The sequence below is a fragment of the Pituophis catenifer genome, unplaced genomic scaffold (assembly GCF_029215685.1).
Source record: "Pituophis catenifer annectens isolate HBS135680 unplaced genomic scaffold, rPitCat1.0.hap2 SCAF_1, whole genome shotgun sequence".
Classification (NCBI taxonomy): domain Eukaryota; kingdom Metazoa; phylum Chordata; class Lepidosauria; order Squamata; family Colubridae; genus Pituophis; species Pituophis catenifer.
In genome coordinates, this window is record NW_027256881.1 from 97200702 (window position 1) to 97344880 (window position 144179).

At 38.7% G+C, this 144179-nt stretch overlaps 5 protein-coding genes and 1 pseudogene across 7 annotated transcripts; 3 read left to right on the forward strand and 3 right to left on the reverse strand.

Annotated features, from left to right (window-relative positions):
• The first annotated feature begins 8212 nt into the window (after positions 1 to 8212).
• Positions 8213 to 42950, forward strand: GPRC6A (G protein-coupled receptor class C group 6 member A). The gene is made up of 6 exons (XM_070953024.1): positions 8213 to 8406; positions 12223 to 12526; positions 22658 to 23488; positions 35654 to 35866; positions 40336 to 40459; positions 41818 to 42950. Exons 1-6 carry the CDS (start codon positions 8213 to 8215, stop codon positions 42948 to 42950), a joined length of 2799 nt encoding a protein of 932 aa, XP_070809125.1.
• Positions 42951 to 47969: 5019 nt separating this feature from the next.
• KPNA5 (karyopherin subunit alpha 5) lies at positions 47970 to 72468 on the reverse strand. Of its 3 annotated transcripts, none has more exons than XM_070932775.1 (14): positions 72415 to 72468; positions 67532 to 67665; positions 65869 to 65970; positions 65686 to 65785; positions 63585 to 63679; positions 62838 to 62969; positions 61774 to 61862; positions 60882 to 60981; positions 58669 to 58832; positions 56518 to 56596; positions 54695 to 54820; positions 54038 to 54165; positions 51560 to 51738; positions 47970 to 51251 (listed from the first exon to the last, which is right to left on the reverse strand). In XM_070932775.1, exons 1-14 carry the CDS (start codon positions 72416 to 72418, stop codon positions 51064 to 51066), a joined length of 1620 nt encoding a protein of 539 aa, XP_070788876.1. In that variant the 5' UTR covers positions 72419 to 72468; the 3' UTR covers positions 47970 to 51063. The 3 variants fall into 3 exon arrangements, with proteins under 3 accessions (XP_070788876.1, XP_070788877.1, XP_070788878.1); XM_070932776.1 differs by lacking the exon at positions 72415 to 72468 and adding an exon at positions 71747 to 71811; XM_070932777.1 differs by lacking the exon at positions 51560 to 51738 and having other exon boundaries at positions 51164 to 51251.
• Positions 72469 to 74130: 1662 nt separating this feature from the next.
• On the forward strand, positions 74131 to 85707 carry ZUP1 (zinc finger containing ubiquitin peptidase 1). Its single transcript, XM_070932779.1, has 9 exons — positions 74131 to 74206; positions 75616 to 75726; positions 77613 to 77722; positions 78575 to 78743; positions 80520 to 80708; positions 83233 to 83401; positions 84640 to 84791; positions 85201 to 85418; positions 85539 to 85707. The coding sequence occupies exons 1-9, from the start codon at positions 74131 to 74133 to the stop codon at positions 85584 to 85586; spliced, it is 1242 nt and encodes a 413-aa protein (XP_070788880.1). The 3' UTR covers positions 85587 to 85707.
• Positions 85708 to 90468: 4761 nt separating this feature from the next.
• Positions 90469 to 92668, reverse strand: LOC139323610 (dehydrogenase/reductase SDR family member 1-like). The gene has a single exon (XM_070953038.1). The coding sequence runs from the start codon at positions 92607 to 92609 to the stop codon at positions 91614 to 91616; it is 996 nt and encodes a 331-aa protein (XP_070809139.1). The 5' UTR covers positions 92610 to 92668; the 3' UTR covers positions 90469 to 91613.
• A 21053-nt stretch (positions 92669 to 113721) lies between these two features.
• On the reverse strand, positions 113722 to 120494 carry LOC139323619 (dehydrogenase/reductase SDR family member 1-like; annotated as a pseudogene).
• A 4248-nt stretch (positions 120495 to 124742) lies between these two features.
• Positions 124743 to 134588, forward strand: LOC139323630 (amine sulfotransferase-like). Its single transcript, XM_070953059.1, has 7 exons — positions 124743 to 124811; positions 129175 to 129321; positions 129679 to 129887; positions 132093 to 132219; positions 132669 to 132763; positions 133653 to 133833; positions 134329 to 134588. The coding sequence occupies exons 2-7, from the start codon at positions 129183 to 129185 to the stop codon at positions 134487 to 134489; spliced, it is 912 nt and encodes a 303-aa protein (XP_070809160.1). The 5' UTR covers positions 124743 to 124811; positions 129175 to 129182; the 3' UTR covers positions 134490 to 134588.
• The last annotated feature ends 9591 nt before the right edge of the window (positions 134589 to 144179 follow it).

The following is a 144179-nucleotide window of genomic DNA, read 5'->3' on the forward strand; positions in this document are numbered from 1 at the left end:
TAGATAGTGAGGAATTTAAACCAGTAAATACTGGACATCATCTGTATTGATCTTCAATTCTCATTATAACCATAATAAAAGCATAAACTGGAATCAGTTCGCTGTGTTCTACAAATATAAGAATGATCAAAAAAGTAAGCTGGAAATAGTATTACACAAGCTTTTGAAAGGAACATTGGAATTACAGTTCATGACAGAATTACAAAGAAAGAAAGAAATTACAAGGTAGAGGAAAATTCACATGCTCTGTCATGTGCCTTAGCTGGTTGAACCAACTCTTTAAAAAAAAAATTTAAAAAAGAAATGAATAAAAATTTACTTTTTTGGTTGTCTTCTGTGCTTCCTGAAACAAGCAATTTAATACACAAAACAGATAAACATATTACAGAGTTGAGTAAAAGCAGAATGTTTGCAGTATAATTTACAAAGCAAAATGAAGCTACTGAGATCTAAAATAAAGATATAGAATATACAAAAGTGTGTATTTTTCTCCCACCCACTCCCAGGGATAAAGTATACCCCTCAAAGAACAGACTAGGTGCACTCAAAGGTTCCATGATGATTTGCACTGCCTCAGTTTCTTGGAGAGCCATTTGTCTGGAACGGTTTGAAGATTCCTGCACTCAGATCCAAGTTCCTTCCATTCATATGATTCAAAGTCCTCACCAAGGAGAGGTGATCTACAAATCTGAAACAAATCTGTGACAGATTTCTTCTCAAACAAGGTAGTTTGGTTGAGCTCAGCAGATATTGGCAATCTCCCTTTCTTTGATGGAAAATATGTATACAAAGCAATGTTACATACAAATGCAGCATGGGAAAATGTTACCAAAGGTGCTTTTTCAATAGGCAATTGGACTTTCTTTATTTTTCCTTGAAGACATTTTGCTTCTCAAGAAGCTTCTTCCATACTAAAGAACTGAATCTTCTTCAATTCTTCAGCTTCAGTTCTGAAGAGAACTGAAGAAGCTTCTTGGATGAAAACCAAAACATCTTCAGGGAAAAACACAGAAAATCCAGTTGCCTCTTGAAAAAGTACCTTTGGGGAAATCATGACCTGGATAACTAAAAATCTCCATAGACATGGGGAAATGTATGCTAAAGAGAAGAAGAAGAAGAAGGAGAAGAAAGAGAAGAAGACTTAAGAGTGCTGTCTTAAGAACATGGGAAACTATCTTATGTCAAGTAATACTTTACGAGACATGGACAGACAGAAATACACATACATACTTCTTAATTGTTTGATAAAATGTGTGTGTGTGTGTGTGTGTGTGTGTGTGTGTGTGTGTAAAGTGTTTTTCTATCGAGACATCTGGTCTACCCCAACATGTGGGAGGGAGCATACTGCATCTCTTTCACCTTTCAGCTCCAATTCAGGAGCCCTCAAGCAGTCGCATTCATATATATATATTTCTTTATGAACAATTCTAAAAACAAAAGATTAATAATCAGTATCTTGTGTTTCCATTAATAATATCAAATCATGCTCCAATTATGTCATGTTTATTTTGTAAACTTCCATTCCTAATGTGAAAGTCCTCAATGTTTTCTTATCTAGTGTAATCCATGTAATTCTGTTTAAAACAACTTGGTATGTAGCCAGAAACCAAAGCAGGATTTCCAGATCTTCCCAGCTACTAAGAATAGAGTCAAAAAGCATCCCAAGCAATCACACAGATCCTGAAGGTTCTAAAATCTGTTTCAAGCATGTGCTAATTGATGCACATCCTGAAAGAAGCACTTGTCAATGAACCGTTTCCAAAACTCCAAAAAATAGCATCAACCAGCATGGAAGAAATATAGAAAATCTCAGAAATTCATATAAAAGACAGTTGAATGAAATTAGATATATTTGGTCACCGAGATGCTATCAAAAACAGGACTTTGAGGGAGATAAGCAGGGATTCATTCAGCAGAAAGAATGGACCCTCTCTTCCCCTCCTAAGATTAAAGACCTGATTGTTTCTGCAGGCGTTAGCGCTAGATTATTAGAGAAGTTTCCTGCAGGGTGGAGTATTTGTTGGCATTCCCCCAACTGTGTGTTTCGTTGTTGTTTTCTGTAGTGTTCTGTTGTATTGCACTTCTTCTTTTATTATTGTACACTGCTTGAAGTGAGTTTTGTAAGTTGGATGGCCATATAAATACTTTAAACCAGGGGTCTCCAACCTTGGCAACTTTAAGACTTGTGGACTTCAACTCACAGAATTCTGGGACCTGAAGTCCACAAGTCTTAAAGTTGCCAAGGTTGGAGACCCCTGCTCTAAACATCTAAACATATATGGAAAGCAGTATCTGTTGCAGCATTTCCTGAGCTTTACTATAGCTTTTTATCTGAACTCTAAACTTCTTCTTTGATTGGATTTAGGGCACATCTACATGTTCCTTAATTTTGTTTCAAGGTTGTCTCAATAACTGTGGTTTGAGGTCATGTCCTTCCAGTGCAGCCTTCTTGTTATCTCAACCCACGATCCCATTTTGGATTTTCAGATCCAGTATGAAAAGGGTGCTTTCCATGTTCTTACAGCCCAAGGCTTCCTATGTGAATAACGTGCAATGCTCATGAGTAGTCAGAGGTTTCAATCTGCTCAGCTCTTTTTGGCTACTTTCCCCAAGTTGCAGACTAATCTGTTGCCCTGAGTGGTTTCCTTGGGTGCTTTTGCTGCTTATAGCTCATACATCACATTAAATGAGCTATTGCCAGTAAAGCACAACACCAACCCTGCTTAACTCTCTGCCTGACAACCCCTGCCCATCCTAAAATGTCTAATCCAGAAAGTTAAAGCAAGGAAAACTGCCAGTTTTTGTCACTCCATCGCTGGTGGATCAAGTTTTGCAGGTAGTCCCCAAGGCGAGCAGGGTCTTCCTAATAAAGCAAGATAAACCATGCAGGAAAATATGGTGAGTAGAAACTTTCAACTCCTACTTTACTGAGAACCTCCATCCCCTGTACCTGATACTTGGGCATGGGATGATACAGATTACCTGGTAGCTCCACTAACTTGGATTCAGGCACTGCAGATGATCCACATATGGATGGGTGCTTCTCAATAATGCAGGAGCTGAAAACACACACCCACAACTGCAAATACACATCTGGCAGAGGGTAAAGGCACTGTTCCAGCCACCTGTCAAAATTCTCTTCCTCCTCTAACCCTAGTCTATGTTACAGAGAATGACTAGCAGTTGATATTTTTGTCTGCAGAGAAATCCACCAATTGCTGCACCTTAACCTGCAGTAGAGGCTTAGAAAAACACTCTTTACCAGTTTTTTTCTCTCTTTTAAAATAAGCCCAAGTAGAGATTGGCTGTGCAGACATGGTAAATTTATGTTGGTATACTTGGTGACACCTCCCAAAGAATTTTGCCCTTGGACTAATAATTCCTCTTCACTGTATATTTGAAAACCTTGACCTCTGTTTGCTAGCTTTCCCTCTCTATTTACAGCCCTTAAGCTCTTTCTGGTGCAGTGAAAATAAATACATTTAAATCCAATTTAACAGGCAGATTAACTCATTACGGCCCAATGTACAGTCCAAAATAGGTGCATTGTTTTACATCAAGGATAAACTAAAGGGATTAATTCAGTTACAGCAAAATGCAAAGGAAGATGTTTTCCATTCAAAATGGATGCTGACTGCAGAGAGAAGGTAGATGATGAAATAAGAGGCAGTTCATATGGAATGCAAGGAATCACAAGGTAAACCAGGCCAGAAAAAATATGTAGAATATGGTTTTTGGAATTCTTCAGCAGTGGCCATAAGAGACTCTTTCTTTCCTGTGTAACAAAGTAATCTGTTACATCTGTATGTGGGACATATATACATACATATATATATATATATACATATATATACATACATATACATATACATACACACATACATACATACATACATATACATATATACACACACATACATATACATGCACTGTACATATCTATATCTATATCCACTGTATCTTAGTCATCTATCTATCTATCTATCATCTGTCTGTCTGTCTATCTATCTATCTATCTATCTATCATCTGTCTTTCTATCTATCTATCTATCTATCTATCTATCTATCTATCTATCTATCTATCTATCTATCTCGAGCCATGGTGGCGCAGTCGTTATAAAGTGGTATTGCAGACTGCTTCAGCTCACATTGCCAGGAGTTCGATTCCTTTGATTCTGATCGGCTCAAGGTTGATTCAGCCTTCCATCCTTCCGAGGTTGGTAAAATGAGGACCCAAATTGTTGGGAGCAATATGCTAATTCTGTAAAACTGCTTAGAGAGGGCTGTGCACTATGAAGTGCTATATAAGTCTAAGTGATATTGCGATTGCTCTCTCCCAAAATAGAACCTATAGTGGAAATTTTGCTGTTTTCCTGGCTGGGAAAATGTAGCAAAAATTATATCTATAATCTGGACATACTTTTATAATATTTTAGTTTTTAGATTTCATATTTTGTATTTTTATCTCTTGTGTTTTTATCAAAATGTGATGTGAATGTGTCGTCCAGTAAAAAAGAATAATAATGTGGATATATGTTGCCTCTATGTTTGTGGGTCAATAAGGAAGATACGTGCAGATGTGATGCTTTTGTGCGTGTTGACCTGTGTGTGTCTGTATTCTCACCAGTCATGGAATTCAAATTTTTTTACTACCGGTTCTGTGGGTGTGGCTTGGTGGGCGTGGCATGGCTTGGTGGGTGTGGCTTGGTGGGCATGGCAGGGGAAGGATACTGTAAAATTTCCATTCCCACCCCACTCGAGGGGAAGGTTACTGCAAAATCTCCATTTCCTCCCGATCAGCTGGGACTCGGGAGGCAGAGAATAGATGGGGACGGGGCCAGTCAGAGGTGGTATTTCTGATACCTGGTAGTTCTCTGAACTTCTCAAAATTTCCACTACCGGTTCTCCAGAACTGGTCAGAACCTGCTGAATACCACCTCTAATTCTCACCCTACATACCAAAAACTAATCCAGTTCTGTTTACTTTCCAAAGATGAACCCTGCTAAGGGAAAAGTCAGAGTTTAAATCCCTTCACATAATTTCTTTCCAATATTCAGTTGGGTTGGAAAGAATACAAAGGTTTTTCATCTTTCTAAGGAAGGATTCCCCAAGTGTCTGGTTCCTGAAGAGAACTTTGGCTAAGTGCCAGAGGATTTTAGCATTTAAGCAAATGCTTATAGTTTTCAGCATGAGTAGGCAAAAACAGAAGCAGTCTTGTAGCATCTCGTCATACCAACAATCATTCTTAAATGGCATATGTGGGTCAAATATGTATGCCTTTTTAAAATGTAAATATTAATCTAAAAAGACTAATTGGACTTTTTCTGATTTTTAGGTATCAATATTGGTATCAATATTGGTATCAACCAATATGGCCCTCCTTCTGGAATGTTTGTTATGAATGGGGCAATTACTGTTAAGCATGAGAAGACAGACTAAAGGATTGGAGTAATATGTTGAATAACCTAAGACACTTGGGGCACAACATCTTAGATGGGACAAAACTGACATCTATTCAAGTTGTTATGGGAGATGAAAAAAATATACCACCTTAGAATACTTACAGCACAGCTCTTTGCAGGTGACCTGGCACTTTGTCAAAACAAATTACTAAAAATCTTAAACTGATACTTAAGTACAGCAAAGTCTTTCCTTAAACTAAATGTCTATGGAAATTCTCAGTCATCCAGGTCATGGTTGTCCCAAAAGTGCTTTTTCAAGAGGCCACTGGACTTTCTTCTTTTTCTTTGAAGATTTTCGCTTCTCATCCAAGAAGCTTCTTCATCTCAGCTTTAGAGCTTTATTGCTGAAGAAGCTTCTTGGATGAGAAGCGAAACGTCTTCAAAGAAAAAGAAGAAAGTCCAGTGGCCTCTTGAAAAAGCACCTTTGGGTCTTTCCTCAAGCTCGTATAGATAGAGAAGCTAAACTGCCTACTAGCTCCATTTCAGATATAAAGGGAAGAAGGTCTTCATGGCAGGCAGACACAGCACCCTTTGCCATTCCTTAAGCCCTTTTTTCAGAATCCTGCTGCAGGCACAGATGTGAAAGGCTGCTATGAAAACAGAGAAAAGATGTTGAGGGTAAAACTTCCCTCTGCAACAAAAGACACTGCTGCTTTAAGGAGTTGCAGGCTACATGAATTTTACCTTGCAAACTCTGAAGGACTGTACTAATCTAGTGCCTACTCATAACAGAGACTTTGAAAGTCTGTTTGGGTGAAGATAGCCTGGAGTGGAATTTATCTGTTGCATTTGTAGTAGATTTATCTGTTGCAGCCACACAAAGGACGGACATCTAAAATCTCTCTCCCTCCCTCCCTCCCTCTCTCTCTCCCTCCCTCCCTCTCTCTCTCCCCTCTCTCTCCCTCCCTCCCTCCCTCCTCATCTCCGTATCTTTCTACCTACCATCTATTATTTACCATTTACCTACCTATTGGTACCATTAATAAAAAGCTTTAGTACTCTGAATGGCTTACAAAATATTAAAACCAAGAGGGGGAAAAAACACAACGTTAAACAATATACAGAAAAGTAACACTTTACAGTGTTAATTCATGTTTGGTATATTTGCTTAGATGTGCAAGGAGGTGAAAGTGAAGCTATGTGTTCTGGAATGACAGTGGAGAAGATATTGGACTTTTTGCTTTGTTAAATAGGATGGGGCAAAGAACTTAGAGATGCTATCAAAAGCCAAGTGTTCCTAGAAGGTTGATGTATGAAGTCAGAGCCAGTGGAAAGGACTATAGAAAAGAGGGAGGAGAGAAACAAAACAAAATGGAAAAAAAAGAAAAAAGAAAATGAGGAGCTGAGATATTAGGGAGGAGAGAGGGGCAGAGAAAAGAATGGAAGCAATGCAGTGGTGGGTTTCTACCCAGTTCAGGCAAACTGGTAGTGGTGGCGGCGGGAGGCTCCGCCCACCCAACCAGACGTCATCATGGATGCTCTGTGCATGCGCAGAAGTTTCTGCACATGCGCAGAAGCACCACAAGCGAGCAAAGCGAGCGTGCGCATGCACACGCTCACAGTTCCAAATCGGTAGTGAAGGTAAATGGAACCCACTACTGAAGCAATGGAAGGTGGAAATTCTAACAGGACAAAACAGGATCTCCTACCGTGCTGAGAAACTGCTCACTTGGATCTCCACAGGAGATGTTGCAAAACTGCTTTTATAGCATTAGAAACACTGAAAACTGACAGCAGACAAACCCATAGTGGCCCATTGAGTGTGTCCTTTGAGGATTTTTTTTGGTTATTGTTTGTTTTCATTTTTTTTATTTATTATTGTTTAATTATTATGATGATGATTTTGTCAGATGATGGACATATGTTTATTCCCAAGCATGTTTAAACTCAGTTACTGATGATTGACCCACTACCTCCGCTGGAAGTTGGTTCTGAGCTTCCACTACTCATGAAGTATTACTTTCTAACATTACTTTTGAGCTTCCCTCCTGTCAGTTTGAGGTTATGTCCCCATAGTGCCTGGTTTTTCCTTAAAACTGAAAATACTGCCTTATTCTAGAACCTTATTCACACCCTTAGTATATTTAAAGGTTACAACCATATCCCCTCCCCTCCCTTTATCTTCTGTCCTCCAGGCTGTACATATTTGGTTCCTCCAATCTCTCCTGATAGGTTTTGTCCCTCAGACCTTTTTTGCTTCCCAAATTATCCTTTATTACAACCAACACCGCCTAGAAACCTCCAGAAATGCAGGTAGGGGATAATGGGAAGTGTGCTGCATTGGATGAGGATGATGGAAGTTATAATTCAGTGTATCTGGAAAACACCTTCAGGAAGCCTGTACAGTCAGAAAGGTTTTTTCCTTCCTTCCTTCCTTCCTTCCTTCCTTCCTTCCTTCCTTCCTTCCTTCCTTCCTTCCTTCCTTCCTTCCTTCCTTCCCTCCCTCCCTCCCTCCCTCCCTTCTTCCCTCCCTCCCTCTCTTTCTTTCTCTCTCTCTTTCTCTCTCTCTCTCTCTCACACACACACACACATATACACACATCTCTACCACCCCCAATAGCTCCTCCAGTGGTCTATTAAACAAGACCTGTCAGAGCTGGTAACCAGCATTTGGTTAAGGCGTGTGCCCGCCTTCCAGAACAGCTCCTTTTCCCTTTTCATTATTTACAGGTGAAATAGGAATGATGTTGTTTGCCGAGCTGCTTGCTTAATTGACTGAAGGCAGCTAAAGATCAAATGCAAGAGAACGATGGCAATATTTGGTGTGTTAATACCTGTCTTCCTGATTTGGTCTCCTCTTGGTGACTCCTGCCGGACTCCTGATGACTTTGTGGGTGCCAGTTCTCCTGGAGATATTGTCATTGGAGGCTTGTTTGCAATTCATGGCAAAATGTTACATTCTGGAGAGAAGCCCCTCAAACCTATGATTGCTAATTGTGCTGGGTGAGTAACAACAGCTCTCTGCCATAAAAATGTTATGAGGAAAATGACATGAAAGTGAACGGGGCTACTCAAAAGGGGGAGAGGACTGGAAATTTATTCAATTTTTAAATGATTCTTACTTAAAAGATGGGGTTTGATCTGTCAGTTGAGTTAAAGGGACTGTATGACTAAAGGACTGTTATACTACTATAGGCAGATAAAATCTAATACCAGGGATTAGGGAGAGCCTCAAAATCTATCTTACTCAGATCTTATAAAATAAAAATTAATGGAGTTTATCTTTATGCCAACACTGTAGGATTGTGCTGTAAAACTAATCTGTAAATTACTGTATTACATTGATCCATTGAATTCAACAAGCCTTATTTCTGAGTACGGATGCAGAAAGAAAGACCTTATGTTGTTGATTTATATCTCTTTTGCAGTATATGATTAATTATTGCAAATTTTAATATTTAGATCCATGACACAACAATATGACTTTACAAACATTATGGGACCAGAATCTAGCCCAAGTATACAATATCCTTTGTGCTGTAGTGTTGTATATAACTTTTTTTAAAAGTAACTGGAAGTAGAAACTTTTATATAATGATTCAGATGCAATCACATTGAGAGTCTGGGAATTGATATCAGATTTAAAGATGATTAAGGTACCAGATCTGGATTGTAATAATCTGGACAACCACTAGATAGCTTCAAAAAAAGTACATAAATTTTTAGCTCCTTACTGCCATCTAGTGATCATGCAGAATTTTGCTGCATTAGCCCTAATGGATACAGCCCATTAATGTTATCATCCTTGCTCAAGAATTTATAAAGGCCATGCTTGAAATAACAAGAATTTCATAAAATAAAGTCACTTTACCTAAGACTGACTTCTATATTATATATTAATAGTGAAGCAATCCATCATCACTACCTGTCAGTCAGCATTTTCAAAGTGCATCTCAAAGGGTAATTAAATTATCTTCCTTCCTTTGTTCATAACAGCTTTTCCCCCAACTCAAGAGATACCAAATTTGGCCAGATGAGCACTAGAGAGCAGCAAAGAAATACAGAAAATACTAAAGCTTGGTTGCCATCTGGTGTAGAACCACAATTTTGCAGCCCAGATTTAAAAGTCCTATCCAAACTGATGTGTTCCAAATATGTGGAAATGGAATTCTCAGGCAGCACAGCCTATGATCCTCTAGTTTGGACAACCCCTGTGACATCTAGAAGTCACTAAGCTAAGGAAAACATTGCTGGATTAATGCAATTAGGAAAGCACTTAGACTTATATACCGTTTCATAGTGCTTTACAGCACTCTCTGAGAGATTTACAGAGTCAGCATATTGCCCCCAACAATCTGGGTCCTCATTTTACTGATTTCGAAAGGATGGAAGGCTGAGTCAACCTTGAGCCAGTTAGAATCTAATTGTTGATTGGGGTGTGGGCATGTCAGAATACCCAAGGATACAAACAATCTCACACCCCAATCAAATTCAAGCTTGACACTAATCCTGACCTTGAGCAGTGAGTTAGCCTGCAGTACTGCATTCTAACCATGGCAGGCCATTTTTCTGAGACATAAGTGCCTTTGTGGGACTGGGAGATATGGGTAGGAAAGAGTTAATGAGGTCAGCAGGACTACTATGGTTTTTCAAGAGCCCATAGCAGTTACCAAGACATCTTACCGTAGATATCAACGGCAGTGAAAAAAGTGAGTTATGACCATTTTTCACACTTACAAATGTTGCAGCATCCCCATGGTCACATGATCAAAATTCAAACACTTGGCAACTGACTCATATTTAGGACAGTTACATTGTCTGGCCCCTTTTGCGAACTTCCTATAAGCAAAGTCAATGAGGAAGCCAGTTTCACTTAACAACCCTGTCACTAATTTGAAAACTACAGTGATTCACTTAACAACTGTGGCTGGAATGGTCATAAAATGGGGCAAATTTCACTGAACGAATGTCTCACTTAGCAACAAAAACTTTGGGCTCTATTGTGGTCGTAAGTCGAGGACTACCTGTACTTCTATTGGCAATGTTGAGATAGTTAACGTATCCTGACTCTGACACTTCTAAAGAATTGGATCATTAAAAAGAAGCTTGTGCAGAGGTCCTAGGTGCCCATGCACACATTTGCTTCACCTACCATCATCCACTCTATTCACCAGTATCATGTCCAAAGGATAAATGCTGCTCTCCCCCAAAAGAAGTTTCTTGCCATCTCTTAAAGGACCTAGGAAAGAAGACTAGGAAATGGTAAGGTTCTTAATCTTCTTCCTCCAGGCAATAGAAATAGAAATAGAAATAGAAATAGAAATAGAAATAGAAATAGAAATAGAAATGGAAATGGAAATGGAAATGGGAATGGGAATGGGAATGGGAATGGGAATGGGAATGGGAATGGGAATGGGAATGGGAATGGGAATGAGAGTAGAGTAGAGTAGAGTAGAGTAGAATAGAATAGAATAGAATAGAATAGAATAGAATAGAATAGAATAGAATAGAATAGAATAGAATAGAATAGAATAGAATAGAGCTGGAAGGAACCTTGGAGGTCTTCTAGTCCAGCTCTCTGCTCAAGCAGGAGAACCTATACCATTTCAGATAAGTGACTGTCTAGTCTCTTCTTAAAAGCCTCCAGTGATGGAGCACCCATGATTTCTGAAGGCAAGCTGTTCCACTGGTTAATTGTCCTCACTGTTAGGACGTTTCTCCTTAATTCCAGGTTGCTTCTCTCTTTGATTAGTTTCCAACCATTGTTTCTTGTCCTGCTCTTTGGTGCTTTGGAGAATAATTTGACCCCCCTCTTCTTTGTGGCAGCCCCAGTGGTGAAATGAAATTCAATTTTTTAAACTACTGGTTCTGTGGGTGTGGCTTGGTGGGCGTGGCAGGAGAAGGATACTGCAAAATCTCCATTTCCACCCCACTCCAGGGGAAGGATACTGCAAAACCCCCATTCCTTCCCCACTCCTGGGGGAAGGGTATTGCAAAATCTCCATTCCCACCCCACTCTGGGACCAGCCAGAGGTGGCATTTGCTCGTTCTCCGAACTACTCAAAATTTCCGCTACTGGTTCTCCGAACTGCTCAAAATTTCCACTCTAGAACCTGTCAGAACCTGCTGGATTTAACCCCTGGGCAGCCGCTCAAATACTGAAATACTGTTATCATGTCACCCCTGATTCTTTTTTTCTTTAGACTAGCCAAACTGAGATCCTGCAGCCATTCTTCATATATTTTAGTCTCCAGGCCTTTAGAGCAAACTTAATTGCTCTAAAACTTAGATGAACTAGTTTTGAGCATGATAAACCCATTTGGAGAAAGAAAAAGCACATTGTGGGGCACAGTAACCTAAAAGCAGTGGAGATTGCTTGTTGCCTTTGTCAGGAGTCTGATCCAAACAGTGCAATTAGTTGTCAGAGATGGAGCATTTCAACATACAGTAGATGGAGACCTAGAAGAATCTGTATGTATGTAAATACATTCACCTGTTCCAAAATCCTAGAAAACATTCAAAGGTTATTTAACCTGGGCAACCACTGCAGAATGGATTTTTATTGGAAATGCCTGGAAATCAGAGATAAATCTAACCATATGCATCTGTAGAGGAGAGTTCAAATAATATTGACAAATGCCTGCAAGATATTTGGACTGACTTTTCTGTCAAAGGTGTGCGTTATCCATCTTATAAGTTGAAGGGAGCTCATCACTATGAGTTTATTGTAAGCAAATAGGCAACATGCATCCTGATTTTATATAATGTTATACAGCTTCTGTTGAAACAGCTAACAATTATCCCTGTATTTCTTGGCAGCTTTGAAGTTCAAGTGTTTCTTCAGAGTCTTGCGATGGTCCATGCCATAGAAATCGTCAACAACTCCCCTCTTCTACCAGGAATTAAACTGGGTTATGAAATCTATGACACCTGTGCAGAAGTCACCAGGGCAATGGCTGCAGCTTTGAGGTTCCTGTCCAAGTTTAATGCTTCCAAAGACCTGGTAGAATTCAGATGCAACTATTCAGATTACACACCCCGAGTAAAAGCTGTCATAGGAGCCACTTATTCGGAAGTGTCTATGTCAGTTGCAAGAATATTGAATTTGCAGCTAATACCACAGGTAGGTCATTCTGGAAACATATCTTTATTTTCAGTCAGCAAAATCTAAATGAGTGAATATCTCAATGGCATAACTGGAAGCTGAATATAGTTAAGAAGGGACTGCATTTGGCAGTTAGTTCTGTACAGAATTGTATTCTAAATCCAGAAAGTTGTTGAAATGCAACTAAGAAATGTATCTGTATTTTGATAAAAACATTTCTATGCTGCATATTTTCCCACATGCATGATGTTGCACCCTCAAACCTTGAGAAGTTCATTGCTAATCTTAATATCTGGAAAAAGCAATTGTGGAGGAGTAGGAAATTATGTTTGGCAAATTCTTCCAGGTAAAAATTACTCAGGTTTCTCCTGGCTATACTACCTTTCTACATACAGGTAGTTCTCAATTTACGACCATTTTTTTTAAACAACTGCTCAAAATTATGGCAGTACTGAAAAAAAGTGACTTTACCACCTGTCCTTACCCTCATCATCATGTGCAACATCATCATGTGATCAAAATTTGGATGTTTAGCAGCTGGAGCATCCTGGAACCATCTGTGACTTTCCCAAGGGGCTACTGACAAGCAAAGCCAATGGTGAAAGCCAGATTCACTTAACAACCAATAAAAGAGGTTGTGACTTACTTACCAACTGCATCACTTAGCAACAGAAGTTTCAGTCCCAACTGGGACTACTCATAGACAAAAGTGTTTTCATGAATATGCAGGACGATTTAGCAATCTGATCTTCTCTTACAGTCTGATGTATTACAAAAGGTTAACATCCCTCCCTATTATCTCTGCTCACTGAAAATGCTCTTAGTTGTAGTTCTAAAAGGCCAGGTTGTCAACTCTGTTTTACATATTCTAATTGGAATGGTCACTCGGAATTAGAGGCATCTCATTTTCTGCTACATTTTCATTCATTATGACAGCACAGCCATGAATTTGCCAGAACATGAGTGTAAATATGGAAATGAGGAGGGGGGAGGACAAGCAACTGTAAATAGGAAGTAACGCAGTGGTGGGATTCTACTGGTTCTACCCGGTTCAGGCAAACCAGTAGCGGTGGCGGTGGGAAGCTCCGCCCACCCGCCAGGATGTCATCATGGACGCTCTGTGCATGCACAGAAGGCTCTGAGCAAGCACAGAGGTGGTGCGCACAAGCGAAGCGAGTGCGTGTGTGCATGCTCACATTTGAGAACCATTAGTGAATGTAAATGAATACCACTACTGAAGTAACGTAAACCAAATTTAAACAAAACTGTTTCTCCACTAATACCTCATCTGCCTACTGATCTTGAAAAGAAACTTTCCTTTTTTACAGTTAGTGCCTAGACAATTTTGGGTTTTTCCTTTAAATTTATTTATTTATTTATTTATTTATTTATTTATTTATTTATTTATTTATTTATTTATTTGTTCGATTTATATGCCGCCCTTCTCCGGAGACTCAGGGCGGCTTACAATGCGTTAAGCAAAAGCCTTCATACTTTTGTATATACCTGCTTAGTAGGGCTTTCGGGCCCCCCTAAGCGGTGTTCTTTTTTATACAAAGTCAGCTTATTGCCCCCACAATCCGGGTCCTCATTTTACCTACCTCGGAAGGATGGAAGGCTGAGTCAACCTTGAGCCTGGTGAGATTTGAACTCGCAGTAATTGCAGGCAGCTGGCAGCTAAGTGCTATTTAACAGTATTTAACACCTTGGAGGTCTTCTAGCTAGTTGTTTATTGAGAAAATCATTCAAAAACCTAGGCATAGTTTTCAGGCCATGATCACATACAGATGCACAGCAAATGTAGGATAATTATGTAGTACAGAAGGCCCATTCTACACTAACAATGCATTCTTTCTCCCTGCTGCATATGTATTTGGCCAGTCAAAGCACAGTGGTTACTCAGTGGCCAAATAGGCCTATGCAGATCCTCTCTTCCCTTCAGAAAAATCTAAATCAAATTCTTTGCTATACCTGCAATCTGATTCTTTGCTGCAAGGGGAGCATTGAGACCAACAGCTGGATATCTACTTTCACACTGTATATGTATTTTGCTCATGTAGATTTGATCCCGCAAATTCTTACAGAGAATTTTGCCGCCTCCTGCTCTAATGCAATAAATTAAACATTTGAAGGGTTTCCCCTGCCCCCCACCCCTTGAACTCTGCATACTTGGACAGGAGCATGCAACTGAATGTTTGAGGCAACAGATTAAGGATGCGGATGTACAGCTAAATTTAGCATAGTTTCCCATGGAAATATTCCCGATGAGCTTCTTCCCTCTTCTTAGAGCTGCCAGATATTGAAGTCAAATCACAATCTGTAAATATTTTCTCTTTAGCATGTTTCAGTGTGGTGGCTCTTAGAAGGGAAGCACAAGTGAATTCCATTTGACTAAGGTTCTGCCTATGTGCACTGGCTAAGGGAATACTGAAATTATAAATCACATTTCGTTTGTGCATTTTATGCTGATACATATTCATAGTTGATGTCCTCACTTTTGAACAATTTCTCTGGTCGCCTCAATTGCTTTTGTTTACTCTCAGATAGCTGTGATTCCGCTACTTAAACTTCAGCCAGGTTTTGCTATGTATATGCAGGGGTGGGCAATTTTTTTTTTTATTTCGAATTTATATGCCGCGCCTTCTCCCGAGGGACTCAGGGCAGTGTACAGCCAGATAAAAACATACAATACAAACATTAAAAACAATTAAAAAGATATATATTAATTTGGCCCCAATTTAAAATAACAAACCAATTAAAAATATTTAAAAAATATATTAAGCCAGCCCGGCTTGCTGAAAAAAGAAAGTTTTAAGGGCACGGCGGAAGGCACCGAGGTCTTGGATTCTCCTTATCTCTGGGGGCAGCTGATTCCATAGGGTAGGTGCCCTCACAGAGAAGGCCCTCCCCCTGGGGGTCACCAGCCTACATTGTTTGGCTGATGGCACCCTGAGGAGGCCCTCTCTGTGGGAGCACACAGGTCAGTGGAAGGTCATCGGTAGCAGCAGGCGGTCTCGAAGATAACTAGATCCTATGCCATGGAGCGCTTTAAAGGTGGTGACCAACCTTTAAAGTTGGGGGTTTGCAGGGGTTCAAGAGAACCTCTAGCTAAGATTCTATGCAGTTTGGAGAACCTTCAAATCCCACTCCTGGCTGGCCCCGCTCATCCCACCCCGCCCCTCCCAGGAGTCCCCACGTAGCCTGTTTTGGATGCAGGTAAGTACAGGGCATGCGTGGAGGCTCAGGGAGAGCAAAAAATGGGCCTACTGGATGTTCAGCCGTTTTTGCCCTCCCAGAGGCTCAAGGAAAGCTTCCGGAGCATGGGGAGGGCAAAAACGCCCTCCCCCCCACCATGGAGGAGGTGCAGGAGGCCGACTAGGCCATGCCCACCCAGCAATCAGGCAGAGAACCCTTTGCTAAAATTTTTGAAGCCCACCCCTGTGTGTATGTGAAATGTGTAGCCGATTTATGGATATGCTTACCCAGGTTTATTCTTAGAGGGTTTTTTTTTCTTTTGTCTCTGTGTAACTTATTTCTATGGTCAAGCTTCATTATTGGTCATGGACCTCAGGAAAGATATCTTACCTTGATGGAGTCCTCATGCTTTCCCTGTTAAGAGGTGAAGAGGCTGCTGAAAGCACAGGAATGAGCAGGAGATACACGTGACGGTAGATTGTTTTGCTGAAAAGCACGGATGCCTCGGAGGGGGAAGGAAAGCTTGCCTGAGGGAATTTTAACATTTGCGATGTGTAAACAGGGCTTCTTTCGCTCTTCTGTCCTTTCCTGGTAAAGTCTTCCCTGAAACCAGAAGGGAATCCAAAGAATCCAGCCATTTCAGCAAAATGCTGAAGTGAACAATGCGATGGCATGACGAAAGCTCTGCCCCTTTCCTACGTGTGTGAGATGTTGCAATACCTGTCCCACAAGGACAAAGCTTATGTGGGACAGCCCAGTGTTTGCTTCATTGTTGCCTTCTTGCTTGGAGTCAAACCTGGGTTTCCCTTCTGAGTTACTGTTATGGTTAAGGCTTCAGGCTAGAAACTGAGAGACACTGAGTTTTAGTTGATCAAAGGCCTGGAGACTAAACCATATGACGAACGGCTGCAAATTTTGGGTCTGGCTAAAGAAAACACGGGACGTGATGGCTCAGTGGCTAAGACGCTGAGCTCGTCAATCGAAAGGTTGGCAGTTCAGCGGTTCGAATCCCTAGTGCCACGTAATGGGGTGAGCTCCCGTTACTTGTCCCAGCTTCTGCCAAACTAGCAGTTTGAAAGCATGTAAAAATGCAAGTAGAAAAATAGAGGCCACCTTTGGTGGGAAGGTAACAGCGTTCCATGCGCCTTTATTTTATTTCAAATTTATATACCGCACCTTCTCCCAAGGGACTCAGGGCAGTGTACAGCCAGATAAAAACATACAATACAAACATTAAGAACAATTAAAATAATATATATTAATTTGGCCCCAGTTTAAAATGACAAACCAATTAAAAATTTAAAATTTAAAAATATGTTAAGCCAGCCCGGCTTGATGAAAAAAGAAAGTTTTAAGGGCACGGCGGAAAGCACCGAGGCCTTTGGCATTTAGTCATGCTGGCCACATGACCATGGAGACATCTTCGGACAGTGTTGGCTCTTCGGCTTTGAAACGGCGATGAGCACCACCCCCTAGAGTTGGGAAAGACTAGCACATATGTGCGAGGGGAACCTTTACCTTTATCTTAAAGAAAAGAAGAATTAGGGGTGACATGATTGCAGTATTCCAGTATCTGAAGGGCTGCCACAAAGCAGAGGGGATCAAATTATTCTCCAAAGCACCAGAGGGCAGGACAAGAAATAAGGGTTGGAAATTGATCAAAGAGAGAAGCAACCTGGAATTAAGGAGAAACTTCCTAACAGTAAGGACAATTGACCAGGGGAACAACAGCTTGCCTACAAAATCATGGGTGCTCCATCACTGGAGGTTTTCAAGAAGAGTTCAGACAGTCATTTGTCTGAGATTGTATATGTTCTTCTGCTTGAGCAGGCTAGAAGACCTCCAAGGTCCCTTCCAGCTCTATTCTATTCTAACAGTTCTGCCTTGGGCATCAAGTCAGCTGGGTGACCTGGGCTAGTCATTTCCTTTCAGCCCTGGGAGCAGGTAAGGGCAAACCACTTCCAAAATCTTGCCAAGAAAATTGCAGGGATCTGCCTAGGTAATTGTCAGGACACAACACCGCCTCAAAGGCTGTGCACACACATACATATACCTGAACACACACACACAAACTTATTCAGTGGCCTTCAATTTACAGCAGTTCGTTTAGTGACTATCCAAAGTTGCAGCAGGAGTGAAAAAAGTGAGCTATGATCATTTTTCACTCTTACAACTGTTGCAACATCTCCACGGTCACATGATCAAAATTCAGACATTTGGCAACTGATTCATGTTTGTGATGGTTTCCGTGTCTTTTGTGACCTTATGACAAGCAAAGTCAATAGGGAAGCATATTACTTACCTTAACAACTGCAGTGATTCACTTAACAACTGTGCCAGAAAGACCGTAAAATGAGACAAAACTCGCTTAATAATTATCTCACTTAAGCAACAGAAATTTGGGCTTAATTGTGATTGTAAATTGAGAACTACCTGTATTCTTTTTTCTTTCTAGTGTTCATATATTCTTCACTATTCAAATATGCCTTCACTGTGCTTTACATGTGTATACCAGGGGTGAAATGCTCCCAGTTCGGACCGGATCACCCGATCCGGTAGCGATGGCGGCGGGTGGGTCAGAGAACCAGTAGCAAAAATCCCTGCCCCCCCACCACCACCATGCCTAGCTGAACCGCACGATCATCAGAGGCTTTTTTTTATATACTTTTAAAAGCATTTTTTCTACAACCTCTTCCGATGAAAAAATGCTTTTAAAAGTAAAAAAAAAAAGCCTCTGATGATCGTGCGGCTCAGTTGGGATCGTCAGAGGCTTTTCAAAGCATTTTTTTCTGCAACCTCTTGGCCGAAGAGGTGGTAAAAAAAATACTTTGAAAAGTCTCTGAGGATCCCAGCTGAGTTCCCTGATCAGCAGAGAGGCTTTTCAAAGCATTAGAAAAAATGCTTTGAAAAGTTTTTTTTTTTTTTTTAAAGTTGGCCACGCCCACCCAGTCACATTACCAGGGCCGGATTTTCCTATAGGCTAACTAGGCTTCAGCCTAGGACCTCAAGATCAAGAGGGGCCTACATTCAAATTGTTAGCAAAATTAAAATTACACTTTCACTATAGGTGAAAGGGCCTCATAAGTGGAATAGCCTAGGGCCTCTTTTCATCTAAATCCGGCCCTGCACATTACCCCCACCACCACCAAGCCACGCCCACAGAACCGGTAGTAACAAATTTTACATTTCACTCCTGGTGTATACATATACATACACACATCCACTTTTTCGTTCTCCAGGTGAAAAGGATGGGTTTCTACCCGAGTGTGCAATCCTAGATAGCTGGGTATTATACGACATTGTTACATGTTTATAGTTTTATCTCCTCTTCCATGGAGGAGATGTCATATTAAATTCAGGGTTATCTTCTTTTTTTCTTTAAAAATGGTACCTATTTACATTTCACAAATTACCATTTAAAACTACAAAAATTTATTTATTTATTTATTTTGTAAATAATTTTTATTAAACAATTTTTAAAAAACAAACAAACAAACAAAAAACAGAAACAAAAACAGATATTTACATCTTCTTTTCAACATCTTTGCATCAGTAATCCATATTTATACATTTTCTCTTTCTTATCTTAATATATTTTTATACATATATTTCTAGTATATCGTATATATATATATACCACTATAATATATTCTCTTAATCTAAATATTTTATTTACATTTAACATAAACAGGTACTTAATTTCCTTTCCACAATTTATATCTTCCCATTTGTTTCCATATTCCTCCACCTAATTTAACCATTGTTTAGTTTTCTTTTGTCCCCCCCTTTTTCCCCCCTTTCTCCTCCAACCATTTATACCATTTCTCCCAGACTAAGTAGTATTCTGTTTCATCTTTTTCTTGTATCTCCTTTGTGACCTTATCCATTTCCACACACTCCATAATTTTTCTAATCACCTTGTCTTCTGATGGTATGTCATTGTTTTTCCAGTTTTGGGCGAAAACTATTTGTGCTGCTGTAATTATGTGAATAATTAAGTTTTGTTTTTTTGTTTTTTCATATGACCCGGTAATTATTCCCAGTAAGAAAGTTTCTGGCCTCATTTCTATTTGTTGATTTATAATTTCTTCTATTTGTGTTTTAATTGTTTGCCAAAATTGTTTAAAAATTTAGGGAGTGAATGTAACTAAATAAGGAATAAATATATAAACTGTTTCAACTCCTACCCCCAAAACGACGCTATAGAGCACTGCACAACTAGACACAAGAACAGTTTTTTCCCGAACGCCATCACTCTGCTAAACAAATAATTCCCTCAACACTATCAAACTAGTTACTAAGTCTGCATTACTATTAATATTCTCGTCGTTCGTATCACCCATCTCCTCCCACTTATGGCTGTATGACGGTAACCTTGTTGCTGGTATCGTTAAGATTTATATTGACTGTTTCCCTATGACTATCATTAAGTGTTGTACTTTATGATTCTTGACAAATGTATCTTTTCTTTTATGTACACCGAGAGCGTATGCCCCAAGACAAATTCCTTGAGTGTCCAATCACACTTGGCCAATGAAGAATTCTATTCTATTCTGTTCTCAAAAGTGTCACATTGTACAACCTGCATATTTTTTAGATCATCCCACTTCAGAATCAGACTGGATTCTGTGTAATGCTATACGTGTTGAGATCTAGGAAATTTCCTTTCCCAGACAGGAAAATAACCCAATAAGAAATATTTGGCAGCAAATGAAGTTATTCAGGCTAGAAATGTATACCTACTTAGCAACACAGACATTTCCTTGAACACAAGAAGAAGGACTTCTTCCTTCTGAAGAAGTTGAAGCAAAACTGTTTTGGCAAGGAATGAGCCGCTGTGTGGCAGCTATAAGAATGTTTTCAACCCTGGCTGAATATAACCTTCTACCTAAATAGTCAAAATGTTTTGACAACGTGACTGGTATTTTTAAGAGTTTCAATTGACCATATCAAGTGGGGTAGCTATGTCAAATACAAAACAATGAAATAGCTCTATTGTTTTCACTTGTTAAAATTAGCATTTTTTGAAATACCTACCCTTCCTGCCTACCTTTGTTAGCCATATAATCTCTACCTATTTTAAAAGATTCTGCTTGTTGGTTAGGCTTCCCACATTTCATGCCTGCTAAAGGTGATGATTCCCCTCCCCCCCCGAATATTTAGCCATCACGGCTCAATTCACTCATTATGGAGCTTTTCATGGGATGGATAATGGTGGCTAACCTCTATCCTAGTTAGTGTTTATCCTACAGTGGTAGGATAGAAGCCTTGCAGCATAGAAGCCAAATCACTATATGAAAAATTCATGGCTGTTTTTTTTTTTTTTTTAAATTGCAATCTTTGACTGAGTCCAAAACGGCTGATAAGGGGAAAGTAGAAAACATGGTCTCCTACATGAGCAGGCGGTTGGACTAGATGACCTCCAAGGTCCCTTCCAACTCTGTTACTATTATTATTATTTTAGAAAAGGAATTCAAAAACATAGAAGGGAACACTAGCTCTCTTGCCTGAATGATTACTTAAGACTTCCATCCAGATAAACGTATTGTATTGATTCATATATGGAGCAGAGCAGTGGTGGGTTGCCCCCGGTTCACACCGGTTCTATAGAACCGGTAGGAAAACCGGCGGGAGGCTCCGCCCACCAACCCCAACATCATCAAAACGCTTCTGTGCACGTGCAGAAGCTTCTGTGCTTGCGCAGAAGAGCGCGCAGGTGCACGAGCAAAGTGAGCGCGCGCACACGGCCCCACTGCTAACCGGTAGTAAAGGTAAGTAGAACCCACCCCTGGAGCAGAGTATTTCAGAGAACTACTGTCCCACTCTCAGATTTTGACACCCTAAGAAGTCAATAACTAACTTTGCTTACATTTTTCCCCAAAATTATATGTAAGTATACTTTCAGGGCCTAAGAATGCAGAGACGTATAGACCATCGGGTACTGGAAAATGAAAGCTTTAGAGCAGGGGTGTCAAACTCGATTTCATTGAGGGCTGCATCAGAGTTGTGTTTGACCTCGAGGGGGGTGGCCAGGGGGCATGGCTAGCTCGACATCACTCATGTCAAGAGCACCTGTGGTGCCCAAGTACAGGACTTCCCTCAGACCCTCCCTCCCACTCATTATAATCTCGTTCCTTTCTTCCTTCCTTCCTTCCTTCCTCCCTTCCTTTTCTTCTTTTTCCTTCCCTCTTCATTCTCCTTTCTTCTTCCTTCCCCTCTTTTCTTATTTTTCCTTCCTTGCTCTCTTCCCATCTTCCCATCTTTTTCTTTGTCTTTCCTCTTTCCCTTTCTCCTTTCCTGTCCGTTCTTGCATGCTCAAATGCAAAAGGGGAAACATTTCAGATTAACAGATTAACAGAGTTGGAAGGGATCTTATAAGTCATCTAGTCCACCCCCCCGCTCAAGCAGGAGACCCTACACCATTTCTGACAAATGGCTGTCCAATCTTTTCTTGAAAGTCTCAAGTGATGAAGCTCCCACAACTTCCAAAGGCAAGTTGTTCCACTGTCAGAAAGTTCCTCCTCATTTCTAGGTTGAATCTCTCCTTGGTCAGTTTCCACCCATTATTCCTTGTCTGGCCTTCAGGTGCTTTGGAAAACAGCTTGCCCCCCTCCTCTCTGTGGCAGCCCCTCAAGTATTGGAAGACGGCTATCATGTCTCCCCTGGTCCTTCTCTTCACTAGACTAGCCATGCCCAGTTCCTGCAACCATTCTTTGTATGTTTTAAAATATGTTTTATTTCTCCTTTTGCTTTGTTTTTACTTTGTTTTGCTAGCCCTCTGCCAGCGAAATCGGAGCTTGGGGGTGCTCCTGCTTAACGCCATTGTGAAGTCACATCAGCGCTGAGTTCATTTTGCTGAGAATATAACCCTTAAATAAGGGTTATACTCTCAAACATCTGCCTGTCAAAACATCTCCCTGTCTCCATAACTGAACTGTTTTATCCTCTCTGCAGGTCAGTCATGCAGCCACTGCCGAAATCCTTAGCGACAAAGTGCGTTTTCCTTCTTTTCTGCGCACCGTGCCCAGCGATTCCTATCAGACCAAAGCAATGGCACGATTAATCCACAAATCAGGATGGAACTGGATTGGAATCATCGCCACTGATGATGACTTTGGGCGGCTCGCTGTGGAAAGCTTTGGGTTACAGGCCATGGCCAACAACGTCTGCATTGCCTTTAAAGAAATGTTGCCAGCTTATCTCTCGGACAGCACGATCCATGGCAAAATTAATCAAGCACTTGAGAAGATTGTCAAGGAAACCAGAGTAAATGTCATCGTTGTCTTTCTGAGGCAATTCCATGTAATGAGACTTTTCAGAAAAGCAATAGAAAGGAACATAAATAAGACCTGGATTGCAAGCGATAACTGGTCAGCGGCTGTGAAGATTAGCACCCTTCCAAATATCAGTCGCCTGGGGAAAGTGGTTGGATTTACATTTAAAAGTGGTAACCTATCCTCTTTCCATGAGTTTTTGAGCAATCTACCGACCACACCCAGGGGCAACAACACATTCTTAAGGGAATATACGATGCTAATGTCAACGTGCTCCCATATAAATGATCAAGATCTGAGTAAGTGCATTTCAAACCATTCGGCAGAGAGTTTGCTCCAAAATCAGACTCGCCCAACGAACAGCCTTTGGCGAGAGGAATTTCTCATTGCCAATATTGAACCAGGATTTATCCACAGCACCATGCTGGCCGTGCACGCCATTGCCAAGGCCATCCAGAAACAGTGCAAGGACAGAGACTGCAAAGATCCATACGCTTTCGCTCCTTGGGAGGTAGGGCTTGATCCTATTTTTCATGCTCTTTTAGCTCTGCTTTGCATCTCTTTCTTCCTTGCATATTAGTGCACAAATTTCTGTTATTTACTCAGGATGATGTAAGAATGATCTATCAGCAAGATTAAAACACCTCGAATGTAACATAAGGTTGTGTTACAATCCACATGTGGTGTTCTGGTTTCTTAGCAGTTGAAATTGTGTTCATTTCCTTGCTTCTGCAAGCCTGAGATCTTTGTTTCTCATGGTAGTTGGAGAAACCTTACATGACCTTACACATCATACAACAGCGTCCACTCTCACTGGGTTCGCAAACATGCCAAGCCACGTCTCGTTGAGTGAGCCATAAACAGCTGGATTTATAGTAGTACATGCTAAACTAAAACTAGACAAACCACATCATGACTTAGGATAATGTATGACTGTGCCCTGTGCTTTAACAGACAGCACATTTTTTATAATCAACAACAGGCGTATATATATATGCATATTAGAAGATTAAGATTCTCTTGTGTTTGTTTTCATTTTGTTTGGGGGTAAACAGATCTTATTTGAAACTGAGGAGCCACTTACAAGATCAGTTTCCACCATTAAAATTTAAATCCAGTAAGAATGAGTTAATTGAAATGTAAGGGGGGAAGCTTCATCTTTGCTCCTAAATAAAAATACAAATAGACACCTTTACTAGTCCATATATCCCCCTTTTTTCCCACCAAAAGAGACCTATTGATTATTTTATAATTTCTGGGTGGGTCAGAAAGTAACCCAGTCAAGATGTCATGAATGCATCCTGGCAAAAGGGATTTAGATCAAATCCCAACAGCAAACCCCCTTCCAAATTCTGAACCTCACATTTGAGTTAATTCTTTTGAAAGAAAAATCCTTACTTTTAAGAAGAACATTTTGCATTATGATCTATAGTAATTCACTCCTATCTCAGCAACAATATATCGTTTCGTCATGCTGTTTCCAAGTGTCATTGGAGATGCTTGCTGCACCTTACCTTTAAAAAATCCTAAACAAAACATCATAGAAAGCAAGTCGACACTGGTTTTTCCCACAGATGAAAGAATAAAGAGATGAAAGAATAAAGAGATAATCTCAGTGAGAGATACCCTTGAGATTATAAAGAACTGGTGCTTAGCATATACTGAGGGCTCTTCATCCATTTCAATTCGGCCGGTTTTCATGCAAGTCCTTAGTTAGTCTGACTCCATGTTTACTTAGTTAATAGACAACCAACTCTGGCCTAATGCTTAACCATCTCTTAGCAAACTAACCTAACAATTTTTTAGAAAATGGCTTTCAAACAGGAAAAAGAGTATTGCTAGCTTCTTTCTCCAGTATCAGCCTGAGCAGAGATTTCTACTTCAGCTAATATTCTCTAACTTTGCCCTTTCACTCAAGATCAAATATAAATAAACCATTCCTGACTTAAAAGAAGAAGTTTTGCGCCTTTCAAGTACCCAAAATATAACTACCCGAAAATCATTTATCTTCCTCTAAGAGAGGCAAAAAACAGGTGTAGAGCTATAATAATCAATCAAATGGAATCCAATTGACATTTTTATCTAAATATCAGGGCTGGAATATTCTCTTCTGCATTTTTCTTTTTCCCTTATAGAGCAGAATCTATTTGTAAGACAAATAACGAAGCACCCTTCATGGCCCTTAACCTTCTTTTGATCTTATAACTGAAGAAATATTTGTAAGTGTGTGTAACCCTGAATAATCCTCCTAGACAATCGATGCAAACTTCTGATAGACATATATATGAGTGTATCTGGATTAGTTGCACACATTCTACCAACCTATCCAAACTTTGATTATTTAGGATTGGGTCTTCTCTGTCACAGCACCTACCCTACGGATCAACATTCCCCCAGATCGGGGTGGGGGGGGAAATCCAGCAGGTTCTAACAGGTTCTGGAGAACCGATAGCGGAAATTTTGAGTAGTTCAGAGAACCAGCAAATGCCACCTCTGGAGTGGGGTGGGAATGCAGATTTTGCAATATCCTTCCCGTTCCATGCCCATCAAGCCACACCCAAAGAACTGGTAGGGAAAAATTTTGAATTTCACCCCTGCCCCAGATAGTTGTGATGACCCCCATCCTAAAAACCTGGTTCTTTTCCCAAGATTTGGGTTGCAGTTTGGGGTCAAAGAGTCAAAGTGGGGATATTGTAGGTGAGTGTTTTTATCAATTTTCTCAGAGCAAATGAATAGGGAGTTTCTATGATGGTTTTTCTTGCTCTCTAGTCTTCTGAATGCCCTCATTCTGTCATTTTGGAGTTGGGCAGTCTAGACTCTGTGTGTGTGTCTGCCTGCCTGCCTGTCTGCCTGCCTGTCTTTGTGTCTGTGTGTCCATGTGTTGAAGGGATTTTTTAAATCCAAGCCCACTGATACCTGCTTCTCACATAATGTGTTGAGCTTAACATTAATGCTGTTATCTGGGGAGTGACCTGTCAACTTATCTTGTTTTTTGGGTGGAGATACACTTCCAAAAGAGCTTTCCCACAATTACTGGACCTCAACTTTCTGTCAAGTATACATGAGTTTAAAATGGTTTTGTTGGTTTTTAGCAAAGACTCTTGTGGTCTTCCTTTAATTCAGTACTGCTTTTAAATCAATAATCTGGGGGGGGGGGTGTTTGTCCACCAATTTTTGTGAACTTCCAGAATTCTCAGAAATTGCAAAGGGGCATTTTGGAAGCTGAAGAACCCCTTTTTTTGCTGAGACAAAGGATTTCCCAAATGAAAGTTATTCATTGTATTACAGTTTTTAATCATATTAACAAAATGGGATTTTCCTCATTTGGAGGTAATGTGATGATCATCAAATGTTAGAATTTAAAGACAAATTGAAGTATGGCCATGAACTTTATACTCTGCTTGTGAACTTCCAACTTACAATGCCAGAAAGGGCATTGTATGTTTAGAAGAGAAAATGCATAAAATATCAATAAAAATGGTCAGGAATTTAGATCATCCTCTTACCAGGAAAGTCAAAAGTTTGTGGGGGACATGATAAGGGTTGAAACATCTATCAGTTTGGAAAAGGTAGATCAAAATATTTTTCTTCTCTCCTGAAAATACAATTTTGGAACTCTTCTGTGAAAGATGACAATTTCTTCAAGCTAAATGATAATTTCTAACAGTACAGTCTCATGCCCATGTATATTTATTCATATAGTGTGACTGTAGTATTATTTTTTATCCTTATTATTATCTTCTTTACTCCCTCTTTATAGTTGTTGCTTGTCAGATGTAAATGCCTTATTCTCTAATGTGTAAATAATGTATATATGGAACATCAGGGGTTAACTTATTCTTTGGACTTTAATGTATTCATAATTTACCACTCCCATTCCTGGCTCCACCCCTTGTATATAAAAGGAGCCATCCTCCCCATTTTCCTTGCTTCTATCTTGAATATTCAGCGAATATAGAATGCCTATTATGATTAAAGAGAAATATATTTAAATCTTTAACTTCTATTATCTTTATTGAGTCTGATCCTGAAAATATTGCAACAAGCTGGTAGCAGAGGATGGTTAATTGACTCAATAAGTAATTAAAAATGTCCAAGAAAGATAGGCCCAACACCAGGGCCTACAGCAAAGAAATAGAAACTGATCAAGAGATGATCAACGAATCCACTAATGCGATTTCGAGAGAATCCGAAGAATACACCACTGAAGAAGAAGAACTGATGAGTGAAAATAACGACCAGGAAGAAATCGAGATAGAAAATAACGAACTCAGGTCAGAGATATTAAAAATACTAAAAAGCCAAAAGAATGATGAAAGCCTCATCGCGGACCTCCAGGAGATGCTGAGGAACAGCGGAGCAGCGAGAGAGAAAAACATCATTAAAGAAAAACCCAAAGATCAAAAAACTGTGAGTGAAATGACTACTGAGAAAATAGTTGTAAAAAAGAAAAGATGTGACCCCGCGCGAAATTTTGAATGGCAGCCATCTTGGCTTCAACGAACTTCAAAAGAGAGTGAAGCAGAGCCAATCAAAACGCTCAGTTCAAAATTTCTGGCGCGAAAAACGCTATCAGACGAAGAAAGTGAAAAAGAAGTCTCAAACTCTTCAGATGAACCAAAATCAGAAAGTGAAGACGATTTAACAAAGTCTCAAGTAAAGTCAGCAATGAAAACACTTTTTGCTGCTTTTGGGCCAAGATTGAAAATTTCTAAGACATCAACGAAGAAGCAAGAAATCAAACCGACAACTCAAGACCTGCACGCTCCCATCCTGACTTCGAAAACGACGACACCCGAGCCCAGAGAGCCATGCCGATTCCGTCCTACACCGCAGACAGAATCGAGTGCCAGCACACACAAGAGAAAGAGAAGAACCGCCGCCATCACCAAAGCCCCAAAAACCGAGCCAGAGACCGACTCATCTGAAGAGGAGCGGATCGAGAGAGCTGAAATGGAGAGAACCTTCCACAACGGCGCCAAAGAAGAAATGAGCAACGCGCATGTGCAAAACTACGTAGACGGCCCCGAAAGACTTGAACTGGCCAGAGAACCGCGCAGACTCGTTACAAGCATCCCAATGCCGTTCTGTAATTTCCTGCACTTGAGAGACCACGGACTGCCTCAGGTTGTAAGTAATGGACAAAATAATGTGGGGAACTTACCCAGTGACTTCCCAAAACTTAGAGTTGATGGCATTAATTTACAAGAGTGGTACCAACAGCTTCAGGTTATTTTTATGAAAGAAAATTTACTATTCTTTATAACTAGTCCTCCAAGAAGACCTTGGACTTTAAAAATAGACTGTTTACATCATAGAGCATTTTTCATAATAATTTCTAGCGTGTCTCCTGCAATGTATCATAGCATCAAACCAAACCTAACTGTATCAGAAATAATTCAATGCATGTTTAATCTATTTCACAGCGATAGCGTAGCCACAACCACAAGAATGTCTAAGGATTTCTTTTCTTCTAGAGTGAAACCAGGGGTTTCTATAAGTGAACATTTGATAAATCTAAACAAAATAAGAGCTGAGCTGCAATTGAGGGGGGAAGTGATTTCAGATCAAACTATGAAAAGTGTTATTATCAATTCACTTGATCCATCATGGGATAGATTTATGTCACACTTAGATACCATTAATTTGGGATATTTATCAATAGAAAGTCTATCTAACAAATTGATAACAGAAGACAATTCAAGAAAAAATCGTTCCAGTAACCAAACAGAACACAAATCTTTTAGGAAAGTAGTCTTTCAAGATAAATATAATGAGGCCTTTAGATGCCACAATTGTGGATCCAGGGAACACAGTAGAAGAGACTGTCCCAAAGTCCCAAGGGAGAGACATAGGCCAGAATATAGGAGCAAATACAATTACAGACAATCTTCCACAGATAGACACAAATATAGAAGTCCACCAAACTACAGAGAAAGTAGAGGGGGTAGAGAAAATTCAAAAGAGAGAAAATCTGGGTCACTAAATGGGCTAAATAAACAAGACAGCACCAAAACACAACAAGATGAGAACAATAATTGGCTTATTGATTCTGGTGCAACAAATCACACCACTAACAACAAAAGTATATTATCTTCATTTACAGAAGATAAGTTTGTGATAAAGGTAGCTAATCAAGAAAAGGTTCAAGTATTAGGCAGAGGAAATGTGACCTTGCCTGGTTTAGGGAAAATAGAGGGGGTATTATTAATCCCAGAAATACCTCACAACATACTAAGTGCTATAAAACTAAGCAGAGAATCTGACATCAATATAGTTTTCTCAAAGGGGAAAGCAACTATAGAAAAGAACAAAACAAATGTAGGCACTGTGATGATAAAAGGGGGTCTACCCTATCTGATAACCAAAGAAAGATGGTTACATAACATTGATTCAAATATGGAAGATTGTATTGAAGCAGATGATGAAAATGTCAGTAACAGTGACAATGATGAATGTAAAATAACTCATGATAACAAAAATACACACAATGAGAAGAAACCAAAAATAGGTAAACCAATTCATGATGAGTGTGCTCACATCTTACATAGGAAGTTAGGACATGCAAGCTTTCCTGTAGTACAAAAAATGACTGAACACGCAGAAGGTGTAAAAATAAAAAATTGTGAAAATTATTTAGAATGCTCAGTATGTAAATCCACCAAACTAAAAACCAGTCCCAGACCAAAAAAATCTAACAGATCAACTAACAATATTTTTGATTTGGTACATATGGACTTAGTTGGTCCATTAACTCCATCAATTACCTATAGAAAACGTTACTTCCTAACAATAGTGGATGATTACAGTCGCTATGGTTTTGTTTACACTTTAAAGCACAAGGATGAAACCTTTCAGAAATTTAAGGAATTCTACAAACGCATAGAAACACAACATAATATCAGAATAAAACAAATTATGACAGATAGGGGATGTGAATTCATGTCTAAAGAATTCTCCCAATGGTTAAAGGATAGAGGGATGCTACATTTCACGTCCAATCCATTTTCTGCATTTCAAAATGGGATTGCAGAGAGAAAGAACTCCACACTACAAACCATGATTAGATGCACATTAGAGGATGCTGGTTTAGGCAAACAATTTTGGTCAGAAGCCTTACATTATTCAAATTACACTCAAAATAGAACATGGTCCAGTATTGTGAATAAGACACCATATGAGGTGATGTACAATAGAAAACCTAAATTAGCACACATGCACATATTTGGAGTTACTGCAGACGTGCACATACCTAAACAATTGAGGAGAAAGGGAGAAAACGTATCCAGGAGATTAAGATTCATGGGATACGAAACTGGAACCAAAGGGTACAGATTCATTGATAATAATAACAAATTTATAGTATCCAGAACAGCTGTGTTTCATGAGCAGGCCAATTGGTCTAAGTTGCACCTTAATGAAATTTTTCCTAATAAAAGCAAAGATAATATATCTTGCGAGGAAGGAACAACAGAAAATCAAAATATTAACAAAAGTAAGAACAAAACCAAAACTTGGACAAATAGTCAGCATAAAATAAAGACAGACACATTAACAAAAAAGGAAGCCAGATATTTGCATGACAACCATAGCAAACCTGAAAGAAATATTAGAAATAATAGAAACCAAATACCAAATAAATACAAAGATTATATTATGCATATGGATGGAGAACAAATAACACCTAATACATATGAGGAAGTATTGAAACTTCCCCGTGAAGAAAGAGAAAAATGGGAACTAGCTATGGAAAAAGAAATGGAAAGTTTACAAGGATTAAATGTATTCACACCTGCGATCGCACCTAAGGATAAAACAATTATAGGTACCAGGTGGATTTATAAAATTAAGAATTTAGAAGGAGGTAATACCTTATACAAGGCCAGACTAGTTGCACAAGGTTATGCACAAAAATATCCAGAAGACTATACTGACACATATTCACCCACAGTGAGAACAGAGAGTGTCAAAACAGCTCTTGTAGTAGCATCTGCACTCAATCTAGACGTGTTTCAATATGACATACAGACTGCATACTTACATGCAAAATTAGATAAGGAAATATATGTAAGAGCACCACACAGTCAATACACTAATAAGAACGAAATTTGGTTATTAAATAAGAGTCTGTACGGATTGAAGCAATCTGGCAAAAGATGGTACGATTGTTTGGTAAAAGTACTTAAGACCATGGATTTCAACGCCACCACTGCTGATAACTGTTTCTTTGTAAAAAAGAGTAATGATCATATTGAATTTGTATTAATTTATGTGGATGATATTTTATATATTGGAAAGCATAAAGAGAGCAGGGAAATCTTTGTAAATAAGTTAAACGAACACTTCTCATTGAAATCACTAGGTAGAGTGAATAAATACCTTGGTGTACAAATTAACAAAACTAAAAGGGGATTCAAACTTACTCAGAAAGATAAAATCATTGAACTCCTAAACAAATGTAACTTAAATAATGCCAAAACATGTGACACACCTATGCAAACTGATTTTCTTAGAAACAATGATGAATCTTCCCCTGAGTTTAAAGACAATACATTTTACAGATCAGTTATAGGTTCACTCCTTTATATATCTAATTGGACTAGGCCAGATATTGCATTACCTCTCAATTTATTGTCAAGATATGTTAGCAAACCAACCTTGTATCATTGGGAAGCTGTCAAAAGAATTTTAAGATATCTGAAAAGTACATTAGATTTTTGTTTAATATTGGAACCCAATAATGACAAAGAACCAAAAATTACTTGTTATGCTGATGCAGATTGGGCTGGTGATACATCATGCAGAAAGAGTACCTCTGGTTATGTTTTTCTATTGAACGATTGTCCAGTTTACTGGTATACTGGTAAACAAGAATTGGTAGCCACTTCTACCACAGAAGCGGAATATGTTTGCTTGTCTAAAGCTGCAAATAACCTTGTATGGTTCAATGACTTGATCACAGATGTTTGGAAGAAACCTACTTTACCATTTATTATGCATGAAGACAATAAAGCGGCCATTGAAATATCTAGATCCGATGCAATTGGACAAAGGTCCAGGCATATTGATATAAAATTTAAGCACGTGAGACAACTATCTCAAGACGGATTCATCAAAGCAATACATTGTGATACTTCTGAACAATTAGCTGACATATTAACAAAACCCTTACCTTCTAAACAACACAAATATTTAACTTCTAAATTATATGTATTATATTGTCCTGAATCTGAATGTAACTGGTGTTGTATAACGAACCGGCATTTAGAGGGGGATTTGTCAGATGTAAATGCCTTATTCTCTAATGTGTAAATAATGTATATATGGAACATCAGGGGTTAACTTATTCTTTGGACTTTAATGTATTCATAATTTACCACTCCCATTCCTGGCTCCACCCCTTGTATATAAAAGGAGCCATCCTCCCCATTTTCCTTGCTTCTATCTTGAATATTCAGCGAATATAGAATGCCTATTATGATTAAAGAGAAATATATTTAAATCTTTAACTTCTATTATCTTTATTGAGTCTGATCCTGAAAATATTGCAACATTGCTGTTGTGATGATGATGATGATAATGATAATGATGATGCATGTATACAGAGTATTTCTGGAGACAAATTCTTGTGTGTTTAATCACACTTGGCCAAATAAAGCATTCAATTCAATTCAAAAATGAATTTTTTACACCAGTCACAATTATACCCTTCTAGAATTCTAAATAGTGATTGGCACAGGTTAGAGTGGCTTTTTTCCAGTTTGGACAAATGTACCAATAATATTTTATCGATAGTAGTAATTTGTTTGATTAATATTCTATCTTTCCTCCAAGAATTTGATGCAGCTTCTATGGGAAGCTCTTCTCAACGGAACAGGAATATTTGATGCTAAAAGGTTTTTTTTTTAATGGTAGTTTAGTGAAACTGCGCTTTCCCAATGTCTTTCTGAATGTCATGGGGGGGGGGGGAATGACAAGAAAAATTGCTAGTATCGTGCACTATACAGGATTCCATCTTGGAGGGATCTGATTGGCTTTTGCTAGAAGCAGGGTTTGGGGGTGACCGGAAGTTTGGCTTGATTTAAAAAGGTAATGTGCATGTTGCTAGTTTTTGAATTTGCAACCTATGGGGAGAGTACTAGCATCAAACATATAAACACTTTCCTAAATCACCAAATGCTTTGTCATTCAGTGATTCATAGCTTTATCCCCACATCACTTTCCCTGAAAACATTGTATTTGAAATGATAGCAGTGATCGGTAATGAGCCATACCCTTCATATAAACATAACATAATTTGATATTGCAGACATCCAATAAAACAATTAAATACACACACAACAACCTTTCACTCAGTTTGGTGTGAAATCTAGGAACAAATGCAGCCAGTTTTATTAAAGCTGTCAAGACTGTATTCCTGTGTCCTGAATGGTTTCATTAAAAGCAAAACTCTATACAAATGGCATATCCATTTCCTAATATATCCAAGTGATCAAATGAGGAGGATATGATGAGGTGTGAAGTGATAAATTGAAGGACTGCATTTGAGTGATGAAACTAACATGAAGGGAACAGAATCAGTGGTGGGTTTAAACTTTCAAATTTTTTTACTACTGGTTCTGTGGGTGTGGCTTGGTGGGCGTGGCATGGCTTGGTGGGCCTGGCAGGGGAAGGATACTGTAAAATCTCCATTCCCACCCCACTCCAGGGGAAGGTTACTGCAAAATCCCCATTTCTTCCTGATCAGATGGGACTTGGGAGGCAGAGAATAGATGGGGGCGGGGCCAGTCAGAATTTGTACTACTGGTTCTCCGAACCACTCAAAATTTCCGCTACCAGTTCTCCAGAACTGGTAAGAACCTGCTGAAACCCACGTCTGAACAGAATGGATTAGGACTCTTTCCTGAGCTGCTAGAATTTTAGTTGCAAGGAGTGAACGTTTGTTTTATTTTTCTCAGGACAGGGGCATATTCAACATTGTCTTCTTTTACAACCACTATTCTCCTACATGCATAGACTTAGCTATAGTGGAGTGGTAGAATGCCTGGTACCCAGTGGTGGGTTTCAAATTTTTTTACTACCAATTCTATGGGTGTGGCTTGGTGGGCGTGGCTTGGTGGACGTGGCAGGGGAAGGATACTATAAAATCTCCATTCCCACCCCACTCCAGGAGAAGGATACTGTAAAATCTCCATTCCCTTCCCAATTCAGCGGAAGGTTACTGCAAAATCCCCATTTCCTCCCGAACAGCTGGGAGGAAAGAGGCAGAGAATAGATGGGGGTGGGGCCAGTCAGAATTTTTACTACCGGTTCTCTGAACTACTCAAAACTTCTGCTATCGGTTCTCCAGAACTGGTCAGAACCTGCTGAAACCCACCTCTGCTGGTACCATAAGAAAGCATTGTATTTCTGAATCCCTTTCTATGTAAAAATTAAACTTATAGTAAGCTTAAAATCTAAGTTACTTGCAAATGTGAAATTATAAACTGAACGATGATATGCCAGCCTTTTGTCTGCTGTGCTGTTATTCTGTTTGTAGTGAGTTAAGGTCAACTTGCACAGTCTGAAAATGATGTCGTTTATCCCAGCTGAAGATTCAACCATCTCATTCAGTCAGGTTTAAGTTACTGTGGTAAAATGATGCAATTGTGAAATTCTCTCAGAAATGGGCAGCTGGCCAGACCAGATCACAGGTGGACTTTTAAGCCTTGAGAACAACCTTGAGAATCATTTCAATTATATTTCTAATAAGGAGGGGGGGCAGTTAATCATATGAGATTGATATCAATGCAATACTTCATATGCAATTCCAAAAAAGCTGCCACATACGCTGAGAAAAAGACGAAGCTACTTTAAAGAGTTACAGATAGGAATTACGTTCATGTCCAAAGCATTTTTCCTCAGGTGTTTCCAAAGTGCTGCAGAGAAGTAATTGCATGGACTGTGTTTAATATTTTGAGTTGTATGATTGATTCGTATTACAACAAGTCTTCTTTTCTGAATTAGCTGACTTCTTCAGTGGTCCTTGGAATGCCACTCAAAGGTCAACTGTGGCCTTCAATTCAAGGAAGATAGTCCAGACCCTGTATTTCATAGTATTACTACTGCTAAAAGTCATTGAAGACTAAATTGTCCTATGTCAAATACATCAGCCATACATTTACTAACCGTGTACTTCTCAATTATAATTATGATGAATAAAAGCCAAGTTCTGCTTATTCCTGAAATGATAAATTCATTACAGGAAGCTATAATGAAGACTTCATAGCATTTGCAAAAGTTAATCACATTATTAACTTTCTATACCTTAGTAATATTGTTAATAGCTTATTTGTTTCCAAAGGAAATAAGATTAAGTTAATATTTTATTTTTATTTTAGCAAATAAAACAAATAATGTTATTTTAGAGATGAGCTCAAGCTGATAAACTGCCCTCTGAAAAAAAGTAACCAGAAAAATATTTTTTTATTTTTATTTCATTCCATGATCCTTTCTTCACATTTTAATTGCCCACCTACTCCCCTTGCTTAAATGGTTTCAATAAACATTTCTTCTTAATCTATAGTTAATACAATCCTGAAATGTGCAATGCTATTAGTTGCTATTATCTGGTGTTTGCCTTCCTTAAGCAATATTGTTTGTTTGTTTTTATCATTCCTTGTTTTCATTACTGCAGTTGCTCGAAATACTTAAAGAGATAAAGTTCACTGATAATGAACGGGAGGTCTATTTTGACTCTCAAGGAGACATTATCACAGGATATGATGTCCTGCTCTGGAAGGAAATTGATGGAAGAGTGGTGATTACCAACATGGGAGAGTATGACCTGGAGAAAGATGACTTCATCTTTGCAGATAAAGAAGATGAAATTGAATTCATGAATCTAAAGGTATCTGAAGGCCTGTTGAAAAAACAATGGGACTGAAATACACATGGATGTATCTCTACAGGAGATTTGTATAGACTTGGATCCATGCTTTAAGTTTGCTACTAAATGGGGAAAGAAAAATGCAGGAATTGTTGGATGAATGGATTATGCATCAGCCATAAGAATCCCATCAAGACATTTAGAATATCAATCCATAAGCCTCATTTGGTAACAGCTATGGTAATATAAGTTGTACTTCAAAATATCTAGAATACTGTAGACTGATTATCCTTGCAAGTCAAAAAGCTACTTTAAGGAGTTAAAGTAAGAGAAGTGTTTCATTGTCACTCCCAGACCCTCTGAAGCACCTTTTCACCTTCAAATGTGAGGGGCTATAGAGCCCTAAACTCCTGTCATTAAAACATAAAATAAATATTTGTTTTTCCCCATTGTCACCTCTAGTCAAACAGGTTTTTGAAACAGTTCTACAACTTGTTTGCCAGAGATATAAGTGGGATGAGAGTACCTTTATGCCTTTCTTTGAAATATTTCATATTGTTGTTTAAGTCTTACCACAAAAGTACTCCTTACCACAAAAGTATTGAAATTATAAATAATTATAATTATAAAATTATTAAAATTATAAATAATTACAATTATAAAATTACTAAAATTATAAATACTTTTATAATAATAACACATTAACACATTTTAATAAGGTAATTATTTGAAACAACAGCATAAAGAAATCAAACTAACAATTGTAGTAGGAACTCTAAATTGCAAAACAAAATTGGGCATTCATTATTTTAAGAAAACACATGTAGATTGTGATAATCCTTTTACAGATGTCTGAAGAAAGAGTAATATTTCCATTCCATGAGAAGATATTCTGTAATGATGACACTCTTTTTCTTTTGCTCAACAACTTAATAGATTGTATCTTCAGGCGCATGAATTAGGTTTATGTGGCTTAAGCGAAGATCCAAGAGGTGTATGCACTTCTTCAAATATGATTCAGAAGGCATTTAGGGATTAAAAGATCAACACCAGAGCAGGAGCTAAATTCTAATTTTTCCTCAATCTTTTGAGTAATAGGTGTAATATATTTTTATTGCCTTTGCTCAGAAGAGCAACTGAGATACCCTAGTGACCTTGAAAAATAGAAAATTAAACAATGGTCTAATGTCAGGGCACAGATGAGAGCAAAGTTCTTTTCCAGAGAGGAATATAGCAGGTGAATCAATAAAAAGTGACACTAATAGTCTTCTGGTAAGTAATAGTGATACACCTAGAGAACTTCAGGTTGTACACATGGCCCTTTGAAGAGAATGCAATTCCTTTTAACACTGTTGTCGCAACTCCATTATGGGTCCTCACTTATATCTCTTATATCTCTTATGGCCTCTGGGTCTCAGCTAGCCTTCTATAAATTCCCTCCAAAGACTTCCTGAAGATTTCCATTCCCTCACTAGAACTAATTGAAGGAAACTTCAAATAAAGCTGTTGACATATTAGCCCAGCTGGCAAGATTTCTGGGGAATCCCAAAGACTGTCCATATTTAAGGGTGCCACAGCATCACCGTCCACTTAAGTCTGTTTAGAAAGGAATGGAGCTATTGTAACCTTATGCTACATCAGTTAGTCATCTGGAAGATATGATAGTTAACAGTACTGAAGGACAATGAAGGCTCCAAGAAAAATAACAGGTGATGATGTCCCTATCAATTCTCTATTGATCTACCAGGGGCACCAAGGTTGCAGATGCACCACATTGCACCTACAGATACAAGGGATCAGTTTCATCTAAGACTTTATACCACATATAGCAGTCAGTCTTTTCACACGCCTCCATTCTCAGTTAATAAAAACCTGTGAGCAGGACCCAGATTAAATTAGTGGAATTTAAATTTAGATTCCAATTAAATAATTAGGATAAGCAAGTGGTATTAAAATGTGCTGGAAACCTTTTTTTTGCCACTATAGCAGTGGGTTGCTCCTGGTTCTCACCGGTTCGGAAGAACCGGTAGTAAAAATTTTTAGTAGTTCGGAGAACCGGTAATAACATTGGCTGGCCACGCCCCCAAACCGGTTCCTGGCCCAGTTGCCGCTCGAGCCCACCTCATCAGAGGCTTTTTTTAAAAAAAACCTTTTAAAAGCATTTTTTCTACAACCTCTTTGGCTGAAAAAATGCTTTTAAAAGTTAAAACTTTAAAAGTTTTTTTAAAAAGCCTCTGATGATCGCGTGGTTCAGCTGGGATCTCAGAAGCTTTTAAAAGCATTTTTTCTACAACCTTTTCAGCTGAAGAGGTTGTAGGGAAAAAAATGCCTTTAAAAGCCTCTGGCTATCCCAGCTGACTTGCCTGATTGTCAGAGGCTTCTAAAAGCATTTTTTTCCGCAACCTCTTAAGGTTGTAGAAAAAATGCTTTTAAAAGTAAAAAAAAAAAAAAAAAGTTGGCCACGCCCACCCAGTCACATTACCCCTCCCACCAAGCTACGCCCACAAAATAAGCCACACCCACAGAACCAGTAGTAAAAAAATTTAGAACCCACCCCTGCACTACAGCATCTTCTCATTGACGGCATTTTATTGTAAAAAGTCTTACCTGGTGCATACATTGTTTCAGCTCCCAGATATTGGTCATTTCCACTCCTGGTCATTTAAACAAAAAAATCCTCAAGTTTTTCACTCTTATTAATATCCAGCAATAGATTTAAAAAAAAAAAAGAAAGAAAGAAAGAAAGAAAATACCACTACCATACTTTCTAAAATTTAAATTTGTTGATAATTGTAACTTTATTTTGTGCATTTATTCTTATAAATGTACTCTCTTTTTCTGCAAACAGCCCAGTGAACATAAAATGAACACAGTAAATACGCTATTAATAAATAAATAGTGTTTTTCATGCAATAGTGCGTTCAGTGCTTTTCACTCACATGACTGCAGTGGGCCCATCAACAACCCTTTGGTCCCCTCAAGTGTTTTGCTCCAACCACCTTTATCTAATTGCTTAAGGTATTTTTACTTACAAAGAAATCAAATGGGAACTTGGCATGCTACAAAGTGCCAGTTTCGGACATAATCTTTCCTTACAGGACTGCCTCTAAACATCATAGAATTGTCATCCCAAAAAGTTTCATTGGTAGAAGGCAATTGCCCAGTGCTTTAATTAGAAATGCATTCATACCATTATCATCCTAGAGGGAAAAAAGAAAGATATACTGTAACAGATTGTCGAGAGTATTGTACGGTGCTAAAAGAACTACACAGTTTCTCAAATTTGTCAATTGGTGCTTAGGGCTTGATGCGGCCCACTTCATGACATCAATTTAGAAAATTAGTTCCCTGCCGTAGCAATCACTTCATGAGGAGCATTCAGAACATATCTCTACATTCCAAATATGCCCACTGGTTTGAAAAGATTGTCAGACCCAACTCTGAACAATCATTGATGGTTTTCAGAGTAGCAAACAGGTGTCTATTATTTGAAGTACAGATAGTCCTGGACTTATGATCATAATGGAATTTTTATTGTAAGTCATGATGATCATAAGTCAAGGTACCCATGTGATTGGATCTGGTTTTATGACTTGTTTCCAGTGCTTGTTAAAGTAAACACCACAGTCATTAAGTAAAAACTGCAGCCATTAAGCAAATTCACGTATTGCTGGAAACTGGGCAAAAAGGCTGGAACCCAGCCAAAAAAACATAGTAAATTGTTGTTACATGACCATGGAATGCTGCTACCAGTAGTAAAGGTGAGCTGGATGCTAAATGCCCATGTCATGTCACCAGAAGTGTATGCAGCCATCAAAACTCCAGAAATGGGTCATAAGTAGCTTTTGTTTGAGTTCATTGCTAAGCAACCAGTCATAAATTGAGGACTATCGCTAAGAAAGTAGAAGAGAGCAAGGGAGGAGCTCCATAACATTCTTTGCAAGTCTATGGCAGTATGAAATTTCAGCATGGCCATTCAGTGGCATTGTCTGTCATGGATGGCACATAGGCAAGTTACTTCCATCACAATGTGTGGGCATCAGCCATAGCACTTGGACTTATATATAGCTTGATAGTGCTTTACAGCCCTCTCTAAGCAGTTTACTGAATCAGCATGTTGCCCCCAACAATCTGGGTCCTCATTTTACCAACCTCAGAAGGATGGAAGGATGAGTCAACCTGGAGCCGGTGAGGATTGAACTCCTGGTGATGAGCTGAATTAGCCTGCAATACTGAATTCTAACCACTGTGCCACCAGGGCTCCTAAATATTTAGGATTGGCCGTGGAATAATATACATTTGACAGAAATAGTCCACCCTGGATTTGGATTATTTTCACTAAGGGTCAGATTACAGAAAATGTTCCTGGTAAATTTACAATGAAGATGTGTTAGTTAATAATTTATGATCATTACTGCTTTTTTTCTTCTTCCTGGTGTTTATTATCATTACTGCTTTTTTTCTTCTTCCTGGTGTTTTTGTTCTTGCAGAATGTCCAGTCCAAATGCTCTAGGAAATGCAGACCAGGACAAGTGAAGAAAGTTTCCGCAAGTCCACATACCTGCTGTTACGAGTGCATCAGCTGCCCTGAAAACTACTATACAAACCAGACAGGTGAGAAGCCTCAAGGTGAAATTTGTTGAAGGATGGAACATTTGTATGGTGTTTTTTTTAAAGAAACCCTCACAGAAAAACAATAATAGTTGGTTGTTGTTTTTTCCTGGTGCTTTCCGAAAAGACTTTTTATTGCTCTGCCTCATTCACCTGCACCCCCACCAGCCGTGGGTTGCCCCCGGTTCGGACCAGTTCACAAGAACCGGTAGTAAAACCGGTGGGAGGCTCCACCCACTGACCCGGATGTCATCATAGGTGATCTGTGCATGTGCAGAAGCTTCTGCGCATGCACAGAAGAGCATGTGGGGGGGGCACGATGCGAACTGGTAGTAAAAGTATGTAGAACCCACCTCTGACCCCACACAACACAAATTAGCAGAAAAATATGAAACAGCTGTAGAAAACCATCTGATTGGTAGTGTTGGGGACCTCTCTATAGAATTTGTGGAACTGGGAATATATTTTAAGGGGAATATTATTATAAGGACATCTAGTAATACAGAAGGGAGTGTGTATGTCATCTCCTAAAACAAAGGATCTGTTGATAAAAATAAAAATTTCACAGGAAGAGCCTTGAAAAATACAGCCGGGCGGTTGGGCTGCATATTTAACTTCTGTTTATGGACTTCTTTTATGTGACTGTGGTAAACATGAGTAGGGATCCCTCTGTATCTGCCACTGAGACCTGGAGGTGGGGGAAAATCTCTTTCTCCCTTCTCCCTTCGCATCACATTTGTGTCAGAAGCACCAAGGTGCTTCCAGGTTGAAAGGATTAGACAGTGACATCACTGTTGCCTGGGGAATACCCAGTTGGGGACTCTTTTCATGTTCCCAGCAGCAAGGACAGGAGCTCATCCTGTCACACAGCAGCACTTGGGTCTCAAATGTGGACTTGCTAACCTCCAACCCAGCATCCTAATCACGCGAGCCCCCATGCGCCTTCCTTTTCCATTAGATATGGCAGACATGAGACTCTGAAGAATGGGGTGTGGAGAGGTATGATATTCAGTATATGTCATGGCATCCTACAAATGGTCAGTTGTCAGGATGCAAGTATGTTTTAGCAGCATTCGAAGATACTGTCACTGAGTGGACACCTTCATTTTAATAACATTGTAATTTACTGCAGATGGCACTGATGGTTGATTTGAAATGGCTTAGAAAGCTATTCTAATATCCTTCTCAGAATGTTTTTTCCATTCTTATTCCCTAAACTTATGCCTAGACTTTTGTTAGACCAAATATCTCTCAAATTATAAACAAAAATAATTCATTCGAATGAACCAAGTTGATGCATTTCTAAACTTTCAACAACTTAAGGGAAATGATAGGTGATATTTTTGTTTTTCTATGCGTAGATATGGATTACTGCATTTTGTGCAACAACAGAACCCACTGGGCTCCGGTGAACAGTTCAACCTGCTACAGGAAGATGGTTCAATACCTCAACTGGAATGACTGGTTTGCTGTTTTGTTAGTGGTGCTCTCTGCCCTTGGAATTGTGTTGATTTGTGCCATTTTCATAATATTTACTCGAAATGTGGACACTCCTGTCGTAAAGGCATCAGGTGGCCTAACTGTATGCTACGTTATACTACTCTGTCACTTCCTGGCTTTTGTTAGCACAAGTTTATTCATTGGCCAGCCCAAAGCATATAAATGCAAACTAAGACAAGCTCTCTTTGGCATTAGCTTTGCCCTCTGCATTTCATGTATTTTGATTAAGTCCCTGAAAATCTTGCTGGCTTTCAGTTTCGATCCCAAGTTACAAAAATGGCTGAAGGGCCTCTACAGACCCATTCCCATTGTGTCTTTTTGCACGGGGATTCAGATCTTGATTTGTTCGGTCTGGATCACTGTGAGAAGCCCTTTCGTGCAGGAGAACAACTCCATCCGGAGAGTTATCATCCTGGAATGCAATGAAGGTTCAGGGGTGGCCCTCGGCATCATGTTAGGATACGTTGCCCTCCTCGCATTCATCTGCTTTATCTGTGCTTTTAAAGGCAGGAAGCTCCCCGAAAACTACAACGAGGCAAAATTCATTACCTTTGGCATGCTCATCTATTTCATTGCATGGATTATATTCATCCCTGTCTACACAACCACTTTCGGCAAGTACTTGCCCGCAGTTGAAATCATTGTCATTTTAATATCTAACTACGGGATCTTGTGCTGTACATTCTTCCCCAAATGCTACATCATCCTGTATAAGCAAGAAGCGAATACTAAATCCGCCTTCCTTAAAATGCTGTACAATTACTCTTCCAAGAGTGCAGGGAGTATCAGTGTCAATCAAAGTTCTCTGGACTCTAAGAGTGGGACCCCTCCGGTTCCAAGCACAAATGCTTGTTGTAAAGTTAAGGGTGAGAAAAGCTGGCTGAATGGTAGTTGCCATTTGCAGGCGTCAGGGCCCAGAGAAGTGAGAGGGGAAGTCCACATCAAAAACACAGTGGGGCCCACAATACCAAGGAGAAGGCTCTCTAGCATATGAAGGGAGATTGGAAGTGTGGGGGGGGGGAAGGAGGGGGAGAGGGGAGGTGTTCTGGAAATATCATTTCACGATAAGGTCATTTGATTAACCCTTAAGTACCTATCAACACACAAGAGATGCAGGTTTCTGCAGACATGATGTTGACTTCCTATGATTGTTTCTTCTCCCATTTGCCTAATTGTGATTCCTAGCTTATCAAGGATTTGAAATCAGAGGTCAAAAGCTCAGCCTGAGGTAGAATTGTAATCCTGGACTAAGGAAAAAAAACTAGTTAGCCTCCATTAGACCAGTGGTAGCTAACATGTTTTCTTTCCTTTTCCTGTGGAGGGCTATTGTGACCTGAAGGCCAGGGTGAAGCAAGTGGGAGAGACAGACAATGCCAAAGGAGAGTGGGAATCCCATGATTTTGCCTTCTGGTCTCCCTTTGCTTCCTGGGTTTTCCTTTGGTCTCTCTTGCTCTTTTTATGAATTTCTTTTTTCTTTCTCTCTCTCTCTTCCCTTTTGCTAAATGTAGGGTAAATCACTTTAGCCCAGGGTCCAAATCACTTGCGAAGGCCTTTTAAAATTAGGATGGAAGCTACATTCAATAAGGCTGATGTCTGTTTATGGTCTGGTAGCCATGGTTGTTCATCCTTGTACTTGATCATGGTTAAGAGAAAGAGTCCTTGGGTCCACACATTTTATTAAGGACAATATGTGATTTCAGCCATTGTAATTGTGGCTTAATGTGGTGTGTATACCAGCTATTGTAGTCCGCAAACCATGGTTTATGGCATAGCAGAATGTGAAACATGCATTTACCTGTTGTAAATAAGACTATTTTCGTTTTTAAAAAAGGTACATAAAGACTATTTAAACAACATGTAAATGGTACTTCAACAAGCCACAATGAGTCCAACCTCAGGTTTGTGTGACACATAAACCAGATTAATGAAAGAGAAGAGGAATTTATGTTGGAGCAGAGGAAGAAATCATATAGCCGGCTTTTGTTTTATGAAATGATTGTTATAATGAAGTTGGAAATGGAATCCTAACAGCAGCCAATTTTGACTCAGATGCACCAGTGATTACAAAGTATGATGATATGATAGTTTTGCTGCAGCATTGATGTTTGCTTGGACCTTCCTACAGCATTGAGCAGAAAGTCAGCAGTGACTCCATCCTTAGGGGTATCGGCAAATCAAAATGTTATCAAAGTGATGAAGTATACATCATAACATCATAATGTAAGTCCACTCGTTATGTACTTGCACATGAAATTATGCTGCAAGCGCAAAAGAGTAAAATGTTTTCGTAATGTTACAGAGCATGTTTCTTCAATGCACTCTCCTTGCCCTCTACTCCCCCATGCACATTATGGAGTTAAGTCAAATATTTCATGAATTCAAGTAAGCTTAGATCTCCTTTGGATTGAGAGTGCTGAAGATAAAGACTATGTCTAAGCAAGAAAGAGATCTCTTGAATTCTGAAATGAGCAGAGAAATGATGTGTTCTCACCCCTGCATACAAATAAACAAGGCTGCTTTTAAAGTTGTAATGGGACTGTGTTTCAAGCACAAGCTTCAAGGATTTCTTTCCAAAGATCTGAACAAATTGCACCATAAGCAATATTGTTTTCTGCTTCTTTCCACTGTGCTGTACTCACAGAGTTGCATCGATATTATTCCTCAATTTTCATTGTTGTGCATAAAAATCAGGAGGACACAGGAGGTATTGAATTTATCTTTCATGCAATTAAAACAGGCAATTATTGCTGATCTAATCCATAATATGTCATTCTGTAATATAAGAAGTGATTGGAAAGTAGCTGCAGCTAACACATACTAAAATACTTAGGCTATTTCCTTGTCAAATTTATATTAACATAGCTGGAATTGTGTATTAACAGATGGCTATCTCCTTTAGCAGTAGCCCTAATATATCTAAAAATAGGGTGAACTAATGACCTCACTAATGAAACAAAGAAGGGTATTTATCATGGTTTTTTCAGATGCCAGATTTACACCCACTAGTCTTGGTGTAAAACCACACATCTCTTTTTTGTCAAGAATACACATATACACACACACGGATTAAGATTTATAAAATAATTCACATAACTTCTGTTGAGAAGTTACTTTGTGATATTATGGATGGAGCTCAAAGGGATTTACTTTTGGAAAGGATTACACTGTGAATATCTGTGGGCATATTCTTTTCACCTTTGAAAAGGTCTTTCTCCCTCTCCCTCTCCCTCTCCCTCCCTCCCTCTCTCTCTCTCCACATTTGTACGGTACATATACATGGGTATATTTGTATTTATCTCTACATACAGGTACATACACAGAAACATTTGAATGTACATGCTTGTAAATATTTGTAAATGCTGTTATCAATACTTCACAAGTCTTCAGTGTTAAATATTTGCTGTTGAAAGTTAACCTGCCTGAAATCTGAACGTGGTTTCAGAATAGAGCCTCACATTTAATAAAATGGCTATTCTTTCATCAATGTTGGAATGGATATTTTTGTGAACAGAAACTTCTCGTTGTAAAAGAAAGAGTATAATTACACGCCCCTTAAAGATTTGAATTTATCTTCTTTTGGAATACTTTACTCTGGAGAGGAGATGATGAATAACCAATAACTGTATTGTTTTTATAGAAATTCAAAAAAAATCTATTTTTCATCCCCATCTCTTTTGAGGATGAAAAATAGATTAAATTGGAAATTTCTGCGGAGCAACTCGGTGGTGAAGAGTTCTATAGGCATCAAGGAATTTGATTGAGCCATAAGGGGACAGCATAGTATCAATAAAGAGCTATATGTCCAATGGGTCAACAATGGGCTTTTTTGTCTTTTTCACAGTAGAAAAAAATGAGCTGTAGCAGAAGGTTTAAGCTGTAAGAAGAGAATGGATTGTACAGTTTGTTCACACAATTTCCTCCCCACCCCCCAAAAAAAATGTTTGTGCAGATTCATTACTGTTTGGGGTACTTCTCTTGATGCCACACTCCCTGACGGATTTGTTTCCAAATGGCCTCCCTACTATAGCCACAGTTTCAGTGGATGGACCCACACCCCAATAACTGTCCTAGCTCCCATACGAACTTGCAGCAGCCAATACAAGTGCAAGCTGAACCCGCTACTAGCAATAGTTCTCTTTTAATGCGTCAAAATTTAATATCAAGCTCCTTTTTAATAGGAATTTTATTAATGTCTTCAGATGTAAGAAACAGTTCCTTCTGGTTTGCAAAACCAAAACACTACTTGCTCTTTACAACCCAAAAGTGAAGGACTGTAGCAGAAAAGAACTGCAAGATTTATTGAACACTGCCCTCTAATGGACAAAGCACAAATTGCTGCTATATTGGAGGTGGGAAAAAGTTATATTTCTCTGTTGCCACTTGTCTTTTATGCTATAGATACAGTGGTGGGATTCAGCCAGTTCGCACCACTTTGGGAGAACCGGTTGTTAACTTTCTGAGCAGTTTGGCAAGAAAGTTGTTGGAAGAAATCATTAGGGCAGAGAACTGGTTGTTAAATTACTTGAATGCCACCACTGTAAGATACCTGTCATGATAATATCCTACTGTATTTCAGTCTCAGCTATCTCTTTTCTAATACTTCTTTGAGGCAGCAGCTTCAGTGAAAAGTAAAAATCTTGCCTGCTGTCCCATCTACATCCCTAGGAGAGTTAGTTAAGACTTAGCGTATATTGGCCAGCCATCTTATGCAACACAACTCTTGACGGCTCACAATAATATTGGACATCCATTGTTTATAAGAAACAGCAACAATTGGGTGAAGCTGCATATATAACTGCACATTTATCTACTCTTATATAGTAACTATCCCATGACTCAGTCTGGTGCCGTGTTACAGGTTGTTGGATTTGAGATTTGGAAGACCCTGATAAACCCCTTTGGGCTTCTCTTCGAAGTCTGCTGCCTTTATTCCTTAGATCAAAGAATCATCCAAAATGGGTCTCAAATTATGAGGTTGTTCTTGACCCACAAATAATATTACCTTATCTTGCGCGTAGATATGGTTCATTATGCTCCTATTTCCAAACAATATCTGGAAAACACATCAGGCAACACTAAGGCAATGCAAAGCATACTGTACATTAAACCTTAAATAATGGGGGGGGGAGGAAATCAAATAGGGTGGAATTGAAAGTTAGTTGCAGAGAACGGACTGCTTTCCGTAGTTCTATGCCTAGGGAAATCCCAGCATTTCACCCTAGGCAATAAAAAAAATCTGTGATGGGGACAGATCAGGCAATGTTATTTACTCGCATAGCCTTTCTAGGAAAGAATCTGAGTCCAACATAGGTTGCAGGGCTTTTACAAGGTTAAAAGAAATGCCCTTGCTCCTATCTTACACTTTAGAAAGCGCAGATAACTATAGAATAAAATCATAGGGCTGGAAGGGGCCTTGGAGTCTAGTCCAATCCCCTGCCCATGGCAGATTTTGTATTTTATATACCATATAATCAGTGGTGGGATTCAAGTAATTTAACAACTGGTTCTTTGTCCTAATGTCTTCCAACAACCAGTTTGTCAAACTGCTCAGAACGTTAACAACCGGTTCTCCCGAAGTAGTGCAAACTGGCTGAATCCACCACTGCATATAATTATATTATATATAATTATGGAATCACTGAAGCAGTCAGTGTGAGCTTAAATGGACTCCGAGAGATGGTAGAGGACAGGAAGACCTGGAGGAACGTTTTGCGACTAACAACAAATGTAATTATGTATCTTTTAGAGAGGGATGGAGGGAAGGAGAGACAGACAGACAGAGATAAAGATTTGCCACCTGGTGTCCAATCTGATTTGGAAAGTTTGGCATGGCCAACCACAAGCCTGCTTCTAAGGCAGTTTCTAAGGCACAGGAAGACATGGGTTGGAAAACTCTGCAGTAAGAAATTGTTTTCTCATGTGTCAGCAATTAAATTCTACTGAGATCAAGGGTTCTCATAAAAGTTTGCACAGGAATCTGAATCTGCCAGCCAAAATAAATATACGCCATGTGTATCATGTAAAATACATTTATTAATTTTGCATTGTAGTGTTGAGTAGTAACATTCCCTAATATTGCATACTGTTGATATTTGCAGATTGAGTCTGTAGTTTGTCAAAGATGCAATAAATTACAGATGATCATTCAAAACACAATAAAAAATGTGGTGTTTTTATAGATCTCAATTCTTTTAGCCGTTTCATAATACACATTTTCTAAATACATTTTTAGTTAATTAATATAACAAAATGTAAATAAGGCGTCAGCAAATAAATCCAACTGAGATAATAAGTAAAAGTAACTGTAGTTTGCTTTTAAGACCATAATCCATCTATTTTCTAAATGTAAACCTGCTTGAGTAAAATACATTATATTTTGTATCTGAAATACATACTTGGCATAGTTGCATAGTTTAAGTCTTGTCAAATTCAGGCCATTAGAGAGAATGTGAGAATGTGTCAATTTGAATTAGGAAGGAATTCTTAAATCTGAAGTATTTTTTAAATTGTTCAAAGATGTTCTATTTAGGACTTTTTTTTCTCTAATCCTACACATCCTGCAGATAGATATCAAGTCTATTAAAGGGCCAATTCCTGAAATGTTTCTAAATCATGCAACATTTTAAAATCTCATTTGTAATAGAATTTGACCCAATACTAATACTTAAGCAATCAAAATTAAGGTCAAAATTATGTCTTCAGCAATATACAGAAATTATCATACTCATGATTTATACGATGAAATTATCCTTTCAAAACAGTTGTGTTAATTTACATTTGAGATTTATGTTTTTTTCTAAATCATATGTAATCTTAGTTTTTTGTTCGGATAAAAATGCTTTGATGAGCGCATTTATTTATTCATTCGGAAATTAAGAGCAGGCACAACTGGTAATTTGTGTAATGCAAACAAACAAACAAACAAACAAACAATGGTTATACCCTGTCATCACCTTTTTTTTTTAACATTCTAGAGTAATTCCGATAAAATTCAGTTTTCAATTGGCAAATTTAAACTGTACTTGGAATGAATGATACAAATATAAAACGTTCCCTAATACTCAAATCCCATTATCCCATTATCCACTAATAGATATAGGAAGTCTAGCTGCAGATTTAAGTAGACTTCTTATATCTTGCACTGGACTTCCAGCAAGTTTCCAAATGAGGTGGCTTCCTCAGTTATGATCCTCTATTCATACATATCTATTTTTAACTAATAAGCTTATATTTTCCAAGGCAAGCAGCACTTCCACAATTCTTCGAGAGTAAATATAGTTGTTATACTGCCTTTGTGAAGGCTATGGGTCATGTTGCAGTGAATCTTGTACGTAGTAGAAGTATGTATGTCAGCTACTACAATGGAAATACAGAACAAGTTCCACAGGCCATGACAGTAGAGTTAATACAGGAAGCAGCTATATTGAACACTTTAGCCTTTTATTCCTGACCCAGATTAAAACTACTAAGTAATCAAACAGCTTCATTCCGAAAATCCTAATATTGATCTAGTACTGAAACAAAGGGGTGTCTATAACAATGACATAAGATGCATGGCACAATGGCCAATTATGACTTATTTTCCTTGGCAGATCATTCTTGGAGAACTTGAATATATGACAAAAAGAGCAGTTTTAACTCAAATACATGTTCGTGAATGAACATGTATTTCATTGAATGCAAACTCCTTTTTGAAAATTTGAGTACATGAATTTGAAATTTACACAGTATTTTAAAAAGGCAATCGCTTGTAGGTATTATACATCACTTTTTAAAAAGTATTATACAGATCAAGATATTTCTGATAAGCAAAATTATCAGAGTACTTGAACTGGGCTATAGTTCTCCCAATTCATATAAGATTCATACCCTAAAACAAATGGTCTCAAGTGTTCATTCTAGTGTAAAATAAAATTAACCAGTATTATATAAACTTATTTTACATATGTTGTCACAAATAATAGTATATTCAAGTGCTTTCCTTCAATTAATTGGAAAATGGTTTTTCCCAGTGCTACTGTTGATCTGTTAGAAAATATACTTTTGGTGATCTGTTTTCAATAAGTTAGAAAAATTGCCAAACATTTAAAAAAGGGGTTTTATAATGCATTCATATATTTGGTCAAACACAATACACTGTGTAAATAAATAATCTAACTTTGTTCTTTAAAAGGGTATGTTGCAGCCTCACACATTTTAGTAGCTTTTAAGTTAAACATGGATATTGCAGTTCAGAATTCCTAGTATACAACTATAGAAATTCCCTTACAATAATCATTACAATATAAACATACTTTTCTAATTGAGAAGTTCATAGTAGGTAGGAAAAAAAAGCTCCAGCAATTTAATGGACAAATATCAGCAGATAACGCTTTCCACATCATGTCATCAACCTGTCATTAAAGAAATCAGCTGTAATAGTTAGTTCAAGCACTGGCAACTTTTGCAATTCCACAGAAATTAAAAGGATGAAGGAACTTCCTTTACATAACTAGGAACAAGTCCGGATGAACTACAAATTGAAACCGGCTACCTCTTTTCAAACAGCAGAAATACTGTACTTTTGACATAAGGCTTAACGTTATGGTATGTAACCAGCAACGTGCTCCTAGAAGTGTTGTTTTTAAATATATTTCACCAGTTTGTCTCAAAGTGTCACACACAAAACTATATTTTCACTATTTAAATAAATAATTTTCACATTCTAAATTTAACATTTACTAGGAGCTCATGTCTGTAGTTCTGAAACATCTTTTTTGCTCCAAGGAATAGAGGTAGATTTTAGTGTAGCTTGGGCGTATAAACCACACTGCCAAAATCCAAAATATCACAGCTGTTTATGGATAATGGTGCAATTTTAGCCACTGCTTGAAAACTCAGAATCTGCTGTCTGCTCTGAGGTGAGAATTCAAGCTATGCAACATTATTTTTTTAACTTGTGAATGGTTGGTATTTCTAGGAACGAGACAATGGCAACACACAATAGGAGAAAAAATAAGCACATGTTGAGTTCATGAGTTGCTCTTTTATCTTCTTCAGCAAAACGTTCCCCTCAGGGCAGCAAATGAAGGCCACCACAAAAGCGCTCCTGTCCTCTGAGCCGAGGGTTACAGCTGGAACCCCTCCATGGGGGCTTCCTGTTGCTGGAACACAAATTGTTGCTCGCTTTCATCCACTTGGGGCACAATGTTTGCATCTTCCTCTTCCACACCAAAATAATGTTCAATGAGATCAAAAGCCTTTTGGTAGATTTCTTGGTTTTCATGACTTTGAAGGATTTCAATTTTATCCAGTCCTGGAATTAAGAGAGAGAGAGAGAGAGAGAGAGAGAGAGAAGTAAGATCTATACTGCTCAATATATAGTCAAGCACTGCTCAGTAATAAACAGCTCTTAATTCCATAAACAGGTAAAATAAAGACATTTCTTAACAACTCTCAGAATAGCAAACAAGAGACTTATATATTGTTACTTAACAGTATATTTTATGTTTATTAGGAATCATTTGCCTAAATAGAAGTCTACAGCACTGCATTGCAGAGTTGACAACTTTTCAATAGAAATGTTGAAAATATTTGCTGTGGCATTAAGTTATCACTTCTTACCATAGGCTTCCTCTATACGGGCACAGTAAGGATTCACTCCAATTCCATTTTGCTTTGATTCCTGTTCTCCATGTCGCAATATGTTTTCAAGTCCATTCAAGGCTACCTGGACTATTTTAGAGTCCATCACAGTCAGAAGATCACATAGAGGTTTGGTACAACCTAATGCCACTAAGTAACTTTTATATAGAAATGGGGGAAAGAAGAGGATGGAAAATAACTAATCAGGTTTTTCTTTTGTTGAGTGTAATAAGCTATATATAGGATGCTTTCAATAAACAATATTAAAAATATAATTTTGAAAACATTATGCTATTAAAAGAAACACACTCCTTATATGACTACATATAATTTTATCCCAAACACCAACAATGCATTTTTTTAAAAACTGAATGATCTGAAATTTGATCTATGAACAAACTTTCATTTCCAACATGTGATATAATTTCTACTCATATGAAAATGTTAACACTTTAACACTGTTCCAAGTGAATTAACATATTATCAAGCATGTAAAGGTGAGAAATTAAACAAAAGGTTTACCGTAATATTTTTTTCTGAAATAATATGTTTTACCAAACTATTGTTCATGAAAACACTGGAGGAGAAAAATAGCATTTGCCTACCAAAAGACAAGATTTCTTTTCTTTGTGACTACTTGCATATACAGATTTGATTCACACATTCTCTAAAATGTGTGTGTGGTGGTAAAATTTGGTTTTGACTTCATATGATGCACTATGGTTTATAAACCATGGCATTTGAGATAACTACATAAGGGCCAGGTATCTATTCCAGGTTTAAATGAACAATGACTTAGAAAATGTGTAAATCTAGCCAATCAGGGATTGTGTATTGCCATATTTTTCAGAGTATAAGACGCACTTCCCCCCACCTCCTAAGAGTGAAAATTTGGGTGTGTCTTATACAATGAATGTAGCCCCGCCCACCCCCACCCTTTGGCCTCTGCCTCCCAGCAATTTACCTCCTTGCAGCAAACAGCCCGTTTCAGCTTCAGCACAGCCTGATTAGCACAAGCAGCTGATTGTTGGTTGGATCGGCCTCCAGACCCTCAGCTGTTTCAGGCTGCAGGAATTGCCATTGCTGTGTGGGCTTCCGCTGTTTGCTGCAAGGAGGCAAATTGCTGGGAGGCAGATTTTTTTTCTTGTGCTAATCAGGTTGTGCTGAAAATGAAAATGAAACTAAAGCAGGCTGTTTGCTGCAAGGAGGCAATTTTTTCCCCCTCCCCAAACAAGTTAGATGCGTCTTATAGTCCACAGTGTCTTATACACCGAAAAATACGGTATTTATATTGCACTGTTATACAGCAGAACTCCCAAGAAACAACAGGAGTAATTTGTGAAGTCCTCTGTTCTGTAATTGTGGGAACAAGACAGACCTTCATGGTATGGATAGCATCAAAAATATTCTCCCTAGGATGTCCTCAGGCCAGTAGTTGCCTCACTGTTTTCAGACATATATTGAAAATGTTTTTAATATCAGTAAATCTAGGAACATGCAGTTTTGGCAAGTTTGAGTATTGGATGTTTCATTCAATTTCATGGCAGTGCATTCTTAACATGCTGCTACTTTTTATTATTTTATTTTGATTACTTTTTATGTCAATTATTTATATTTTACATCATTTCTTATTTTGGTTTTTTAAACTTATTATTTTTATACTATAATTATGTTACAAGCTACTTGGAGGTATTTAGAATAAAGAAATATCAGTATATAATACAGGTAGTCCTCGACTTACAACAGTTTGTTTAGTGACTGAATTTACAATGACACCGGAAAAAAATGACTTGTGACCATTTTTCAAACTTATGCGTTGCAGCATCCCCGTGGTCATGTGATTTACATTCAGATGCTTGACAACTGACTCACATTTATGACGGTTGCAGTGTCCTGGAGTCACATGATCCTCTTTTTGTGACCTTCTGACAAGCAAAGTTAAGGGGGAAGCCAGATTCACTTAACAACTATTTTATTAATTTAGTAAGTGCAGTGATTCTCTTAACAAACGTGGCAAGAAAAGTGATAAAATGAGGCAAAACTCATTTAACAAATTTCTCACTTAGCAACATAAATTTACATAAAATTGTAAATTTACAATTGTGATTTTAAGTTGAGGATTCCCTGTATGTGTGTATGTATATGTGCGTGCGCGCATACGCACACACGCATACACACAATACAGAAAAGGTATTCAAAGTATACTATGATTCCCTCATGCAGCTTTTCATAAGCTGGTGCCCTCAAGATTGACTCCAGAATTCTTAGTCATTACAGTGTTGGGTGCTGAGAGTGAGGAGCGATGGCATACAAGTTTAACAAACTACTATTATCATTTGCATTTGTATGCAATAGTCCTAACTATCTGAGAGCATAAGGTTGGGAAATGTTGCCTTACTAAATGAAAAAGTTTCTCTCAACTACCAGCATTGCTGCGAATCAACTGCATTCTATTACCTAATCTGTTGAGGAGTCCCTCCTGATGTTGCATTAGTAATGGCCCATGCTGCTTCCTTTATAGTACGAAATTCAGCTTTCTGAAGAATTTCAATCAATACTGGAAATATATTTGCATCTATAACAGCCTAAAGGAAAAAAAATATAATACTATAATAACTTTGAAATTCTTTAAGTCAACAGACTAACCCAATACTGAACTTACAATAAACTCTCAATTCCACAGACACTCATTCAATGGATTCTGGATGTACCAGGAAAAAAAATGGACTTGATCACCAAATAACAAAAATATTATTGCAAAAATGCCTGAATTTATATCATCTATATAGCAACACATACAAATAATGTAAATTGATACAATTACTTCAATTATATAAAGAAAATAAAACAAAAAACAATAAAAAAAAAGAAATCTGCAGTAATTATACAAGCAATATACATATGGGTTTAAAGACATTTAAATGCATGGATATGAGGTTGTATTGAATGCGTAACCTCCAGATAAAGCTGCCCATCCCTTCCCACCTATCCAGCACTATTCACTGAGTACTGAAAAGATTAAACAAAAGTAAGTGAGGTTGAGGAACAGAACAAGACAAAAAAATGTTAAGGGTAAAAATAATTACGCATAACAAAGGCAACTGAATACATTACCTGAATTTGTGCTCTGTTTCCTGCAGTGATGTTAGATACTGTCCAGCATGCTTCTTTTCGAATAGATTCCTTGGGACTACTCAGCAAATGTAAGAGACAGGGTAATGCAGAGCAATTTAGAATTACCTAAAATAATTTGAAAGATGAAAAGTTCTGCCTAAACAATGTAAAATAAAGTGCATTGCATATAACTGATATAACAGTATTTACATGTTGAGTTACTATTTCAGCGAATAGCGTAAGCATAGAGAAAAGCCATGTTATGCTTTCTGAAAAATCTGTTCTAGATCCCAATAAAAACTAAGCGTGAAGGTGCACAGATGCAACACAAAAGGAAAAAAAGAAAAAGAAAAGGTACATACCGTAATAAACAAAATAGTACTTTGGCACTCAACAGCTTTGAAACTCATTGAATTTGGTACTCAATGCATTTTCATATGAATATTTTGTCCCAGTATTAACCATTACTTTGGTACTCAACACACAAACTAGAACTTGTCAGTATTGGCTGCCTTGCAAGTCACTACATTATTCCTTATGGGAAAAATTTGTTTAGTACTCATCGTTTTTTGTACTCATTGTGCCTCCCGGAACTAATTAACTATGAGTACCAAAGATACTATCTACATTCAAAAAGCAGTCCTGTAGTGCAAGGAATTATTGCACACCACTATAGGCGATAACTCCTAGTTACTTTTATGCTTCACATTTTGCAAGTCTACTACCACTCTGAGATACAATACTTCAACAGACAAAAAGGCAAACAAACAAAGCAAATCTAAACAAGGGATCTTTCCAAACAGTTGTATCTCATTCCCCAAAGTCATAGATCTCTTTTGTGAATATCTCCACAGTCTTCGTTGTTCAGAAGATTTTTTGTACAAATTGAAATACAACATCTCTTAACAGTTGTCTTCTGATCGAAAATAGTAAGTTTATTACACATAGTTTAAATTATTTAAATTATTTTAAATTTTATATCATTGTTTTGTCTGTGTTTTTAAATAGGCTGTACACCGCCCTGAGTCCTTCGGGAGAAGGGCGGTATAGAAATAAAATAATAATAATAATAATAATAATAATAATAATAATAATAATAATAATAATAATAATAATTATTATAGTGTCCATCAGTTTTCTTAAGAAAGTCCAATCCACATTCTTCCTCCATATATTCAGTCCTCATCCATTCTCTCTATATGACCAAGCTATCTCAACTTATTTCTTTCAAACTGATCTTCATCGTATCCGTTCATTGGCTCTCCTTTAGTTTCAAAGTCAGCAAAGCAGGGAAGTATTATTTCACTGTAAACATCTCCGTTATTTGAAAGACTTGCTCATTTCAAAACAGAGCTTTCAGACAGAAAAATATTCCTCTTCCATAATATACAAACCTGGCTAGCACAAATGTTGGAATCAAAGTTGAAAACAGCTCAAAATAGGAGGAGAATGGACTATATATCCATATAGTCCTGCTCTTGTTCTTTCCAACCTCTACATAATCAGGCAGAGATAGGTGTATGTGCTTGAGTTTGTGCAGAACTGTTAGAACAACCCAAGACCTCTTTTACTGAAGTTCCAGATAACATGGGAATCTGTAGTTGCTTCCAAGGGATTACGAGTACTGCCTCCTTTCAGACTTCATAGGTGGACAGAGACTGGAGAGGAAGGGGAACTAGACTCCATGCACTAAAAACTTTCTTAGCATTTGGGTAAATGCCTGAATAAGGTTACGATATCCCCTATAGCTAATAAGTTCAGGTGATAAGATTCTATTGCATCTTTCAGAAAGATCACTGAAATAAGTTTAAAAATCGGCTTACCTGAGTTTGAATATCATCACCAGTCACAATATTTCCCACTGCTCTTAATGCAGGCGACACGACCTTGTAGTCATTGTGCCTAAACAACGGAATTGTTGAAATAGTTTAAAGATAGAAAGATAGATGTATTCTTCTTGATACAATCACTTTTTTTAACTGTTCATATGGGTTTGTGGATACTATGCTAATAATTCTTTCATACAGCTTATCAAAGAATTCCACCATATTTTATCTCAGGGCAGAACAAAAGCCCAGCATCATCATATTGAAGAGGCAGGACTTAAATGATAAAATTGACTTCTTAAAACAGTGGTACAGAAGTTGAAAAAAAGCTGGGCTGCTTTAATTAAATGCAGAGAAATCATGTGCTTACATATTACATAAAGCACTTCTTCTGAGCTGATATATATATATATCTTTTTAAAACTTTTTCAAAATTTTATATATGCATTTTTTCAAAATTCATATACACAATGATTGCATCTATGAATCTTTCTTTTCTTTTGATGTTAAACAAAAATCAACAAATTTTTATGTTATATCTTTTTCAACAAGATGTAATATTTTAGAAATGAGCTCACTGCATTTGTTATTAGAGATAGAGTGAAATTAATGATTTAAATATGTTGTTTCTTTTTGGAAATAAATTATATGCGTTAACTCAACTTTGAAACTTAATATTTTCAGATGTTTACTTTCTTTTGAAGTTTATTTTTATCACATAAAAGTGAACATCTGAAAAAAACCTTGATTTTTTTTGTACACATGCTTATTTTTGTACACATGCTTATTATTACACAAATGCTTATTATTCAACTCTGGACAGACAAACATGATTCCAACTATTTAGTAGTCTGAACTGATAGACAAACATGATTCCAACTATTTAGTAGTCTGAATTGATAGATTAGCTGTGATGACTACTGAATTATGGCTTTTTTTAAAAAAAAATTGATTTATATGCCGCCCTTCTCCGGAGATTCAGGGCGGTTTACAATGCGTTAAGCAATAGCCTTCATACTTTTGTATATTTTATACAAAGTCATCTTATTGCCCCCATAATCTGGGTCCTAATTTTACCTACTTTAGAAAGGATGGACGGCTGAGTCAACCTTGAGCCTGGTGAGATTTGAACTTGCAGTAATTGCAGGCAACAGATGTAAGTGGATGTTAATTAGTCTGCTGAGCCACCAGAGCTCCTTTTCTATACCATACAACTCTATTTATGTATGTATGAGAATATTTACCCTATATGTATTTTATTTCTCTTTTAAGCCTTTTCCTTCATTTCTTTCATTTTTATTCAATTAAAAAAAGAGAAAAAAGGGGGGTGGGGAACCCTCAGAACCTATAGATTATTTTTTTAAAAGAAAAGGCTATCTCCACTAAATCTGTAAGAAAAAAATCAACAAGGAATGTGACCAGTGCCTTCAGAATGCTACTGAATGCACCAGCTGTATGGAAAAGAAAACGAATGAAACTGAATAACATGAAATGGAAAAGGTCTACCTGCCTGAAATAATTCAAGTGAGCTCTTAGTAATATGTTTTTTATATGGTCAAGAGTATGACCTCTACACTAGAAAAAGAAATCAACAATAAAATCAACTCTAAAAGAAAACCAAGTGAATCTCCCTAAATTGTTCAATAAAGTCTAATTACTTCCACTGGCACAAAGTCAAACCATGCTGTGGGGAGAAAATGGAAAATATTGCTTCAGGTGTGTCTGCCTGTGTGGGTGGGAGAGAGTGTGTGCACGTGTGTTTGGGGTGGGAGAATAACACAGAATGTTCAAATGGAATTAATTATCATTCCCTGACTAGACCTTTACACTGGAACATTCTGTATTGCAACATTTTGTGGCAGACTCCTTGTATCTATGTACTACTTAATACAGGCACAAATTAAGCTGATAGATAAAAAATAAGTTGAACTGGGTACTTGTGCCTGTCTTGAATTTGCCAATTGTAGAATTCCTGCTGTCTCACAGAAGAGAATAGAGGCAAGAAAGACAACTATCACTGCAGGCTTACTTGTAGTGCTGATATGGCCTGAAGAAACTATATCTGACACACTGATTTAATTTAACGCCATCTACTATCTTCTGCAGCACTGTGCTGGTGAAATAATTATCTGATTTAAAGAGACTTACATCAGAAGTTCTACCAATCTTCTGCAGACCCCAGAATCAATAACCGCTTGTATTTTATCATTCGGTCCATCGGAAAGGTAAGAAAGGGCCCAGCAAGCATCTGCTAATACATCCGAGTCACTGCTAAACAACAGCCTTGATAGAACACCTAAGCAAGGACGAACCTTAAGAGTTTAGAAAGAGAGAATTGCAAATTGTAAATTTACTTTTTACTGCAAGCATTTTTCCAAAGATGGAAACCAGGAACTATTAAATTAAAAATGCAATGATACTTTTTAAAATATGCCTGTAATTGTGTCTCTTTGCAGAATGATACATATTCCAAATCTACAAAACACTTTATTCAACAGCAATCATATTAATGTCAACTAAAATATCCTTAAAATATAGTCAGGGCATCTGACTATCTACAGAAAAGGAATGAGAGTCGAACTGAACTATGATAACAATTAAACCTTAAAGGGTTGTTTTTTTAAAACCTGGAGCAAAACCTGCATCATTCTTTAATTTAAAGAATCTTTAATTCTAAATTCTAAATTAAAGATACCTTTAAAGTAACAATTGGAATAAATAGATAAAGAAAAGATTACCAGTTCAAAATAGTAATTTAACAAAATTCAGATACCTTACTTAAATGCACCAAAACCAGGATAAAATGGAATGCTTAGTTCCAATTAAATCCAATATCTGGTAGGACTTATATGGTATTGGATTAGAAACCTTTTTTTTTCTGCCTTAAGAAAATCAATGGAAGGCGACTGGATTAGGCACTAGCCACCTCTTTAAGACACTTAATTATATAGTAGCAGAGCACACAAATAAATAAGACTATTGCTGTAACTCTCTTCTACTGTAGGCTTAAGTCCTTGAAAATTACATTTCCCTAAACTGTAGGAAGTATTGTTCAACTCTCCAAAATTCTCAAGGACACATGGCTAGCAAACTGGAATTCTAATGTTAAAAATCCACTATATTTGAAAAATTCCACCTTGGAGAAGGCTAGATTATTTTAAGATGTTGCTGATGTGAATTCAAATATTTTCTCTCTAACCTAGAACATGGGAATTTTTTTAAATGGCAGTTCCTCTGTGATAGGTAAGTCTGTGTGGTATGTGTAGAGCAGATTACAGCCTATTGATCATACCTTGAGAAAATAAAAGCTATGAACAAACTTTTCCAGGCTAAGGAAGCCCAAAGCAAACCTTAGCTGGGCAATGTCAAAATGGGATCCATCTGGCTAAAGGAAAAAGGAATTCCTAAGAGTTTAAAAATATTTTGAACACTTTTGAATACTTTGTCACAATGCCCTGCGCTAAATACAGACTAATTGAGGCATCTCTAAGACCAAAATAGGGCATGTGAGATTGACAGTGAGGGAAACTTGGACAATGAAGCAACATACCTACATACATACACAGTGCTTATGGGCAGTCTGCAATAGGAAAGTGAGCCCATTGGAAGATATGGCTCTTTCATTTGAAGATACTGGAATCTTCCTATTGCTTATTACAGATCAGTGGCATGTCCCATTTTCAAAATGGGTGTGAAACAAGTCAACTCAGTAAGGAATTATGTGAAACTTGATTCCCTAAAAGAGGAATCAGTAAATTGAAAACCTTAGGGTATTTGATATTATTGTAATTCTTTAAAAACCTATGAGCATATTCTACCATTTCACAAATGGTGATGATTACAATGTACCCTACATTTACTTTTTCTTAGTTATGTTTGAACTGAGCTGGCTTGAGTTTGTGTGTGTGCATGCATACACACACACAAACATACATGCTGAATCTGAATTTTCTTGAACTGAGACCAGTGTAAAATAACTTTAGCTGGAACTGAACCAAAAAAATATTAGATAGCCACTTTCAGGATATTTCAAGTATAGCATAACTCACTAAATTACTTTTTAGTTGAACTGACTTTTATGTTATGCATTTCCAGCAGATACTGTGTAGAACCATTACTGCTTTGCTCTGTTACAGCCAAATGTTAATTTAATTTCATTGGTTGTCTATTCTGAAAGTGAATATCATCATCAGGAAAGTTAATGTACTATATTCAGTTCCACTCTATGACAAAAAAAATTATCTAGACATAAATAGTTGACATTTGAAGACGTTTAATTTATATAAGAAGATACACTGGAACAACACAATGCATGCATTTTATTATTATAGCATTTTTATCGAGTGAAACATGGGCCTTACCTTGCTAAAATCTGGAGGTGGATTTTTGCCTCTACAGAGGTTTGAAAGTGCCCAGACTGCATTTCTGGTAGTTGTGAGCCTGTTAGAATGTGTTAGGAGTCTGCCAAGACAATAATAACAACAATAATTTGAATGATTATTTTTGTCATGTACATGAAAATAACTTTACTTCAGTTAATATTCAATGGTTTTCATGCAATGTAATCATGTAATGATGGAGTAGCATTTCAGCTGCAGAACAGATTCTTTTTATTTGTATCTTCTGGTTTACTTGTGATCTTATCTGAGCAAATCGGGGGAATGCATGGAAGAGAATTGAAAAAGAAGAGGAGTAGCTGTTTTGTTAATACAAAATTGGATATAATCCATAGAAATCATTAATTTTTGGAAAAAGGGAATAAATTAGAAGAAATGTGTTTTATAATTTTTAGACAAATAATTAGAACTTTTATTCTAATAAAAACTGTTATTTAAAAGAGACACGTTCTAGCAAACTAACACCAAAAGTATATAACTGACATTTCAAACCTATGCATCTCTATTCAGAAGTTCTGTTGAGTCCAATGGTGCTTAACTCCAAAGAAATAATTACAAGGGCTGGGCAGTGCTTTGGAAATAATACAATATATTTGCAATTGTGCCAAGCAATTGTGTCTTTTCTCAAGATCACATGCCTACCAGATTATTCTGGGAAATGAGTTAGATGTTTAAAAACAATTGCAGATAAATGCTATGTTTCTCATTCCACCCACTCCAAAGCACCTTTTTTGGAATCTGAAACATTGCATTGATCATTACTAACCTACTGTTTAAGTTAGCAATTAATCTGGATGCTTTGGTTAAGTAGTTATGCATACCATTCAGTTAACTACCAGAGACTATCTGTACTTACTGTAAGAGTGGAGGAAGTATTCCACAGCTTAATACGTAATCTCTGCATTCTGCATTATCTCCGGCAATATTGCCAAGGGCCCACACTGCCTTAGAAACAAAGATGTAAATTAATATTCATAATTATTTTTAAGACTTTTAAATACTTATCTGTAATTCTTATGCTTACAGTTTATAACAACATGATCATTTATGCGGAAGTATATAAACTGCGTGCAAAAGAAAAAAAATAGTCCTATTACTTAAATAGCTAATGTTAACATGAAAGAAACTACTAAAATAGCATATACTTTTTAAAATAGGCAAGGTACTTGCACTTGTCTACGATGTTGAAACAGCTTTATGTGATCGTACGATGTTATATGTTCAACATCATGTGTATGAGCTTTGAACTTGTAAAGGTCGCACGCTGTATCCTAACTTTCAGCACACTACAAATAGGAGATTGAAAGTTTTTGCTTTCAGTTTAAACTAGCCACAGTATCTCCAAACTGTCATAGCTTGAGGTTAAGTCAAACTCTTATCTGAGACAATGGAAAAATGCTTTAGATCACCAAGCAGCAGATTCTTTCCATCTTGCATCCTGGTGAACTGGATGCCATCAGACAACAGTTATAAGGAAGGACACACTTGGAGAAGGCCACCACCAAAACCTTCCATGTGATGGATAGAGACACTGCCTGGCTTACAAGCTACCCAGAGTAATTGAGAGTTGAGTAGCATATCCCCCAACTGGGTTAGGTGAACAGTTTCTATTGAAGTATTGTTTCTAAACCTATACACATTCAACCCCCAGTTCTAGCTTCCTGTGAATCATTAATAAATCGATAAATGAAGCAAAAACTTCCAACATCTTCTGAATTGTGCCATCAAAAGACAAAACAGTGGAGAACACACAAATATATGATTCAAGTATTTAATGTTAACCATAGTTTAGGATTACATCTAGATTAAATGTTGTTTTTATTCAAATATATATTATTTTTTCCTTCCCAAAATTCTCTGAGGCCTAACATTTTATAGTACAATTGAATCTGTGTAATAAAGAAATTCACAAAAAGTTACCTGCTCCTGGACATCTTCATGTTCAGAATTCAACAGTTTAATAAAAATTGGGACTGCTCCAGTTTCAATTACCACTTTGGTATGCAGGAAAGTTCCAGATGCTATATTTGTAAGAGCCCATGCTGCCTCAAACTAGAAGGTAAAAATATGACTTTATAATCAATTCCGTATGTTTATTTTTATGGGCTTTTTTTTCCCATATAAGAATATAGCCTTCAATTGTATTGTGTAAATCTCTGCAGTGAAATAAGAGTTTAGTAGTTGTGTGGAATATTCAAATTAATCATTCTCACACAATTTTAGCAAGAGTATAAATACAGTCTAGGAGAATAGTAAAATATTCTTATACTTCAATAAAATTTAAATAATTTCAACAAATGGGAACAATTTACGATTGAAACTTTGGGAGAAACAATGGAAAACTATGGCAGCACTACAAGCAAACAAAAGTCCCAATCCAGTGTTGTCTCAATTTATCTACCTCTTATATTATTCAATATCTTTTTTTAAAAAAAATCTGCTTGTGGGAATAATGTGCTCACTATGGAACCAAATTTAAATTGTGTTCCTCCTACAAGACATAATATTTATGTTTTGGGGCCATTTAACTTGTGGAACTGTTAAAATATTTAACAAATGAAGGGGAGAGAGAAGCAAAACCTCCCCTCCTATTCCAAAGGTAAGATATAACATTTTAATTCCTTGTCCTTCCTCCCAAATGTATCTCATATTATTTCAGGAACTCACTTGAAGAGTGCAATTATCATTTTTTTCTAGAAATTTGACAAATCTCTCCACAACTCCTGGTTTTTGAATAACTTCATCAATTGGAGGATTAGGTTCTGAAATGAAAGATAAAGTAATCCAATAAAAATAAGTTACATATAACTTCAGTACAATGGAAAACAATTAAGAAGGAAGTATAAAGAACGCTGAAAAGCACAGCTTCCTTAATGAACTTGCTGGAATATTGCAGATGAATGAAATTAAAGTCCCCATTTTAAAGTATGCAAGCTTATTGCTCTTAGGGAAGTTACTCTGTCTCTAAATCTAACCTGACTCAGTGATATATCGCGACATTAAAATGCTGTGAGAAACTCTCTGAATTAATATAGAAAACAAATGTAAATCATCTGCCATACATAGGGAATAAGCCAAAGCAATTGACCAATATGTAAGTCAAAAAATGTTTACTAAGGAATTGTATACAGTTTCTCATGGTTTCATGAGAAACCCAATTAGTCCACAGATTCATCTAGCCTAGATGCTTCACAGTGATCAGTGTGATGCTCCTAAGAAGTCCCTAAGCAATAGTTCCTTTTGTGTTGCTCCTTCCCAACTTTAATAATCAGTTAACATACTAACTTTGAATGGGAAGATTTCATTTGGTACGATGATGATAGCCATGAAAGCAGAGCTTCTAAGCCACTTTTGGGCAATGATACTGCCATCTGTTGCCCTAGTGAATCACACAAATCAATCATTATTGAATGAAGTATTATAAACTGAGGGTACAGGCAGGATGCATGAAAGCCTCAGGATGGTACACTCAAGCCTTTCCATACAAACCTCAAGAACTAGCAGAGACCAAAAGCAGTTTAGAAAGTATACCATCATCAAAACTATGCTTTAATAACTTGAATAACAGCTGAAAGAAGAAAGCAATCAAAACATGCTTCCCTTTAACCAAGTGCCAACTTACACAAAAGCCTTAAAAATGAAAAGACACTTTACTTACATTCCTGGTTGTATTTATAAATAAGGGAGGGCATGTAGGTTAATTTGTGAAAATAGACATAAAGATATTGTGCCCTTTGGGGCCAAACTCTTTATAGAGACTAAAGCACTTGCGTCTTCAAGCATTTATGATTGAAGAATGACAATGGTTCTTCAGCCTTTTAAATTACTGTAAGACTGAGTGTTTGGGACTAAATCCAAAATAAACTTGTTCTAATGCACTGCAGAGATGACTGAACTGTTGGGAAGAAGTAGAGTCTCTCTCTTTCTCTTGCTGTTCCCATCTCCATTATTTCCTCCCTAGTAAATATAGTATTAATGTACTGTAGCATATACATACTAGAGGGGGAAACCTAATTATTTCCATCAAGCAGTTATTTAATTAGCCTCTTTCCAAATTAGGCTTGCTGATAGTTTCTTTTATTAAAAAAATAATTTGAAAACACTAGGCAAATATAACATGGAAGCACATTTATCTTTTCTAAAAAAAGCAGCTAAAAATTAAGCTGAAGAATCCTTAAAAAGGATTACTCTTTCCTCAAAAACAAGAGATAACCTGAAAAGGGAAAGAAAAAAAAATCTCAAACCAAACAAAATAAAACTCTATCTTACATATTAAACTTCGGTACAATGATAACAGTCATTGCATTAATATCAATTAATATTATATCAAATACAAGGTAAATTATAGTATACATTGCTTCATCTTTTGACTGGTAGAGTATTGCCTTTTCCAGTAGGAAAAGTTATACATTTCTAAAAACTGTTCCTTAATCACTTTTAGCTTCCATTTTAACTTTTATCCCACAAAAAAACAATCAACTTTAATTCAACAGCTTTGCCATATTAGCTAAACTAGTGGGACAACAGAGAGAAACCCATACAATGTACAAAGTGGCTCTTCTTTTCCATCTGAGGGTGTGTGTCATTTTCCTTTTGTAATTGGACATTTGACGTTAAATTATTCCTGTACCAATACAATCATTTAAGATTAAAAAACAAATTAAGAACTCTAAACATGGATTATTAAAAATTATTTTTCAATTTAATGCAAATACTGAAACTAAAATTTATTAAGTATTAAGAAGAAAATCATGTTTTGCTGATTTACCTTTAGAAAGTAATTTTCTGAACTTTTGGGTTGCTGCAAGTTGTTGACTAGGATCATCTGAGAAAACCATCTGAACCATGTCACACGTAATCACATCTTCCTAAAAATGGAAAACCATTGTAATTTCCTAAAGTTTGAGCCAGATTTGTAAATGTACTTTAAGGCATGTGATAGATTCCTTACCTCTGTAATTGGTACCGTAGAGCTTACATCAGGATCCTGGATTGGGCTCTCCTGCATTGACTCTTCACTGGACAGCAGAGAAACATTTCTACGTTTAAATAACTGAAAAGAAATGTAAGAAAAACATTGGGGATTATTTGGAGGGGGAAGTGATACTACATCAATCACACACATCAATTTTTTTCTATTACTTTCTCACTTTTTGGTCTTCAAGTTTTCTCTTGAAACATGAAAACTGAATCAACAATGCATTACTATTAGCTCTAATCCTACTTTGGGAATCCTTTTACAAACAAGATGCTTAATGAATATTTAGGAATATGTGCTAAATTTAGGAATATACTGTATATACTGGTTTATTTTAACTCAGTGTGATGCTCAATGTGATGGCATTTTCAGACAATATTACACAACCAAAGGAAAAACAAATAATTACAATGAGAAGTATTGTGAAAGAGAAAAAAAAAAGAGTGCTTTGTGATAAAAAAAACAAACTCCGAGCTCTTTTCCTTATTCAGTAACAATGAATAAAGATTGATTTGTCAAAACTATATCATAAAAAGTTGCTCCTGCAGAAATAAGGGTTTCCAAAATATGTTAGTATTCATTTTTTGCAGAATCATTTTAGTCTCAAATATTTTCACACGCAAGGCTAAAAAAATCCCCTAAAATAATACTTTGTGCAAAAAAGAAAAACCAATTAAGACACATTTTCACTATAGTCTAAATACAAGTAATATCTAGATACGTCTCACAGTATGTTTTTCATTCTTTTTTATATTATTAATTAATCAATGCTATTGAAAGTTTTAAAGAGAAGATAAAACTACCAAAAATTAATACAGAATAAAAAAAAAAAGGAGGGGGAAACAAATTTTTAGAAAGAAAAGAAAAAAATTGAAAGAGGCTTCTGATTCCCTTTGTTGCAAATGCAAATACAAATACAAAGAGCTGTGGTGGCACACTGGTTAGAATGCAGTACTGCAGGCTACTTCTGCTGACTGACGGCTGCCTGAAATTTGGCAGTTTGAATCTCACCAGGCTCAAGATTGACTCAGCCTTCCATCCTTCTGAGGTTGGTACAATGAGGACCCAGATTGTTGGAGGCAATATGCTGACTCTGTAAACCGCTTAGAGGGCTATAAAGCACTGTGAAGCGGTATATAAGTCTAAGTGCTATTGCTAACTTTATGATTACAAAAAAAAATTCTCCCTTTTTCTATTATCTATTTTTTCCTCTAAATTCTTTTTATTCTCCACCCTCATTTCCTTCTATATTGTATCTTTTAAGTCTGAGGGCATTTTCAGAACCTTTCAAGTTAAAAAGTAACATACATACATAAGAACCAAATAAAATTATTCTGTGTCAGCAAAAACAAAAAAGTTATGACAGTACATCTCTAAAGAAAAGGTTAAATTTAATCACTCTGCATCATCCAAGAGGGCTATTACTACCAACTCAACTTTCTTGTGAGAAGAATTTTAGAAACTTGTTTTCAATAAAATGTATTGCATTTTATTTACAATGGACTATATTGCTCAGGGAGGGAGGGAGGAAGATAGCCAGGGATCAGAGCTGGACCCTAAATCATTTCTCCAATATGACCAATTTAACAAACTTTATGACTGTCATTGCTCAGCTATGATTTAAAAGAGGACTTACTTGTTCTTCCCTTTTTTGTTTCCGAAGCTGAATGCCTTCCTCTTCTCTTCGTCTTCGCATTTCTTGGGGGTTGAGGGCATTGTTTTTATAACTTTTCATTCTGTAATTATCTTTTTCTGGGCTTGCCATGTTATCTGCAATAAAGAACAAAAGGGTTTACATTTCTAATGACATTTTCTGGAAAAACAAAATAATTATTTTTATTGATAATGATGAAAAGAAACATTCGATGTTGTGAATGTTGAAAAATGGCAAAGATGCAAAGTGAAATGGGATAAATAGAGGAATGTCAAAATATGAACATGGTTTTTTTAATGAAATGACAGTATGTGAAACTGCATCTGTGCCTGCAACTGCTTCATAGAATTCGAATTTTTCATAATTTGCCCATATGAAGAGCTGTGGTGGTGCAGTGGGTAGAATGCAGTACTGTAGACTACTTTTGTTGACTGACGGCTGCCTGCAGTTTGGCAGTTCAAGTCTCACCGGCTCAAAGTTGACTCAGCCTTTCATCCTTCGGAAGTCAGTAAAATGAGGACCCAGATTGTTGGGGGAAATATGCTGACTCTGTAAACTGCTTAGAGAGGGCTGTAAAGCACTATGAAGCGGTATATAAGTCTAAGTGCTATTGTTATATTGATTTCTATGTCAGGCAGAAAGTGTAACTTGCCCTATAGTACAGACTAGATACTTCAAAAAAAGGTTTTAATTAATACTTCTTAAATTTCTCTCTCAATACACAAACTGTTTTGTCAATTTTTACCGATGTTATTGTTTGAATGGCACTTTTCATTTGTGTTTGTCCTCATGACTACCAATGCCACAGCAACACTGGCATCCTTTCATATTTTAAATATTTATATGTATAATAACATATTTTATTTTGTGGAATTGATAAAAAATTAGCTATTCAAATAGTATTTATATTATATAAATCTGCTCCTAAGAAAGCAGCTTTTAATGAGCTTTGTCCCAAGTACCGTATTTTTCAGAGTATAAGACACACCGGAGTATAAGATGCACCTACCTTTTTGGGTTGTTGTTTTTAAGTTTTTTTTTTTTTTTTTTAGACAAACACATATACAAACATACAATGTATTTTCTTTGAACAGAGTATTTGGCTGGTTCACAAATTTAAACAGTGTTTAGTCATTTCAATTAAATTTACAATTTCTATATTTCCTTTTTGCCATATTTATTCCTCATCTATTTTTTTTAAAAAACCAATATTACCCTTCATTCTCATTTCTAATCTTAATCAAATACAATTTTTCCCTTCTATTCTATATTATACCCCTTCCCATTGTCATCTATTTTTACATCCATCCTCACACTGGTTAATTATTTAATATTACAATTGTTTAATACAAATTCAACTTTTATATAAATCAATTAGTTATAACTATCTTTTTTGTATATTAATCAATATGAACATGAATATTCCAATTATTTCCATGCGATCCAATTTCTTACAAATCAATTAATTATATTTACCAATAATAATAAACCAAATAATTTCCCCCATATATTCCTCCAAACCATAACTTAACCATTTCTGCTTTCAACACAATATACAATTAATAGCATCTCAATTATTACAATTCCCTAGTTAAATAGAGCTTTTTTTCTTTTGTGTTTTAAAATCTTGAACTCTCCTCTTTTGCCCTAAATTTCCCATTGTTTGCACCTACCCTTTTTGGTGAGCAAAAAGAAAAAGAAATCTCTCTCCCTGCCTCATTTTGTCATGTTGCAACAGAGCCTGCTTTACTTTCAGTTTCGTTTTAGCTAGGGAAAAAAAAAATCTGCTCCAGCACTCTTTTCAGCAAGCAAAGAGCTTTCAAAACAAGAGCTTGCAAAAGAGCCTGCACAAATCAGCTGAGAGTCGGGAGGCAGATCTAATCAACTTGTGCTAATTAGCCTATGGTGAAGCTGAATGGGGCTGTTTTTTCTTGCTGTTTGCTTGCAAGGAGGTAACTGCTGGGACGCAGAGGCCAAAGGGTGGGGGCCAGTGGGTGGGCAGGGCTACATTCGGTGTTTAAGACGCACCTAAATTTTCACCTCCTTTTGGGGGTAAAAAGGTGCATCTTATACTCTGAAAAATACGGTAAATGGATATAAAATTGTATGGCAAGGATGTGACACAAAAATGTATAGGCACATACAAATTATTTCACTTGTTTAGTTCAGTTCTGCACAAGCATACCAATACAGTAATGAGTGTCATTAAGTTAAGTGGGTCTTCTAAATAAATCAAAACTGGGACCACATAACATGTTCACCTTGTTCACATACTTAATTAACCTAATTTGAATGTAAAATTGTTAAAATGCATGGGATAGTTGGTAAAAAAAATATTATTATTAGAACATCAATTTACTTTGTTTCCATTGCAAGGTCTAAAAAGTACTGATATTTAAAACATAGCAACAACAATCCAAGCAGCATGATGGAAACTAATCAAAACACATCAGAACAGACTTGTTTATATCAGAACCAAATACAAAATCAAATTAACTGATGCACAGAACTTTCAATGGGCAAATGATCAGCAGTTCAGAAGCATTATGAAGACAAAGTGCACATCCCTAAGTATCAGATTCTACAATTCTGGTCTCTTCTGAGAAGCAATTATGCTTCATATAGAGAGGGGCACATTCAGCAAAACTCTACAAAAGAATTAAGGATTGTCTGAAATTCATTTTTTATATTATTTGCATAAGAAATAAAGAGAAAATGTTTGCACCTCGTCAGATACAACTGAATCAATTGAAAACTTCAGAGACTAATCATCAAGCATAGTTACAGTGGTCAATGTTACACCAACCAGAAGCTTTACATAGACTTGAAATTTCTGTAATACAATGTCGTACATTAATTCTGGGTTAGGAGGCACAGCAACAGAAGCTAGACTAAAATTTTGTACAGTGATCTATGTATGACTAGTTTCAACAAATGAACTCTCAAAATCAAGAAGGATGCAACCCTCAATGTTAACAGTTATGCTCCCTTCTAAGTCTGAAGCAGTCTTCAAGCCTCACTGTTTTCAAATTTAGAAGGTATGTCGGGTGTTTCTCTGGAAATTCTGACTAAAGCATTTGAACAACTTTTGCCATTATAATGAAACATACAAACTCTTCTCTCCCTAACTGGTCTTCCTTTCTCTAAACTAGACAGAACTGAGTACTGCTCCCTGAAAGTGTTAAGCAGAAACAGGAAAGGTGGGTTGGGGGAGCATTAAAAACTCTTCCCTGTGTCTATGCATGCTAAGTATAGAAGCTGAATTTGTGGCACTCCAAAGAAGGGTGCTAGTACAGGTGGTCCTCAACTTACAACCACAATTGAGCCCCAAATTTCTATTGTTAAGTGAGTTGTGCCCCATTTTACGACTTGTCTTGTCACAGTTGTTAAGTGAATCACTGCAGTTGATAAATTAGTAATCCAGTTGTTAAGTGAATCTGGCTTCTCCATTGACTTTGCTTGACAGAAGGTCGCAAAAGGTGATCATGTGACCTCGGGGCACAGCAAAGGTCATAAATATGAACCAGCTGCCAAGCATCTGAATTTTGAACCACATGATCATGGAGATGCTGCACAGGTCATAGCAATAGCAACAGCAATAGCACTTAAGACTTATATACCACTTCACAGTGCTTTTACAGCCCTCTCCTTCACAGCATATTGTCCCCAACAATCTAGGTCCTCATTTTAACCAACCCCAGAAAAGGATGGAAAAATAGTCATAAGTCACAATTTTCAATGTCATTGTCACTTTGGTCACTAAACGAACTGCTGTAAATCAAGAACTACCTGTAATATTTTTTTTTCCTTTGGGAGAAAAAAAAGAGATTACTGCTAAACTACTATTCCCAGCATCCCCCTGGCTTTGGCTATACTTTTGCTGGGAATTGCAGTTCAACAGTTATCTGGCACGGAATCAGCTGTTTACAGGAGGGAGGGAGGGCAGAAACTCACCATTTTTGGCATTCCTGGCCCTAACATTGTAATCCCAGATCACATGTGTGAGGAATTGCTGTAAAAAACTATTGTTTTCAGTTGTTGCTTCCCCCCCTTCCCCCCCACCACTCTCTCTCTCACCAACAGTTGCCATGAACAAATAGAGCACAGAGAGCAAGAAAACAATGCAGGCAGACAGACAGCTGTCTCCTCCCTGGGTTCAGTGGGACATGGATCCTACGAATGTCTAATCTGGATTACCTCTAAATAAACATGTTCGATTCAAAGTATCACTCGCCAATTTTACAAAGGCGCCAGGTGGAAGAGAGGGCGAGAGTGCCGCCGGCCGGAGGAAATAAAGAGGGAAAATGTGCAGATATCAAAATAATAATAATAATAATAATAATAATAATAATAATAATAATAATAAACCAATACATCACGCAGTCCCAAACACTTGGAAAATGTTCGACTAGTGATTTGAGATACGAAATCCAGCATGGTTATCTTGTTTGCTGTGTATACTGTCAAGTTTGTGAATAATAATAATAATAATAATAATAATAATAATAATAATAATAATAATAATAATAATAATTCGAGCTGCTGAGCTATTAACCAGCCTCAAAGGCTGTGAAAGATTAAATAATAATAATAATAATAATAATAATAATAATAATAATAATAATAATAGTAATAAATTGTCCTCTGCCCAATTGCATCGGTTAAGCTTTGTTATTTCAGGAGAAGCTTCTCAAGCGCCGGGCAAAGGCGAAAGAGACCCCACACATCACCCTCGCCTCTCCCGAATGGGCTTCATTCGGTTTTAATAGCCACCTTTCCCAATTTAGACTCTACTGAAGCAAGGCCACAGTTTAATCCCGCGCCTGCCCATCCTTCACCTCACAGCCAACAAAACACCCACGTACCCATCGGAGGGCGACCCCAGGCGCCGCTGACCCTCCACCGCAGAGAAATCGGGATCGTAATTGAAGATGGCGGCCCAAAGGGCACGAAACGCCAAGCTGGGCGCCGCCCCTTTTCCCAGCGTGCCCTGCGCGCAGGAACCGCGAATTGGTCGAACTCTCCAAAAGCTCCATAGAGATAGGCAAAATGTAGAGTGAGTAGATAGAGATAAAAAGGGGTTTAGAGCGAGTTTTACTAGACTAGAGAGACAGACAGGGCTTAAAAGGACGCTCAGTTATCTAGAGAATCGTTAACTTGAAAGTCTACGGAGAGTCTCAGTCATCCAGGTCATGATTGTCCCAAAGATGCGTTTTTCAAGAGGCAACTTGGACTTTCTGATTTTTTGAAGCTTGAGCTGAAGAAGCTTCTTGCATGAGAAGCGAAACGTCTTCAAAGAAAAACCAGAAAGTCCAGTTGCCTCTTGAAAAAGCACCTTTGAGACGTTGACTTGAAAGTTCATGTACTAATATTTTAACTTATCATCACCACCACTAAGAGGACGTAAATACAGAACGCGTCATCTAAATAAAGTCGTCTGTATTGACTGTTTCAGTAAACCGGCTTTAACTTTAAAACCGGCAAAGAATTGAAAGGAGTGTTTTTGCACGCTAAGCTTTTATTGGGCAGCCGCCCATCTGCTTCACAGAGTGAAAGTCTCCTCTTCGTAACTCTTTTTTTGCCTCTTCCGGCTGCTATTTTTCATTCCTGTCCGCTAAAAACTAAAAATCTGTCGCATGATTATATGCTTTCGAGCAACCACATGATTTTCTCCATAACATTCTCCAGCACCTAATTGTTCTTTCAGGTCTCCCAAAAGGGCACTCATCGCCAGCGTAACCCAGTCCTTCCTCCTCGGCTCTTGGTCGTTGCGGAGTTAAAAATGCAAAAAACAAAAGAATGTTTAACATATATTATTCCCCTTTGAAATATCACGATTGATTTTAGTCTTAAGCCAACAGTGATTGCTTTTAATATATCCTTATGACAACCACTGTCAACCTCTTGAATGTGCCTGCTTAATTCCAACATTTATCTTTGCGGGCTGAGTAGAAAAGCTTTGTTGTAGATCCCAAAGGTGCTTTTTCAATTGGCGACTGGACTTTCTGGTTTTTCTTTGAAGACGTTTCCCTTCTCAGCCAAGAAGCTTCTTCAGCTCTCCACCATCCAATCAAAGCTGAAGAAGCTTCTTGGCTGAGAAGCGAAACGTCTTCAAAGAAAAACCAGAAAGTCCAGTCGCCTCTTGAAAAAGGCACCTTTGGGGACAACCGTGACCTGGATGACTGAGAATCTCCATAGACTTTGTGGTAGATAAGAGAATTGTACAGCAAACTCGTGAACGGGAAACCATAGAAACCAGATAGTGACACCTCCCATCCCAGACCAGCGGGCGCTACGTAAACCAAAAAGCTACGTATAAAAACTACGCGCAAAACAAGTTTTTGAGAAAACGAGTTTCGACGCCAATAGGGGAGTTTTGACGTTGCTAAGCACGCGCGGCGGCATCTATCGCGGCCGTAAAGGAAGGCCTGCGCGCGGCGACTCCGCCCTCCGCCTGCTTCGGCACAGCGGCACGCGCGAGAGGCTTTGCGATTGTTTAGCTTGGTCTTAAAGGGGCGTGGCTTATTTGCATTCCGAGAAGGAGGAGCCGCTCAGCGCTGTCCCCCAGGACAGCGCTGAGAATGGACGGGTCCAGGAGAGGTCGGCAGGGAAGCCCGCCTGCCGGTGCTCGAGCTGTTCCTCCGTCTCCCCTTCCTGGTGAGTCAGCGGGAGGGATACCCGCCCTGCCCTCCCCTCCCTCGCCGTCGGACGCTGCGAGGCTTGGCGGTCTGGAGAAACCACCGCTGAGTTCCGTTTGCGATCTCCCGCCCGCCAGCGCTCTACGAAGGAGGCGAAACGCCTTCCCGGTTGTTGCAGAGATGCAAAGGGTTGGGATTGAAATGTTTCCCTGGGGAGTCTCTGTTGGTTTTCGTTTTTTAACCGAGCGCTTGGAGTTTGGCGCATCCTCCTTTTGAGTCTTTCTAATTGCAACCGGAATTTGGCTGTACCTTAAGCAAAACATGCATTAAAATAAGACGGTGGTCGAGGAGGACAAATCTATGTCCTCAAAGTGGCCATATAGGATACACAAACACATTACTTTTGTGTCTTGATCTTGTATCTTTTTACACGGGATACCCATGGCTCCCTTTGATCAGTGGGAACACGCACTTCGCATCACTTGTGAGACTGTTTGTGTAAACTGCATCTCGGCACCATATTTCCTGCCGTTTGTTGGCGAGCTCATTGCAATGCACATAACACTCTCTCCTCATCCTGCTTCTTTTCCTACAGCAAACAACTTTGCGAGGTCCCAAAGCACTAGTGAGTTTTTGTGGTTGAGGATAAACTAGGGTTTCCCCACTCCAGTGATGGGATTCAAATAATTTAACAACCGGTTCTCTGCCCTAATGACCAGCTGGGTAGGCGTGGCTTGATGGTCATATGACCATGTGGGCGTGGCCAACTCAACATTACGTTGATGGGCGCTTCGCCTTAGCTGTTACAATGTAATAAGAGTTAACCAGAGAGGCAATTTCTGTAAGCAGGGCAATCAAGATTAGGCTAGAAACAACACCAGAATGTTTCCTTCCTGCCTTCATTACAGGATTAGCCCTGTAAAGTGGGGGGGGGGGGGGAAATATTTCTTCCAACAACCAGTTCTCCGAACTGCTTAGAAAGTTAACAACCGGTTCTCCTGAATAGGTGCGAACTGGCTGAATCCTACCACTGCCCCACTCCTAGTGTCTAACTGATACACCTAGTGTCTAACTTATACAGCAAAAATCAAGCATACTGCTCTGAATAGATTAAGTCGACTGCAAATAAAAATGCCAAACTTTGGCTGCCAGCTGTTTTTGGTGCTTAAGTATCCATTTGTTTAGGGCCACCATTTTAATTGCCACTACTGTATGTCTTTGAGTAACACCATTGTGGAAAATAAATGTAGCTTTTTCACTTGAAGTGTCACTACTCCACATGATAAATCTGTCAAATCTGACAGGTCTCTGACACTAAAACTGACTCTTAATACGAAGTTAAGAATTTATGGATTTTGTTTAGTTTCTTTGATTTTTGTAGGAATGGCCAGTAAAATCATTATCCTTTAATTTTTTTTTTCAATGCAGAAAGTGGTCCACCTTTATATGAATGTCCAATATGCCATCTTAGTTGCACCGATTATCCAGTTCTGCAAGAACATGTTGAACTGCACCTAGATGAATGCAGCATTTTAGAAGGTAAAATAAAGGATTCCAAAATAAGACATGTTATCATTTAAGCATGTTTGGCATGATTTAGGAAGTTTCATGCAACTATAAAAGATATAAAACAATATGTTGTAATTGGAAAGATGCTTCAGTATTGTCAGTAGGTTGTTTCTTCTAACACTGTAGAATGAATTTCATAAACACTGAAATGTCATGCATATAAGATACTCATTTGTATTCAGAGTAGATAACTGTAGCTTAAATAGTTTAAATAATAAAATGTCATAGGCAGTGGAATTTTTTTTAAATAATTGATGCAAGCCTCTACCTCAAAGCTTTTGAGACATTGAGTCAGTTTTTTTCAGTCAAAGGCGATTGAAATAAGGCAATATACATTTTTAAAAGGTTGTAAATTATTTTGTATATAAGATAAAATCTAATAGACAGTATAAACTGTATAAACATGTGATTAGCAGAATTCTAGTATTGAAAGCCTCCTTCCCCCCATATAACCATTGAGAACCACACCTCCCAAGTTGCCATCTGAAATATCCATTTGAGGTTTTCCTGCTTCATCCAGTTGAGTGATACCATGTCAGTGCTATAAGAGTTTCATATTTTTTCCCTGCCATTCTCAAATTATAAATACTACTTTTCTTAAACAGGCAATTATATTTTTAACCTTATATAACCAAATTGTTCTGTCCAGGAAATAAGTGATGAGTCTTTGTATCTAAAAAGGATAATTGCATGTTATGCTATACCTTCAGAAATTGTGTAGAATTATTCATTTCAAAACAATCTTACAAACATTTCTGGAAGAAGAGAAAGAGGAATATATATAGTTCATTTTCCTTCCTCCTGGCATCCAATGGTGTCCTCCACACACTGTTGCATTGAAGCTTTCTCATATCTGGAACAGAGTTTCAGAGATGTAAGGAAAAGATAAATTCCTGCATTCTTCCTCTGCTAGTTGGAATGTTGATTTCACTGAGGATGATAATTGAGCATTACTTACGATTTAAGAGTTAAGTCCCAGGCATGAGGATTATGCACCTTAGAAACAAACAAAGCAGTTTGTTGGGAAGAAATACATCCCGCAAGTTAATAACTGTGCTCCAAGTGCAAATTAGTATAATATACTGATCAAGTAAACCAGTTTGTATATATGAAATAGGCGGAGTAATTTCAATTTATAATTTCTGTGATACTACACTGATGAGTAGTAACTAGAGTTTGTTATAAGCAGGTATATAAATGTTTTAAATAAATACATAAAATTATTTGAATTGTATTGATTAGTTCAGCTTTTCATTATGTCTGTATGAATGTAACGTGCACAATTAAGACTTAATTCTGTGCCTCAGTGAGCATAGGTTCTGTGTAAGCATACATAGAATTATGCTGCAAATTTGAAACTCTAGATGTTGCTGAAATTATATAATATGTGTAGTTTATTTTAGAATAATTAGATATTCAATATGTCAGCATTCCAGAAAACCCCAACTCCAATTAAAAACTTCGAGGCAAGCATTTTCTCAAAGTTCCATTTATTAGAATAGGTACATTGGCACATCTGGGAAAACCCGAATCTGAGAATTCCAGGTTTTTCCTCAGTTACTCAAAACCTCCAAAACCATTCCCTCATTCATCAGTCCATCACATGTTTCAATCACCATCCCTCCCATCTCCGGACATTACTCCAACCACTCCTTCTCCAGATGCAGGATTGTCCTGACCTTGACAGAAAGGAAAAATGCTATTTTGTCTAAATACATTCCCTCTACTAAGTCCCCCCTCCTACTTTCATACACACAAGAAAGTGGCAGCGTGGAAGCTTCCGGGGCTAATATGGCTTTCAAAGCTGACACAATATTTTGAAATACGTTAAACTTCCATATTTTTTAACCTAATAGGAAGAAACTTGAATGATCTAGAATTCGCACAGCATCTTCAAAATGAAGAGGATAGGCAAAGAAGAACAGAAACTGCAAGACAAGAAAAGGATGATTTCCAAAAGTTGCAGGTATGATATTAGTCTTTTAAATGTGTATTTGACAGCCCTTCTGAATAAATAAAGTGAGAAAGTACATGTGCAGTAAGTATGAGTACCTATTTATCTTCATAGAGAAACAGATTGATCTTTGGAAGCAACTGATTAAGGGTCAGGTCTGTTTCATAAAAGAACTTATCAAAACAGGTCTGGGTTGAGTCAGTTCCTGGATGGGAACTGGATGGGAATTCAGAAATCTCATGAATCATCACACTTTACACAAAAATAACACAAAAGCTGCACAACTGACTCACACACAATGCAAACGCATCTGGACTTCACACAAAATGGCCCCTGCAACAAGCAGAAACCTCACAGAGTCACAGAGAGCTCAAAAACAAACTATCACACTTTATACAAAAATAATACAAAAGCTGCACAACTGACTCACACACAATGCAAACGCATCTGGACTTCACACAAAATGGCCCCTGCAACAAGCAGGAACCTCACAGACAATCAGGTACAGCTGATTTTTTCACAACTGATTGGACGTAAAAACGATTGTGTGACACAGTGATTGCCATACGTTTTTAAGCATTTTTTTACTACCAGTTTGGGCGAACAATAGCAATATTACTACAGGTTCAGGCGAACCGGCCCTAACTGGTAGCATTTCACCCCTGCTTATACAGTTGATTGTTATTCTGTAATTCAGTTCCTAACTATCTGTAGCCTAATACCTCAAGTTGTTTCTAGAAAATCATTCCTAGTCTGATGCCCCCAATGATTCCATTCAGCATGGTCAGTGCTAAGGCAGTAGAGAAGCTATGATTCAAGACATCAGCAATACACACCCTTAAAAGAATATTTTGTCCACCACAGAGACAATATGGTTTAGATGGTTCTGGAGGGTACAAGCAACAGTCACTAAAAGCCATGACAAAAGAAGTGGATTTCGGAAGAATGCAACCATCTGAATATCACAGGAGAAAAGCTGATATGTTGGAATCTTTGGCTTTAGGCGTTGATGATGGAAAGACAAAGACCTCAGGTTAGTAAGTTCTTGCTTCAAAACCTGATTCAGATGTCAAAAGGGGATTATTTAAATAATCATTCATCACTGAATTTTGTGATACTGTGTATCGACTCATATACTCGTATAGACTCATTTAAGAAATCACTGGGTTTTTTCTTGCACTCTCAAATTAATACAGTAAGAATATAAAATGTTCTAAAAGTGGTGATTCTTACAAACCATATTAAGGATAGTGTTATCAAAAGTATTAACTCCTTGGAGATGTAATTATTGCCTTCAGATAAAATGTATGGCTTAGTTTTTCATTTGACAATCATCATATTTATTGTCTTTCTTCCTCTGAAGAAAGAACTCATTTCTCTTTCTAGGTGTAGGAACGGTATCATTACTCTCAGGTTGTATGGTAGGCTCATTTGTTCATCTGGACAGTTACCTTTTATGAATGTGTCTCCATTTCTGTCTAATTTATTTTGATCCATAACTAAATTGCTGCTTTAATAATGTAATAGTTTCAATTAGACAATATTCAATCTAAATAAAGATATTCAATGATGGCATCCGTCAGAAAAAGTTTTTTCCCCTTGCCTAGCCTCCCTAATTAGCTTCTTCATATCAGGGGTGAAATCCACTTACCTTCGCTACTGGTGTGCAAATGGGAGCGTGCTCACACGCATGCTCACTTCGCTTGTGCGTGATACCTCTGTGCATGTGCAGGACCTTCTGCGCATGCCCAGAGCATAAAAAATGGGACATGATGACGTCTGGGTGGGTGGGCGGAGCCTCCCGCCGCCGGCGCTACTGGTTCGCCCAAGCCGGATAGAACTGGCTACATTTCACCACTGCTTCATATGTAGCCATTATCTTATTGTAATGGGATATGTTTGAAGACACATCCATAGGCAATAACAATAGCACTTAGACTTATATACCGCTTCACGGCCTAAGTGGTTTACAGAGTCAGTACATTGACCCTAATAATCTGGGTCCTCATTTTACCAATCCCAGAAGGATGGAAGACTGAGTCAATCTTGAGCCAGTGAGGATCGAACTCCTGGCAGTGAGCTGAATTAGCCTGGAAAACTGCATTCTAACCACTACCCTACCACAGCTCTCTACTCTGGACCTGAAGTATTGTTCTAAAAGGCTTCTGTTATTTTAGCATTATAAGGCTTGTGTTGTTTAGTATTATAAAGTTTCTTATAATTGTTTGCAATAGGAGTTGGATTACGACATTGATGGATAGATTTTATTTATTTATTTATTTATTTATTTATTTATTTATTTATTTATTTATTTATTTATTTATTGGTTCGATTTATATGCCGCCCTTCTCCGGAGACTCAGGGCGGCTTACAATGTGTTAAGCAATAGCCTTCATACTTTTGTATATACCTGCTTAGTAGGGCTTTCGGGGCACCCTAAGCGGTGTTCTTTTTTATACAAAGTCATCTTATTACCCCCACAATCTGGGTCCTCATTTTACGTACCTCGAAAGGATGGAAGGCTGAGTCAACCTTGAGCCTGGTGAGATTTGAACTTGCAGTAACTGCAGGCAGCTGGCAGCTAAGTGCTATTTAACAGCGCTTTAGTCCGCTGCGCCACCAAGGCCTTCTTTGGAAGACCTGAAAGGCCAGGTTGAGAAAGATAATCTGAAGAATCTGTGTAGGTGCTAAAAATCAACACTGGCTTGATAAGCACATAATCAAGTCGTATCTTATAAAACTGCAAAATTGAATAATTTATAAATTAGGCTAATGCAATATATCTCCATTTCCATCTTCTTTAAACTAGGAATTACTGAAGCATTGTGCCAGTACTATCAGAATGAATGCAAAGATATAAAGCATGTGTGGCTTTCTACGGGAGTGGATCACTTTCACTGTTCTTTTGGAGACAAAGGCTGGGGTTGTGGTTATCGGAATTTTCAAATTCTGTTTTCTTCTCTTTTGAGAAATAACTCCTATAAAGACTGCTTGAAAGGTTTGTACTTTGTTACATAGTGTTCATCAGGGGTGAAATGTTCTCGGTTCGGACCGGATTGTCTGATCCGGTAGTGATGGCAGTAGATGGTTCGGAGAACTGGTAGCAAAAATCTTCGCTCCCCCCCCCTCCATGCCCAGCTGAGCCACGCAATCATCAGAGGCTTTTTTTTTTTTTACTTTTAAAAGCATTTTTTCTACAACCTCTTCTGCCGAAAAAATGCCTCTGATGATCGCGTGGCTCAGCTGGGATCGTCAGAGCCTTTTATAAGCATTTTTTCTATAACCTCTTCAGCCGAAGAGGTTATAGAAAAAATGCTTTTGAAAGAAAAAAAAGCCTCTGACGATCAGGCAACTCAGTTGGGATTGTCAGAGCCTTTTAAAAGCATTTTTTTACAACCTCTTCAGCCAAAGAGGTTGTAGAAAAAATGCTTTTAAAAGTAAAAAAAAAAAAACGTTGGCGACACCCATCCAGTCACATTACCCCTCCCCACCAAGCCACGCCCACAGAACCGGTAGTAACAAATTTTACATTTCACTACTGGTTTTCATTGCAATTGAAGCAATCTACTTCAGAATAATTTTGCATAGGGTTCTCTGTGATTTAGTATTCTTTTGATTCTGGGATAGGGAACATTTAATTTTGGGAAATTTCTCAATTATTCATAAACGTTTTCCAGGAAGAAATCATTTCGCATCTCCTGTCAGCATGTAGATATCCCCAATTCTGACATGATCTTAGCCAGGGTGGATTTGATTTAAATCGAGTTGATTTAAATCACAATTTAAATCATGATTTAAATCATTAGTAAAAAGGCTTGATTTAAATCAACTCGATTTAAATCATAATTTTTAAAGAGCAACTGTCATTTCTGCTACTCCTTTGACCCACTGTTGACTCACCGATAGTCCCAGTGTTGCAGAATATACAGCCCCATGCTACATAACTAAGCTCCATTTCATGCTGAATAAACTAAATTATTTATGTATCTTAAATAGAAATCTATCTTACGATAGATTTTTACCCCAAAAGTTTTTTATTAAAAAAAATCCGATTTAAATAAAAAAAATCCATTTTTTTTGATTTTTTAAAAAAATCATTGATTTTTATCCACCCTGATCTTAGCATTCTGTTGTGATACCTGTTGAATGTAATTGAGTAATAGCAAGAGACAATACTTAAAAAGAAAGGGAGTCTTCTAAATTGGAACTTGTTTTATTCAGTTGTATCCAGAGCCTGTAGACACGCAATTCTTCTAGATCTATAACAACATCAAATTTTAGATTTTCCACATTCCTTTAACAGCGAAGATTTTATTTAATATTAAACTTTTATAATATTTTATACTATTGTCCTTACTAATGTAAATGGCCACTTTGGTTTAGTAGTTAAGCACCAGTCTAGAAACTAGAAGCCTGCATTCTAGTCCTGCCTTAAGCATGAAAGCTGACAGGGTGACCTTGAGCTAGTCACACTCTTTCAGCCCAACCTGCCTCACAGGTTCTTGTGGGGAAAATAGGAGGGCATAATATTATGTATGTTTACCACTTTGAGTTTTTTAAAAATAAAGGCGGGATTAAAAAATAATGGTTTGCAACTACAACCGCAGTACATAAAGTATTAAAATAATTAGATATTAGCTCAAAATATCAATGATAAAACCCTGTTGAAACAAATTTGATTTGAAAAACTTTTTAAATGCAAATAAGGAGGTCACTTCCCTCAGTTCATTAAATAATGCATAACAGTGATCATTTTGAACCAAAGGGGGAAGGGGAGAAGAAGAAAACAAAAGACTGATAAGCACCATCATTTTTGCAGCCCTTTTCTCAACTTCCCATTCCTGGATTAAGGTTAAGGCAAACAACAATTACACTACCATCAACCTACATATTCTTAGGATAGCACTTCACTACCATTTTTGAAAGGGAAGATATTATCCCTATAGGTCTTTTCCAGTTTCAGTCCAAGAGAAATGTCCTCTCTTTGATATTATGACTGTTGACAGATATATCTGTCAGTCAAAAGGAATTACAGGTAGTCCTCAACTTACAACAGTCCATTTAGTGACCGTTCAGAATTACAACAGCACTGAAAACAAATGACATATGACAATTTTTCACACTTATAACCATTCTAGCATCTCCATGATCATGTGATCAAAATTCAAATGCTTGGCAACTGATTCATTTTTATGATGGTTGCAGTGTCCTAGGGTTTTGGGACCTTCTGACAAGCAAAAAGGAAAAACCAGATTCACTTAACAACGTTACTAATTTAATAATTGCAATAATTCACTTAACAGCTGTGGCAAGAAATGTTGTAAAATGGGGCAAGATTCACTTAAACAACTGTCTCACTTAGCAACAGAAATCTTGGGCTCAATTGTTGTCGTAAATCGAGAACTATCTGAATGTTCCAAACTAAGGACTGACCCATTCCATAATCTCTTGAGAACAAAAATTCAATGTAAATTGAAATTTCCCTATGAAAGATTTTAAATGTTACCCTCTTTCTTGTTTAGATATTTCACCAGTTCCTTGTATTCCAAAAATACAAACACAAATTGAAGATGCCTGGAAAGAAGGTTTTGATCCCCAAGGAGCTTCTCATTTCAACAGCAGATTACAAGGAAGTAAAGCATGGATAGGAGCATGTGAAATTTATACACTCTTAACTTTTCTCAAGCTAAAGTAAGTGTTGACTTACCCAGGGAAGTCTTAATTCTGAGCCAAATATTTCCAATAGTATCCAGTACTAAAGAAAAGAAAATTTTCTTATATTTTTATTTATTATGAACTGTGTATTTTCAGTTCATTAATAATTGAAGAACAAAAAAATAAATAAAAATAGTTGAAAACAACAATATTAAAAAATAGTATTTGGATAAAAGAGTTTATTATATCCACACCCTAGCAGTTTCACACAAGTGGGTGGTATAAGTTCTTAAAATAAGAGAAATCCTTTTGTAAATACAAACTACCAAATGTGAAAATGATTTTAGAAGCCAAGATTAAGGCATTTCCACACTGCTGACATCCAGTCTTCACAGAAAATCAAATTGCATTTAATAATTTTCTGACCTCCCTCCAGGAAAATACAGACAACAAGGATTAAAAAGTATTGCCCCTTATGAACTGGTGTGGATCCTTAATTCCATCTCCACCTAGGTGAATAACAAATAAAATTAAATTAAAATAAATTAAAAAGATAAAAATAAAAGAAGAGCCAGTTTGGTGTAGTGGTTGAGGTACTGGTCCACAATCTAGGAGACTGAGTTCTAGTCCTACCTTATACATGAAAACTGGCTTAGGCAACTCACTCTTTCTCAGCCCAGCCTACGTCACAGGGTTATTGCTGTGGAGAAAATAGGAGAAGGAAGGAATATTAAGTATGTTCACTGCCTTGAGTTTCTTACAAAGTAAAAAAGGCAGAATAAAAAAAAATGTATTAATTACACTTCCTTCTATGCCCATGTTTTCTTCATGGGTCTGGTGAGCAACAGTGACCTCAGGCTAACTCTGCACTTGATCCCTCATCCCTGCCAGGCTGGGTGCTTTCCAACATCTCTCCCATCCTGATTTTTTCCCCTTCTAATCATTTCCTACCAAGTCACTAGGAGCAGAAAACAGGATGAATCAGAATTCTTTCCAAATAGAAAAATGAATTATCCACAGTCTCTACAGAGTTCCTATCTTTTAAGAAAGAAAAATTAAAACGTATTTGTATGGTTTCATGTATCCTGCATGGCAACTAAGCCAGAAATTAATGGGCTCAGCCACTGAATATAGTTGACTTTGCAGAATCACAAGGGTCCGATTTTTAATCGAAAGGCAGAATCATTATGTGCATAGAATTTTAAAGATGCCAGATGGCATTTACAGTATGCATTGTCTGGCTATTTATGGAGACATTTTAATTTAATTTATAGGTGTCAAATTATTGACTTTCATCAGCCTACTGGCTCTTCTGGTACACACCCTCGTTTGTTTGAATGGGTATTAAACTATTATTCTTCAGGTAAAGATAGCAATGGAAAGGTTATGAGTACTTCCAAGCCACCAATTTATCTGCAGCACCAAGGTCAGTAAACTCTGTCCCGGATTGATTTTTTGTAAAATATTTCTGAAAATAAAGTTCCATTCTAGTAATTTATTCTCCGTGATAATTCTCTTACATGCTATGTGAATGATACTTCATCATGTTAAAAGCGGAGAATCTGGAATATTCAAATTTCTGGTTTCACATTTCCTGAACACTTGTGTAATTATGTTGTAATTTATTACATATCTGATATGGTGTTACTAGCACCCTTAAACATAATTTGGTGCAAATAATTTCCTGTGAATATTCATGTAAGCGGGTTTGTTCCAAAAACAAGATGTTTAGATAAGTAGCAGTTCAATATGGCTCATTTGCACTAAGAGGTTTGTAATTCTTATTTACATGTATACTGTGCATTAATATATTTGGTTTTTCACATTAAAACTAGGTCATAGTCGTACCATTGTTGGAATTGAGGAAAGAAAAAACAAAAGTTTATGTCTACTAATATTTGATCCCGGCTGCCCTTCAGAAGAAATGCAAAAACTCTTAAAAGGCATTGATGGGAACAATCTAAAATTATTTCGAAGACTTCCAGGAGGCTTAAAGCATAAGCAATATCAAATAGTGTCTGTGGAGGGTGTGCTGACAGAAGAGGAAAAAGTTGTAAGTATTGTAGAACACAACCACTGGATTAATTTTTATTGAATTAGTATAAATATAATTGTTTCTTTTAATTGTTGTTCTGTACCAACTTATCTATTTTATGTGTCTCCCATTTATAAGGCTCGTAGGCAGGCTTCTCAATTCTTCATTGCACAGAAAATTCCTTGAAATGAGAATAGCTGAAAAATGAAGGAAATTGAAGGCTGCAAAGGAGATCTGTTCATATAGGTTGTTGAGTGATGTACATAGCAATTTTTAAACATTTCAAAATAAATATTGAAATACTTAATTCTTATGTATGATTCTTTCATGATGTTGAGTTACAAATATTATATCCTATGTTACTATGTCATTACAGCCGCTTTATTTTTTAAATTTACTTGGACTGGACATGCGTTTTCAGTCTATATGAACATTAAACTGATCTCTATTCTCAGTATTCTAGGGGGATGCAAATCTTTTCCTGTAACATGAGCCCGAATTAGGACTATTCATAACTCTCAGGTTTCCAAATCAGTCTCACATCTTAATTTTTAATAGCTGGAGAAACAAAGGTCCTTTAAACTATTACTGCTAACAGGAAGATGTGTTTGAAAATTAACCTAGTAGCAACAGAAATTACATCCTACTTTTCATTGGTTATCATGATTATAATGCTGTTTCTCCAGATTTCGATTCATGTATATCTTATTTAATTAAATATATTTGGAGGGGGGTGTTCCTCAATATTATTTTTCATGGATGTAATAACCATTCAGGAACTCAAACCTGAGTGTCTTGAAGGTGAAGAAATTAAAAACTCCTAAAGGAGATTCTGCTATTGAACTGCTGTTAATGATCTGAAAACCAATACTTTGTATGTCTCTAATCTTTAATGTACAGTTCACTTTCATGTTTTAGAGAACACATAATTGTGCTTTGTTGGCCTTCAAGGTAATCCAGACAACAAGTGCAAATATGAGTGTTAACTCTGTTGTAAGGTTACATTAACAGAACCTTCCAAAACTGAAATAACTTCTCCCCTCTTCTTTTGGTCTTTGGAAAGCTAGGGAGGATCACTTTTGAAACACTTCCCATGCCCTCTCCCCTTCTGTGGGCCAAGACATCTTGTTGTGGAGGTTAATAAATCAATAAACCATGAACCTCTATCTCTATGAAATTCTACTTAAACAAATGAGCCTCTGAAGCAGCCTACGGCAAATGTTTTTATTTACACAATAAAAACATAATAATATATATACAATTAATAAACATCACTAAGTTACTATTATAAATTATACTGTCAGCTATCTATCTATATACATATCTATTCTCTATAAGCTATGCTATCTATGAATATTCTTCCTCAGAAGAAATACCACAATATACCACAGAACTGCTCTTCTAACGGACTTCCAGTCTGCTCACAGTTATCTAAAGGAAGATCCTAGAATACAATACTAGACAGAAGAGCAAACTGAACAGCAAGGTGAAGAGCAAACTAAATACCAAACTGAAGAGCAAAGGTTTCTGTTAAAAATCTCCTTTTTTACTATTAACTGCGACAGTTAGGGAATGGCCCTGGAGATTCAAACATATTAGCTGCCCTCTGATTGGCCCACGCATCTGTACATTCCAAAAGCCATTTATAGGTACAGCTATAGAGAAATAATTTTTCTCTAACACATCTTTTACACACCAGTTTACACACCATCTGCAGCTCTTCTTCCTGACTTCCAATGTCATTCCTGCATACCCATTACAGCTTTGAGAAGTGAAGCCTTGTAGTCCTTATGTGAGTAGTACAATGGGCAGCATTGATGAAAGCTAGGATTCTAGAAGTATGCAGAGGGATGGAAAATTGCTTGGGCATGTAAATATATTGGGCTTCCTATAGTCAGGTGATGAAGGACAGGAGCAGAACAGGAAGACTGATTAGATTATGGTTATGTAAAGAAGACAAAAGAAGAAAAAAATATTTTGATTGTATGGGTAGTCTGTAATAGAGAAGCTATTCACTTGAAACATTTCAATTCAAATGCAATAAAACTGCCTATAGTTCCCTTCTTCTAAAACAGGAATGTCAAACTCGATTTCATTGAGGGCCGCATCAGGGTTGTGTTTGACCTCGGAAGACGAGGGCCATGTCCAGGATTGGCGTGGCCAGCTTGAAGTCACTCATGTGGGAGGCACCTGTGGTGGCCCGAGCACTCTGCCAGTGAAAGCAGGCTCCCAATTGAGCTCTGTTTTTGGCTAGGATGACCTACAACCCTCTGCCAGTGAAAATAGAGCTGTTTTTGCTGGCAGAGGCACTGCAGACTGGTCTTTCGCTGTTTACAGGGTGGTCCCATGGGCCAGATCTAAGCACCCCACAGGCTGGATCCAGTTTGAGGGCCTTGAGTTTGACACCCCTGTTCTAAAACAAGCCTTGGAATCCTTGCATTGATGCATGTGTGTTGCCTCTATTTCACACAAGCACACATATACCCTGAAGATTATACTGCATGAACCTGACAAAGTGGTCTGTAGTCTGTGAAAGCTAATCTTATAATAATTATCTCAGTTGTCAAGTTTTCATGGCATCCTTAGTATTCTTAGTAAACTTGTGGTGTCATATCTTCTGAGGAGTTACCCCTTTCCCCCTTGCTTTGTTTCAGTGGCCTGAGTTCTGCTAATAGTTGTCAAGGGGAAAATAAAATACTTTTTTTCCTGCAGGAACAAAAATTATGTTGCAGTAGCAAACAAAATTATACTGAAAGACACTCATGTTCCTGGACCTAGCCTCAGGGCAAATTCTGGGACTAAACAAAAATGTCAACCTGAGCTTCTATTTTCTTAATTTAAAACTAGCTACAAGAGCAAGAGCACTATATAGACTACAAGAGGGGAAATGATAAAGATCTTATATTGGAATTCCTTGACTTATGTTATACTCAGCACTTGACTATTAAAATATTAAATCATGCAATTTTTAGGTGGCCTTGCTTCATTCAATGTGAGGTGGTTGGGTTTTGCTTAGAACCTGTCTGTTTGGTTTAACCAGAACAATCTTGAACTAAATACACTCAAAACTGTAGAAATGGTGGTAGATTTCAGGTGAACCGGTAGTGGCGACAGTGGGAGGCTCTGCCCACCCACCCAGACATAATCACAGGTACTCTGGGCATGCGCAGAAGCACCGCGCACGAGCGAAGAAAGTGCATGCTCGCTCATAGTTCCGAACCAGTAACGAAGGTAAGTAAAACCCACTACTGATTTAGTAGCTTTCTCTACAGATGAAGGGTTATGTTATCAGAATGGGAAATTCTACACCAAAGACTTCTTCCTTGCTATTGCTAAAACCTCAGAAGCCAATACATTGTATGACTGGCAAGATTAGGGAAAAAAAAGTTGGCATTTATTTATAACCCTTTATTTTTTATAAATAACTCAAGTTTTACTATCAATAAAATTGCCTTTTGCAATTAACTGATGGTGATTTTGTCAATGCTGATGGTGTTCAAGTGGTGCTCCAGATGTTTGAGATTGCACACAAGGCATTTGGTATTAGTTTGGGGGGGGGGGTTGCCATAGCCATTCTATTTTTATTTGCACCGTTTTTGTATTTTGCAATTTTTCTCCAGTTCTCCTATATTTTGCTGTCTCCAGGTACTGTCACATCCATTATCGAGACTTTGTCTTTGTTATTGACAATCGTTAAGTCTGGGGGTTATGTGGCAGGTGCTTTTCTGTTTGAATACTAAAGTCCAAGAGCACTTTAGCTTCTTCATTTTCTACTACTTTATTTTTTGATGCTGCCATATTTTGTTTACAGTACGGGTGTCAAACTCAAGGCCCGCGGGCTGAATCCGCCCTGTGGGATACTTAAATCTGGCCCACAGTGTTGGCCAAGAAATAGCAAGGGACCGCCCTGCACTGCCTCTGGCAGCCAAAATGGGGCACGGGGGCGTGCGCCCCCCTCCCCATTTTGGCTGGCAGGGTGTTGCAGGAGGCCGTCCAGGCTGAAAATGGGATGGGGGGCCTCGCATGCCGCCCACACCCTGTTTTGGCCAGCAGGGTGCTGCAGGAGGCATCCATCTCGTCTCACTTCACCCCGCCTGGCCCATGGAGAACTACAATGCTGATCTGGTCCTCAAAATCTAGTTTGACACACCTGGTTTACAGGCAAATGGTATTGCAGATTTTCCAATGCATTGTTGTTGCTACTTTGTCATGCTGCTGTTTGTAGTCAGTTGGCCTGATCTTCTTGCAGCAACTAACAAGGTAGTCCAGTTTCTTCAGCTTCTTTGCAGAGGTGACATTTGCTTACTTGCTGTTTTCTTAATTCTGGCTTTCTATGCAATTGTTCTTAAGGCTTAGTTTTGTGCAATCATAATTAGCTCTTCTGTCTCTTCAATTTTCCTGCTCTTAGCCCTTGCCACGTCTTATCTGCTTGGCATGCAACTTTATTATGGTTTGTTGCAGTATCAACAAGATTTTCAGATTAAACAGTTTTATCTAGCTATCGAGCCCTTCCCAAGGATCTAAGGGCAGATGTTTAATAATATTAAAGGTAACATTATAATTATATAAGCTGTTCCAAGTAAAGCTGCCTTTGGCAAAATTGGCTGATTTTATCAATTATTTTAGAATCAAGCCGCCACAGTTGCTGCTCCACATACCCTGGTCACATTAATCCCCAAATAATTTTGTTAATGTTTTCTAATTACGGTAAAGTTTTCAAAAATAGAGCAGGAACAAGAATAAGTAGGGACAGGAACAATTAGGAGAAAAGACATCATGGATATCAAAGTATTATGGATTGGGGGGGGAAATTGCCTTCCTGGTTGCTTTCCCTAGTTAGTACAATCTTATAACACCAATCTCCCTCCCCCCCCCATTCCTTACATTTAGGAATATCACCATATTTCAAAAATCAACTTTCTCTTGTTTTTCCTGGCCTTCAACTATTCCATTGAATGAAAAGTGCTAAGCAATGAAGAAGTTGCAACTATTGAAAAAATCTTTAAATGGCTGCAAGAAAAACTTTCCCCTTAATTCCAATGTAAAGCAAGAAAATCAAACAGGTAAGTGGTGCTTTTTAAGTTTTATTGATTTGTGGCCACAGGGTGTTCTCAACAGAATACAAAACTTAGGAAGCAAGCAAGCACTTTATGAGAAGGATCACATCAGCTTCCTCAGACCTTTTAGGAACAAACAATGGTTTATTTATGAAAAGAACAAGCTTGTCTTTCACTACAAGAACAAATTACTTCTTTGGGAATTATAGAGAGATAGCAAACTGAACAAAGTGAGGGTTTCTTCCACCCCCCCCCCCCTTATTCAGGACTTTGCTCCCTTATTGTTTCATAATGGTTTTTAGTAAACTTTGTTCTGATATGACTCTGATTACATTTGCAAATATTTGCTGATTTCAGTATCCTGTATGGCATAATATACAGTAGCTACTGTCTCTAAAGGCTTTTCTTTCATCAGGACTAATTCTGCTAATATTTGACTTTGGAATGAACAGAATTCTGGAATCTTTTGAAGGCTGAAAAAGACACAGATAAAAGGATTTCCTCCCTCAAGCTTTACCTTGGGACTTCACCAGTCTCCAAGAATCTGACAAAATTCAATTGAAGGGAGGAAAAGAACCCTTTTCTTTCAAAGTTTTTGTTTTTGTTTTAAGTAAGCTTCATAATATCAAGGGCAATTCAAATTGACAATTGTTTTTATGGAAACAAAATACAGAAGACTGGGATACAAACAGGCTCTGGCAGAGTATATAAATGTGCTCAACATAGGTAAAAGCAAAACAAAAAAGCATTTTTCCCAGGTGTCTTGACATCTTTTAACTACAGTATTCTTAGTTGCAAGTAGCTCAGATCACTTTTAAGTATGTGAATGATTCTTTGATAAACCCCAAACCTTGCATTTTAGATAGTACAGAAATGTTAAGTAACTTTGCAGCTAATGCTGTCTCAGAAACAATGAAGCTGATCTTACAGTAAGAAATGGTCTCCCAAAGCTTTTGTTTCAGAGGGAAATCCCCAAGCAAATTCTTCAAATGAGTTTTTAGAAGGGTAAAACCCCTTCCTGCAAAAACTCACTCTTCCAGATTTTTAAGAGCTGAAATAATTTACCAGTCGGAGAAGGACTGACCAAAACAATCATTTTTTTCACAAAAGCTTGATCTTGTTGCCAAACATGCACCTAAGGTGTACAGCACACGGATCAGTCTTTTTTAACTGGTTTAAAATCTGCAGGCTGAATGGGAGGGTAGATAGCAAACTTGCTGGAATAAAGAGCAAGGGCCCACTTAGGGAAAGTGATAAAGGGAGGAATGAACCAGAGAAGGAAAGACAGCTTGGGCATCAATTCGGTAAGGCATTCCCGAACCGAAACATAATTATAGACGTCTCGCCCATCCACGTCCTTAAACCGGTAGAGCCGGGCAAGGTCTGGGCTGAGGACCACCTTGCCGCTGTGCCTCATGACGTGGGGATCCGAAGCTAAGGCCACCACGCATTTCCCGCTCACTTCGGGACTTTCTGCCTTGTTCGCCAGCCGCTCCGGCAGATCCGTGAATAGTTTCTTGACATTCTCCGCTTGCTGCACGACCAGTTCGGTGCGAACGAGCCCAGGCCAAAGGGAGACGCAGGCCACGCCGAAGGGGCGCAGCTCGACGCCACAGTCAGCCGCCAGGCGGTCGCAGGCAGCTTTGCCCACCCCGTACGGGACGTCGAACATGTACCGCAGCCCACCGGGCGAGGAGATGATGACAATGAGACCGCGCCCAGCGGGCACCATGAGCCGGGCGGCATGAACCGTGCAGAAATAGTTGCCTCTCAGGCCGGCGTTGTTGACCTGGTCCCAGAGGGACGGCTCGCTTTCCCAGAACGGCACCCCGATCTCTTTGGACAGGGTAGTCACCGCGGAGAAAGCGCTGTTGACCAAAACATCCAAGCGGCCGGCTTGCTCCTCTCGGACGCGCTGGAACAACGCCGCCACGTCTTCCTCTCGAGTAGAGTCGCACACCACCGGCACGCACTTGCCGCCCCGGCTTTGAACCTCCGCCGCCGCTTGCTCCAGAGTTTCCCGGTGCCGGGCCGTGATATAGACCGTGGCGCCCGCTTCCGACAGCTGCAGCGCGACGCCTTTCCCGATGCCCCGCGAGGCGCCGGTCACCACGCAGATGTGCCCTAGCAGAGGCCTGGTCCCCGAAGCCATGGCGGCAGCGGCAGCAATAGCAGCAGCAGCGGCTTAACAGAAAGGCGCAATTTGCTGAGCGGCTGAGGAAAACAGGAAAGCCGCGACGACGACTGGGGCTTTTGTGGCGCTTGCTCAACTCCGTGACAGCCGCCGCGAGTCGAAAAGGCGGGGCCTGCCCACCGGTTTGACGCAAGAGCTTGTAGTAATGGAGAGGATTAAAGCAACCTGCTCCTTCGAGGCTCGCTCTCGGGAATAACCCAACAAATACAAACATCAGAAAGATTGTGGGTTTTTTTTTCTCTTTTTCTTTTTATTTCCCTTCCTTCCTTCCTCTCCTTCTCTCTCGCTCTCTTTCTTTTGCCTGCATTTCTTCAAAGACCCTGAGACGTTTCAATCCCCCTTCATTTTAGCCCCACAATAATAATCCTGTTTCCAAAGCTAAGAAAGGATTTGAAATCTCCAGTCTTAACTCTGAAGCCTTGGGTGTGTTTTATCAACAGCAAATTTTAATCGATTTCCTCCTCCTCCACTCCCAATATTTTTTTCACATTAAATGAGAGCACCAATAAATGGGAGCAGCAGTTGGCTGGTTTAAAAAGCCTATGAAGTTTACAGTAACTGTTTATTTACTTATCTGTTTATATCCTGCTTTTATAAATTGTAAATAACTCAAGGTAGCAAACATAACTAATATTTTTTCCTCCTATTTTCTCCATAACAACCCTGAGATGGGTTGGGCTGAACAAGAATGACTGAGCAAAAGTCACCCAGCTGGCTTTCATAGCTAAAATATGACTATTCACCACTTGTAACAGCTTGTTCAGCCTTAGACTGACAGCCAACTGTATTACTTTGGGTTAGTTATTCTCTCTCAGTCCACACCACCAGGCTCCGGAGATAAGCCAGTTTGGTCAATTCCTATTACAATCAATGGATTAAGATTTGATCTGAGAAAAGCAAACCCTGAAAAAATTCCATACAGAGAAATGGGAGGAATTTGTAAATACAGAAAAAGGAGGTGCCAGTGCAGAGTACAGAAATTAAATTAAAATGTCACTGAATAATAGTTCTATCCCTATCTTTTTACATTTTCATACTATTAGATAATCTCTCTTCCTACTTTGCTCTAGCACTAATTTTTATTTATGCATGCATCATGAACATAATAATAGCATGGCAGAGGGCCATGCTATTACTGCTGTGAAAGAATTTCACCATGGACACTCCTTTCTGTGTCTTACTAATTCAGCAGAGCAATGGACAGCCTACAATTCAAGCAGTAGTCAGCAATAGTCAGATTTTACTTTGAAATGTTTAGCAAAGAAAGCAGGATTCTAATTACAGGTAGTCATCACTTAACCATTTGTTAAGCAAAAGTTCAGTTATTGTGGCGCTAAACAGATGGTACTAATGCCTGGTGCTTGAAATTACAGCCATTGCAGCTCCCCTATGGACACATGATCAGTTGCATTTATGATCACAAGGTGCACTTCAATTCTTTTCCATCCATCTTATCATCCCATCTCTGCCCTTTTGGTTGCTCTGCACTTCATCACTCCTGCCACCTCCAGCTGATCTTCACCGGCTTCTTTCTACTGCTGCTGACTCAGCGTATCTCACCTGGCCCTTCACAAGTACAGCTGACTTAAGGAAGGCTGTTGGCAGGAGAGTGTACAAAGCTGCCCTGCATTTTCCTGCCTCTGCTGTCCCCAGCTGATCTTCATTGTCTTCTTGAGGAGACGTGCTTGGCCTGACCCTTCATGTAATAGCTGTTGGCTGCATGCAGCCTTCTTCCATTGCTTGTGAGCTGCCCTTGACTTGTGACTTCCTGGCAGCTTCCTCATTGACTTTGCTTGTTGAAAACTGGCAGGAAATTGTGAGGAGACCCTGTCTTAACAACTCACAGTACTTGCTTAATGACAACAATGAAAACTGCTGAAATTGTCATCACTAAGTAATGCAATCATGATCTGTGCTTTCTGATCGCATTGCTTAGCAGCAGAAATTCCAGTCTCAATTACCATCCTTAATTTAGGACTATCTGTCGGTGTAAGTTTAATTAGTAATTTCCATTTGGAAAAGTTTTGCTAGACGACATCCAAAATTGCAATATATTATTAGAGAAGTAAGGCTGCCTAAGTATAGCAGCGTAAAAGGAACAAGCTTACATTCTTTCTTGTCTTTCATCAGGAAAAGTGTTAGAGGACAACTATGTCAATTGTATATTTCACAGAAAGATCAGAACACTGAGAATAGTGCCAGTAGACCTTCAGTGTAATTCAGAATCAGTTTAGTTCTTTGAATTCCTGACCATATTTAGAATGGTATGAAATCTTAATTATTAACCTCAAATCAGTTTTCATCACAACAATGCTTTGGAAATTGGGGTATAAAAATAATAATTGGTCTGATCAGAATTGTGCAAAGTTATAAAAGCATGTAGTAAAAGTAAAAACCTCCCTTCAGAGGCCCAAATAATCTGTTAAAGAGCTTAAAGGTCCAATATAAGTCTCTCTTAAAAGAAAAGAAAAAAAATGGCGTCAAACTGGCAGCCTGCAGGCTGGATACATCACACACAGGCCACGCCCACACTGACTCTGCAAAGGCAAAAACCGTCGTGATACGTCACGTGACATGATCGAGTTTGACATCCGTGTTGTATATCACCAGAGGATCGGGAAAGTCACTGGCCCTCTCCACTTAATCTAGTACTAACTCAAGCTTCAAAGGAATATTCCAGAGGGTTATATGTAGACCTTTTGTAACTTGAATGAGAGTCAGCCTGATCTTGAGCAAGTGCATAATTGGCCTAGTTTCAGTGCAAGAGACATCCTGATTGACTGAATATCTTAAAGCCAATGGGCTCCAGATGCTGATTGTGTTATGCCCATGATTAAAAATAATCTGTCATGGAATGTAGTCCAGAGGCCCTCTCCTAGAGGGCAAAGAGAAAACAAAGTTAGGAATCTTTGATATGTAGGAAAAGGACGAATGTGGGCCCTCCCTAGTATTTCACAAAGTATATTTAGTTATGCAGGTTGTTGGTTTAATCTAGCAAGATTTATGAAAAACCTAAGGAATCAATAATGTCACACGGAGTTACATCTGTGTAGTTTATTGTGTTCACCTATTAAAGGAAAACTTATGATAATAGTTCTTTTATTCTGAACAGTACAATGTATAAATTGCATTATAAAAACCCATTTTTTCATTTTCATTATTGTTACTTATACAGATCTATAACAAGGCAGAAGGAGCAAGATTCCACTTATAGAAAATTACATTTACTCTCTTCTTGAACTATATTGGCAGAGACAGTCAGGGTAAGGCCATCAAAGAAACTACAGTTTATCTCCATGATGGCGAACCTATGGCAAGTGTGCCAGAAATAGCATGCAGAGCCATCTTTCCGGGGCATACCAGCTGTCGCCCATTGCTCTTCCAGATTCTGGCATGCACATGCGCACCAGCCAGCTAGTCTTCATGCATGCATGCACGCTAGAAAACGGAAGACCAGGTGACCGGCGCACCAGGGAACTGCTCTTCCGGCGCTCCCAAGCGTGCGCACCAGGGAGCTGCTCTTCCAGTTTCCAGTGCTCCCCCCCACACGCACGCGCTCCCATTTTGGCACTCGGTGCCGAAAAGGTTCGCCAACACTGGGTTATCTTAAAATCTGTGGTTACCTTCTTTCATTAATAGCCACAGTGGGCACCAAGAACTATCATGTTCACATACCAATATTACAAATTAACTCCCCTCCATACTCTCCACAACACACATTACAGATTGAAAAATGTAATAATTTATTCAAGGAAGAGAAGATAGAATTGAAGAGCTGATAGCCAAATGCCTGATGATCTGAAAAATCACAAACATAAAGAGGATTTAAAAAAACAAATCATCATTACATTAAGCAAATAAACATTCGGTTTTTAAATTGCAATCTCTGCAAAAACACATTTATAGTAATGCCATTGTCCATTAAATCCCGAGAAATTCCTTAAATTCCTCATCATCTTTCCATCAGAGATGATGCCAACATATATTTTTATTACTTTTTTAAATATTCAGTTTCAGAACCTCCTCCATCTCCCAGGAATATGTAGCAGCTATAACAATTCCACCTTGCTTGTTTTTCTTTTGATAAGACTGAAACCCTTAAATGTAACACTTTAAGTTACAATTTTAACAGCTGTATAAAAATAATCCACTTTTTCCAGGTTGTCTTTTCTTGAGGATCATTGCTGACTACCAGCTCTGAATGGTTGAAACCAAGAATTTATGAAGTGAGAGAACTTGACAGTGTGTCTAAGTGCCAGCTGCTAGCATTATACTGGAAAAATAGTATAATTTCTCTTTTATTGCAGATACTCTTACGTTGGTAGGGAAAAAAGCAATATGCAGAATTGTTGGATTTTAAACGGCTTAATTTCTCAGATATTTGGTGAAACCTGAGCACCTTGAGACAGTAGAAAAATTCAAAGTCAGGATAGTAATATGTTGTCACTTATCCAAAATGTGGTAAGAATTCTGTAATATGATACGAGCAATGTATATTTAAATTTCATACTGTAACTAAACTTTCTCTTTGGGAAGTTTTATTCTCTCCCTCCGTATGTTTTAAATAACACATCTTGTTGGAAATCATTCTGAAATTAGTAGACATTAATATTGAAAGGGCATATAATTTGGTAAATTAAAAAAAGAGTATCTAAATAATTGTCCCGTGGTGGCATCCTTTACTGAGCAAGGGAATTCTGCATAATTTGAGTCTTGCTTTCTGGCGTGGGAAAACCCTACCCAGAAACAAAAGATTTAACTTCCTTCCTCTGCTTTCACCCATGAGAAAGAAGGAACTTTTTCTATACTACAACTTGGTGCTCTTTACTACCGGTATTCATCCCACAATTTTCTCTGACTCACATTTTTAAGCCAGAAAAAAAGAAGTCACTGATAGTTACTTTAATCTCTTGGTATTCAACAGGGGTGGGTTCTACTTACCTTTACTACCGGTTCGCAACGGGGCCGCGTGCTTCGCTCTATTTTACGACCTAAGTTAGTAACACAGTTGTTAAGTGAATCTGGCTTCCCCATTGATTTTGTTCATCAGAAGGTCACAACAGACGATCATATGATCCCGGGACACTGCAACCTTTCATAAATATGAGCCAGTTGCGAAGTATTTGAATTTTGATCATCTGACCATGGGGGTGCTGCAACAATTATAAGTGTGAAAAACAGCTATAATTCACTTTTTCAGTGTCATTTTAACTTTGAACAGTCACTAAATAAAGTCAAGGACTACCTGTATTTTAACTTAACTAGAGACCATAGTACTAGGACTGTATGCTTTTTTGAATGGTGGTTTATCATCAGGTCACAACAGAAGAGACATCATCAGATTCAGAATTATGCCAGAAGTGAATGGGCAGAATTTCCCTTGGTTGCCAGCCAATAAGATCTCTTCTTGTAGGATGTACCCTGCAAATCATGCACACCATGGCAAGCAAGCCAGTCTTCACTTTAACTCAGGGGTGAAATGCTCCCGGTTCAGACCGGATCGCCCGATCCAGTAGCAATGGAGGCGGGTGGTTCGGAGAACTGGTAGCAAAAATCCCCCCCCCATGCCCAGCTGAGCCGCACAATCATCAGAGGCTTTTTTTTTTTTTACTTTTAAAAGCATTTTTTCTACAACTTCGGCCAAAAAAATGCTTTTAAAAGTAAAAAAAAAAAAAAAAGCCTCTGATGATCGTGCAGCTCGTCAAAGGCATTTAAAAGAAAAAAAGGGTTTTTTTTCTTTTAAATGCTCTTAGAATCCCAGGTGAGTTCCCTGATCGGCAGAGGCTTTCAGGGAACTCAGCTTGGATCGTCAGAGCATTTAAAAGAAAAAAAGGATTTTTTTCTTTTAAATGCTCTGACGATCCAAGCTGAGTTCCCTGATTGGCAGAAGCTTTTTGAAAAAGCCTCTGCCGATCAGGGAACTCAGCTTGGATCGTCAGAGCCTTTTGAAAGCATTTTTTTACAATCTCTTAGCTGAAGAGGTTGTAGAAAAAAATGGTTTTAAAAGTAAAAAAAAAAAAAAATTGGCCATGCCCACATTAACCCCCCCCCAAGCCACGTCCACAGAACCGGTAGTAACAAATTTTAGATTTCACCCCTGCTTTAACTCCATGTGCAAATAGCATGTTCTCTGATGGTATGCTGACTGAGGAATTCTGGGAATTTAAGTTTTCACTCATCCAGATGAGGACAGCGACTTTTGAGTGGTGTAATTATATTTGATCAGCTCATATAATTACTCAAATATTATGTCACTTTCCTACTGTGGGAGATTGGAAAGCAAAAGAAAAGCAAAACCAACAGAACAACACTTCTGAAAAATAAAATGTTCATGACATACAGGTAGTCCTCGACTTCCAGCTGTTCATTTAAATACCATTCAAAGTTATAACAACACTGAAAATGTGACTTATGACCATTTTCACACTTACGACCAGCATCCCCATGATCACGTCATCAAAATTCAGATGCTTGGTAACTGCCTCATATTTCTGATGGTTGCAGTAATCACCTTTTGCAATGTTTTGACAAGCAAAATCAATGGAGAAGCCAGATTCACTTAACAACCGTGTTACTAGCTTAACAACTGCAGTGATTCACTTAGCAATTGCGGCAAGAAAAGTCATAAAATGGGACAGCACTCACTTAACATATATCTCAACTAGCAACAGAAATGTTGTGCTCAATTGTGGTTGTAAATCAAGGACTACTTGTAGTTGCTTTGAATGCAGAGAATGGGCTTAGTCCAGCTACCAAGGAATGCCAACAGACTTCCTTTATATTTGAAGTAAAGAGTAGATTCATTAAGACAAAATCTACATGACATGATAGCAGTGTTCCAATATTTGAGCGGCTGCCACAAAAAAGGAAGTCAACCTATTCTCCAAAGGACCTGAAGTAACTGATGAAAAGTTATCAAAGGGAGAACCAACCTGGTACTCAAAAAAATTTATTGACAGACCTGATTAGACCAGGGGTGTCAAACTCAAGGCCCCGATTAGAATAAATCAGTGGAATTGACTCACAGAGGTTATGGGTGCTCCATCACTGAAGGTTTTTAAGAAGAGATTGGACAACCCCTTGTCTGAAATGGTATAAGTTCTCCTGCTTTTTGCAGTGGGTTGGACTAGAAGACCTCCAAGGTCCCTTCAAACTCTGTTATTCTGTTATTTCTGATGGAACAGAGGCATTCTAGTTATATTCTACATCAGAAAAAAGCTTCAGAAGATTTGTGACTGCTGCAACTACCATAGAAATATAAAAGCAGGGTGCTTTGAGCTAATCACTGTCTAGAGAGTGTTAATTCAGAGATTGTGAAATATGAAACAAGTCCTGTTGATGCTCTACTGGCATTTACATAACAATTAAAACTGGTTTCTTTATTCACTCCGTTTGCCATTTCACAGTCTGTCTAGTGAGAATTACAGTATATATCCTGTGTTTTTCATTGCTCTTCATCACTAAAATTACAACATGGTTTATAATAGGGGTCCCCAACCTCTGGTCTGTAGACTGGCACTGGGTTGCGGCATGCCAGCAACTGAGCCGCAAAAAACTAATGAAGCCCCATCCACAGGATGCAGGCAGCACAAGAAACCACGTCCCCTCCAGTCCACGGAAAAACCTCTCTCCATGGAACAGATCCCTGGTGCCCAAAGGTTGGCGGCCGCTGGTTTATAACATCCAAAATCAGTCTGAAGAAATAATTTTATCAAAACTCCAACAACAGGCTTTGTTGCGTTCCGTTAGCAGAGGCCTTGAGTTGCCCCACATGTTGGTGGTATCTAACAATGTAATTCACAGAATCATTATTGCCGTGTCCAGGCTCCACTCTGGTCTACAGATGCAGCTGCGCTCTGATTGGCTGTTTCAATTCAGGCATGAGTATATAAAGAGCTATCAAAGGCTGACAGCTGCTGCTCTTGTTAGCCAAGCAGCCTAGCTGGCTGCAATGCTAGCAAACCTGTTAAAACGCATGTTAGCAAAATAAATTGTTAGTATTTACCTCAACCTGTCTTGCCTCTGTTCGTCCCTAACAGGGACATAACAGCTGGCAACGAAGGTGGGATAATTATCCCGACCGACCTGAGGTACAGACAAGAGCGAAGGAAGTCACTACGCTGAAGTCATTTCAAAAGAGCTGAAGCACAAAACGCGACAAAAAGTCATCCAAAGGTTCCTGATCAAGCACTGAGTCCCCCGGCTGTAGAAAATGACAGCCTTGCCTGTTTTCGCCGCCTTTAACCCAGAGAAACAATCCTGAGATACATACTTGGAGAAATTTGAGTGCTTCTTACTGTCTAATGACTATGGAGGCATCTCCAATGATAGGAAAAAAGCATATTTTCTATCACACTGTGGGATGAGGGGTTTGAAACTGCAAAAAATCTTTTGGCACCTCAGAAATTACACACAGTACCTTGGGATGTCATCCTAGAAAACTTGAGGAATCATTATTCTCCAGCACCTTCCTCTATAGCAAGGAGGAACGCATTCTATCATAGGGCCCAAAAAGAGGGGGGAACCATTATTCAGTACATTGCCGCCCTAAGAGCTGCTGCTCTTTACTGTGAGTTTGAACATCTAGAGAATTCATTAGGAGACAGAAAAGTATGTGGCATCAAAGATTTAAAGCTACAATGCCACCTGCTGGCAAAAACAGTACTCCCTCTCTAATTGGCTCTGGACGAGGCAAGAGCTGCTGAGCTGTCCAATAAATCTTCCTCAGACATCCAAAAAACTATTGCTAAATTTCCCGCCAAAACGGAGGCTATGCATTCTGAGACAACTGACACAGAGGGGGACGCAGTGGAAGAAGAGGAGGAAGGCATAAATCGCCTCAGCCAACCCAGTGACCGGAAAGACAACAAGGAAAAAACAATAAGCCATATGTCCTGCCTGAGCTGTGAAGGACAACGCATGAGAGCTATCTGCAAATTTCGGACCGCAGACTGTCTGGAGTGTGGTAGAAAGGGCCATTTAGATAAGATGTGCAGAGCCACACAACCAACTTCAAAACATTTTGAGAGGCCAACCAAATTTAAAAAATCATAATTCAAAAATTTCAACAAGGGTGAGGACTGCTACACTGTAAACAATGATAGCTACCTCCCTGAGAATATAATTGGAAATGCAATTGGGAACAGGAAAACGGGACTCCTTACGCACGGTCACTCATGCCCTCGTCACTTCCTGCCTGGACTATTGTAACGCTCTCTACATGGGGCTCCCCTTGAGGAGCACCCAGAGGTTCCAACTGGTGCAGAGTGCGGCTGCGCGGGGGTAATGGGAGTGACATGGCGTTCCCATGTAACACCTCTCCTGCATGAGCTGCACTGGCTCCCGGTGGTCTTCCGGGTACGCTTCAAGGTTTTGGTTACCACCTTTAGAGTGCTCCATGGCTTAGGACCTGGTTACCTACGGGACTGCCTACTACCATCAATAGCCTCCCACTGGCCGGTACGATCTCATAGAGAGGGGCTCCTCCGGCTGCCGTCGGCCAAACAATGTCGACTGGCAGCCCCTAGGGGGAGAGCCTTCTCTGTGGGGGCACCTACTATCTGGAATGAGCTACCCCCGGAGATACGGAAGATCCTGGATCTGCGCACCTTCCGCCACGCTCTCAAGACCTTTTTATTCCATCAGGCGGGCCTGGCCTAATCTTTTCCCTCTTTTTTAATTATGTAAATTTTAATCAGTTTTTAAATGATTAGGGTGTTTTAATCTGTCTGGGCCAAATTGTCTAATTCGATTTTATTCTGTTTTTAAATTTTGTATTTATGTATTTTTACTGTTTTGGCTGTTCACCGCCCTGAGTCCTTCGGAGTAGGGCGGTATATAAATCAAATAAAGATAAAGAAAAAGAAAATTTTTGTTACCATCCAATTTGAAGGGTCCCCATGTAAAATGGAGGTGGACACAGGGTCCTCCATGTCCCTGATGTCCTGGCCTACAATTAAAAGATTAGTTCCTCATTTTTCCAAAAATAACATTAAAGCCATAGGCACTAAATTAAGAGACTATCAGAGCAAAATTATACCCATTCTAGAGACTTGTCCCATTTGTCCCATTTTCAATATGGAAGTTTTTCAGTATTTCTTCCCACCATTATCGTGGAAGAAGAACGCCCCAGCCTCTTAGGCCTGGAGTGGTTTCATTCCCTGGGCCTCTCTATTTCAGGCATACATCAAATACAAGAGCCCCTTCTTACCAATCTCATACACGAGTTCAGCGATGTCTTCACCGAAGGCCTCGGTAAGTACAAGGGCAAACCCCTTTCATTTAATTTATATCCCCAAATAGCTCCTATCAGACTTAAACCCAGGAGAGTGCCTTTTGCTTTAAGGCAAAAGGTAGACACAGCCTTAGACAAATTGATTTCTCAAAGGGTCCTTGAGCCTATAGACTATTCCAAATGGGAGACACCCATCGTCACACCAATAAAACCAGACGGCTCAGTCAGAATATGTGCTGACTATAAGTGCACATTAAATAAAGCCCTACAAAATTCCGCCTACCCAGGGCCTGTTGTTCAACATTTGCTTCACTCATTAGGCTGAGGCAAAATCTTTGCTAAATTAAACCTGACACAGGCTTATCAGCAAATTCCAGTAGACAAAACAATAGCAGAGGCGCAAATCATAGTCACGCACAGGAGTGCCTTCAAATGTAATAAGCTCCAATTTGGTGGCCCCTGGGATTTTCCAATGCCTAATGGAAAGACTGCTCCAAGGTATCCCAGGGGTTGTCCCTTATTTTGATGATATTCTGATCACCACTAAAGATACAACCCAATTAAAAGATCACCTGAGAGCTGTCCTAACAAAGTTTCAAGGTGCAGGGCTCACTTTGAAGCAAGGGAAATGTCAAGTAGCTGTAAAAGAAGTAGAATTCCTGGGATACAGAATAGATGCCTCCGGACTGCATCCAACTGAGGCTAAGGTCAGAACTATTCACGGGGCCCCTATTCCAAAGAATAGAACAGAGTTACAAGCCTTTTGGGGCCTCCTAAATTTTTATAGTCTGTTTCTGCCTCACAAGGCTTCAGTAGCAGAGCCTTTACACAGGCTCCTCGATTCCAAAAGACCTTGGTTGTGCGAATCTCGAGAGACGGCCTCCTTTAAAGCTGTCAAACATCTTCCCACCTCTGACAGCCTACTAATACAATATGAGGAACAGCTTCCATTGATTTTAACATGTGATGCCTCCCCTTATGGAGTAGGTGCTGTTCTAAGTCACAAGCTGCCTAACAACCTAGAAGCCCCTATAGCATATTTTTCAAGTACCATGTCCTCCACAGAGAGGAATTATGGACAAATTGACAAGGAGGTCTTGGCCTTAGTCACCGGCATCAAGCGCTTCCATGCATACTTATATGGAAGACATTTCACTTTGGTAACTGATCACAAACCATTACTTGGAATCATTGAAGGAAACAAACACCCCAAATACTATCCCCAAGAATGACAAGGTGGACAGTCTTCTTAGCTGCTTACAATTATACCGTACCGGAAAACACCTAGCACACGCTGATGCCCTGAGTAGATGCCCACTTCCCATAGCTGTAGAGGACCCCACCCCTGTTTGCAATGTGTTACTAATTGAAGAAATGCCTACACCGCTGATGGCTAGAGACGTGGCTAGACACTCTGCCAAAGATAAGATAATATCAAAGGTTTTGGACTGGACTACGAGAGGGTGGCCATCAGGACCTGTGGGACCTGAATATAAACCTTACAAGGAAAGGCAATTTGAACTGTCTACAATGCAGGGCTGTTTGTTATGGGGACATAGGGTTGTTATTCCTGTCACACTACAGAAGCAAGTGCTAACCTCATTACATGACAGCCACCCTGGCATAGTCTGAATGAAATCCTTGGCCAGAAGTTATCTGTGGTGGCCAAAATTGGATCAACACATCTGTGAATGGGTCTCTGGGTGTACAGACTGCCAGGAGTCCAGACCTAACCCTCCAAGAGCTCCCCCAATGGAATGGGACAAACCATGAGCCCCTTCATCACGACTCCACATAGACTTTGCTGGCCCAGTACAAGGGCATATGTTTTTAATTGTGGTTGATTCATTTTCCAAATGGGTGGACGTTAAATTAATGTTCTCAACAACTTCTGAGTCATTAATTAAAGCAATGAAGAACCTCTTTGCAACACATGGCATACCAGATTGCTTGGTTTCAGATAACGGTCCCCAACTAGTATCGGCACCTTTCGAACTTTTCCTTGCAGGGCTGGGCATCAAACATTCACTCACAGCCCCTTTTTTTCCAGCTACAAATGCCCGAGCTGAAAGAGCCTTGGTAGTACAGTAGTCTAAGGCACCCTGTTATTAAGACCAGCTGCCTGCAATTACTGCAGGTTTGAATCTCGCCAGGCTCAAGGTTGACTCAGCCTTCCATCCTTTCTAAGGTAGGTAAATTGAGGACCCAGTTTGTGGGGGCAATAAGCTGACTTTGTATAAATTATACAAAAGGATGAAGGCTATTGCTTAGCACACTGTAAGCCGCCCTGAGTCTCCGGAGAAGGGTGGCATATAAATCAAATTAAAAAAAAAAGAGCTGTGCGCTCTGTAAAGGAGGCTCTGGCAAGGATGGGGCCGGGAGACTGGAACTCTAAAATTTCTAAATACCTCTTAATGCAACATGTCACCCCTTACCCAGACACTAATCTAAGCCCAGCTGAACTCCTGATGGGAAGACGCATAAAGACAAAACTGGACAAACTAACCCAACATATGCACCCAACACCACTAGGGAAACCCATCCAGGCCTCAGAAGTTTCAAATCAGGGGACTCTGTCTATGCAAGGAATTATTCAGGCCCTCCACTATGGCTCCCTGGGATAGTGATACAAGTTACAGGCCCCAGGTCGTATGTAATAACCCTGGGGGGTGAATGTGGAGAAGACACACAGACCAATTAAGGGGGCGACACATTGATTTAAATGTGATGATTCACATTTGAATGATTCAAATAATAAAGCACAACCACCAGATAAAAGGTTTCTTACAGATGAGCCCAGGGAGCCGGAGTCGGAAGTCGAGGACCGTGACGCAACTCAGGATGAGGACAACTTACTGGGACCTGAGGACTTTGTTCCAGCGATGGCACCTCCCCAAGCCAACAAAGAACCTACTGACACCACTTCAGGAACTTCTTTGGTACTTCCACCTAATCCACACGAACCAGAAGGCCTTCGGAGGTCAGGATGCGTCAGGAGAAGGCCTACCTACCTTGAGGACTATGTGTGCGCCCTCTAGTGATGGAGGGATGCTGCGTCCAGGCTCCATTCTGGTCTACAGACGCAGCCGCGCTCTGATTGGCTGTTTCAATTCAGGCACGAGTATATAAGGAACTGTCAAAGACTGACAGCTGCTGCTCCTGTTAGCTGAGCAGCCTAGCTGGCTGCAATGCTAGCAAACCTGTTAAAACGCATGTTAGTGAAATAAACCTGCTAGCTTTTACCTCAGCCTGTCTTGCCTCAGTCTGTTCGTCCATAACAGGGACATAACAGTTATTAAACACTTTGGAATCAGAGGCTGCTGTATTATTTTCAACCGCACACAGACGTTTGACCTGCTGGATTTCACAGCTGCCTGTAAATGACAAGCCTAGGACTCAGCATGTGTGCAGAATCATTTTAAAAAGACCCGGATATGAATATGAATATGAAGCCCTGAGAGCCTCCAACTCTCAGGGCTTCCTGCGGGCAGTTTGTGCTCTACGTAATCACCCTCATGTTTATTTAATTATTATTATTTAATAACCCTTGAGAAAGGCAAATGTAGTCGAGTGAAATCAGGTGGTGACTCAATTTTTAGCCACAATGACTTAACCATAATTCCAAGCTCAGTTGTGGTTGTATATTGAGGACTACCTGTATACACTCCTATTATCGGCCATTTGTGCAATACTTTTACAACTTTCTTATACTGATCTGTGGGTTAGTATGAGCAGGAGTGTGTATGTATAAAATTTCTCAAATGGGATTATCATTGGTTTTACAGAGCAAGGAGAAAGGGCTGTTTTTTTACTTACTATTTGTTTTATATGGCCACCCATCTCAAACATATGTCTCTGGTTAGCTAGCAATAAATAATAATAATAATAATAATAATAATAATAATAATAATAATAATAATAATAATAATAATTTGTTATACTCTTTTAAACTTATTTTTAAGTTTATTATTATTATTATTATTATTCACATTTCTATGCCGCCCACTCTCCGAGGACTCTGGGTGGCTTACACCAAAGACGGTATACTAAATAGCATATTGCTCCCAACAATCTGAGTCCTCATTTTACCCACCTTGGAAGGATGGAAGGCTGAGTCAACCTTGAGCCGGTGAGATTTGATCCGCTGATCTGCTGAACTAGCAGTCAGCTGAAGTAGGTGCAGTACTGCACTCTAACCACTGCCTGACCTCGGCTCTATATAATGATCATTATATAGCAGCCCCCCAAAAAATCAGCAACAATAAATACAGCTGTGATAGAGACTCAAATCAGGGTCCATGACCCCACTACAAAACCAAGTTTTTAAGGATTCCCAAAAGGCCAGCAAGGTCAGGGCAAAATGATATCTGGGGGAACGATGTTCCAGAGTATCGAGATAGAAAAACCTTTCCTCTTGGGTCCTGCCACATAACAGGTCAGGATCCAAAAAATGCTTCTCCTGCCAGATCTAGTAGGACAGGGAGAGATGACTAGGGAGAGATGGTCCTGCAAATAACTTAGTCCCCAAGCCGTGAATGGTTTTAAAGGTAACCATCAGTTCCTTGAATTGAAGGCAACTAGTGCAGCTTATGGAGCAGAGGTGTCACATATATGCCAAGTGACAGGCATCCATAAACCATAAATGTCTATCGAGGTTCTCAGTCATCCGGGTCATGGTTGTCCAAAGGTGCTTTTTCAAAGGTAACCAGACATTCTTTGTTCTTCATTGAAGACGTTTCACTTCTCATCCAAGAAGCTCTTCCAAAAGTGAAGAAGTTTCTTGGATAAGAAGCAAAATGTCTTCAAGGCAAAATAAAGTCCAGTTGCCTTTTGAAAAAGCACCTTTAGACAGTTATAAACCATAACTTTCACTGATGACGCTCCTGCAGCTAAAACATACTCAAATCTGGTTAACATTTAACAGCAATTCTGAAGGAATAAAAAGTATAGTTAGACTAGGGGCTAAGTAATCTGAAGTCAAAAAGCAGATAAAGTTGAAATCAACTTGGCTGCCTAAGAAGGAAATTGTTCCAGGCCAAGATTAAGAGATTAACAGAGTTGGAAGGGACCTTGTAGATAATCTAGTCCAACCCCCACCCCCACCCCCGTTCAAGCAGGAGACCCTACATCATTTCTGACACATGGCAGTCCAGTCTCTTCTTGAAATTTTCCAGTGATGAAGCTCCCATAACTTCTGAAGGCAAGCTGTTCCACTGGTTGATTGTTCTCACTTCAGAAAATTTCTCCTTATTTCCAGGTTAAATCTCTCATTCAGTTTCTATTCATTATTCCTTGTCTGGCTTCAGATGCTTTGGAAAAAAGGTTGACCCTTTCCTCTCTGTAGCAGCCCCTCAAATATTGGAACACTGCTATCATGTCTCTCCTGGCCCTTCTCTTCACTAGACTTGCCATGCCCAGTTCCTGCAACTGTTCATTGTATGTTTTAGCCTCCAGTCCCTTAACCATCTTGCTTGCTCTTCTCTGCACTTGTTCTAGAGTCTCAACATCTTTTTTTATAGTGTAGTGACCAAAACTGGATGCAGTAGGCTTTAAAGAGTGGTATTAATAGCTCACGTGATCTTGATTGTATCCCTCTGTTAATACAATATAGCCAACATGAAGCATTGGCATTTTTGGCTGCTGCTGCACCGTTGGCTCATATTTAATTTATTTATTAATTATTTATTTATTAATAAAACTTATGTGCCGCCCTATCTCCAAAGACTCAGGGCGGCTCACAACAATAAAACAATCAGTTAAAATTATAAAATACATAATGTACATATATAAGTTATATTAAAACCCCCAAACTCTAAAAACCCTCTCAGTCCAGGCTCGGCGATGTAAACAACCATATTTTTAATTCGCGGCGGAAGGTGTGAAGGGGCCAACTGGAGCCCCAGGGGGAGTTGATTCCAGAGGGTGGGCGCGTCCACAGAGAAAGCTCTACCCCTAGAGGTCGCCAGCCGACAGTCTAGCCGACAGCACCCAGAGCAGGACCTCCCTGTGAGAACGCACCAGGCGATGGGCAGCTGTTGCTGGCAGCAGATGGTCCGCCAAATATCCTGGGCCTAAGCCATGTAGGGCTTTATAAGTCATCACCAGCACCTTGAATTTCACCCGGAGGGCAACCGGCAACCAATGCAAGTCACGCAGGAGGGGTGTAACATGGGAGTATCGGGACTCTCCCATCAAAACCCGCACGGCCACATTCTGTACCAGTTGATTAATTGGTTGTCCACTAAGACTCCAAGTTCCCACTCACAGTTATTGCTGTTAAGCCTGGTTTTACCCAGTGTATAATAGCTGTCTAAAAATTTTAAGGTTTTAAATGATATTTCCCAACCTTAAGTCTCATTTAAGTTCCTTTACAAAGATCTTTTGGTTTAGTTTTGTTACCATGTTTTCAATTTTCTGTAATTTCTGAGTCGTCATTAAGGGCAGACCCATGCAAAGAACATTGCTGTATTTCTAAGGAGAGGTTGTTATAACACAACTACCAGATAAGGCCCAATCAGACATCCCAGGGAACACATAACAGTAACAGAGTTGGAAGGGACCTTGGAAGTTATCTAGTCCAACCCCCTACTCACGCAGGAGACCTGTACTAGGGATCTGACCCGCCGAACTGCCGACCTTGTCTTAGCCACTGAGCCATCTAGAGATGAATCTATACCATGGGGGGGGGGAGGCACTTATATCAGAACCCAAGATCTACTCAATTCCTAGATCTGTGAGTTAATCTATAATTCCTTGATCTTGAGGAGATCCATGAAGCTGATCAATTGCAATCTTTTCAAGTATCTTTCTCAAGAAGTGTGTGTCTGTGCAGTAGGATTGTATTTCATCAAGTCTCTTCTCATCCAGGGATGTTCTTATTTGCTCTTCCAAGGGGTAAATCTGTAAAATTATTTTGGAAGAATCAAATCAAACAACCCCTGGATACTACGAGAACTATTGATAAAACCTCTGATACGGAAAACATACACAATAGTGAAGACTCCCTCAATTAACTCCATAGATATACCCATGAAGCCACGATATACAAATATTTCCCAGCATCTTTTTGAATAAGTGAGCAATTGAGTAACTTTGCATAAAATTAGGATTTACAACATTCTTAAAGGTTGACAATTAACTGAATGTAGATAATTTGACCTTACCTGTAGAAAACAATTAGAGAACTTGGTGGTATCCAAGCTGTTTTCAGAGATTTTTCATCTACAGAGATGAAAATCATGTTTTACTTATTAAATATTTTACTTATTAAATATTGCTTAACGCATTGTAAGCCACCCTCAGTCTCTGGGGAAGGGCAGCATATAAATCAAATTTTAAAAAAAAATGTAGTTCAAAGACTATGCCACTACATTGCACCATGAAATTACTCCTTGTATATTTTCCCACTCAGTTACACAATACATACTACACCCTGGCCACAAATGCTTCTTATGAAATAAGTGTCAGTCTAGCTGGCATGATGTGGCTGAAGAATTTTATAAGTGGGCCTGTTACTAAAACAAGGAAAGGTAGTATTTAGCTTAAGGTGCTGTCAAGAATGTCCAGGCAAAATCCAGAGGTAGAGAGTTAATCATTAACATGTTAGCTAATTAAAAGCTTATTTTGAGATGGATTTAGCAACATATGTTAATATTGAAAAGACACTCAACCCAATTTTTAAATACAATGGCAAAGTTTGACCACACAGAATAATACTGCTCAATTTTTTAAATTATACTTATAGAGTGCCCATTTATGCATAGAATGGAAACTATATTTTGATTAAATTGTAGTCCAGCTATGAACAATAAGATTTGCATTTCATACAAATTCATAATTCTTCATAGATTGCTTGTGGGCATGTAAGGACTCCAGACTTATTCCCCTCTTGACTCTGCCCCAGGCTCTGCCTCTTCTACAGAAACTGATCTAACAATATATTTTGTTTTTCTTTGTTTCCAGGAAGTATGCTTTTTAAAAAAGAATACATGATTGACCATAAACGTGGGAACAATTGTCAATTGCTCTATTATTATATCAACAGGTCAAATAACGCAACCAGTAAATAAGTTCCTGTATAAACACAAAAGATGCTATTTTGTAGAAGGGGTGTCACCTGAAAGTATAGATTCACTGGAAAGTTTTGAAATCCGAGATGATGATATATTTATAATCACATATCCTAAATCTGGTAAATTTAAAGATGTCTTCTGAGGAAGAGTTAATCTTGTATCCGGTTTTAATATTTTGGTTGCTGCAACTTTGCTATGCTGTAACCAGATTTTTAACATTTGGCATTTTTTAGAGCATGTAGGAAATGTAGAAAATAAAGCTGCTAAATCTGCATTTTGACCATTTTTATTTTATTTTACTTTTCAGAGCTAACTTTCTCTCATACATCTATGAAATATTTGAGAAGAAGCAACTGTTTTTATGTTTCTCTGAAATGTTTACTATCCTTTCTAATAGGAAAGTATACTTTGCATAATTTCAGCATTGTCCAAATAATAATCACTCTGCATGAATTAATTTAGTTGTTTACTTCCAGGCACAATATGGACTCAAAATATTGTGAGCTTGATTCTTCATGAAGGTCATCGAGATGGAACTGAAAATATTACTCTGATTGACAGACTCCATGGCTGGAATGTAATACTTCCCACATAGATTTTCCCAATCGCCCATCACCTCGTCTCTTTACTTCCCATCTGCCTTACTATTTGGTACCCAAAGGATTACAAAATAAAAGAGCAAAGGTAGGACCTATTTTGGTACACTGTATGTATCCTGAGATGTACTGGGGAGCTGTCTGTCTTCTTTTATCTCTAAATCTGAATGTTTTATTGACAAACAGGCAAGGGCAAAGACACAGATACTATATTGTTCCATTGTGTTTGGTGTGTGCTAACAAGGTTTGAAGTACAAGAGAAAATACCTCAAACAAAACAGGGAACCCAGAATGTACTGCCTGGCGGAAATAGGCTAAGAAGCAAACTAAAGATCCATCTAAAGAGAGAGATCTTTAATCTTACCTTTTCCAAAATGACACCTCCAGATGGATTGTAATTTTTATGCTGCATGGCTAGCTCTGGAGGGTACCAATTTGAGCAATGTTACCTTTTGTTTTCAAATCTGAACATTCTACTCTCTGACACTCATACTGTAGTCACATCTCAGATTGACTACCATAACATCTTTACATGGGGATTCCCTTAAAGACATTCAGAAGCTTCAACTGGTACAAAATGCAACAGCATGGGCAGCTGTGTGTGATCCAAGAATTGCGCACATTACACCTGTTTTATGAACTGTTACCAGTTTGGCTACCGGCTTGCTTCTCTATCCAATTCAAGATGCTGGTTGGAACCTTTGAAGTCCTCCATGAGTTGGGAACAAGTTATTTGAAGGCCCTCTGATCCCTAGTTACATCAACCCATCCCATCAAATCCAGCAGATGAAACATGGGGGTTTTTAGGGGGGGGTGTCTTGTCACCTAGAGTTTTGTAGCACAGGACCTACAAGGAAAGCTTTTTCTAATGTGGCCCCTGTCCAATGGAACATCATTCCTGCCAAGGTGAGTCTGGCCCTAACCCTGATGGCGTTCTGGAAGATCCTGAAAACATGGTTTTTTGCCAATAAGCCTTGAGATCCCATTGCAGAATGGAGATCTCCATTCTGTCATGGGATGTTAGATGACTGTATTGTTATTACTATTTACTTTATTCATTAAACATGAAACTCAGTCAACTGAACATTCAAAAATGCATCACAAATGCCATTGACTGGTGCTAATGGTTGATACGGTTTGCTGCCAGTGTCCTAGGTATCAACCAAGTATCTTCTTAAAATATACAATGTTCCAAGTAGCACATTTTTTTGCAGGTCCACTGGTGTCATTGTAGGAACCTGCAATTTATTGATGTGTTTTGTAAAATTCTTGGGCATGGTACCAAGTGCCCCAATGACAATGGGTATCACTGTTGCATGTTTTATCCATAACTGTGTAGTTTCAATGGCTAGGTTGTGATATTTCATGATTTTTTCCAGTTCTTTTTCTTCGACTCTGGCGTCTCCTGGTACAGCGATATCAATAAATTGTATGCTTGACAACTATGATATCTGGCATGTTGTGTTCCAAATAACGATCTGTCTGTATTTGAAAGTCCCACAATATCTTCACCAACTCAGTTTTGACAACTTTATGGTCCCATGACATTTCGGATACAGATAGGGCGTATTTTTTACATAATGACCAGTGGATTAATTTGACAAAACTGAATTTAAGGGAGGAGAGGAACCCTTTTCTTTCAAAGTTTTTGTTTTTGTTTTAAGTAAGCTTCATAATATCAAGGGCAATTCAAATTGACAATTGTTTTTATGGAAACAAAATACAGAAGACTGGGATACAAACAGGCTCTGGCAGAGTATATAAATGTGCTCAACATAGATAAAAGCAAAACAAAAAAGCATTTTTCCCAGGTGTCTTGACATCTTCTAACTACAGTATTCTTAGTTGCAAGTAGCTTGGATCATTTTCAAGTATGCGAAAGATTCTTTGATAAACCCCAAACCTTGCATTTTAGATAGTACAGAAATGTTAAGTAACTTTGCAGCTAATGCTGTCTCAAAAATAATGAAGCAGATCTTAGATTTCATTTCAGAGGGAAATCCCCAAGCAAATTCTTCAAATGAGTTTTCCTGCAAAAACTCACTCTTCCAGATTTTTAAGAGCTGAAATAATTTACCAGTCGGAGAACGACTGACCAAAACAATCATTTTTTTCACAAAAGCTTGATCTTGTTGCCAAACATGCACCTAAGGTGTACACCATACGGATCAGTCTTTTTTAACTGGTTTAAAATCCGCAGGCTGAATGGGAGGGTAGATAGCAAACTTGCTGGAATAAAGAGTAAGGGCCCACTTAGGGAAAGTGATAAAGGGGGGAATGAACCAGAGAAGGAAAGACAGCTTGGGCATCAATGCGGTAAGGCATTTCCGAACCGAAACATAATTATAGACGTCTCGCCCATCCACGTCCTTAAACCGGTAGAGCCGGGCAAGGTCTGGGCTGAGGACCACCTTGCCGCTGTGCCTCATGACGTGGGGATCGGAAGCCAAGGCCACCACGCATTTCCCGCTCACTTCGGGACTTTCTGCCTTGTTGTTCAGCCGATCCTACAGATCCTTGAATTGTTCCTTGACATTCCCCACTTGCTGCAAGACCAGTTCGGTGCGAACGAGCCCGGGCCAAAGGGAGACGCAGGCCACGCCGAAGGGGCGCAGCTCGACGCCACAGTCAGCCGCCAGGCGGTCGCAGGCAGCTTTGCCCACCCCGTACGGGACGTCGAACATGTACCGCAGCCCAGCAGCCGAGGAGATGATGACAATGAGACCGCGCCCGGCGGGCACCATGAGCCGGGCGGCATGAACCGTGCAGAAATAGTTGCCTCTCAGGCCGGCGTTGTTGACCTGGTCCCAGAGGGACGGCTCGCTTTCCCAGAACGGCACTGTGAGATGTAAATGCCTTATTCTCTAATGTGTAAATAATGTATATATGGGACATCGGGGGTTAACTTATTCTTTGGTTCCTAATGTATTCATAATTCACCACTCCCATTCTTGGCTCCACCCCTTGTATATATAAGGAGCCACCTTCACCATTTTCCTTGCTTCTATCTGTGAATATTCAGTGAATATAGAATGCCTGTTATAATTAAAGAGAAATATATTTAAACCTCTAACTCTTATTATCATTATTGAGTCTGATCCTGAAAATATTGCAACAAACTGGTAGCAGAGGATGGTTAATTGACTCAATAAAATAAACATGTATAAAAAAGAAATAGAAAGCAACGATCTCAGATCAGAGATACTGAGAATAATAAAAATACAAAAGGATGACTACGATCTCATCGCGAACCTTCAAAACTTCTTGAAAGAAAACGAAGCAGCGAGAGAAAATAGCATCGAGACAGCCGAATTCAAAGAAACAAAAACGGTGAGCAACCCATCTATAAAAGAGAAAATAACGAGAAGAAAGAACAGAGATCCCGCTCAAAATTTCGAATGGCAGCCATCTTGTCTTCAACCGGCCACTGAGACAAGCAAAGCAGAGCCAATCACGATACACCATTCAAAATCTCTGGCGCGAAAAGAATCAAACAGTACAAAAAATAGTAAAGAAAATCTTTATTCTTCAGAAAGATCAAACACGGACACAGAAGAAACATCTATTAAACTGAAAGTAGAAGCGATCAAGAAACAACTATTTAAAACTTCTGATCCAAATTTAAAAATGACAAAAAAATCAACGGAAGTCAATGACCTAAAAGTAAAAAGACAAGCAAGCAAAAGGACAAACCAGAACATATCCAGTTCAATTCGTGCAGAAAGGATGACGACACCCGAGCCCAGAGGACCCTGCAGGTTTTTTCCCACACCGCAGACGGTTCCAGAGGTGGAGAGCTTCAAGCGGAGCGGCTTTGGCGAAAAGAGGCAAGCATCAGCCATCGGCAAGAAGATCAAGGTAGAGATGGAGACCGAGGAGGAGGAACCTTACGAAGAAACTGCAGCGACAGAGGCTCCCTATGGCGGCTTCAACAGAAATACAAACTATGCACATGCGCAGATGCATTCAGAGAACTACAGAAGACATTATGATGAAGAAAAACCACTCAGACTAATGCACAGAATACCCACTCCATCCTGTGACTTTCAACACTTACGAGACCATGGACTACCCTCCGTTGTAAGTAGTGGGGATAATAATACTGGGGACTTACCTAGCGATTTTCCAAAACTTAGAATTGATGGCATTAATTTGCAAGAGTGGTATCAGCAACTCCAGGTTGCCTTTATGAAAGAAAACCTGCTGTTTTTTATCACCAGTCCCCCAAGAAGACCTTGGACTTTAAAAATAGATTGTTTACACCATAGAGCATTTTACCTAACAATATCTAGTGTGTCTCCTGCAATGTATCATAGCATCAAACCAAACCTAACTGTTTCAGAAATAATTCAATGCATGTTTAATCTGTTTCACAGCGATAGTGTAGCTACCACTACAAGAATGTCTAAGGATTTCTTTTCTTCCAGAGTAAAACCAGGGGTTTCCATAAGTGAGCATTTGATATCTCTAAACAAAATAAGAGCTGAACTGCATTTGAGGGGGGAAGTAATTTCAGATCAAACAATGAAAAGTGTTATTATCAATTCACTTGATTCATCATGGGATAGTTTTATGTCACACTTAGACACCATCAATCTAGGATATTTATCCATAGAAAATCTATCTAACAAATTGATAGCAGAAGACAATTCAAGAAAAAATCGTTACAGCAATCACACAGAACACAAATCTTTTAGGAAGGTAGCTTTCCAGGAAAAATACAATGAAGCTTTTAAATGCCATAATTGTGGGTCCAGGGAACACAATAGAAGAGACTGTCCCAAAATCTCAAAGGAGAGACATAGGTCAGAGTATAGGAGCAAATACAATTATAGACAGTCTTCCACAGATAGACATAAATATAGAAGCCCACCAAATTACAGAGATAGTAGAGGGGGTAGAGAAAATTCAAAAGAGAGAAAATCTGGTTCACTGAATGGACTAAATAAACAAGACAGCACTAAAACACAACAAAATGAGAACAATAATTGGCTTATTGATTCTGGGGCAACCAACCACACCACTAATAACAAAAATATATTGTCTTCATTTACAGAAGATAAATTTGTAATAAAGGTAGCTAATCAAGAAAAGGTTCAAGTATTAGGCAGAGGAAATGTGACCTTGCCTGGCCTAGGAAAAATAGAGGGGGTATTGTTAATTCCAGAAATACCTCATAACATACTAAGTGCCATAAAACTAAGCAGAGATTCTGACATCAATATAGTTTTCTCAAAGGGGAAAGCAACTTTAGAGAAGGACAAAACAAATGTAGGCACTGTGATGATTAAAGGAGGCCTACCCTATCTAATAACAAAAGAAAGATGGTTACATAACATTGATTCAAATATGGAAGATTGTATTGAGGCAGATGATGAAAATGTTAGTAACAGTGACAATGATGAATGTAAAATATCTCATGATCACGCAAATACACACAATGAGAAGAAACCAAGAATAGGTAAACCAATTCATGATGAGTGTGCTCACATCTTGCATAGGAAGTTAGGACATGCAAGTTTTCCTGTAGTACAAAAAATGACTGAACACGCAGAAGGTGTCAAAATAAAAAATTGTGAAAATTATTTGGAATGCTCAGTATGTAAATCCACTAAACTAAAAACTAGTCCCAGACCAAAAAAATCCAACAGATCAACTAACAAAATTTTTGACTTAGTACATATGGACCTAGTTGGTCCATTAACTCCATCAATCACTTATAGAAAACGTTACTTCCTAACAATAGTAGACGATTACAGTCGCTATGGTTTTGTTTACACATTAAAACACAAGGATGAAACCTTTCAGAAATTTAAGGAATTCTACAAACGCATAGAAACACAACATAATATCAGAATAAAACAAATTATGACAGATAGGGGATGTGAATTCATGTCTAAAGAATTCTCCCAATGGTTAAAGGATAGAGGAATGCTACATTTCACGTCTAGTCCATTTTCTGCGTTCCAAAACGGGATTGCAGAGAGAAAGAATTCCACACTACAAACCATGATTAGGTGCACATTAGAGGATGCTGGTTTAGGCAAACAATTTTGGTCAGAGGCCTTACATTATTCAAATTACACTCAAAATAGAACCTGGTCCAGTATTGTGAATAAAACACCATATGAGGTGATGTATAATAGGAAACCCAAATTAGCACACATGCACATATTTGGAGTCACTGCAGACGTACACATACCTAAGCAGTTGAGAAGAAAGGGAGAAAACGTATCCAGAAGATTAAGATTTATGGGATATGAAACTGGCACCAAAGGGTACAGATTCATTGATAATAATAACAAATTTATAGTCTCCAGAACAGCTGTGTTCCATGAACAGGCCAATTGGTCTAAATTACATCTTAATGAAATATTTCCAAATAAATGCAAAGATACAAAATCTTGTGAGGAAGGGACAATAGAAAATCAAAATATCAACAAAAATAAAAACAAAACCAAAACTTGGACAAATAGTCAGCACAAAATAAAGACAGACACATTAACAAAAAAGGAAGCAAGATATTTGCATGATAACCATAGCAAACCCGAAAGAGCTATTAGAAACAATAGAAATCAAGTACCAAATAAATACAGAGATTACATAATGCATATGGATGGTGAACAAATGACACCTAATACATATGAGGAAGTATTAAAACTCCCTCGTGAAGAAAAGGAAAAATGGGAACTAGCTATGAAAAAAGAGATGGAAAGTTTGCAAGGATTAAATGTGTTTACACCTGCGATTGCACCTAAAGATAAAACGATTATAGGTACCAGGTGGATTTATAAAATTAAGAATCTAGAAGGAGGCAATACTCTATACAAAGCTAGATTGGTTGCACAAGGTTATGCACAAAAATATCCGGAGGACTACACTGACACATACTCCCCCACAGTGAGAACAGAGAGTGTTAAAACAGCTCTAGTAGTGGCATCTGCACTCAATCTTGATGTATTTCAATATGACATACAGACTGCGTATTTACACGCAAAACTAGATAAGGAAATATATGTAAGAGCACCACACAGTCAATACACTAATAAGAATGAAATTTGGCTATTGAACAAGAGTCTATACGGATTAAAGCAATCTGGCAAAAGATGGTACGATTGCTTGGTAAAAGTACTTAAGACCATGGATTTCAACGCTACCACTGCTGATAACTGTTTCTTTGTAAAAAAGAGTGATGATCATATTGAATTTGTATTAATTTATGTAGATGATATTTTATATATAGGAAAACACAAGGAGAGAAGAGAAACCTTTGTAAATAAGCTAAACGAACATTTCTCGTTGAAATCTCTAGGTAAAGTAAACAAATACCTTGGTGTACAAATTAACAAAACTAGAAGGGGATTCAAACTTACTCAGAAAGATAAAATCATTGAACTTCTGAACAAATGCAATTTAAACAATGCCAAACCCTGTGACACTCCTATGCAAACTGATTTCCTTAGAAACACTGATGAATCTTCCCCTGAATTCAAGGATAATACATTTTATAGATCAGTCATAGGTTCACTTCTTTATATATCTAATTGGACCAGGCCAGATATTGCATTACCACTCAACTTATTGTCAAGATATGTTAGCAAACCAACAATGTATCATTGGGAAGCAGTCAAAAGAATTCTAAGATATCTGAAAAGTACATTAGACTTTTGCTTAGTATTAGAACCTAGTAATGGTAAAGAACCAAAACTTACATGTTACGCAGATGCGGATTGGGCTGGAGATATATCATGCAGAAAGAGCACTTCTGGTTATATTTTTCTATTAAATGACTGTCCAGTTTACTGGTACACTGGTAAACAAGAACTGGTAGCCACTTCGACCACAGAAGCGGAATATGTTTGTTTGTCCAAAGCTGCAAATAACCTTGTATGGTTTAATGATTTGATTTCAGATGTTTGGAAAAAACCTGCTTTGCCTTTTGTTATGCATGAAGATAATAAAGCAGCCATTGAAATATCCAGATCCGATGCCATTGGACAAAGGTCCAGGCATATAGATATAAAATTTAAGCATGTGAGACAATTGTCTCAAGATGGATTTATCAAAGCAGTGCATTGTGATACCTCTGAACAATTAGCTGACATATTGACGAAGCCTTTACCTTCTAAACAGCACAAATATTTAACATCAAAATTATATGTCTTATATTGTCCTGAATCTGAATGTAATTGGTGTTGTATAGCGAACCGGCATTTAGAGGGGGATTTGTGAGATGTAAATGCCTTATTCTCTAATGTGTAAATAATGTATATATGGGACATCGGGGGTTAACTTATTCTTTGGTTCCTAATGTATTCATAATTCACCACTCCCATTCTTGGCTCCACCCCTTGTATATATAAGGAGCCACCTTCACCATTTTCCTTGCTTCTATCTGTGAATATTCAGTGAATATAGAATGCCTGTTATAATTAAAGAGAAATATATTTAAACCTCTAACTCTTATTATCATTATTGAGTCTGATCCTGAAAATATTGCAACAGGCACCCCGATCTCTTTGGACAGGGTAGTCACCGCGGAGAAAGCGCTGTTGACCAAAACATCCAAGCGGCCGGCTTGCTCCTCTCGGACGCGCTGGAACAACGCCGCCACGTCTTCCTCTCGAGTAGAGTCGCACACCACCGGCACGCACTTGCCGCCCCGGCTTTGAACCTCCGCCGCCGCTTGCTCCAGAGTTTCCCGGTGCCGGGCCGTGATATAGACCGTGGCGCCCGCTTCCGACAGCTGCAGCGCGACGCCTTTCCCGATGCCCCGCGAGGCGCCGGTCACCACGCAGATGTGCCCTAGCAGAGGCCTGGTCCCCGAAGCCATGGCGGCAGCGGCAGCAATAGCAGCAGCAGCGGCTTAACAGAAAGGCGCAATTTGCTGAGCGGCTGAGGAAAACAGGAAAGCCGCGGCGACGACAGGGGCTTTTGTGGCGCTTGCTCAACTCCGTGACAGCCGCCGCGAGTCGAAAAGGCGGGGCCTGCCCACCGGTTTGACGCAAGAGCTTGTAGTAATGGAGAGGATTAATAACCCAACAAATACAAACATCAGTAAGATTTTTTCCTCTCTTTTTCCCGCTTCCTTCCTTCCTTCCTTCCTTCCTTCCTCCCTCCCTCCCTCCTTCTTTATCTCTCTCTCCTCTCTCTCTCTCTTTCTTTTGCCTGCATTTCTTCAAAGACCCTGCATTTCTTTCAATCCCCCTTCATTTTAGCCCCACAATAATAATCCTGTTTCCAAAGCTAAGAAAGGATTTGAAATCTCCAGTCTTAGTAAACCCACCTTAACTCTGAAGCCTTGGGTGTGTTTTATCAACAGCAAATTTTAACCGATTTCCTCCTCCTCCACTCTCAATCTTTTTTCACATTAAATGAGAGCACCAATAAATGGGAGCAGCAGTTGGCTGGTTTAAAAAACCTATGAAGTTTACAGTAACTGTGTTTATTCACTTATCTGTTTATATCCTGTCTTTATAAATTGTAAATAACTCAAGGCAGCAAACATAACTAATATTCTTTCCTCCTATTTTCTCCATAACAACCCTGAGATGGGTTGGGCTGAACAAGAATGACTGAGCAAAAGTCACCCAGCTGGCTTAAAGGTCCAATATAAGTCTCTTTTAAAAGAAAAGAAAAAATTGGCACTGAAGGAGTCTTGATAGAAATCAGTTAGGATGAGAGATTCTTCCCATTTCTTGTATAATTCAGGGGTGTCAAAGTGGCAGCCTGCAGGCTGGATACATCACACAGAATTGAAGAACTGATAGCCAAATGCCTGATGATTTGAAAAATCACAAACATAAAGAAGATTTTTAAAAAAACAAATCATTGCATTAAGCAAAAAAACATTTGTCTTTTAAATTGCAATCTCTGCTAAAACACATTTATAGAAATGCCTTTGTCCATTAAATCCTGAGAAACTCCTTAAATTCCTCATCATCTTTCCATCAGAGATGATGCCAACATATATTTTTCTTACTTTTTAAAATATTCAGTTTCAGAACCTTCTCTATCTCCCTGGAATATGTAGCAGCTATAATAATTCCACCTTGCTTGTTTCTCTTTTGACAAGACTGAAACCCTTAAATGTAACACTTTAAATTACAATTTTAACAGCTGTATAAAAATAATCCACTTTTTCCAGGTTGTTTTTTCTTGAGGATCATTGCTGACTACCAGCTCTGAATGGTTGAAACCAAGAACTTATGAAGTGAGAGAACTTGACAGTGTGTCTAAGTGCCAGCTGCTAGCATTATACTGGAAAAATAGTATAATTTCTCTTTTATTGCAGATACTCTTACGTTGGTAGGGAAAAAAGCAATATACAGAATTGTTGGATTTTAAAGGGCTTAATTTCTCAGATGATTTGATGAAATCTGAGCACCTTGAGGCAGTAGAAAAATTCGAAGTCAGGATAGTGATATGTTGTCACTTATCCAAAATCTGGTAAGAATTCTGTAATATGATACGAGCAATGTATATTTAAATTTCATACTGTAACTAAACTTTCTCTTTGGGAAGTTTTATTCTCCCCCTCTGTATGTTTTAAATAACACATCTTGTTGGAAATCATTCTGCAATTAGTAGACATTAATGTTGAAAGGGCATATAATTTGGTAAATTAAAAAAAGAGTATCTAAATAATTCTCCCATGTTGGCATCCTTTACTGAGCAAGGGAATTCTGCATAATTCGAGTCTTGCTTTCTGGCGTGGGAAAACCCTACCCAGAAACAAAAGATTTAACTTCCTTCCTCTGCTTTCACCCATGTGAAAGAAGGAACTTTTTCTATACTACAACTTGGTAGTATAGCTCTTTACTACCAGTATTCACCCCACAATTTTCTCTGACTCACATTTTTAAGCCAGAAAAAAAGAAGTCACTGATAGCTACTTTAATCTCTTGGTATTCAAAAGGGGTGGGTTCTACTTACCTTTACTACCGGTTCGCAATGGGGCCGCGTGCTTCGCTCCATTTTACGACCTAAATTAGTAACACAATTGTTAAGTGAATCTGGCTTCCCCATTGATTTTGTTCGTCAGAAGGTCACAACAGACGATCACATGATCCCGGGACACTGCAACCATTAGAAATATGAGTCAGTTGCCAAGTATCTGAATTTTGATCATCCCCATGGGGAACAATTTTAAGTGTGAAAAACAGCTATAATTCACTTTTTCAGTGTCATTTTAACTTTGAACAGTCACTAAATAAACTATTGTAAGTGAAGGACTACCTGTATTTTAACTTAACTAGAGACCATAGTACTAGGAGTGTATGCTTTTTTTAATGGTGGTTTATCATCAAGTCACAACAGAAGGGACATCATCAGATTCAGAATTATGCCAGAAGTGAATGGGCAGAATTTCCCTTGGTTGCCAGCCGATAAGATCTCTTCTTGTAGGATGTACCCTGCAAATCATGCACACAATGGCAAGCAAGCCAGTCTTCACTTTAATTCCATGTGCAAATAGCATGTTCTCTGATGGTATGCTGACTGAGGAATTCTGGGAATTTAAGTTTTCACATCCAGATGAGGACAGAGACTTTTGAGTGGTGTAATTATATTTGATCAGGTCATATAATTACTCAAATATGTCACTTTCCTACTGTGGGAGATTGGAAAGCAAAAGAAAAGCAAAACTAACAGAACAACACTTCTGAAAAATAAAATGTCCGTGACGTACAGGTAGTGCTCGACTTTCAGCTGTTCATTTATATACCATTCAAAGTTATAACAGCACTCAAAATGTGATTTATGACCATTTTCACACTTACAATCAGCATCCCCATGATCACATCATCAAAATTCAGATGCTTGTCTCATATTTCTGATGGTTGCAGTGTCTGGGGTCATGTGATCACCTTTTGCAATGTTTTGACAAGCAAAATCAACGGAGAAGCCAGATTCACTTAACAACCGTGTTACTAGCTTAGCAACTGCAGTGATTCACTTAGCAATTGCGGCAAGAAAAGTCATAAAATGGGACAGCACTCACTTAACATATATCTCAACTAGCAACAGAAATGTTGTGCTCAATTGTGGTTGTAGGTCAAGGACTACTTGTAGTTGCTTTGAATGCAGAGAATGGGCTTAGTCCAGCTACCAAGGAATGCCAACAGACTTCCTTTATATTTGAAGTAAAGACTAGATTCATTAAGACAAAATCTACATGACATGATAGCAGTGTTCCAATATTTGAGTGGCTGCCACAAAAAAGGAGGTCAACCTATTCTCCAAAGGACCTGAAGTAACTGATGGAAAGTTATCAAAGGGAGAACCAACTCTGTTTGCCATTTCACAATCTGTCTAGTGAGAATTACAGGCTATGTCCTGTGTTTTCCATTGCTCTTCATCACTAAAATTACATGGTTATTACATGTTATATGGTTTATAACAGGGGTCCCCAACCTCTGGTTCATGGACCGGCACTGGGTTGCGGCATGCCAGCAACTGAGCCGCAAAAAACTAATGAAGCCCCATCGCAGGATGCAGGCAGCACAAGAAACCACGTCCCCTCCGGTCCACAGAAAAACCTCTCTCCATGGAACAGATCCCTGGTGCCCAACGGTTGGCGGCTGCTGGTTTATAACATCCAAAATCAGTCTGAAGAAATAATTTTATCAAAATTCCAACAACAGGCTTTGTTGCGTTCGGTTAGCAGAGGCCTTGAGTTGCCCCACATGTTGGTGGTATCTAACAATGTAATTTGCAGAATCATTAGTAAACACTTTGGAATCGGAGGCTGCTGTATTATTTTCAACCGCACACAGACGTTTGACCTGCTGGATTTCACAGCTGCCTGTAAATGACAAGCCTAGGACTCAGCATGTGTGCAGAATCATTTTAAAAAGACCTGGCTATGAATTCTGATATGTCTGGATCTGCCCTGGGCATGCCTGTCACAAACATGAACCATAGCTTTGCATGTATCCATAAGCCTAACCGTGCTTGTCCGAACATTAGCAGTTCCTGCTTGTGCTTGGAAGGGGCGGAGTAAAATTTTATAAAGAAGTGGGGAGGGGGGGAGAGAGAATGAAGAAAGCAAAGAAAAATCTTCCGTGGGTTGTTTGGAGAGCTGAACGGAGAAACTGCCAGAACACATGTAGCAAACAGCCGTGGCAAAAACTGGATCATAGAAGGAAAAAACTTTCTAAAGTTTTGTTGTTGTTGAGCTCCCCCCACCCTTCAGTTTAAACAAAATCCCTGGAAGATTCTTTTCTTCTCTTCTTCAGCCTGCCAGTCGCTCATCAAGGTAAGTCACTTAACAGATTTTGTCACCCTCTTTCTAGGTGCACGCGGTAAATTTAGGAAATTGAGTTTGTTCAAGGAGACAGAGATTGGAGGGCAGAGGCGGAGAATTGAGCTTCATTCCACCAAAGCACCAGTGGGTGGAAGCACTGGAAGGGGAAGAGAAAGATCAACAATTTTGTCCCTTCCAGCATTTTTTTATATCGCTTTCTTCACTGGAAAAAAAGTGGATTTGTGCAGGAGGAGGGTGAGGTTAAAAACAAGGGGAAAGTTTTGGAAAGCTTGTCTGGCAGCTGCCATCTTTGCATGCAGGGAGTTCAGTTTCCCGAAGCATAGGAAGAGGTAGGGGAGGCCTGCAGTCTCTTTACTGCCAGCTAGCCCACAAGCAAGGGTTCAAAACATCAGGGCTTCTCATGGTCAACTATGTAGGTTTGTTTGGGAGCCACTTCAGAATTAGAAGGGGATGCTTAGGCTCAAATCCATCTAAGCACTTCCCTCCTGTTGGGCCGGTTTGGGCTTTGCAAAGCTTGTTGCTGCTTGTCCTGTTTGGACCCAGCTGGATGATAGGCCTCCAGCTCTCAGGGCTTCCTGCGGACAGTTTGTGCTCTACGTAATCACCCTCATGTTTATTTAATTATTATTTAATAACCCCTGAGAAAGGCAAATGTAGTCTAGTGAAATCAGGTGGTGACTCAATTTTTAGCCACAATGACTTAACCATAATTCCAAGATCAGTTGTGGTTGTATATTGAGGACTACCTGTGTACACTCTTATTATCGGCCATTTGTGCAATACTTTTACAACTTTCTTATACTGATCTGTTGGTCAGTATGAGCAGGAGTGTGTATGTATAAAATTTCTCAAATGGGATTGTCATTGGTTTTACAGAGCAAGGAGAAAGGGCTGTTTTTTTACTTACTATTTGTTTTATATGGCCACCCATCTCAAACATATGTCTCTGGCCAGCTAGTAATACTTAAAAGAGTATAACAAAATTAATGATCATTATATAGCAGGCAAAAAAAAAAAATCAGCAACAATAAACAGCTGTGATAGAGACTCAAATCAGGGTCCATGACTCCACTACAAAACCGAGTTTTCAAGGATTCCCAAAAGGCCAGCAAGGTCAGGGCAAAATGATATCTGGGGGAATGATGTTCCAGAGTATCGAGATAGAAAAACCTTTCCTCTTGGGTCCTGCCACATAACAGGTCAGGATCCAAAAAATGCTTCTCCTGCCAGATCTAGTAGGACAGGGAGATATGACTAGGAAGAGATGGTCCTGCAAATATCTTAGTCCCCAAGCCATGAATGGTTTTAAAGGTAACCATCAGTTCCTTGAATTGAAGGCAACTAGTGCAGCTTATGGAGCAGAGGTGTCACATATATGCCAAGTGACAGGCATCCATAAATCATAAATGTCTATCGAGGTTCTCAGTCATCCGGGTCATGGTTGTCCCAAAGGTGCTTTTTCAAAGGCAACCAGACATTCCTTGTTTTTCATTGAAGACGTTTCACTTCTCATCCAAGAAGCTCTTCCAAAAGTGAAGAAGTTTCTTGGATAAGAAGCAAAATGTCTTCAAGGCAAAATAAAGTCCAGTTGCCTTTTGAAAAAGCACCTCTGAGACAGTTATAAACCATAACTTTCACTGATGACGCTCCTGCAGCTAAAACATACTCAAATCTGGTTAACATTTAACAGCAATTCTGAAGGGATAAAAAGTATAGTTAGACTATGGGCTCTAAGTAATCTGAAGTCAAAAAGCAGATAAAGTTGAAATCAACTTGGCTGCCTGAGAAGGAAATTGTTCCAGGCCAAGATTAACAGATTAACAGAGTTGGAAGGGACCTTGTAGATAATCTAGTCCAAACCCGCCACCCCTTCAAACAGGAGATCTACACCATTTTTGACACATGGCAGTCCAATCTCTTCTTGAAATTTTCCAGTGATGAAGCTCCCATAACTTCTGAAGGCAAGCTGTTCCACTAGTTGATTGTTCTCACTTCAGAAAATTTCTCCTTATTTCCAGGTTAAAACTCTTGTTCAGTTTCTATCCATTATTCCTTGTCTGGCTTCAGGTGCTTTGGAAAAAAGGTTGACCCGTTCCTCTCTGTAGCAGCCCCTCAAATATTGGAATACTGCTATCATGTCTCTCCTGGCCCTTCTCTTCACTAACCTTGCCATGCCCAGTTCCTGCAACTGTTCATTGTAAGTTTTAGCTTCCAGTCCCTTAACCATCCTGCTTGCTCTTCTCTGCACTTGTTCTAGAGTCTCAATATCTTTTTTATAGCATAGAGACCAAAACTGGATGCAGTAGGCTTTAAAGAGTGGTATTAGTAGCTCACGTGATCTTGATTGTATCCCTCTGTTAATACAATATAGCCAACATGAAGCATTGGCTTTTTTGGCTGCCACTGCACCCTGTTGGCTCACATTTAATTGGTTGTCCACTAAGACTCCAAGTTCCCACTCACAGTTATTGCTGTTAAGCCTGGTTTTACCCAGTGTATATGTGTACTTTTGGTTTTTCTTGCCTAAGTGTTGCGACAGATGCGGCAACAGAGAAGGCTCTTTCCCACATTCTTGCATAACTCTTCTCCCAGCCTTGTGTCATTGACCCATCTCCAAGCAAACTTTGTTCCATTTTATCATGATGAATGGAAACAAAATGGTGTTTTTCCAGAAAGGCATATCCTCAAATAATAGCTGTCTAAAAATTTTGAGGTTTTAAATGATATTTCCCAACCTTAAGTCTCATTTAAGTTCCTGTACAAGCATCTTTTGGTTGAATTTTGTTACCATGTTTTGAATTTTCTGTAATTTCTGAGTCATCATTAAGGGCAGACCCATGCAAAGAACATTGCTGTATTTCTAAGGAGAGGTTGTTACAACACAGCTACCAGATAAGGCCCAATCAGACATCCCAGGGTACACATAACAGTAACAGAGTTGGAAGGGACCTTGGAGGTCATCTAGTCCAATCGCCTGCTCATGCAGGAGACCTGTACTAGGGATTTGAACCGCCGAACTGCCGACCGTTCTGATCGACAAGCTCAGTGTCCTAGCCACTGAGCCATCTAGAGAGGAATCTATACCATGCGGGGGGGGGGTGCTTATATCAGAACCCAAGATCTACTCAGTTCCTAGATCTGTGAGTTAATCTATAATTCCTTGATCTTGAGGAGATCCATGAAGCTGATCTATTGCAATCTTTTCAAGTATCTTTCTCAAGAACTGTGTGTCTGTGCAATAGGATTGTATTTCATCAAGTCTCTTCTCATCCAGGGATGTTCTTATTTGCTTTTCCAAGGGGTAATGCTGTAAAATTATTTTGGAAGAGTCAAATCAAACAACCCCTGGATACTATGAGAACTATTGATAAAACCTCTGATACGGAAAACGCACACAATACTGAAGACTCCCTCAATTCACTCCATAGATATACCCATGAAGCCACGATATGCAAATATTTCCCAGCATCTTTTTGAATAAGTGAGCAATTGAGTAACTTTGCATAAAATTAGGATTTACAACATTCTTATAGCTTGACAATTAACTGAATGTAGATAATTTGACCTTACCTGTAGAAAACAATTAGAGAACTTGGTGGTATCCAAACTGTTTTCAGTATCTACAGAGATGAAAATCATGTAGTTCAAAGACTATGACACTACATTGCACCATGAAATTATTCCGTGTATAAGATATTTTCCCACTCAGTTACACAATACATACTACACCCTGGCCACAGATGCTTCTTATGTAATAAGTGTCAGTCTAGCTGGCATGATGTGGCTGAAGAATTTTATAAGTGGGCCTGTTACTAAAACAAGGAAAGGTAGTATTTAGCTTAAGGTGCTGTCAAGAATGTCCAGGCAAAATCCAGAGGTAGAAAGTTAATCATTAGCATGTTAGCTAACTAAAAGCTTATTTTGAGATGGATTTAGCAACATATGTTAAATATTGAAAAGTCACTCAACCCAATTTTTAAATGCAATGGTAAAGTTTGACCACACAGAATAAAACTGCTCAATTTTTTAAATTATACTTATAGAGTGCCCATTTATGCATAGAATGGAAACTATATTTTGATTAAATTGTAGTCCAGCTATGAACAATTAAGATTTGAATTTCATACTTGGTAAATCCATAATTCTTCACAGATTGCTTGTGGGAATGTAAGGACTCCAGACTTATTCCCCGCTTGACTCTGCCCCAGGCTCTGCCTCTTCTACAGAAACTGATCTAATAATATATTTTGTTTTTCTTTGTTTCCAGGAAGTATGCTTTTTAAAAAAAGAATTAATACATGATTGACCATAAACGTGGGAACAATTGTCAATTGCTCTATTATTATATCAACAGGTCAAATAATGGAACCAGTAAATAAGTTCCTGTATAAACACAAAGGATGCTATTTTGTAGAAGGGGTGTCACCTGAAAGTATAGATTCACTGGAAAGTTTTGAAATCCGAGATGATGATATATTTATAATCACATATCCTAAATCTGGTAAGTTTAAAGATGTCTTCTGAGGAAGAGTTAAGCCTGTATCCGGTTTTAATATTTTGGTTGCTGCAACTTTGCTATGCTGTAACCAGATTTTTAACATTTGGCATTTTTTAGAACTTGTAAGAAATGTAGAAAATAAAGCTGCTAAATCTGCATTTTGACCATTTTTATTTTATTTTACTTTTCAGAGCTAACTTTCTCTCATACATCTATGAAATATTTGAGAAGAAGCAACTGTTTTTATGTTTCTCTGAAATGTTTACTATCCTTTCTGATAGGAAAGTATGCTTTGCATAATTTCAGCATTGTCCAAATAATAATCACTCTGCATGAATTAATTTAGTTGTTTACTTCCAGGCACAATATGGACTCAAAATATTGTGAGCTTGATTCTTCATGAAGGTCATCGAGATGGAACTGAAAATATTACCCTGATTGACAGAGCTCCATGGCTGGAATGTAATATTTCCCACATAGATTTTCCCAATCGCCCATCACCTCGTCTCTTTACTTCCCATCTGCCTTACTATTTGGTACCCAAAGGATTACAAAATAAAAGAGCAAAGGTAGGACCTATTTTGCTACACTGTATGTATCCTGAGATGTACTGGGGAGCTGTCTAAATCTGAATGTTTTATTGACAAACAGGCAAGGGCAAAGACACAGATACTACATTATTCCATTGTGTTTGGTGTGTGCTAACAAGGTTTGAAGTACAAGAGAAAATACCTCAAACAAAACAGGGAACCCAGAATGTCCTACCTGGCGGAAACAGGCTAAGAAGCAAACTAAAGATCCATATAGAGAGAGATCTTTAATCTTACCTTTTCCAAAATGACACTTCCAGATGGATTGTAACTTTTATGCTGCATGGCTAGCTCTGGAGGGTACCAATTTGAGGAATGTTACCTTTTGTTTTCAAATCCGAACTTTTACTCTCTGACACTCATACTGTAGTCACATCTCAGATAGACTACCATAACATCTTTACACGGGGATTCCTTTAAAGACATTCAGAAGATTCAACTGGTACAAAATGCAACAGCATGGGCAGTTGTGTATGATCCAAGAATTGCGCACATTACACCTGTTTTATGAACTGTTACCAGTTTGGCTACCAGCTTGCTTCTGGATCCAATTCAAGATGCTGGTTGGAACCTTTGAAGTCCTCCATGAGTTGGGAACAGGTTATTTGAAGGCCCTCTGATCCCCAGTTACATCAACCCATCCCATCAAATCCAGCAGATGAAACATGGGGTTTTTTGGGGGGGGGTGTCTTGTCACCTAGAGTTTTGTAGCACAGGACCTACAAGGAAAGCTTTTTCTAATGTGGCCCCTGTCCAATGGAACATCATTCCTGCCAAGGTGAGTCTGGCCCCAACCCTGATGGCGTTCTGGAAGATCCTGAAAACATGGTTTTTTTGCCAATAAACCTTGAGATCCCATGACAGAATGGAGCCTGTTAGATGACTGTACTATTACTACTATTTACTTTATTCATTAAACATGAAACTCAGTCAACTGAACATTCAAAAATGCATTACAAATGCCATTGACTGGTGCTAATGGTTGATACGGTTTGCTGCCAGTGTCCTAGGTATCAACCAAGTATCTTCTTAAAATATACAATGTTCCAAGTAGCACATTTTTTTGCAGGTCCGCTGGTGTTATTGCAGGAATCTGCAGTTTATTGATGTGTTTTGTAAAATTCCTGGCCACAGTACCAAGTGCCCCGATGACAATGGGTATCACTGTTGCATGTTTTATCCATAACTGTGTAGTTTCAATGGCTAGGTTGCGATATTTCATGATTTTTTCCAGTTCTTTTTCTTTGACTCTGACGTCTCCTGGTACAGCGATATCAATAAATTGTATGCTTGACAACTATGATATCTGGCGTGTTGTGTTCCAAATGACGATCTGTCTGTATTCGAAAGTCCCACAATATCTTCACCGTCTCAGTTTCGAGAACTTTTTCCACTTAATGGTCCCATGATACAGATAGGGCGTATTTCGGATACAGATAGGGCGTATTTTTTACATAATGACCAGTGGATTAATTTAGGAACTCGATCATGTCTAGCTTTGTAATCAGTTTGCGTGATTTTGCTGCACTCACATATTAAGTGTCAAACAGTTTCAACTTTGTCATTGCAAAGTTGGCAGTTTGCATTGTCAGTGGATTTTTGTATCTTTGCTTTAATGGCATTCATTTGTAGTGCTTGTTCTTGAGCAGCAAGTATTAAAATTTCCATTTCTTTCTTGATGGTTATTATTATTACATTATCATCATAATTATTATTATTACTATTATTATTATCCCATCTTGCCACAAGGCAAATGCTGAAGGTAGGAAAAGGAGAAAGAGAGAAGGGGGAAAACGTCTCCACAATGTTCCTGTAGCCTTCAGGGGGAAGATATTGGGAGGTCGATGCATGCTGTCCTCTCCCATCTGCCCCCTTGTCTGCCATTTATTTAATTGTGTTCATCACCAAGTGTCACTGTGAGATGGGCATCTACACAAACAGCTAGCTGATGATAGATAAATAGAGAGAGATTTCATTCATGGACAGTTAACATATTGTGAAATAAAGTAGAAATGGAGTTCTGACCTCCAGAAGGTCCCCTAAGGTCTACCAAGCTTCAAGGAAGACTTTCATCCATCCCACTTTCTTCCTGGGGTATGAAGCTGAAAGCCATCCTTGCATTCACTCCAGTTGGAGGATCTGACAATAACATTTTGACTAGATATGATCATTTTTCTCCTACAGATTATTTATGTGCTTAGAAATCCAAAGGATGTCTTGGTTTCTACCTATCATTTTACCAAAATTACACCTGTAAGGGAAACACCAAAAGATTTTGATACATTCTTGGAGTGGTTTTTGTCTGGCAAAGGTAAGAAGACCTTGATCATGACATGTTTTGTCAATTTTTGTCTTGGATAAGAGATTATGAATACATTTCAATCCACTTCCTACAAAAGCAAACAACCCACCCTGTCCCTTAACATAAGTATAATGATTTTATTTATGCAATAATTTGTGTAAACCTTTATGAAAATGGTTTATAATGGGACGAATGGGTAGAGATGAATGAAGGATTCCTAGGACAACTCATGATGTAAAAGGGGGCGGGAGAGGCAAGAGAAGGCAGCTTATTAAGGGAGAGTGAGAAGAAAATACGAGGATCCATTTAATAAGGAGGAGAAAAACTGAGAGAGGTAAATTGTTTGGTGGCTTAAAATCAGGGTGTGATTGTGTTGGGCATGAATGGACAGAATCTAAATTTAATAAAAGTTAATATATTCATTTGAAAAGTAGTGAGTTTCATTTCTCTCCTATCAGTGCCTAGTAATTTGTGGCTTGACCATGTAGAAGGCTGGTACGCTCATAAGGGTGATTTCAATATTCTCTTCCTTTCCTATGAAGAAATGAAAAAGGTAAGATGTGTAAATGTGTAGTGCAATATGAACAACCTTGAAGCACAGGAGGCTTTAGAAAGGGAGGAATGTGTAGAATATCTTACTCAGGAAAGGAGCAGACAGGTAATTACAGAACCACTCTTAGTTATCTCTGTGAACTCCTGAAGGACGTGAAATTTCTGAAAAAAAGTAAATGTCACCTCTTCCAAAGAAAGGTGGCAGATCCAGGAAACTAGTCTGTTGTCACCTTGACATCAGATTAATGAACAATATGCACTTGTCCAGGTATGCTAGAATTCAAAGAGCCAGCATGTATCTGTTGGAAACCAATGTTGCAAAAAAAAAAAAAAAAGTTGATCTTACTCTTTGATAAAAGTTACTGACTGGTAAGGGAATCCAATATGGGAATCTGCACCTATAATTCAGCAAAATATTAGCCAAAGTGTCTCATAATATTCTACTGTTTTGGCTCAAAAGAGATTGACTCAACTCAACTGCATTTTTAAGAGAAGTCAAGGCATTTATTTAGCCTAGCTATAGAATTGGCCAGCCTCTGATGCTGCCAAGATTGTTAAGAATGTAAGGGCCTGAATCTTAAGAAAATTGTTCATATACAGTAAATATACTGAGATCCAAGATTATTTCTCAGCGACTTGCCTCTTACTTTAGCAGCATTCCTAAGGAAGCACTTCTGTGTTTAATCCATTGATATTGCTTCCTATGTGCATGTAGAGTTTTCATTAAAAAAAAACAAACCCACAAATGACTTTATCAGGGTAATTTTTTTCAGTAAGAAAAGAAAGAATTAAAGACTGTGGGAGTGAGTGATAGCAGTATATGTGAGATACCTTTCAGTGTTTTCTCCATTGTTGTGGATGACCTAATATAAAGCTGTATCGAATTGCAGGATCTGAGAAGTTCTGTACTGAAAATATGCAACTTCCTAGGAAGAGAACTAAGTGGAAAGGAGGTGGATGATGTGGTAGATAAAGCTACATTTGATAACATGAAAGTGGATTCTAGAGCAAACTACACATTCATGCCTCCTGACATTGTAGATTGCAGAAAAGGAGACTTTCTTCGCAAAGGTAAATCAATAGTAATTCATACTCTGGTTTTAACTTACCAGGGTTCATTTTAAACCAGGATTACTGCCTTCATTTGAAAGACACCTCCTTAAGTGATATAAATGTATCCCAACAACCCCTCTATCTGCTGCTGTCCATAATGTTGTGCTAGTCTCATCACCAGCCTACATCTAAGGCAGCCATAGGTCTTTCTTAGCTATACCAATGTTAAGTAGTGTTCTTGTCACTCTGGCAGATTTTTGGCATGGATATAATCTGACTGTTGCCTGCAGAGTCTAATGATCCTTTGGGAATGGGATTGTTCTAGCTCACACTGGCCACTTTAGGATGAGGGAGACATAAACTCTTCACTCTCTACCCTGGACACTGTCCTCCTCCAGTGTCAGAACTGCTTCCTTTAAAAAGCCTGCAGGATTAAAGGATGATATAAATAGCCTCTGGTTTAATTCAGTAAACCAGTTAAAACCGTTGACATTTTTATCCATTGTTTCCCAGGCACTATTGGGGACTGGAAGAACCTCATGACTGTTGCCCAGAATGAAAGATTTAACCGTATCTTTAAGGAGAGAGTGGAAAAGCTGCCCTTCAAGTTCTGCTGGGATATTCAGGAGGATCCTGAGCCTATTTCCAGCTCAGTGGAGGAAAATAATGTGTGATATACACTTTGAAATTGAATTGAATCAGAGATGACCTTCCAAGAATGGTCTTTCTATAACCTTGTAATGTTTGATTCTCAACTTTAAGTAGATGATCGAACAAGGCATCATTAAATTCTCTGCTATTAATAAAATAGGAACTGTACTTCTCTTTGAAATTCTTATTATCGTTTGTATTTTTTTATTCTAGAAATGAGGGAAAACAGACAAGAGTTCAAGCGTTTGATGTCCAGCTAAGTTCAAACATACTTAGCATGTATTACAATTTGCCTAGTCCCACTATGGGTTTTCTTATGCAGCTCAGGGTTTTTCTTCATTGCCTTGAGCCAGAAGTAGAACTATACCAGTGTAGGAAGAAACATCCTTCTGGGTTCTGCTCCAAGTGGGGAAAAAGACACTGGAAACATGGAGACTGCTTGGAAAGATGGTTTAATGGTGGACAGGATCACATGGCTTGAGTTCCTGAACAGAAAAGGGCAGATACAGTAAATCCTCGGGTTTTTATGCTCTCTCTGGCTTTGCATTTCCTGGGGCCCCGAAACAGTATTCTGATTGGTTGTCAGACTCCCAGGGGTGGGGGTCTTAGCTAGCCTTGCTGGCTGATGGTCACGTGCTTCCCAGGTCACATGCTTCCCAGGTCACATGTGGTGAGTTTCTGCTGCTATTGTGTAGAGGACTAATCCTATCTTTGTTGGATCTTTGGCAATTCCTACTATGGCTCTGCCTGAAGGAGGTAGATCTTTGTTATGTAGAATAGACTGGACCAGGCCTTAATGGCCCATTGACAAAGGGTGGGGGCAGGAAGATGGGAGCTGCTTCAAAACATGCTTATCCATTTCTCATCCAGGGAAATATAATATTCTGCCTTTTTTAATATTTCCTAAAAATATTTCATTCCTCTAGGAAAGGGGTGGGTGCTAACTTCCTACACCAGTATAAATTAAGTTTTTCTAGAGGCCTGCTTTGCCTTGACCATCTGGATCATAACACACTGAAGGGGTGATGGATAGTTCTTGAACAAGCAGAATTTGAATTAATTAATCACTCCATTTGTACTGGACAAACATCTTTGCAATACATGATTGAGCTAATTGTTTCTACACTAATAGACCATCTTAGCGTGTAGAAAATTCAGCCATATGGCAAGCTACCCCTTCGAGCAACATCTGACAGTGCAAGAGCAGATCTTGTAATGCCAGAAGGGGAAGTGGTGCCAACTGGAGGGCAGGCGACAATACCTTTAAACATAGGAATCACAGTTCCCCATGGTATTTATGGGTGCATTGCTCTTAGATCTCGTTTAGCCCTTAAAGGAATATAAGTGTTAGGAGGGTGGTAGGTGCTAATTATCAAGGAGCAGTAAAGATCCCGTTGCACAATATTAGTATATGCAGGATGTAGTCCTTCCAGGAGGACACTGTAGAGCTCAGCTAATTTGTGATTCTTCATCACTAAAATTACAACATGGTTTATAACAGGGGTCTCCAACCTCTGGTCCGTGGACCGGCACTGGGTTGTGGCATGCCAGCAACTGAGCCGCAAAAACTAATGAAGCCCCATCCGCAGGATGCAGGCGGCACAAGAAAAACCTCTCTCCATGGAACAGATCCCTGGTGCTCAAAGGTTGGCGGCCGCTGGATTATAACATCCAAAATCAGTCTGAAGAAATAATTTTATCAAAATTCCAACAACAGGCTTTGTTGCGTTTGGTTAGCAGAGGCTTTGAGTTGCCCCACATGTTGGTGGTATCTAACAATGTAATTTGCAGAATCATTAGTAAACACTTTGGAATCGGAGGCTGCTGTATTATTTTCAACCGCACACAGACGTTTGACCTGCTGGATTTCACAGCTGCCTGTAAATGACAAGCCTAGGACTCAGCATGTGTGCAGCATCATTTTAAAAAGACCCGGATATGAATTCTGATATGTCTGGATCTGCCCTGGGCATGCCTGGCACAAACATGAACCATAGCTTTGCATGTATCCATAAGCCTAACGGTGCTTGTCCGAACATTAGCAGTTCCTGCTTGTGCTTGGAAGGGGCGGAGTAAAATTTTATAAAGAAGTGGGGAGGGGGGGAGAGAGAATGAAGAAAGCAAAGAAAAATCTTGCGTGGGTTGTTTGGAGAGCTGAACGGAGAAACTGCCAGAACACATGTAGCAAACAGCCGTGGCAAAAACTGGATCATAGAAGGAAAAAACTTTCTAAAGTTTTGTTGTTGTTGCGCTCCCCCCACCCTTCAGTTTGAGCTAAATCCCTAGAAGATTCTTTTCTTCTCCTCTTCAGCCTGCCAGTCGCTCATCAAGGTAAATCACTTAACAGATTTTGTCACCCTCTTTCTAGGTGCACGCGGTAAATTTAGGAAATTGAGGTTGTTCAAAGAGACGGAGATTGGAGGACAGAGGCGGAGAATTGAGCTTCATTCCATCAAAGCACCGGTGGGTGGAAGCACTGGAAGGGGAAGAGAAAGATCAACAAGTTTGTCCCTTCCAGCATTTTTATATCGCTTTCTTCACCGGAAAAAAAGTGGGTTTGTGCAGGAGGAGGGTGAGGTTAAAAACAAGGGGAAAGTTTTGGAAAGCTTGTCTGGCAGCTGTCATCTTTGCACGCAGGGAGTTCAGTTTCCCGAAGCATAGGAAGAGGTAGGGGAGGCCTGCAGTCTCTTTACTGCCAGCTAGCCCACAAGCAAGGGTTCAAAACATCAGGGCTTCTCACAGCCAATTATGTAGGTTTGTTTGGGAGCCTCTTCAGAATCAGAAGGGGATGCTTAGGCTCAAATCCAGCTAAGCACTTCCCTCCTGTTGGGCCGGTTTGGGCTTTGCAAAGCTTGTTGCTGCTTGTCCTGTTTGGACCCAGCTGGGTGATAGGCCTCCAGCTCTCAGGGCTTCCTGCGGACAGTTTGTGCTCTACGTAATCACCCTCATGTTTATTTAATGATTATTATTTAATAACCCTTGAGAAAGGCAAATGTAGTCGAGTGAAATCAGGTGGTGACTCAATTTTTAGCCACAATGACTTAACCATAATTCCCATCTCAGTTGTGGTTGTATATTGAGGACTACCTGTATACACTCCTATTATCGGCCATTTGTGCAATACTTTTACAACTTTCTTATACTGATCTGTGGGTTAGTATGAGCAGGAGTGTGTATGTATAAAATTTCTCAAATGGGATTATCATTGGTTTTACAGAGCAAGGAGAAAGTTTTTTTACTTACTATTTGTTTTATATGGCCACCCATCTCAAACATATGTCTCTGGCCAGCTAGCAATACTTAAAAACAAGTTTAAAAGAGTATAACAATTTTTTTAAAAATTATTATTATTATTATTATTATTATTATTATTATTATTATTATTATTATTATTATTTAATCTTTAGTGAGATTCACAGCCTTTGAGGCTGGTTAATACCTCAGCAGTTTGAGTCCTAACCAAGGATCTAGGAACTGTTAAGGTATTGTCGGAGGATGTAAGCTGTTCCAAGTAAGGTGGTTTTTTGTAGAATCAAAATGTTCAAGTCTGGCAAATTTAGAATTTCTAAATAGTGGGGTAGCCCTTTGGGTATTGCTCCAAGGGCTCCAATTACAATCGGGACAACACACGATTTCTTTTTCCACAGTCGCTCAACTTCAATTTGCAAGTCCCGGTACTTTGTGATTTTTTTCTTGCTGCTTATCTTCAATCCATGCATCACCAGGTATTGCAATGTCAATGAACCATACTTTTTTCTTTTCAACTATTGTTATGTCAGGTGTGTTGTGGACCAAGTGCCTGTCAGTCTGAATCCTAAAGTCCCACAAGATCTTAAGTTTCTCATTCTCTAAAACTTTCTCAACCTGATGTTCCCAGTGGTTTTTGCTGTACTCAAATCCAAACTTCTGGCACAATTTCCAGTGAATTATCTTAGGAACACGGTCATGGCGTTGTAGGTAGTCAGTTTGAAATTTTGCTGCATCCACTGATCAGGTGATCAACTGTCTCATCTTTCTCATTGCAGAGGTGGCATTGGTGCTGTTGGTGGTAACATGTTGAATTTTTGCCTTCATGCAGTTTGTGGCTAGGGCTTGTTCTTGAGCTGCCAAAATAAAGCTTTCTGTTTCTTTTTTCAGTACTCCTGATCTTAGCCAGTTCCAAGTTAGTTTCCGGTCAGCTTTGCCTTCAATACTTTTCAAGTATTGGCCATTCAGAGCTTTGCTTTTCCAATTTTCAGCTCACTGCTCAATTACTTCTTTCTTATATTCTGCTTTTGTTTTAGTTGTCTTTAAAAAGCCTCCTTTATTTACTTCCTTAATCATTGGTTCTTCACTTTTCTGGATGTAATCATTCAAGCTGCATTTTTCTTCTTCCACAGTCTGCTTTACTTGTAGGAGTCCTCGACCACCCTCTGCTCTTGGTAAATATAATCAGTCAACATCACTTTTAGGGTGCAAGGCATGATTCATTGTCATAAGCTTCCTTGTTTTTCTGTCCAAATTGTCTAACTCCATCTGGGTCCAGTCAATTATTCCTGCAGAGTATCTAATCACAGGTATAGCCCAGGTATTTATGGCTTTTATGATGTTTCCTCCACTCAATTTGGACATTAATATCTTACAAATTCACCGAATGTACTTGGATGAAGTTAATTCCTTGACTTTATTATGCATTAAATCAGAGGTTTCTAAAATCCCCAAGTACTTGTAGCCTTCTTCTGATTTTACTGCCTTTATCATTTCTTCATTCTCTAGTTCTATTCCATCCTCTTCTATGATCTTGCCTGATTTGGTTGCTATTGTTGCACATTTGTCAGTTCCAAACTGCATACCGATGTCTTGGCTGAATTCTTTTGTGTTTTCAATTAATAAATTCAGTTCAGCTTTTGTTTTACCAAACAGCTTCAAATCATCCATGTACATCAAGTGCGAGATTTTCAGTCCTTTCTTTGCAAGTTCGTATCCACAGTTCATCTTCTTCAAAATGATTGTCAGTGGTAGCATTGAGAGAATAAAAAGTAGGGGTGAAAGGGAATTGCCCTGGAAAATAATAATAATAATAATAATAATAATAATAATAATAATAATAATAATAATAATAATTATTCACATTTCTATGCTGCCCACTCTCCGAGGACTCTGGGTGGCTTACACCAAAGACAGTATACTAAATAGCATATTGCTCCCAACAATCTGGGTCCTCATTTTACCCACCTCAGAAGGATGGAAGGCTGAGTCAACCTTGAGCCAGTGAGATTTGATCCGCTGATCTGCTGAACTAGCAGTCAGCTGAAGTAGCTGCAGTACTGCACTCTAACCACTGCACGACCTCGGCTCTATATAATGATCATTATATAGCAGCCACCCAAAAAATCAGCAACAATAAACACAGCTGTGATAGAGACTCAAATCAGGGTCCATGACTCCACTACAAAACCAAGTTTTTAAGGATTCCCAAAAGGCCAGCAAGGTCAGGGCAAAATGATATCTGGGGGAACGATGTTCCAGAGTATCGAGATAGAAAAACCTTTCCTCTTGGGTCCTGCCACATAACAGGTCAGGATCCAAAAAATGCTTCTCCTGCCAGATCTAGTAGGACAGGGAGATATGACTAGGGAGAGATGGTCCTGCAAATAACTTAGTCCCCAAGCCGTGAATGGTTTTAAAGGTAACCATCAGTTCCTTGAATTGAAGGCAACTAGTGCAGCTTATGGAGCAGAGGTGTCACATATATGCCAAGTGACAGGCATCCATAAACCATAAATGTCTATCGAGGTTCTCAGTCATCCAGGTCATGGTTGTCCAAAGGTGCTTTTTCAAAGGTAACCAGACATTCTTTGTTCTTCATTGAAGACGTTTCACTTCTCATCCAAGAAGCTCTTCCAAAAGTGAAGAAGTTTCTTGGATAAGAAGCAAAATGTCTTCAAGGCAAAATAAAGTCCAGTTGCCTTTTGAAAAAGCACCTTTAGACAGTTATAAACCATAACTTTCACTGATGACGCTCCTGCAGCTAAAACATACTCAAATCTGGTTGACATTTAACAGCAATTCTGAAGGGATAAAAAGTATAGTTAGACTAGGGGCTAAGTAATCTGAAGTCAAAAAGCAGATAAAGTTGAAATCAACTTGGCTGCCTAAGAAGGAAATTGTTCCAGGCCAAGATTAAGAGATTAACAGAGTTGGAAGGGACCTTGTAGATAATCTAGTCCAACCCCCACCCCCACCCCCGTTCAAGCAGGAGACCCTACATCATTTCTGACACATGGCAGTCCAGTCTCTTCTTGAAATTTTCCAGTGATGAAGCTCCCATAACTTCTGAAGGCAAGCTGTTCCACTGGTTGATTGTTCTCACTTCAGAAAATTTCTCCTTATTTCCAGGTTAAATCTCTCATTCAGTTTCTATTCATTATTCCTTGTCTGGCTTCAGATGCTTTGGAAAAAAGGTTGACCCTTTCCTCTCTGTAGCAGCCCCTCAAATATTGGAACACTGCTATCATGTCTCTCCTGGCCCTTCTCTTCACTAGACTTGCCATGCCCAGTTCCTGCAACTGTTCATTGTATGTTTTAGCCTCCAGTCCCTTAACCATCTTGCTTGCTCTTCTCTGCACTTGTTCTAGAGTCTCAACATCTTTTTTTATAGTGTAGTGACCAAAACTGGATGCAGTAGGCTTTAAAGAGTGGTATTAATAGCTCACGTGATCTTGATTGTATCCCTCTGTTAATACAATATAGCCAACATGAAGCATTGGCATTTTTGGCTGCTGCTGCACCGTTGGCTCATATTTAATTTATTTATTAATTATTTATTTATTAATAAAACTTATGTGCCGCCCTATCTCCAAAGACTCAGGGCGGCTCACAACAATAAAACAATCAGTTAAAATTATAAAATACATAATGTACATATATAAGTTATATTAAAACCCCCAAACTCTAAAAACCCTCTCAGTCCAGGCTCGGCGATGTAAACAACCATATTTTTAATTCGCGGCGGAAGGTGTGAAGGGGCCAACTGGAGCCCCAGGGGGAGTTGATTCCAGAGGGTGGGCGCGTCCACAGAGAAAGCTCTACCCCTAGAGGTCGCCAGCCGACAGTCTAGCCGACAGCACCCAGAGCAGGACCTCCCTGTGAGAACGCACCAGGCGATGGGCAGCTGTTGCTGGCAGCAGATGGTCCGCCAAATATCCTGGGCCTAAGCCATGTAGGGCTTTATAAGTCATCACCAGCACCTTGAATTTCACCCGGAGGGCAACCGGCAACCAATGCAAGTCACGCAGGAGGGGTGTAACATGGGAGTATCGGGACTCTCCCATCAAAACCCGCACGGCCACATTCTGTACCAGTTGATTAATTGGTTGTCCACTAAGACTCCAAGTTCCCACTCACAGTTATTGCTGTTAAGCCTGGTTTTACCCAGTGTATAATAGCTGTCTAAAAATTTTAAGGTTTTAAATGATATTTCCCAACCTTAAGTCTCATTTAAGTTCCTTTACAAAGATCTTTTGGTTTAGTTTTGTTACCATGTTTTCAATTTTCTGTAATTTCTGAGTCGTCATTAAGGGCAGACCCATGCAAAGAACATTGCTGTATTTCTAAGGAGAGGTTGTTATAACACAACTACCAGATAAGGCCCAATCAGACATCCCAGGGAACACATAACAGTAACAGAGTTGGAAGGGACCTTGGAAGTTATCTAGTCCAACCCCCTACTCACGCAGGAGACCTGTACTAGGGATCTGAACCGCCGAACTGCCGACCTTGTCTTAGCCACTGAGCCATCTAGAGATGAATCTATACCATGGGGGGGGGGAGGCACTTATATCAGAACCCAAGATCTACTCAATTCCTAGATCTGTGAGTTAATCTATAATTCCTTGATCTTGAGGAGATCCATGAAGCTGATCAATTGCAATCTTTTCAAGTATCTTTCTCAAGAAGTGTGTGTCTGTGCAGTAGGATTGTATTTCATCAAGTCTCTTCTCATCCAGGGATGTTCTTATTTGCTCTTCCAAGGGGTAAATCTGTAAAATTATTTTGGAAGAATCAAATCAAACAACCCCTGGATACTACGAGAACTATTGATAAAACCTCTGATACGGAAAACATACACAATAGTGAAGACTCCCTCAATTAACTCCATAGATATACCCATGAAGCCACGATATACAAATATTTCCCAGCATCTTTTTGAATAAGTGAGCAATTGAGTAACTTTGCATAAAATTAGGATTTACAACATTCTTAAAGGTTGACAATTAACTGAATGTAGATAATTTGACCTTACCTGTAGAAAACAATTAGAGAACTTGGTGGTATCCAAGCTGTTTTCAGAGATTTTTCATCTACAGAGATGAAAATCATGTTTTACTTATTAAATATTTTACTTATTAAATATTGCTTAACGCATTGTAAGCCACCCTCAGTCTCTGGGGAAGGGCAGCATATAAATCAAATTTTAAAAAAAAATGTAGTTCAAAGACTATGCCACTACATTGCACCATGAAATTACTCCTTGTATATTTTCCCACTCAGTTACACAATACATACTACACCCTGGCCACAAATGCTTCTTATGAAATAAGTGTCAGTCTAGCTGGCATGATGTGGCTGAAGAATTTTATAAGTGGGCCTGTTACTAAAACAAGGAAAGGTAGTATTTAGCTTAAGGTGCTGTCAAGAATGTCCAGGCAAAATCCAGAGGTAGAGAGTTAATCATTAACATGTTAGCTAATTAAAAGCTTATTTTGAGATGGATTTAGCAACATATGTTAATATTGAAAAGACACTCAACCCAATTTTTAAATACAATGGCAAAGTTTGACCACACAGAATAATACTGCTCAATTTTTTAAATTATACTTATAGAGTGCCCATTTATGCATAGAATGGAAACTATATTTTGATTAAATTGTAGTCCAGCTATGAACAATAAGATTTGCATTTCATACAAATTCATAATTCTTCATAGATTGCTTGTGGGCATGTAAGGACTCCAGACTTATTCCCCTCTTGACTCTGCCCCAGGCTCTGCCTCTTCTACAGAAACTGATCTAACAATATATTTTGTTTTTCTTTGTTTCCAGGAAGTATGCTTTTTAAAAAAGAATTAATACATGATTGACCATGAACGTGGGAACAATTGTCAATTGCTCTATTATTATATCAACAGGTCAAATAACGCAACCAGTAAATAAGTTCCTGTATAAACACAAAAGATGCTATTTTGTAGAAGGGGTGTCACCTGAAAGTATAGATTCACTGGAAAGTTTTGAAATCCGAGATGATGATATATTTATAATCACATATCCTAAATCTGGTAAATTTAAAGATGTCTTCTGAGGAAGAGTTAATCTTGTATCCGGTTTTAATATTTTGGTTGCTGCAACTTTGCTATGCTGTAACCAGATTTTTAACATTTGGCATTTTTTAGAGCATGTAGGAAATGTAGAAAATAAAGCTGCTAAATCTGCATTTTGACCATTTTTATTTTATTTTACTTTTCAGAGCTAACTTTCTCTCATACATCTATGAAATATTTGAGAAGAAGCAACTGTTTTTATGTTTCTCTGAAATGTTTACTATCCTTTCTAATAGGAAAGTATACTTTGCATAATTTCAGCATTGTCCAAATAATAATCACTCTGCATGAATTAATTTAGTTGTTTACTTCCAGGCACAATATGGACTCAAAATATTGTGAGCTTGATTCTTCA

Bases quoted from the DNA above. Each gene is read 5' to 3' on its own strand.
- GPRC6A (XM_070953024.1), top strand. From the start codon at position 8,213: ATGGCAATATTTGGTGTGTTAATACCTGTCTTCCTGATTTGGTCTCCT. The intron at 12,527-22,657 runs GTAGGTCATTCT...TCCTCTCTGCAG, and splicing joins ATTTGCAGCTAATACCACAG to GTCAGTCATGCAGCCACTGC. The intron at 35,867-40,335 runs GTATCTGAAGGC...TTGTTCTTGCAG, and splicing joins TTGAATTCATGAATCTAAAG to AATGTCCAGTCCAAATGCTC.
- KPNA5 (XM_070932775.1), bottom strand. The intron at 63,680-65,685 runs GTAAATCAGCAA...CTTTCATTTCAG, and splicing joins CAGAAAATTACTTTCTAAAG to AACCTAATCCTCCAATTGAT. The intron at 56,597-58,668 runs GTAAGTCTCTTT...TCCGTTGTTTAG, and splicing joins AGATTGGTAGAACTTCTGAT to GCACAATGACTACAAGGTCG.
- ZUP1 (XM_070932779.1), top strand. From the start codon at position 74,131: ATGGACGGGTCCAGGAGAGGTCGGCAGGGAAGCCCGCCTGCCGGTGCT. The intron at 84,792-85,200 runs GTCAGTAAACTC...CATTAAAACTAG, and splicing joins AATTTATCTGCAGCACCAAG to GTCATAGTCGTACCATTGTT. The intron at 85,419-85,538 runs GTAAGTATTGTA...CCCATTTATAAG, and splicing joins TGACAGAAGAGGAAAAAGTT to GCTCGTAGGCAGGCTTCTCA.
- LOC139323610 (XM_070953038.1), bottom strand. From the start codon at position 92,609: ATGGCTTCGGGGACCAGGCCTCTGCTAGGGCACATCTGCGTGGTGACC.
- LOC139323630 (XM_070953059.1), top strand. From the start codon at position 129,183: ATGGAACCAGTAAATAAGTTCCTGTATAAACACAAAGGATGCTATTTT. The intron at 129,888-132,092 runs GTAGGACCTATT...TTTCTCCTACAG, and splicing joins TACAAAATAAAAGAGCAAAG to ATTATTTATGTGCTTAGAAA. The intron at 133,834-134,328 runs GTAAATCAATAG...ATTGTTTCCCAG, and splicing joins AGGAGACTTTCTTCGCAAAG to GCACTATTGGGGACTGGAAG.